At 50.0% G+C, this 121,577-nt stretch overlaps 2 protein-coding genes, 3 long non-coding RNA genes, 2 other non-coding genes and 1 pseudogene across 24 annotated transcripts; 3 read left to right on the top strand and 5 right to left on the bottom strand.

Moving 5' to 3' along the window:
• Positions 1–6,952: 6,952 nt before the first annotated feature.
• Positions 6,953–16,145, bottom strand: LOC111760573 (uncharacterized). The gene is made up of 2 exons (XR_002794224.2): positions 7,332–16,145; positions 6,953–7,288 (listed from the first exon to the last, which is right to left on the bottom strand). It is a non-coding gene; the product is annotated as an uncharacterized lncRNA (long non-coding RNA).
• A 5,969-nt stretch (positions 16,146–22,114) lies between these two features.
• Positions 22,115–22,247, bottom strand: LOC111760576 (U11 spliceosomal RNA). Its single transcript, XR_002794227.1, has one exon. It is a non-coding gene; the product is annotated as a U11 spliceosomal RNA (small nuclear RNA).
• Positions 22,248–42,652: 20,405 nt separating this feature from the next.
• Positions 42,653–42,781, bottom strand: LOC131280331 (small nucleolar RNA SNORA31). Its single transcript, XR_009187820.1, has one exon. It is a non-coding gene; the product is annotated as a small nucleolar RNA SNORA31 (small nucleolar RNA).
• A 10,044-nt stretch (positions 42,782–52,825) lies between these two features.
• On the top strand, positions 52,826–53,983 carry LOC111758650 (septin-7 pseudogene; annotated as a pseudogene).
• Positions 53,984–59,214: 5,231 nt separating this feature from the next.
• Positions 59,215–80,047, bottom strand: LOC131279976 (uncharacterized). 9 transcript variants are annotated; one of them, XR_011649871.1, is made up of 4 exons: positions 65,971–79,990; positions 65,144–65,216; positions 64,880–64,978; positions 59,215–61,591 (listed from the first exon to the last, which is right to left on the bottom strand). It is a non-coding gene; the product is annotated as an uncharacterized lncRNA (long non-coding RNA). The 9 variants fall into 9 exon arrangements; XR_011649870.1 differs by having other exon boundaries at positions 65,144–65,266; XR_011649867.1 differs by having other exon boundaries at positions 64,880–65,216.
• A 3,203-nt stretch (positions 80,048–83,250) lies between these two features.
• LOC105744708 (uncharacterized) lies at positions 83,251–95,297 on the top strand. Of its 7 annotated transcripts, XR_011649876.1 has the most exons (5): positions 83,258–83,654; positions 86,113–87,155; positions 90,576–91,892; positions 93,216–93,266; positions 93,816–95,297. It is a non-coding gene; the product is annotated as an uncharacterized lncRNA (long non-coding RNA). The 7 variants fall into 7 exon arrangements; XR_011649873.1 differs by having other exon boundaries at positions 83,251–83,654; positions 90,576–93,266; XR_011649874.1 differs by having other exon boundaries at positions 83,259–83,654; positions 93,216–95,297.
• Positions 89,856–111,984, bottom strand: FRMD8 (FERM domain containing 8). 2 transcript variants are annotated; one of them, XM_058305202.2, is made up of 11 exons: positions 111,785–111,984; positions 111,410–111,494; positions 109,767–109,934; positions 106,925–107,026; positions 106,490–106,548; positions 106,197–106,363; positions 102,575–102,799; positions 100,761–100,884; positions 99,881–100,024; positions 94,103–94,289; positions 89,856–91,842 (listed from the first exon to the last, which is right to left on the bottom strand). In XM_058305202.2, exons 2-11 carry the CDS (start codon positions 111,492–111,494, stop codon positions 91,724–91,726), a joined length of 1,380 nt encoding a protein of 459 aa, XP_058161185.1. In that variant the 5' UTR covers positions 111,785–111,984; the 3' UTR covers positions 89,856–91,723. The 2 variants fall into 2 exon arrangements, with proteins under 2 accessions (XP_058161185.1, XP_058161186.1); XM_058305203.2 differs by lacking the exon at positions 89,856–91,842 and adding an exon at positions 93,809–93,924 and having other exon boundaries at positions 111,785–111,953.
• A 97-nt stretch (positions 111,985–112,081) lies between these two features.
• Positions 112,082–121,215, top strand: SLC25A45 (solute carrier family 25 member 45). Of its 3 annotated transcripts, XM_004478595.5 has the most exons (7): positions 112,082–112,220; positions 115,418–115,476; positions 116,469–116,512; positions 116,702–116,773; positions 116,991–117,176; positions 119,512–119,770; positions 119,865–121,215. In XM_004478595.5, exons 2-7 carry the CDS (start codon positions 115,440–115,442, stop codon positions 120,131–120,133), a joined length of 867 nt encoding a protein of 288 aa, XP_004478652.1. In that variant the 5' UTR covers positions 112,082–112,220; positions 115,418–115,439; the 3' UTR covers positions 120,134–121,215. The 3 variants fall into 3 exon arrangements, with proteins under 3 accessions (XP_004478652.1, XP_058161190.1, XP_058161189.1); XM_058305207.2 differs by lacking the exon at positions 116,702–116,773; XM_058305206.2 differs by lacking the exons at positions 112,082–112,220; positions 119,512–119,770; positions 119,865–121,215 and adding an exon at positions 117,795–119,389 and having other exon boundaries at positions 115,192–115,476; positions 116,702–117,176.
• The last annotated feature ends 362 nt before the right edge of the window (positions 121,216–121,577 follow it).

Consider the following 121,577-nt stretch of genomic DNA (forward strand, 5'->3'; position numbering starts at 1 on the left):
CCCCTGGCCCTCGGCCTGCCGAATGCTTCACAGATGAGGAAGTGGGGAGGCTTGCAGAGTCTGGAGAGGGGGGACCTATCACTTGAATCCAGATTTGTCTTAGCCATTTACTGGGTTATCAGGATGATGACATCAGAAAATGTACCAGAGCTTTTTGTACAGCCGAAAAAAGAGGCTGCCTCTGCCTTGGGGAGCCCCCGCCAAATCTTGGTGGGTATTTCCATCTTTCCCGTTTCTCAGCAAGCTCTGTTTTTTCCCCCATTTCCCAAGTAAATTCTTCTCACTGACCTAACTAAACTGCCTTGTTCTTAAATTCATTTATGCTGCACAGCCAAGAGTCTAGAAGAATCCAACAGTTCTGGGTCTTCAATGGCGAGCCGTTGCCGGGAGAAAGCTGTGTGAGTGGTGCTCCCGACCCCTGCCGGAGACTGGGGCGTTTTAAGGCCCGTCTGTGTCCTCTTTTGGCTCTGCCATTTCGAAGGGGGTTGATGGCTAGGGGGTTCTTGGATAAGCTCCCAAAGAACATAAACTCCGTCTGCCCAGACTCCCGGCTCGCTCTCCGGAGGTGGCAGGGGCCAGTCCCCACACCGTGTAGATCCAAGGAAGCGCTGGGTGGCGGGTGAAACCGTCCTCGAGCCCTGTCTGGGCACATGGCCTGAGTCAAGATGGCGTCTACCAGGAGTTTACCAGGCCCTCTCTGAGTTCAGAATGGCTATCACCCTTGTACCATTTCCATAGATCGCTAGTTAACTGCTTTTAATGAAAAGTGCCTTTGAACTTCCAACTACTGCTGTAAAATTCTCTCTTTTGTTCTGATCCGTGCTTGCTCTAACTTTGTTAAGTCTGCTCATGCCTAGGAACTTGTAAATCACATTTGGGATTCACCTGTTACAAATTGGATAAAGGTGAAAGGTATCCTGAAAATAAGTCTTTAAATATCAATACTATCTTGCAATTGAATTTGATGTATAAAAGAAATCACGAATGAAATTAATTCAACTGCGGGAAAAGCAGAAAAACTTAGCAAAGTTGTTACTAATGAAATTATTTCAGTTGCTTAGTTAATGAATGGAAGTGCTCAAATTGTTTTTAAGTGGAAACTTACTAGAAACTGTAGCTAAGTTAAGATCATTATATAGATGCCTTTATAAGACAGAATAGTAACTGAAATTTTTTAAAAGTATTTATTGATTATTATTATTTTTTAATTACATTAAAAAAATATATATGAGGTCCCATTCAACCCCACCGCCCCCGCCCCCCACTCCCCCCACAGCAACACTCTCTCCTATCATCGTGATACATCCATTGCACCTGGTAAGTTCATCTCTGAGCATCACTGCACCCCATAGTCAATGGTTCACATCATAGCCCAGACTCTCTCACGTTCCATCCAGTGGGCCCTGGGGGGATCTACAGTGTCCCGTAATTGTCCGTGAAGCACTATCCAGGACAACTCCACGTCCTGAAAACGCCTCCACATCTCATCTCTTCCTCCCGTTCCCCACACGCAGTAGCCCCCATGGCTACCGTTCCCACACCCATTCCACATTTTCTCTGTGGACATTGGGTTGGTTGTGTCCATTGCACACCTATGTCAAGTGAGGGCTTAGATTCCACATGGGTACTGGATGCACTCTTCCCGCTTCTAGTTGTAGACACTCTAGGCTCCATGTTGTGGTGGTTGACCTTCTTCAACTCCATGTTAGCTGAGTGGAGTAAGTCCAATAAGTCAAAGTGTAGGAGCTGAAGTCTGTTGAGGCTCTGGGCCTGGGTGTCATATTATCAGTCCAGAGATTCAAATCCCCTACATATATCTTAAACCCAGCACCAACTACAATTCCAATAAAGTAGCATGCAAGTCTTGTGAAAAGAGATCCCCTCTGAGTCCATTTCCATCACGCAGAAACACCAGCTCCAAAGAAGGGCCATCTGTCATGGCAGTGAACCCCTTCTGCCATGACCATAGAACCCGTGGGTCTCTTTATCCCTCAAAAGAACCAATACCTGGGGTTGTATCTACCTTATCTGTCTCTTAGACTCTGTTCAGTTGTACATAGGGGTATTCCTTCTGACAACCTCCAGACTCTTTTTTAGAGACTCACAGCCTTATAATCTCATTTCTCCTTTCCATTTCCCCCTTACATTAGGTCAAACCGCTTCCCGAAGTCATGTTATTATATGTAGATAGGTATATTCTGCTGTTCCGCATTGAATCTTTAATTCAAGGTCATTTTCTAGTTGCTTCTTCAGCTGGTATGTGGTAGTGATCCCTCAGTGCCAGGGAGGCTCATCCCCGGGTGTCGTGTCCCACGCTGGGGGGAATGCATCACATCTACACGCTGAGTTTGGCTGTGAAGTAACTGAAATTATAACTAGGTGGATGTAGCCTAAACTTCAAGCTATTATAATAGTAATCTTAAACTAAATTTACTTTTGATTATGGTTATTTTGTAACTAGCTTCACGTAGCCCTTAGTCTGCAGTTATTGTGATGGTGATTATAAACTGAGTTTGCCTTTGTTTATGGTTATTTCAGGTCTAGCCTCACCCCTTACCTTTCTTTGTTTATGGTTATTTCATGACAACTTCTGCCCCCTACGACTCAGGGGAAACAAACGTAAGACAGCCCAACTCCCGTCCTGCCACTGGAGCCAGTAATCCTGCTTTTGCTTGTGACTCCACTCCAAGTGTGGACTGCCTTGCTGCCTGGGGGAATTCTCAGTTCGCGGGGTTGAACATCCACTCTTCCAGCCGGGCCACACCGGAGGGGGAGGCAGACCTCCCGCCTTGAATATTAGGATTCCTAAACGCAGCAGTTCATGAGAGAAACCAGTTTCCCTGAGGCTTCAAGGACCTGAGGATATACTGAAATCAGTCTTACTCACCCAAGGCCTGCCAGCGTCAAAATGGGAATTAAGCAAAGCTCTGAAGTAAAGGAAAATATTCTAAACTATTTTAAAGCATCGGGGACATTTTGGTTATAAGCTAATAATTAAAAGGAACGAAAATTCTTGTACAAAACTGCATGATCACAGTGCAAATTAGAAATAGCCTTCAAATAGAGATGAGATGGGGAGGCGTTTTCGGGACGTGGAGTTGTCCTGGATGGTGCTTCACGGTCCCCCCAGGGCCCACTGGATGGAACGTGGGAGAGTGTGGGCCATGATGTGGACCATTGACTATGGGGTGCAGCGATGCTCAGAGATGTACTTACCAGGTGCAATGGATGTGTCACCATGATGGGAGAGAGTGCTGCTGTGGGGGGAGTGGGGGGTGGGGGTGGTGGGGTTGAACGGGACCTCATATTTTTTTAATGTAATATTTTTAAAAATAATAATATTAAAAAAAAAAAGAAATAGCCTTCAAATAAATCTTTTAAATGTTATTTTAGTTAATTTTCTGAAAGAATGAAAGTTCCAAGTAACTTTGTGTTTGTGTCTATCTGTGTCTGCCTATTTTCTCAGTGCATAAATGCATTCATACATCAGGATGGTAATATCAAATTAACAAATAAAAATTGTTTTTTATTTAAAAAAAATTTTTTTAATGTCATGATTTGGAGGCATCCTTCCCCTTTCTTGCCAGCATATAAGACAATGGTGTGTTTTATAATGAGACATCTTAGATTTGATGAAATATTGTAACATTAAAATGGCATTTATGTGATTTATTTTCCATTTTGTTTGTGAACATGATTCAGTAGAAAACAGGTAAACGTAATTCCCAGTACAAAGTCAAAAGAGCACAGTGGGTATTTAGCTCATTGGTTGAATGCCTGCTTCACATGTACGAGGTCCCAGGTTCTTAAAATTTTTTAATGTTAAAAATGTTAAAAATCAAATTGTGTTTATATATCAATAAGTATTCCTGGAGTCCAAATTAGGCTGAGTAGGATGGAAGAGTCATACAGAAATCCGAATATGGAACTATTGGGAAAGGGGAAAAGAATTTCCTGAGCTTTCTGACCTACCCACCTGGAGGGGCTTCTCTTTGTAAGAGCCATGAGGTGTGACAGATTAAAACTCTTCTAGTCTGGGAATTAAACATCAGCTTGTCCTGTAATTCCCCAGTTTAAACCTTTAAACTGCCTTAAAAGTGTGGTTAATAATTCCGCTACCACGCACACCTCAGCAGAGTCCCAGAGACAGCTAAAGTAGATGCAAGCGTAGGTATTGGTTCTTCTGAGGGCTACAGAGACCCACAGGTTCTATGGTCATGGCAGATGGAGTTCAGTGCCGTGTCATTTGGCTTTACTTTGGAGTTTGTGTTCCTGAGTGTTATGGAGTTGGACTCAGATGTGATCTTTGTTCACAAGCCTCTCCTGTCACTTTTACTGGACCTGTGGTTGGTGCTGGGGTTTAGCGTATACTCAGGGGACCTGAATCTCTGAACTGTCCATGTGAGAGCCAGGCCCTGAGCCTTAACAGACTTGCAACTCCTACCTTCTGGTTTATTGGACTTACCCCAGCCAGCTAACATGGAGGTGAAGAAGGTCAACCACCACACCAGGGAGCCAAGAGTGCCTACAACTGCAAACAGGAGAATTGCATCCATCATCCATGTGGAAACTAAGCTCCCTCTCAATATAGATGTGGAGTGGACATAACCATTCCAGGGTCCACAGGATGGAGGAGTAGAGTATGGATTAGAGTGGACTTACAAACTATTGTGGTTAGTAATCAAAGAAAATGAGGCACTGATGTGGAGAAAGTGTCCATGGTGGCTGCTGAGGGTAGGGAGTGGGAAGAAGAGATGTGATGTGGGGGTATTTCCAGGACTTGGAGCTGTCCTAGGTGGTACTGCAGGGACAGTTACTGGACATTGTATGTCCTCCCATGGCCCACTGGGTGGACTGGGGGAGAGTAAACTGTAATGTGGACCATTGACCATGTGGTGCAGCAGTGCTCAGAGATGTAGTCACCAAGTGCAATGAATGTCCCATGATGATGGAGGAGGTTGTTGTTGTGGGAGTGGCGTGGGGTGGGGGGCATATAGTGACCTCATATTTTTTTCATGTAACATTAAAAAAAATAAAGACAAAAAAATAATTCTATTACCAAATTTTAGTAAGTCCTAAAAGTTTGGTCCTTGAAAGCTATGAAAAGATCTTTTCTAAATTAACAAATTAAGCAATTATAATATATTCTAGAACCTAGCGGTCAGTGTGCTTTTACAATTTGTTTAGAATTTTAGTATAGAAAAAGTGTTAGCCACCTATAAAGGAAGGAAAATGAACATTCTTTGTATTAACTGTAATGGTTTCCATTTAGCTTGGGGCATTACACCTCCCCACAGAATACCAAGTAAATATTGACCACATAAGGCAGAGCTTGCTCCCTGCCTAGAGGAGCCCGCACCCAATCTTAGTACTTCTTTCTCTCGCATTTCTCAGCAAGCTGTTCTTTCCCCCAGTTCCCAAATAAATTTTTTACTGGCGTTTAACTAAAAAAATAAGATGTCTGGAGGTTTGTTCAAGTGAGAAAGAACAGACTGGGGAATTTAGAACTTGACCATTTAGGAAATTTCACTATGCATCTTCTCCACTCCCTTCTGGGGCTGAGTGAAAGTGGTTTCCCACCTCCATTTCTCCCCATTCCTGCACTGACACTTCCCTGCTCTCTGGACCTTACATTTCCAATCCTGCCAGCTTTGAATCTACATAACCCCACCATCATGGAGCCCTGGGTAAATCCCAAGTCCTGCTCTAACTCTTAAGAGCCTCAACTCAGCAAATTCAGAACAGGGCCCATGTAATGTCCAGTTCAGAGCTCAGCTTCTTCCATCATCTGAGCTACCCTACTGCTCATGAAACTACTTCAGGGCAAGAAGCCCCTGTGCCCACTGTGGATTGGGATGAACCAGCTGCAGACCTCTGGCAAGGCCCTTTCCCTGCCTAAACTGCTGCTTTATCTGAGGACTTTCTAAAAAGCAATGTTGTGGCTGAAGTGTTGGGAGTGGGTTGGGGTTCAAATCCCAGCTCTGCGGTCTTGTCAAGTGACTCAACCAGAGCTTGCTTCCCAGCTTGTAAAATGCAGAGAATGCATCCCTGAGTTAAGCTCTCCTGAGGCCTCCATTGGGTTAGAGGGTCATAGGCTTCCCACGTTGGCTGCAGCCTCTTCTTCAGACCTGTTCCAGACTCAAAAATATAGGTGGGTTTACTGTAGTGAGGCCCTCCCACTCCAGTTCTGGGATTGGGGTATAAGCAGTAGCAGGAGCACTTTAGAGTGATTTTACCCGGGGTCGGGGGGGTGGGGTGGGGTGGGGAAGGGCCCAGTGAAGGGATCTCAACTCAATGCAAGGTGAGGCTCACCTGGAACCCCAGCCTGCCCTCTCCATAGGCAGTTACTGCTAGCACCCCACCCAATATGCCAGATGGCATAACCTGCCAGGCTTGCTGATGACTCCTTGTCCCGAACCAGCGGGGGCAGAATCGAGGGGCCTGTGGGGAAGAAGTGGGGGCAGGAGACAAGAATGGAGGCAAGACAGGATTCTGATCAAGCCTCGTTTATTGGGGGTAGGGCATTGGAATTTATACTGAGGGAAGGGAGCGTGTCCATAGGTGATAGGCTGGTCTTGTGGGTAGCAGGCGTCCAAGGAGAGGATTGGCTGAAAGTTCGCACCGGATCTGCAGTTTCACGCCTTGCGCATGCGTGCAGCTGCGGAAAGGGGAGAACAGAGGAGGACGTGGCAGGACAGGGCTGTAGTAGTAGTGAAATCCGCCATGTTGTAGGAGGCTGTAAATAGGTTTCACAGCAAGTGGCTCCCCCCAACTCCTGACTGGTAAAGTATAAAGTGTTTATACTGGTAAAGTATACAGTGTTCCCATGAGGGAAAGCACTGCACTGCAACCAGGGTGCTGTGTACTTATTAACCACAAAAACAAGAGTCCTGCACAAAACACCTGCATTCTCATGACAGGTTTGGTTTATATACAAAGAACCACACCAATGAACGGTTTTTTCATTTTTATTATCATCAGAATGTTGGCAATTTTAAACAAGGCTTCTCCAAACATTAGCAGTGTGGAATACCTAAGAATTAAAGACAATGCAGTTACATTAACATCTAAGATCTGCGTAGTTCTAAGCTATTTTACTGCTATCTTCCCTCGCCCAACTGCAGACTCCAGCACCTAAGAAAAGGTAAAGAGGAGGCCCACTGGGCAGAGGTCATAGTCAAGCAAAGACGCCACAGGGATTTGAACCCCGTCCTGGAAACCAGGAGTGCCAACCACCAGCATCTTTTGCTTTTTTTGTGTAAAGCTAAGAAAGGCCAAAAAGCAAAACCTGAGAAAACAAAAAACTTTTGTTTTCTCAGGAAAAGAAAAACCTTTACAACCCTACTGAAGAGCACTGGAGAATCTGCTTCAGCTAAGATGCTAGCTTGATCAAGTCTGTTATATTCACCTGAAAAAGTCTTAGCAGAGAGATTTGCAACCCCACCCCAACAGGCCTCAACAACTATTAGCATGCCTTTCCTCTTAGAAGTTTTGCATACCCATCCCAACATTAGGGTTCTTAAAAAACATGTTATTTCTGTTTACTGGTTTAAGTTGGTTTTAGTCACTGGATAATAGTGCTAGATGTAGAAAAGACCTTAGAGCTATTACACTGTGGTTGTAATACCTGTTTTCTGTTAACCTTTTCTAGTAGTGCAACCCACCGAACACATCGGCACGTTACCTTGAAATCGATTAGGGACCATGCCCACAAGGATCCAAGCTACCAGCTGCTTCGAGGTGAGGGGTGAAGGGTCTGCGCTAGGCCAAAGGCTGGGGATGGCGATGTGGCAGAGAAGTCACTTGTGGGGAGACCTTGCTTTTAACAGGTTTCTGGAAAAGCTAGGGAAAACTGGTTGCCCGCTTTCCCCCTTTACCTCCCCTTCAAGCATGGCTTGAGGTTTGGGCTTTGAGAGCTGCTCTAAAAACAGCAGATTTAAGAAATCAAGACAGCCCCGGGGTACAAGAGGCACTCAAGCACTCCACCTGGAAACAGCCTCCATGAGGGTCTGCAGAGGGTGTTGACAAGGCCAAGTCCTCTTTTTTAAGAGGCTTCATAAGGCTGACCTTATAAGGTTTTTAGTGACCTTAGTATAATAGCGCTTTGATGTCTCTCTTGCCACTGGAAGGCTCCATGGTTGTCCTACTTAAGCCTTCGGTGCCTTTTGTGAGGGATACCTGAAAAATCTTAAAAAAAGGCTTAGCGCCCACCTCACCCCTCCACCCCCCACTGCCAACATACAACTTGCTCACATGCTAATTACTCCAGCATAAAGCTGAAAAAGTCTAATTTAACATTTACCCATAACTCATCTATTTGTAGGTAAAGACAGAAAAAGCTTGTTCACCTGTTGTCCTCATTTTGTCCACTGGTGAATTCAACTGGATGCTCCTTCTATAAGTCTGAAGAATACCATCTGAAAGAACTAGTGGTTCCCAATCCCCACATTGAAAATGGAATGTTTGGTGATTTTATTTAAAGTAAGTTAAACTATTTTTTTCCTTACTGGGTCTGGCTTTTCTGGCCCTTCGCATACCGTCTGCTGTTTTGACTGTTCCTGCATGTAAGAATTAAGACCAAGGGAGGGAAGAGAGAAACCCACAAAAAAAAACAGTGCACTACTACCACTGAACTGTTAAAACATTTTTTTTTTTTTCCACTTGCCAACTTTCTTGAAGACGTGCTTGTTTGGAATTTATTTCTTGTCACTGATTTTTAAGGTTGCATCTGGAAAAGACTAAAGGCTTCAGTGCCCTCCCCACCCCCTTACCAGAAGGGTAACAAAAAGCATTTTACCTAAAGCAGCACAGCACAACGTACTTGGTTTCAATCACAAACATGACTGTTTAAAAACTCCAGAAATTTCCTCAACACTCAGACTTTATCACTCAGCTGGATTTTCCTTCAACAATCACTATCCAAGCATTGGGGGAAATAACTTTTACTCAGACTCCAGGCGTTTCACAATGCATTCTAATAGCAGCAGGTGAGAACAGTACTGCGTATTACTTGCCAACAGAATAGACAGACCTGAGGTCAAGACAACTGCATCTGTGTAGTCTGTAGGAAAAAAAAGCTAAAAACAAGTAAGCCCCACCCCCTCCTCCCTTCCCTCCAAATTCAGGGGGAAAAAATTACTTGAGTATGCTGATAAACTCACTGCAAGGTCTCATACACTCACTAGAACAGAAGGAAGAGCCAAGCGCTTATATGCAAGTCAAAATCCTGAACAGCTTCATGAAGGATGAAATGAAGCCTCTGCAAAGGAAAATTCTTTAAAAACCCACATGCCCACCCCCCAAAGCCTATGGAAGGTCAGTAATGTGAACATTGATTGGCTAACACTAGATGAAATGATTCTAAGCATTTATGGTTAACATGCAAACTTTGGAAATGTAAAAACTACTTTATAATCATTAAGTTTTAGCCACTGTCAAGTTAACAGCCCTCTTGACTTTCTGGAAATAAAATGTGTAGTTACCTGTTACTGATCATAATCTCCCACCTGTCTAAGAGGTAATTTATTCCTTATTTAGAGGGCCTCTATTGCCATGTGCCTGGAATTATTAAATGCTCCTCACTTTACGAAGAATAAAGGTTTGTCTTTCCTGCCTTAAAAAAGTTTAAAATCCTTCTTCCGCTCAATTCCTGATCTTGTCCATTAATGTGCTCGCAGACAAAGTTTCTGAAAGATTAGAGAAGAATGCCCCCCAAGATTGCCCAACACTAACTACAAACATTTTATTTAAATAAGGAGACAGCTTTCTAAAAGCATACAACATTCTCTAATAAAGTTTTATTTTCAATGATTTAATGGTTTTCTGCACACTATACAATGCAAAACACTTCAATTTTAGCAAGATTAACACATGTCATTTTTAACAGCACATTATGCTATCTTCAGATTCAATGCTCAACATTTCCCTTTTCTTAAGCACTACACCTTGTTTAAATATTAAGGCACTAACTACTCTCTAGAGGCTTTTGAGGAAACTTACTTGCCTCTGAGTGAGGTATGCTAATGCCATCATGGAAGGCCACAGGCACAAGTCCTACCTAATTAAAAGGCTGGATGGGAAAATCCCTCACAATCCTGGAACCCCCTAGAGCAAAGGGGTCAGGACAAAGTGCCTGGTTTAAGACTTAAGACCTTCACAACTCAAATAAAAATAGGCACTTATCCCTAACATGCAATACTCCAGATGCAATTTAAACTTATCTGTTAACAGCTGCCTGCTGTTTTCTGCTCCCAGATGAATTGAAGCAACTCTTCTGATAGAGAAACCTGTCTGAGGCAAACGAAAGATTGGCACACAGCACAGCCTCCTCTCAATCCACTTGATCCCACTCATTTCTGAATTATCTCAGCTTCTTTTAATCCAGGATTAGCGTAGTAAATCATTTTCATTTTTCTTTTATATTCTGCTTTTGTAAAAGCAGTATTTGAGATGGACATTTGATCTTCATTTTTAAGTGTTTCATCAATTCAAGAGCTTGGGAAGTCAAGCCATGACTTTAAAATAGTAGATTCCATAACTTTAAATTGGTAGCTTTCTTTGCTTATTTATTTATTTTGCACATGCAGACAGATATATTCTGTGTTCATCAGTAGTAAGCATCTCAGGGTTATGCTCTTTCCCCAATGAAGACATGAAAGATAAACTTTTCTGCCTTTACTTATCATTCACCAAGGAGCTGTTCCCTCTGCATCTAGGCCATCATACTGCAAAGCTGGTTATGACTCAAGATGATATCTGAAAAAAGTCTACAGAAAAAAAAAGGTTTCCCCTCCCTCACCAACAAAAGCCCACCCTTTAAGACAGTGTTAGGTAATTAAGATGCAAATTTAATCACAATTTACAGTTGAAAGCATACCTTTAACTTATTTGTAGTCATACAAAGGATGTTTTCCTACACTAAAAACTTGCTTACACGCAACTGAAAATAGGGATCTTACTTGATAATATAAAAGCTACCATCAGAAGAAATCCCTTCACGATCATTAAGCCACTTCCTCTGCTCTGAAGTTCCTATAGTAGTATTAAGTTATATTAAATCACCTGAAAAAAATTCCAAAGAGAACCACACTGCCGCATCCAAACAAGTTTAGCATTTTAAAAAATTCCCAAGAATAGCGAATTGAATTAAGTCAGCCCGAATTGAATTAAGTCAGCCCGCTGGGCAAGACCAACCCCCAGTCCATCACTTCAATCCCCCAGCCCGACAATAAGGGGGAAAATAACCATACCAAAATTATGGTTTACTTCCTCGCCCAAACGAATGCACTGGTACACCCAATGCAATATTACTTGAACGTTCTCACTGCCCAATTCAAACTTAAGAAAAGCAAAATCTATAGACCATTGGAGTTACTTGCCAACTTGGAAGTTGAGATTTCTTTAGTTTTTCCATCCTAAGTATTTAAATTCTCTGGCATGAGTTATCTGAAATCATAAACTAAACAATTACCTAAACCCCACCCACCCAAACCCAACCATAACAGACAACTGTCAACTACTAAATGCCAAATTTCACCCCTCCCCTTTACCCAAAAAATATATATACATATATTTTAAAAGTCACATTTGAAAACTTAACTTCAACATTTGGCCTAGCCAAGCTCTTCTGAAGTTCTCCTGAGATGACTGTATATGAACCAAAGCTGCACTGTGCTGTACTTTTCAGCTTCAACTGGGAATACTCTTCCAAGGAAAAAAGCAGCTCCAATCCCTGGAGGTGTTCGTGCCAACAGCATAGCAGTGCAATCCTTCTCTAACCCAGTTTGTCAACAGTACTATTATCTGTGGAAAATCTTAGAAAAAACATTTTCTCCCCCACCCCCTTCTTGTTCCCTGTTAAGACCACCCCAACACACTTCAAGTAAAAACAGTTAAGTTCAAGGGGTTAAGTATTTTAAAAATCTGAGGGGGGTGTGGGATAACTACCAGCCATTTCTCCAATGGACACGGCTCCTCCAGACCTCAAAGTGAGAGCTACTGGCGCTCTAGAGATTCTAGAAACTGTGAGCCTGTGGCGTTCAGATTATCCTGATAACTGGACTTTCGTTTGTTATCTGGAATCACTTGCCTTTGGGACTCTAGCAGACCTAAGGGGAAAAGAACTCAAAACATATTTTCCCCCACCCCACAGAAATTAACTTTCCCCCCCACTGTTTACACACCCCGAACTCCGGTTTATAGTATTTTATCAGGGTGAGGATGGAGAAAAACAAGTCATCTATATACAAAACTAGAATGCTTCGTGATCATTACCCCAAGCTAAATAAAAACCGCTTACAAACTGCTGAAATGGTGTCAAGCTCGGTTCTACCCTTTGATTTCTAAATTTGATTAAAGAAAAAAAACTTGCCATCTACCACTCCTCCGGGGCTTGGCAGTCTGCCCTCAAAAGCTTCTGACAAGGTGAATGAGAAAATAAGCCTGAAAAAGAGAAACCTACGACACCCGGCAATCGGCCTACACCCCCCTAAGTCCCCTTTCAGCACAGGCACACAACGCCCCCATCGCCATCAGGAAGACATTCAGGTGATGCACGTTACCAAACTGAGCCTCAACACCACGCCGACCCGGGAGCAGGGCGCTCGGCCCGCACTGGCTCTGCGCTGCCTGGCGCGCCGGGCTAGGAGCCCTATCTAGGTCGCAGCGCCGCTCCGCTCCTTCCGCGTCACCGCCGGCGGCGAGGCGCCTCCTTCTTCCTAGCTTCCTCGCACCGCACTGGCTCCCGGGCTCCTGCTCCCCACGCGGCCGCGCACCGCCGCCGGCTCCTCGGGCCTAGCCGCCCCCACGGCTCCTCTCCTCGATCCCGGCTTCCTAGCTCCTCCGAGGCCACCGCCGCGCCGCGCCAGCTCCACTCAACGCTAGTCCTCGGGCTCTGACCCTCCGCTCAGCTCAAAGTCCACGCGAGCACGCCCGCCGGCCTCCATCCTCGGCTGGATCCCACGATCAGAGTCCTTAAAACTGCTCAAAATTCACTAGGCTACTGCACTGAGGGCTTCAGAACTCTTCTAACTCGTCCAAACACACACGGCCTTGGCTTAGTTATCTCCGTCCCTTCAGTAGCTTTCTGCCTTGGTTTTTAACTATTTCCCCTTCTAGCTTCCGGATCTTCTAAGTCGGCCTTGGTCTAGAGTAGCTTAAACACCCTCATCTTAAATCCTTCACAAGAAATTCAACGGATGGGCTTTTTTTTTTTTTTTTAAGTATAAAGGAAATCCTGGTCACTAATCGTTTCCACTTCTTACTGCTAAACTTGTCTTCCTCCAATTTCCCGGCTTTAAACTTTTCTCTATTTTGCCTTCCATCTTGAACCCTACAGCTGCCCTAGCGTTTCTTCCGATTACCTCTCCTGGACAACATTTTCATCCTATTTCTGTCTTCTAGTTTTCTACTGTTCGTATACTTGGCACTTGTAGCTTGTTTCCTGATTTAAAAATTCTTCTACTCCCTTCTTAAAACCTTCTAGTTTTTCTACGTTTTTCTTCATCTTCTCGTGCTTGTCTTCCGAGATCTCCACTTCAAATTTCTACTTTCTCCAAATTCCTTTTCCTACTACTCCTAATTAGTCTTTCCTATTTTTCCATCTTTGCAAGCATCGCCTTAAGAACGATTTCAAGCGACGCAATCTTTACTACGCCACCATCTTGAAGTCTGTTCTCTCAGTCACCTTCAACTTAGGCTTTTTAAAAAGCCTGCCTTCCAATTTTTATCACCTACAGCTTGACTTTCAAGCATAAAATCACCTTTTTAAAGCTTAATCTAAAGACTAGCCCTTCAGCTTAAGCCCTTCGATTCTGGACTTGCAATCCTGCCTTCGGCATTTTTTTCTTTAAATGGACATTTACTCCATTTAGAAGCTGCATCTCAACCTCCATCAGGACCTACAAATCCTTTTTCTTTTTTTTCTCAAACTTAAGCCTCCATACCTTTTCCTTAAGCAAATTAGCTGCCTATGAAACAAACGCTAAGCAACATTTTCAAATTTTTCGTTATTTAGTCCCTCAGCTATACACCTCTATCCTGTCTTTAAAGAATTCCCTTAATTTTCTATCTTCATCCTTCACATGGAAACTTATCTGGAGGATCCGCTAAACCTCCCACGGACCAGACTGCTTCTAAGCTCGCTGTCTGAATGCCTGCTGCAGGGTCCCGCAGAGGTGTATTTATAGGCCAAGGACGACTCACACCCGCCGGAACCCGCAACACTCCGCCGCCTTTGTGAGAGAAGCAAAAATAGTCCCCGGAAGGGGTAAAAATAAGCTTCCCGTTTTCACGATTTTCACTTTTCCCTTAACAATTGCTTGCAAGCTACATATGCAGAAACACGGAAGACTTACCACCAAACTCAAGTTGGGTAAGAAAAAAAAGTGAAAGTCACGTTCAAACGGGTTATCACCTCACAGCAACTCGGGACTAAGACTTGGGAACTTAAGAGTCCTTTAAGTCCCTTTTGTGCTTTCTTGGAGTACAATAGGTGCCTACGACCACAGCTTTGTGAGGGAAGGCGAAAAGGGGTTTGCCGACGGCCTTGGTCGCCACTACGTAGCTCAGCCAGCTTCGCCACAGCCAGCCGCCGCCATCTTGGGAGCGGCCAGTTGAAAATGGCGGCGCTTCCCCCAAACGACCCGCATTCCTGCAGGCTGAGGTCCACGGCGCCCTTTGGTTGCCCTTCTGTTGATTTAGCGGCGGCCACCGTATTCAGGGCCAAAGGCGGGGGCTCCCAGACATTGGGGGCGTCTCTGTGGGGCTTACCTAACCGTGAGAGCGCCTTGGTTTTTACTGTTTTCTGCTTTTGTAGCCAATAAATGCTGGTTCGAATCCTGTGTTCCCCCGCGGACATTTTTATCAGAGGAACAGACTTAATTCCTCGGAAACGGGAGCCTTTATTAAACTTCCAAGTCCGCCCTAGAAACCAAGTTTTTATTACATATTTCCTATACTTTGCTGTATGTTTCCCCCGCCCCCCGGAAGCGAGCCCCGGGCGACACAGCGGCCTCGGGCAGCCCGCACGGGCGTGTGTTCTCCAACGTGCGTGACAGCTGTCGAGGGGTTTGCTTTTGGTTTCAGAGTCTGCGGCATCTGTTTCCACTCCCACCTGAGGCCTTTGTTCACTGGCGCAGGAAGGGGTCGGGGAGCGCCTTTCCGAGCCCCACACCCTTTTATGCCCAGTTCGGGTAGTTGTGCAATTCCCTCCCTGAGAGGAGAGCTACGCCAAGCCCCGGAGGCCTGGGAACGTGCAGCCAGCTGCGTCTCCCGTGCGCCCAGGGCACCCCGGATCCCGGAGGCGGCAGAGCGACCCTGCCTGCGGGCTAAAGGCGGGTGGGCGTCTTCTGGTGACAGCGCCAGAGGCGTCTCAACCCGCGTTTCCACGCGAGCACAGAGCGAGGTCGGCGGAGCCGCCACACCGGCTCTGTTCCCCCAGCCGCCGGGAGGGCGTGTTCTGAAGCCCAGTTCTGAGGGACCTGAGGCCTCGGGGACAAAGGCTTGGGGACCAGAGGGGGAGGGGTGCCGCGCAAAAGCAGCGTCCCTTGTCCGCGCCTCCCCGGCTCCGCGCAGGGATACGCGCGCTGTGAGCTGCCGGCTCGCGGGCTGGCGCCGCCGGTTCTAACCGGCTCTAGCCGGTCTGGGCCGCCTCTGGGAGCGAGGGCGGTTGGCGCAGTGCGTCACTGCGCATGCGCGCCCTGCCCCCAGCGCCTGGGCCCTCTCGAGAGAAGTTCCTGGGGGAGGGGGCGACAGGGCTCTGGGGGGAGGGGGCGGGGTCTCGGCCGCCCCTCGGCTTCTTTGCTAACCCTTTCAGCCCACGTCGATCTTCCTTTCCTTCCTCTTTCCTGGTCGTTACCATTTTCTCCTTATTGTCCTAAAGCCAACCATTTATTAAAAACTAGTGTATGATGCCCTTGTAATTATCAAATGCTTTATTGTAACATTTATTTTAAGTCCCTATCAGGTTTTATTAGTCTAGATTCTCAAGGCAGAAGGGGTCTGGCCCTAACAGCTACTTCCTTTCTCTGAAAGGGAACAACGTTAATGGAGACCTCCAGGGCCCCCCGGAGTTAACTGCCTGAAGCCAGGAGCCAAGGATAGGATGGCGGCACCCCCTCAACCCCTTACCTCACCCTCAGGGTTTTATTCTGGTCCCTTTAGGGTGGCTCTCTCTTTAGGCGGTAAATTCTAAGAGGGGAAGCTAGAGTTTAGCTACGCCTTATAGGTTAGGGTAGCAGCTAAATCGTGACAGGAATTTTACAAAGCTGACTCTCTGGCCTGAGTCAGGAGCACTGGGTAGTTTTTGCTACTTTAGTGCCCCACCTCCTCTGGGCCTCACCAGGAGCCCTGAAATCTTCCACGTCTCTTCCCACCCCTTTGATTACTGTATTTTAAAGAATTTGCATCATCGCTTCTTTCAACTAGTCCCCTCATTTTACAGGAATAAAGCAGGACCAGTTTAAGCAGCTATTCTAAATTGGCCTTGAAAAAGCCGCGTTCTTTGTTTTCGATTTTTTTTTTCAAGCTTTAAGAGTGGAATATTACTGAGAAGCAGAAGTTTCATTTTCTTTCCTGAAGACACAATTTTGATGTTTACTCTGGGATCAGAAAAATTTTGATTGTATGTTAGCACAGGAAGGAGGAAGAAACTGAAGTTAGGTCACCTCATTTTACAAATGGAGTTTTGGAAGCCTGGGGTGTGGGCAGCTGCGGGCCTCCGGGAGGGTCGAAGGAGGGGCAGCGCCGGCTGCCAATACTGGGCGGAAAGGAGACGGGGACACTGGGGAATTTGTGATTTGCCTAAAATAAGACTCACCTAATTAGGGCCAGAGCCTATTCTTGAATCCCAAGGTTGTTGACTTCCTGCTGCCTCCTCCCTCTCCCACTGCCCAGCTGCTGCTGCCATCTCCCAGGGCCTCTGAGTACTGTCCTCATCCTCCCTGTCTGTAGTTGTCTTACGGGCTGGGGGAAGATCTAGGACCCCACCCCACCCCCCAAGCTATCCGTACTCTCCCTCCCTAAAGTGCTTTAACTAGTTGTCTGTTGCTGGATTACTCATTTCTATTCCCTTTACAGATTACAGCGTTTTTCTTATATAATTAGAAAGTCTGTAATATTTGGGTGATTCTCCCTGGGTTTGGGGTAAGAAAAAGAAGATTTAAGTGAAGTTCAGTAGTCTGGGATCTTTTTTTCCTTGTCAAAACAGATTGCTTGGCAAAGGCCAGAGAGAATATTCTAATTTCTCTCCTAGTTGGTAAGTAAATATTTTAGAGGAGATTATAGACATTAATCTATATTTTATTGTTTAAAATATAGCCCAAACATTTATTCCATCTTTCATAGTTATTGCTTCACAAAACAGTCTCTGGCTGTCTCAAATATTCTGAATTCCTTACTCCTCCTCTTTGTAGATGCTCTCCTTTTCGGGAAATCCTCTTTAAAAGACTAAAATTGCCACATTCTTTGGTTAGATTAATAATGCATTTGATTACAATGGATGTATCATGATGATGGGAGAGAGTGTTGCTGTGGGGGGAGTGGGGGGCGGGGGCGGTGGGGTTGAATGGGACCTCATATATATTTTTTAATGTAATTAAAAAATAATAATAATAAATAAATATTTTAAAAAAATAATGCATTTGATTATGTACCCTTTTCTCCTCTCAACTCTTTGAGGTAAAGAGCTTTTTAATATAAAACTCAGTGTTTTCAAAATAAATGTCCTCTTTTCTGTGGCCTGCACCCGTGTTCCTTTTAATCTCATAATGTCCCACCAGTACTTCCATATCCTGTTTATTCCCCTCCACCTCAGACTCAAACCTAGTCTTCATTTGGGCCTAAGGACACAAATTTGAGAGGGCAATCCACTTTAGCTGGGTATATCATGTTCCCTACTCCTGCCCTCAAAAAAGCCCAGGCTTAAAATAGGAGGCCCTCAGTTCTGGTCACTGGCACTGGCTCCTTGGACAGCCATGTGACATTGGGCACCCACCCAAATAACTGCTCAGTGGCAAATTCCTTACACATAAAATGAAGGGATTAGATGAAGGAAGTGATGATGCTAGTTCTATAAAATGCAGTAAACAAAGGGGTGGGAAGAGAAGTGGAAGATTTTAGGACTTCTGGCCATGGCCTCAAGAAGAAAAGGTGCAGAAAAGGCAAAATGTAGAAACTGACTTCCAGACATGCTGTCAGGAGACCCTCCCTAACCCTCCTGACTCACACCCAAAAATTCAACAACAAAAAAGCCAGAATCCACTCCACCCCTTTCCTTTTTAAGTAAGCCAGGCTAGTGGGAAGAGAAGCTTTAGACACACATTTAACTTATAGCCCTGGGGTCCAGAGCCCTATCAGGAAGAGTCCTTAGCTGTGTCTGTATTCCCCTAGGTCACTTTTGTTAGATTTTATCTAATTCTGTGAAACTAGAAGATTGCTCTGGAACTGCAGGTCAGAAATGAAAGAAGGGGAGTCCCAAGAAAACAATTTTCTTGTTTTAGAAGGACTCTAGGAATGGCTCCCTCATCTTTGCAAAGCAGCGAGCTCCTGTGGCAGGAAAGCCCAGAGGTGATGCAGCTTAGAGCTCCATTATACAGAGAGAGAGCGCTTTATTTTCTAGAGGATTTGGGCAGCTGCAAATTTCCCTGGGGGGCGGGGGGAGTCTAAAACCAACCTTTGAAACCCACCAGACACACCCATTACCACACAGACAGTTGAGGGCAAGTCCAGGGAGAACAAGTTACAAAACTAGAGTGACTGCGTCATCGATCTGCCCTTCCCCAAAGCCCTGTCAGAAACAGGCAGCCCATCGCAGCACTGAAATCACAGGGCAGAAGAGTGCGGGAAAGGAGTCTTTCTTATCTTCCTGATAGAAGTAACCAACTTCTAAACTTACGTTTTAGAGGAAAGATTCCCTTCCTCCCGCGCATACAGCTGCCTCTTTGGGGGAGGGGAGCAAAGGACACCTTGTCTTGAAAGAGCTATTCCCCGACCCCAGCCCGCAAAACAGGGCTCTCCTGAGGAACTGCTTTGGCTCTATCACTCCCCAGGCCAAGAACTCTATCAGCCCCTCAGTGGCTTCATCCCACTGATTCTAGACCTTCCTTCCTTAGGCTGTCTACCCCCCACACCAGCCCCATTCCCCCAACATGCGAAGTAACTGCCCTTGGCCTTTCTAGTTAATTTCTTCAGAAATGTCCACTTTCTGGCCCCTCTTCTCTGGGGCCTAGTTAGGCTTTGGTGGACACTTTCCATTGACCTTCTGTCCCTCAGCAGAAGAACAGTCTACCATGCTTTCCTCAGCCCCTCCATTGTACTGGTGGGACTGCAGGGCAATATATATCCAGTGGACTTCTGTATTTTAAATAGCACTTACGGAGTTCTGTGCTAAGCACTTTCCATGCATTCTCTCCATTCTCTCCTCACGACAACCCTATGAAGGAGGTGCTACTGTTATCCCCATTAAACAGATGAGAAACAGACTTTATGGTATCTGATTGTCTTGGTATCACTGTGCCTGGCACACAACAGAAGTTCCATACATGTCGTTTGAATAATGAGTAGATGAATGAATTGGAATAGTATCTCTTTTGAAATTAGAACATACACATTAATCAGAATCATTAAAAGAATCTTGTGGTGGGGAAGCAGATGTGGCTCAATCAACTGGGCTCCCATCTACCATACGGGAGGCCCTGGGTTTGCGTCCCAGGGCCTCCTTGTGAAGGCACGCTGGCCCGCGCCTGCAGAGAGCCGATGGCCTGTGCCCGCGGAAAGCTGGTGCAGCAAGATGACACAACAAAGGGAGACAAGAAGACACAGAAGAATGCGCAGCAAATGGACACAGAGCAGACAGCAAGCAAGTGGCAAGGGGGGGATATATGAAAATAAATCTTAAAAAAAAAGAACCTTGTGGTGGATGCTCGGTAAGTGCAGCATGGCTGACGCCAGCCTGGGAGGGGGTGTGTGAAAGGACACTGATGCCCCAAATGTCCAGTCCATACATACTGCGTGTGTGGGAATGTGACAGGTGTGAGGTCTTTAGCAGGTGGTTGTTTAAGTATTGGAGGGTGTTAGGAAGATGAAATGGTTGCAGACAATTTGATGTGCTTCAATAGGAACAAAACAGATTTAGAGTTGCCAAAAATGCAATTGTGCATCAGGATGGAGAAAAATTGTGTTACATTGCATTGAAGGGCAAACTGGGAACTGCTTCCCTCTGAAGAACTTCTAGACAGGCTGCGATCCCACAGAGGCAGCAGAGAAAACCCAAAGGCCGCCTTAAATGTCCATGGAGCTCCAACTGGGCATCAGCCTCCAGAATGGAGGGCAGCCAGCTGAAGGCTCAGGCCTGGTTGTCATTCCGCCCAGTCTGAATCACAGAAGGAGGTGCTGCGTCTAGCCCTCAGTTACCCTGGGCCTCTGTGGTTACTCACCCTCTGCAGCCTGCTGAGTGGACTTTCAGAAATGGTCTGAAGCAATAAGAAGGCATTCCAGAGTGCGTTGCATCCACATTCCTGGATCTCTGATCTGTCCAGTCACCCACTGGAGGTCTCTGGCAGATGTTTGTGTTGACACTGCAAACTCCATATGATGCTTATTAAACATATCACACCTTACACACACACAGCACACATCCATCCTTCCTCAAGGGAACTAACTGTGGACCGCATCCCACAGAAACAAGACTCCGGAAATGAAGGGCAGAGATCACCAAGGTCCAGAACTTTACCTGAAGGGTGTTTCTCAACACATGCTGGGTAAAAACATGGCCCATAACATTATGGGTCCTTCTCCAGGGCTAATATCAGAACCATTAAGTGTTTGAGGCAGAATTAGACATTAGGAGTGAGCTCCCATCACTGCAGATAATCAAGCCAAGGCTGGGTGACAACTTCCCAGGGTATGGGTGTATTCCTGCATTGCAAAAAGTTTGGACTAGAAATTTGACAATATTCTTCTAATCCTGAAATTCTATAATTCTGAGCCCCTGCTATTTTACAGTTAGAGAATCTAAGGCCCCAAAACTGTAACTTTTCTGGGCAGTGTTTGAGAAACTAGAGGCGGACTGCCTCTGGGACTCTCCCCTAACACCTCCCTAAGTTGGCAGTAGGAAAAATCAATCCCTGGTGACCGCATGGCTCTAGGGGCCTCTGGGCTTTCTCCTGGAAGCTTGTCCAAGGTGTCCTACTGTATTAAATCTAGCCACAGGGGAAACAGAGGCAAGAATGGGAAGTGCTATGATAGGATCAAAGTCCAGGAGAAGAAAGGAGAAATTGTATTCTGGCTGGAAGATTCCAGAAATGTTTGCAGATGTGATTACCTTACACGATAAGATTGAACAAGCTTTGGTGAGGACAGGGCATGGGGACTGTTCCAGACAGAACAGATGTGCAGATGCCCTGCACTCAAAATGCAAGCTTAATTGAGGACAGTCACGTAGGCTTGTTTGACTGGGGTGCTGGGGGAGAGGCAGCGGCAGCAGGAAGGGCAGACTGGAGCGAGGTATGGGAGGGCTTGCATGACCCAGGGAGGTAGTTAGGGCTCTCCGTGGGCAGACCGTCTTCAGAGCTGGAAGGGGCCCTGGCTTCGAGAAGAGCTGTTGGCAGCTCTTTGCAAGGTGGAAGACTTGGGAAGGCAGCAGAGGGGTAAGCATGGAAGCCCATTGCCGCAGTCCAAGCCAGAGGTCATGGAGGCCTGTTTTGGGGTAAATGGGACAAGAGAAGGGAAGCATGGAAGAGCTGCCTGGGGCTCTCTGTGCTCCCCACATTGGTCTCCTCCTTTGTGTCTCTTTGGCACTCAGGGCCCTTTCCAGCCTTGTGTTCTTTACTCTTGATGAGCTATCTGTTTGGAATATTCCTCCCCAATGCTTCGCTTCAGATGACAGACTCATTCTAGTTAGGAGTCTTCCTTGGAAAGGCCCTCTCTGGCCAGCTCGTCCGTCCCGCTGTTGCTCTCTGTCACCATACAGCCTGCATTTTCCTCTAGGACAGGGCTCAGTAGCTCCACCGCAGGGTCAAAGGGGACTCCAGGGCTTGCAGCCAGGGCCTCTCCCAGAAGTGGGGAAAGGGTGGGGACGCCATGGGGTGTCACATGGCTCTATCTCCATTTTTTTTTCAAGGGCACCGGGACCAACGATCACCAGCTACCCAAGCAGCAAAAATTATGCTTCTAAAATCTCTTGATGTTGATTCCGCACGAAGAGCAAGTGAGGCGCCCTGCGTGTGCCACTCCAGACAGAAGCCCTCTTTTCTCTTTTTTTTTTCTTTTTTTTCTCTATCTCCATTTAATCACTGGGCTTTGTTGCCCTAACCCCGCCCCCAGCATTCCAGCATTCCAGCATTCCCAGCTGCTGCTGCTCTTCTGAGGGGACCTAACCTAAGACGGGGGTGGAGCTTGGAATCCATAATCCGAAAGGGGTGGGAAAAGAGAGCTTCTAGTGTTTTCCCAACTCCTCTCTTCCCATAGAAGTCTCTTCTTCCACTTGGAAACTTCTAGCAATAGATATACAAAATGTGCCCCCAAGAAGACAGAGCACCCAGAGAAATCTGGGGGAGCAGAAGTGGGGCATCCCAATCCTTCGGTGCGCCTTGGCTTCCAGCCCCACTTCCCTGTACTCTGGGGGAGGCACACCCACGTGGAGTTGACCTGACTTAACCCAGAAAGGTTAGAGGAAGTGGTCATTTCTCCCCATCCCCCAGGAGCGGCAACCCTGAGGCCTCTGGGGGTTGCCAGTAAGGCAGACAGCTCGGGGATTCCACGGCTGCACAAATGTCCAGCATGCCCGAAATCTGACCTGGCCCTACAAGACGGACCTTCTGTGGCCGTGGCCTGTGTCTGAGGCTGCCCTCGGCCTCTTCAGCCTGTAACCCACACAAGCAAAAAAAAAAAAGAAAACTTTAGACTCAGCAGGGCCTGGGAAGCAAGTGGAGCTGAGAACTGAGTGCTGGGGAAAGAATGTGGGTAGAAATTTCCATGACTAAACTGCTTAAGCAAAGACTCCAGCTGAGACTAGAGGCATCCAGAGAGCAGGGATGGTAGCTTAGGTGACAAAGAGCCACCCTGCCTCCTGCTCCCTGACTGCCCACCTCCCCGAACCTAGGTCATAAACCTTACGCTGGTCCTGCTCCTCTGCTGGATTCTGTCACCTCCCTGCTCACATGCCTCCCGGGGCCCTTGGGATAAAGCCCACTGGGCCACTGGGTACCCTCTGTCCCCACACTCTGGTTGCATTCACCATCCCTCTACTCCTCCCCCAGGATGTGCCCATTCTCCAGCCAGTGGGAGCCCCTCATTAAGGAAGCCTCCCTGGTGGCCCAGTGGCTTCTCCCGCCCTCATGTGACCAAGCCCTTCACTCAGTGATACCTCAGTTATCTGGAGCTAAAGCAGGTGGTTTTTCCTATTGTTTGTCACTGGCCTTTAATATCCTTGAAAACAGTCTGTCTTCTTCGGGCCCTGCCTCATGTCACACCCACATAGTCCTGTGTGGCCCTGTGTGGCCAGGGCTGTCAGGGTGAGTCTGAGAGGCTCACCCCGGGTTCCCAGCTGGGGGTTCCCCGGTGGAGCCTCCCGCAGCAGGAACCAGGCAGGAGTTTGCGGTTTGGCCAGCCCTAGGGGCTGGATGAGGAGGACTCAGCCCTGGCCTCCCTCCACCCTGTCTGGCTGCACCCACCAGGCCTCAGCTCCTGCCTCAGAGACTGGGGCTCTCGGAGCCTTGCGGGCACTTTCTCCCCCCCCCCCCCCCCCCCCCCCCCCGTTCTTGCCTCTGAAAATCTCCAGCTGAGCAATCTCCAGCTGCACGTGCTCAGCATCAACGTCAGGCTCCTCGGTGAAGCCTTCCTGCAGCAACCCCGAAGGCCATGGGCCCCTCCAGCCCCTGCATCTCCACACCCCCCACTTTGGAGCCCCACCCTGGGCCTATGCTGGGAGCATTATAGAGGGGTGCCTGGGGAGAGAAGCCTCCAGAGTGGTCTGGGCCTGGACCCTCTACTTCCTAGCTGCACTGTGACTCTGCAGTTTGCTTAAACTCTCTGATCTTGTTACTCCTCACTGAAATGGGAAGGATAGTTGAAGTAACCCCTTTGGGGAGCTTAGTACAGAACCTGGCTCAAATTACATGCCCTGTAAATGGTGACTGCCACTACGTGTCTCCAGCTACCTTCCCTCGGTTCCTAAGCCCAGTGCAGCCTGCAGCAGGCCACAGGAACGGGTTAACCATCTGGCTGCAGAGCTCCGGATCTGACTGGAGCCAGGCACGTCTCAGGAAGGGCTTAAACGCTGGAGGTGATCTCACCCCCGCTTCGCGCAGGAAGGCGGCCTTGAAGGTTAAAAAAAAAAAAAAAAAAGACCGGCCAGCGGCTGGGTGGAATTTTCCAGCGTTCATAAACAGGACCTGCCCGGACGACTGAGGGAGGTCACCATGGAAACGGTCATGTGCTCCTGCCTTCTGGTTATTCCAGCCTGACTCCAGGACGCTGACACAATCTCCAGGCCTCTTCATTGGCTGCCACTTTTCTCTTGCCACCAAAACCTGACAGGAGATTGGCCAAGTGCAGTTGCTGGGCTGGAGTTAGACTTTCCTCTTCCCCACCCACAGGAATGTGCTGGAAGCTGTTTTGAGCCTGAGGAAGTTGAAAATAGGCTGCCAAAGACATTGCCATAGCAACTGCTTTCCTTTCTGACCTCAGAACTCAGCAGTTGACTTCATTGTCCCTGAAGTACTTTTCCAAACGGGTGTCGGCCATTTTACACTCGCCTTCTTTTGAAAATGAACACCCTCATTTTCCTCAGTAGTCAGAAATCTATGAGCCTTTACCCATGGAGTTGGTTTCTTTCTGTGAAATGGGATAGTCCTCTCAGACTAACTACTTTCCAGGGCTTAAGGGAGGCTCCACCTTGGACCAAGTCTGCAAATTGATCTGCTATGGAGTCTGATCCTAATTCTGTCAGCACCTGCCCTCTGGGACCATAGTCTCCCAGGGGCTCATTTTTTCCTTCTGTTAAAGTATCCCTTTCTAGACAATTCCAGCTCGGACATTCCTTGATCCTGAGGTAAAGGCCTGCCTGCTTTCCCCAGTGCATCTGTGGCGCTCATTGTCCCTCCAGGAGGTGAGAGCACGGCCACTGGTCTACCCTGAGCAGTTTCTTGTGGCAGACATTGCACACACATCAGCACAGTCTTCAAACCTGAGGCGGTGACTATCATTAAGGCCATCTACCCATTTTACAGATGAAAAAATTACATTAACTGCCCTAGCAAGTGATAAGGTCAAGATTTAAAGCCTGGTGGTCTGACTGCAAGTGAACAATTTTAAGCATGAAGCTATCTTTCCAGGCACCAAAGGAAATAAGATGAAGACAACATGAGCTGGGTTCAGAGTAGGTAAAACCTGGGTAAAACCAACCTGCCCTAGGAATCAAAAGCCCTGGCTTCTACTCTAGGCTCTGCCATGAAGTCACATTTTGTCACCTCCAGCAAGTCAGTTTTCCTCTCTTAGCCTCAGTTTTCCCATCTGTAAAAATAAGAGGTTTTCAGCTGAGTCTTTGAAGTCAAATACTTTTGTCTCTGAGAGCCAGAAACCAGCCCACAGGAGACAGGAACAGACTCCCTGAGTCACACAGCAAACAAGGACAGCCTCAAGGGGCCTGCCCACTAGCTTTGATCTCAACCTTCAAGAAAAAGCAGAAACAAAAGACGAGGTTTGAGAAAGGATTGTTTGCAGCTCAGGCCCAAGGCAGTGATTTTTCCAAAAAGCTAAATACATTTCACTTTAAGATTGTCCTTTATCCAGAGATGAAGTCTTTCCTATGTTTCTGATGTGAAAAAGTCCTTTTTCTTAAGAAATGGTGGTGATTCTGGATGGTTCTTTTTATTTTTTTTAATGTTCTTGGGAAAAGTTGGTTAAGTTTATGTAAATACGTACAATTGATAAAAACATTTATTTTGGGAATTTCAGATATATAAAAGAGTAAAAATGATCCAATGAATTCCCAAATCACCCATTACCCAGCTTCAACAATTACCAAGTCCTGGCCAGATAAGCTATTTTGAAGCAAATCCCAGACATCATAATTTCATCTGTAAAAAAATATATATTTTAGTAAAACCACAGTAGCATTTCCACACCTAAAAAAATTTAACAATACTCCTTGAATATTTTCAAATATATCGTTTGTCTCAAATTTTTTAACAGTTGGTTTGTTCAAATCAGGATCTAGAAAGAGTCCACACATTTCCTTTGATATGTTCCTTAAGACGTCCCCCCTGCAGTTTATCAATTTATTTGCCAAAGAATCTGGGTTATTTTGTCTTCTTGAATTTTCTACAATCTGGATTTTGCTGACTACATCCCAGTGGCATGGTATAACATATTCTTCTGATCCTTCTGCATTTCCTGTAAACAGGTATTATTATTTTTTAATTAGAATACTTCATAGATGGTGTCAAAAACTTCCAGTTTAAAAATAAAATTACTAGGCATGTAAACCAAAAAGCTGGGAACCACATTGCTCTGAAGGAAATTCAGTCCACCCATGCCTCTTTGGTTCTAGGTTCTGCCCCTGGTCTAGTCAGAGCCCCAGAATGCTCCTTTCTTGGCAGTGCAGACTGTTCAGCTGAGTCATCCTGCTCTCCGCTGCTGTGAGATGCTCGTTGAATGACCCCTGTGTGACACATTTCTTCCATATAAAGGCCCGCAAAAACTTGCTCTACCTGAGGAACAGGGATGTTTTGTCCTTATGGACAAGGTGAATCATGCACATTATTTTGTTTCCTTTTTCTTTGGCTCCCAGGAAGTTCAAATCCATAACCAAAGCACAACTTTGACAGTGTTACAGGACTCTGTGGCCTTTTTCTTGGTCTTATCATTTACGCTTAGCTGATTTTTCCCTAGCTTGATTGATTTTTTTTCCTTTTCTATCTGATCAGTTTCACTGTACTTTTATAAACTAGCTCCAATCCTTTGTGTAAGAGGTGGATATAGACATTTAAAAATTAGTAGCAGAAGACTTACTTTTCCTGATTTCTAACTGTATACCCCAGGCATCAATTCTTTATATGATCCTGGGGCAGAATTTCATTTATTCAACAAAAACCCTCCAGGCAAGGCACCATGCTAGTGAAAATAAGGCAGGGAAGAAGTCAAGGTTTCTGCTTTCCTGTAGTTTATATTCTACTGGTAGAGTCAGATGACAATCCCAGTGAACAAGCAGCAGGTAAGTGTTCTGAAGAAAATAAGGTGATCGAATAAAGAGAAACCAGAGGAGGGGACCAATTTTAGATAGAGTGGACAAGAAAGGAGCCATTTGAGTGGAGAGTTGAAGGATGAGAATGAGGCAGCTTTGAGAAGAGCTGGGGAAATTCCAGATGGAGGGAAGAACAGGGCTGGCAGGGGAGGTCAGGGATGCAGAGATGTCCCTCTGGGAGGTGGGCAGCTCCCCTGAAGGAGAGGGAAGCTCCTTCCTTGAACCATTTGGGGAAGGCCACCTGCCCTTGGCTTATGAGTTTGAAATATACAACTGTTGTCCTTGCCTCCAGATTCCTACAACCACCTGCAGTGAAACAAATGCCCATGTCCTTCCTCAGGGGTGGGGCCCCAGGCCGCCTTCTACTTCTACTGAGCCATGACCCAGCCCTTCAGGGATGGGCAATTCCTGACCGAGAGGTCCAGAGAGCCCTTGGGAAACTGCAGGAGCCTTGGCTCTCTGCACAACTTCTGTGCCCATGACTCCTGTTCTCTGGGCTGAGACAAGGGGCAGGAGCCAGGTTTCACCTGGACCAGACCAGCCCCATGGGAGCTGCCACCTCCATTCCCCTCCAGAAAGCAGAGTTGAGAGCTGGGCCAGATTTCAACTCAGGATTCAGTTTTCACTAGGTCTTTGTGCATTAGCCATCATCAGGCACCCAGATGCCAGGCCGAGCCAAGTTCAAGCCAGAAGAGGCTTTGCCCTCTCAAGTTCATTGGAGTTGTGGCTGCTGCTGATAGAGGAAGCCATGGGGGCCATTAGGGCCTAACTAAGCTGGCGGAGCTAGGAAGGGCTTCCAACGGAAGCAGCTCACAAACTCAGAGGAACTCTAGAATACCACCCGTGAGGCTGGGCTTGGTCTTACCATGGCTAAATCCTCATCTAAGGCAACAGTCCAGTCTCCATTTAAAGGAAGGTGGGTGCTTAGTAAGGATTTGTTGCAAGAGCAGACAAAAGGGGGTATTGATCTAAGAACTTTCTTAATAATAGAAGTGAGATCCTTATTAGTGGAAGGAACCAAGTTGCTGCTGGTTGACCCAATGTCTGGGACCCAGTCCTGGTGAGGGTGAAGGGGTCTAGGAGAGCCTAGCCCGTTTCCAATCCTGGGTGGTGTGAGGCAACCCAGAATAACCCGGTGTGGGGGTTCAGGTCCAAATGAGGCAACCCGCATTCGCTGCGGCAATCTGCTTAACTCCTTTGAGCCCCAGACCCTTTGCGCCTCGCGGCCACCCGCCAGCTCCACGCACAAACGCGCGAGATGCTGCGGATGCCCCCCAGGACTCGGACCCGGGAGGCTCGCGCCCCAGCGCCTCGGGCCGGAGAACCCGGGCGTCGGGAAGGCGGCCGGGAGAGGGCGCCGCGCAGGCCAACGTCTGCGGGCGCGCAGGGCAGGCCCGAGCTCTGCGAGGCAGGCGAGGCGCGGCTGCTGAGGCCCTGATGGGGACTCGCACGTCCCAGCCTTCGCCGGCGCCGCTGCGGTGTGGGCCAGAGGAGGGGCGCCGCGGAGGCGGGGGCGCACCCCACAGCCCTCGCGGGGCGCCATCCCGTCCAGGGCGGTCAGCTTCTCAGCAGCCCCGGGACACCCGATTCCCATACAGGCAGCCCCAGGAAAGGCTCAGCTCCCAGCCCTCGCTGTCCCAGCCCTCGCTGTCCCAGCCCTCGCTGTCCCAGCCCTCGCTGTCCCAGCCCTCGCAGCCCGCGAGGAAACCTCAGAGGAAACCTTAGCAGCTCCGGCGTCTCCCCCGCCCTCCCTCGGCCCCGGAGGGCCGGAAACGCGGGCTCCCGAAGCTCGCTCCTGGCCTTCCTCGTCGCCTCGGCCTTGGCTCCCAGCGACTCCCGCTCTGCTCCCCAGGCCTGGCCTCTCCCAGTTCTCCTCCCTGCGGCTGCCCCATCGTCTGCCGCCAGGAAGCTTTTGATAAACCAGACGTTGGTCCTGGCCCATCCCTGGCCTCCCCGCGTAAACCCAGGCTTCTCTTGCGTCACGCCGGGGCCCTCGGGCCTTCTTGGCTGCCCCTGCTCAACTCGGCTGCTCTTCATCCCCCGCGCCCCTGAGCTGGAGGAGGGCCACCGTGTCTGCTCAGCACTGCCGCCCCCCTCACCTCCCTGGCGTTGCCCGCGGGAGCGCCCCGCAGCGGGCGCCCTGGCCTCGGACAGCTGAGTCCTTCCTGCTGCCTGCGGCCCAGGGCATCTCAGGGCTCGGGACGCTGTCACCGCGGGTGGGCAGACCAGTAGCTCTGGGAAAGCTGGGGTGCGCTGAGAATCGCTGGGAGTGGTGGAGACTCTGAGAAAGGGTGAAATACACCTGTTTAGAATAAATTACCCACAATATTTGGAAATAAGGCAAAAAGATGACTGACCCAACAGGTGTACCAAATGATGATTTAATGCTACCTCACCCAAAATTGTGACAAGATGTAAATAACGTATGTTAGGTAGAAGAGATGACTCCAGGCTATGGTTTTATTACTGGGAAGGACATTAGCTGGTTGTTTACATAACTCAGCAGTCTTATTTCTGTGCCTCAAGATGCTTCATTCTTTTTTTTTCTTCAGGTACCATGGGCGGGAGATTGAACTTGGGACCTCCTGTGTGGGAAGCCAGGACCTCCTATGTGGGAAGCTGGCCCTCAACCACAGTCTCACACAGGCTTCCCTAAGCTGGTTTTTAAAAAATATGTATTTTATTTATTTCTTCCAAGCCCCCCCCCCCACTCCCCGCGTTGTTGCATTCCCTGTGTGCTGTATCTTTAGGTACCTGGGAACTGAACCCAGGACCTCTGATGTGGGAGGGAGGTGTCTAATTGCTTGAGCCACCTCCATTCCCTGCTTTGTTGTGTTTCTCATATGTTTCTTCTTCTTGTGTCTCTTGCATCAGCTTGTTGTGTCAGCTTGCTGCTCCTGCCCATCACATCAGCTTGTTATCTTGCTTGTTTTTTCTTTAGGAGGCACTGGGAACCTCTGCTCCCTGCTTTGTTGTGTCTCTCATCATGTTTTTCTTGTGTCTCTTGCTGCATCATCTTATTGTATCAGCTTGCTGTGCCTGCCCATCATGCCAGCTCGCTGTCTTTAGGAGGCACCAGGAACCAAACCAGACCTTCCGTGTGGTAGGCAGGAGCTCAGTTGCCTGAGCTACATCCACTTCCTGAGTTAGGTCTGTTCATTTGTTTTTGTTTTTTTTTTTCAGGAGGCACCAGGAAGGGAACTGGGACCTCCCATGTGGGATGCAGGTGCTCAACAGCTTGAGTCACATTCACTCCCTCCAGTTTTCTTTTTTTAATTTTGATTTTTTTGTTTCTTTTCCCAGTTCTTTTTTTTTTTTTAAGATTTATTTTATTTCTCTCCCCTTTCCCCTGCCCCCATTGCTGCTCTCTGTCCATTCGCTGTGTGTTCTTCTGTGTCCACTTGCGTTATCAGATGGCACTGGGAAACTGCATCTCTTTTTTTTGTTGCATCATCTTGCTGCGGCGTCTCTCCGTGTGTGTGGTGTTACTCCTGGACAGGCTGCGTTTTTCACATGGGGCGGCTCTCCTTGTGGGGTGCACCCCTATGTGGTGCCCTGTGTGGCACAGCACTCCTTGCAAGCAGCAGCACTGCACGTGGGCCAGGAGGCCCTGGGTATCGAACCCTGGACTCCTATATGGTAGGCAGACACTCTATCAGTTGAGCCACATTTGCTTCCCTCCCAGTTCTCTTTGAAGTAGCTTTCCCACTGTACTGTGGTACACTGGTTAAGGCCTTAAGTAATCTTTGACACATGCTCACTTTATAGTAAGGAGAGTCATGTTTTTAACTTTGAAAATTATATAGCTGTGACACTTTTGGAGACTGTCCCACCAAGATGTCCAAGTGGACTTACTGGTAATTAAAGTTTGTTGCCAGAGAAGCGTGCCTCATGGACTTACCCAAAGCAATGCCTCTCCTTTCTCAGGCAGCACCGTAATCCTAGGACCTGGCCACTGTTATCATTCTGGAGTGTCTTTATATAGAATACACACACACGTATACACACATTAAATCAGATGTGTATGTATATGTATCTAAATATGCCATACACATATTATACATACAGATATTCTAATATATATATATTTGTATATAGACATGTAATCATTTGATGGGTTAGGGGATTATTTTTCCTAAAAGGCATTATACCAGAGATATTGTTCTACAACTTTTTTTTTTAGGTATTGGGGACTGGGAATTGAAACCAGGACCTCATATGTGGGAAGCAGGTGCTCAACTGCTTGAGCCACATCTGCTCCTACAACTTGTTTTTCATTCAAAAATAAAGTTGGAGCTCTTTTAATTTTAGTACATGAAACCTACCTTATTTTTTTAAACCTCTAACATGGCAACATAAACTATAAGAAACAAAAAATAAACTTAAGAAATGTGCAAGATTTTATATAGAAAGTTATTAAATAATTTCTTTAAATAATCTTGTAATATTCACAACCTTGTACTGTTGATACATTTTTAAACAACACTGCAATATATGCAGCTAAAAATGAAAGTCACCGTCATCCCCCTCCAAGGCAACAGCATTGTATCTTTCCAGGCTTTTTCTCTACCTTTATAATCATATTTCTGCAAGTTGCTTTTTGGAGTTGAATTAAGGTGTGTTTTTACAGGGAGTTAAATACATCTATAAATAGCTGTGGTGCTGCGTGGGTGTGAAAAATGCTGCAGCTGAGGCACTGTGCGCTGGGAACATGCGTCAGGGAGCGTCATGAGCACGGGGGAGGCTTCCAGGAGGGGGTGGGACTTTTATTAGGTCCGGAAGAATGAGCTGGTGAAGTTGAAGAGGACATTCCAGACAGGGCAGGGGACTCAGTGTGGATGTGGATGTGGGATATGCATTTGAGTGACAGAGCCCTGACAAGGTTGAGACTGCAGGCCCACGGAGACCAGCGTGGGGCTAAGCCGGGCAGAGGCACCAGGGGAGACCCTCGAGGAGAGCCAGGCTAGAAGCCAGTGGCCAGAGCCAGACCCGTGGCTTGAGGTCCTGCACCGTAAACAGGCCAGGTCTAGGGTGTGAATCTTCCACTTCCCTCAGGGTGGGAGCCACAGAGTTGCTGCTCGTTGCCAGACAGAGCAGAAGTCTATCCTCTGAAAAGGTCTTCCCAGAATGCCATAGCTGGGAGCATGCTTAGTGCAGGAACAGTAAATCCACGCATCATGACCACTGTTCCACGCCTGGGGGCTCTTACCACTGCCCAGAAGTCAAGCCCTAGAACTCTGCAGAGAGCCACCACAGATCACGGTCACTCTCCCATCTCATAAAATGACAAATGGCTACCTTAATGGGGGAGTGGGAATGATTTGTCCCAAGTTGTTAAATTTCATTTCCGTTGCTGTGAGACCCTGTGAGGAACTGGTGGGTGTGGCACAGCTGAGCTTCCCTCCAAGGCCAGGCAGCTGGGCTGAGTCCCTAACAGGGAGAAACAACGCCCAGAAAGCAGCCACGCCTGGCTTGAGGTCACTCTGAGGAGGTAAAAGAAGCAAGTCTAGACTTCAGATTTCCTGACCCTCTGCATTAGGCCAGGTTTATGTCTTGCTTTGTGTTTTCCCTCCTCAAGATACATGCCCAAATGCCTTTATTATCTTACCCAGAGTCACAGAGTTAAGAAAGGCCAGCATTAGCGCCAGAGCCCTTTCAGCTATATGTGAAACCACCACCCCACCACAAAGGAACCTGAGCGATGCGTAACCAGAAAGCTTCAGAGGTGGTCTCTGCCCTCAGGCATAAGAGGGCACTCCATGCCCTCTGTCTTGAGGTGCTACCCTACTCTGCCTTGGCTTGCGTCTCACACAGGCCTCCTCATCACTTGGATAAAGTGGTGCACTGTAAATAATAGGAAATGTGAGAAGCAGAAAGAAAAAAGGATGAAAAATGAACTGAGCCTGAGGCACCTGTGGGACCTCATCAAGCATACTGACATAAGCAGCATTGGAGTCCAGAGGTCGAGGGAGAGAAAGGGGCAGAAAAAGCATTTGAAGAAATAATGACCGAAAACTTCCCAAAGCTGAGGAAAGACAGGAACATACATATCCAGGAAGCTTAACAAATTCCAAGTAGGACAGACTCTAAGATGTACGCAAGACATATTAGAGTAAAATCATCAAAATACAAAGACAGAGAAGATTTTGAAAGCAGCAAGAGAGAAGTGACTTGTCATATATATGGTATCCCTAATAAGATTAAAGAAATTTTGCATCAGAAACCACCAGGACAGAAGACAGTGAGATGGCATATTTAAAGTCCTTGGAGAGAAAAAACTGTTAGTCGATACTATATCCGCGAAGCGGATTTGGTCCAACAGATAGGGCGTCTGCCTACCACATGGGAGGTCCAAGGTTCAAACTCAGAGCCTCCTGACCCGTGTGGTGAGCTGGCCCACGTGCAGTACTGATGTGTGCAAGGAGTGCCCTGCCACGCAGGGGTGTCACCCGCATAGGGGAGCCCCACGCGCAAGGAGTGCACCCTGTAAGGAGAGGTGCCCAGCACAAAAGAAAGTGCAGCCTGCCCAGGAATAGCGCCACACACATGAAGAGATGACGCAGCAAGATGATGAAACAAAAGGAGACACAGATTCCGGGTGCCGCTGACAAGAATACAAGTGGACACAGAAGAACACAGCAAATGGACACAGAGAGCAGACAGCTGGGGGGGGGGAGGGGCAGGGAAGGGGAGAGAAATAAATAATCTTAAAAAAAAAAGAATACTATATCCAACAAAGTTATCTTTCAGAAATGAAGGAGAGGGAAGCAGATGTGGCCTAAACAACTGGGCTCCTGTCTACCATATAGGAGGTCCAGGGTTCAATACCCAGGGCCTCCTGATGAAGGCAAGCTGGCCCATGTGGTGAGCTGGTCCACACGGAGGGCTGGTCTGTGCAGGAGTGCTGGCCATGCGGAGAGTTGATGCAGCAAGATGACACAACAAAAAGAGACACAGAAGAGAGACAATAGGGGACACAATAGGCCAGGGAGCTGAGGTGGCACAAGAAAATGATCTCCTCTCTCCCACTCCAGAAGGTCCCAGGATCGGTTCCTGGAGCTGCGTAATGAGAATACAAGCAGACACAGAAGAACACAGTGAATGGACACAGAGAGCAGACAATAGAGGGAGAGGGGAAAAATAAATAAATAAATCTTTTTTAAAAAATGAAGGAGAAATTAAGACATTTACAGATAAGCAAAAGCTGAAAGAGTTCATTACAAGAATAACCTGCTCTATAAGAAATGCTAAAGGGAGTCAGTCCTTCAGGCTGAAATAAAAGGGCAGTGGACAGTAACTTGAAGCCATAAGAAGAAATAAAGAACACTGATAAAGGTAACTACATAGGTAAATATAAAATACTGTAAATGGCAGTTTGACACTTCTGTGGACCCCAGAAAATTGTGATCTTAAAGTTAATTCATTCCTATGCATGTAATGTGCATGTAATTGTAGGTGGGAACTTTTGATTAAATTACTTCAGTAAAGGGCCTTTGATTAGATCGCGTGACCCAGGGTAGGACTTACTCCCCTTACCGGAGTCCTTTATAAAGAGCCCAGGAGAAAGAGCTGCTTGACGCTGAAAGCAAAGAGCCCTGGAGGAGAGGGAGAGACTAGTGGATGCCGCCTTGTGCTTGATCGCCCACAGCCGCCACTTAGGGAGAAAGAGCTCCTGAGATGCCTTGATTTGGACACTTTCATGACCTCAGAACTGAAAGCTTTTAACCTAATAAATCCCCATTGTAAAAGTAAACCCATTTCTGGTATATTGCTTTGGCAGCATTTAGTAAACTAAAACACTGTATTACTATATTTTTGTTTTGTAACTTTATCCCCCTCCCCCATATGACTTAATAGGCAAATGCGTAAAATAATATTTTAAATCTGTTAACGGACAGTGTAGACATATGTAATCTGAGATATTAACAATAAAAGGAGGTGGGATGGAGACATAGGAGTTTGTATACTACTGAAATTAGGTTGACAATAGTCAAACCAGGTGATTAGTTTCATTTTTTTTTTCTTTTAAAGATTTTTTATTTATTTCTCTCCCCTTCCCCCTCCACCCCCCAGCTGTCTGCTCTCTGTGTCCATTCGCTGTGTGTTCTTCTGTGCTTGTATTCTTGTCAGCAGCACCGGGAATCTGTGTCTCTTTTCATTGCATCATCTTGCTGCATCAGCTCTCCACGTGTGCAGCATCACTCCTGGGCAGGCTGTGCTTTTTTCGCGCTGGACGGCTCTCCTTAGGGGGTGCACTCCTTGTGAATGGGGCTCCCCTATGCGAGGGGACACCCCTGCGTGGCACGGCACTCCTTGCGTGCATCAGCACTGTGCACGGGCCAGCTCACCACACGGGCCAGGGTTGAACCCTGGACCTCCTATGTGGTAGGCGGATGCTCTATCAGTTGAGCCAAATCCGCTTCCCCAGGTTATTAGTTTCAAACGTTAATTGTAATTACAAAAGTAACTAGATAGAAAATAATTTAAAAATATAAAGAAAAGAAAGGAATTGAAATGATACACTACAAAAAAAAAAGTAAATTAAATAAAGGGCAGTAATGGAGTAACTGAGGAACAAAAGCACACAAGAGGGAAGCAGATGTGGCTCAAGCGATTGGGCTCCCATCTACCATATAGAAGGTCCAAGTTTTGATTTCTGGGGCCTCCTGGTAAAGGCAAGCTGGCCCACGTGGCAAGCTGGTCCAAGTAGAGGGCTGGATCGCATGGAGTGCTGGTCCAAGTGGAGTGCTGACCTGTGCGGCATGCTGGCCCACATGGGAATTGCTGGCCCACATGGAGAGCTGGTGCAGCAAGATGATGCAACAAAAACAGACACAGAGGAGAGACAATAAGAGATGCAGCAGACTAGGGAGCTGAGATGGAGCAAGAGATTGAGCACCTCTCTCCCACTCTGAAGGTCCCAGGATCGGTTCCTGGTGCTGCCTAAAGAGAATATAAGCAGACACAGAACAACACACAGGGAATAGACACAGAGAGTAGACAGCAAATGCAAAAACAATGAGGGAGGGTGTGTGTGAAATAAATCTTAAAAAAACATACAGAACATACATAAAACAAGTGACTGAATGGCAGAAGTAAATCCCTGCCTTCTCAATTATTATCTTAAATGTCAATGGTTGCAAGTGGATGTGGCTCAAGTGGCTGAATGCCTGCTTCCTGCATGGGAGGTCCCAGGTTCAGTTCCTGGTGCCTCTCAAAAACCAAGCGAAAAAGTAACAAGCAAACAAATGAAAAAAACAATTCAGGGGAGCTGATGTGACTCAGTAGTTGAGCACCAGCTTCCCAAATATGAGGTCCCGGGTTCAATCCCTGGCCCCAGTACCTTAAAAAAAAAAAGAAAAAGAAGAAGCCAATGGTTAAACTCTCCTATTAAAAGGCAGAGATTGCAGTGATGTCACCAAATGGCAATATAAGACATCCCCTGGAAACATCATCCCTCAGTATCAACTAATAAAAGGACAAATTGCACTTGCTTAGAACTCTGGAAGATGACAGAGACTGGAGAAGGACTTCACAAATGCTGAAATGAAGAAAAAGGGGAAAAATCTACAAAAGCACGTAGGAGATTTTCTTCCTGGAGTGCCAGTCTGGACTTCTCCCCCTCACTCGTCCCACCCAGCTTGGGAGTCCTGCAGAAGCAGCACGGCCTGGGTCCCTCCTGCCGCCGATGCAGACTACAGAGCCGCTCACAGCAGCAAGTTAGAGCCCCACGCATATCCAGGCCAGGCACCCGCGTGTGAAGAGACGCAGAGCGGAACACAAGATGCTGAGGAGTGTGACATAAAAAGCAGCCCCCGGGGGGAGGGGAGACCACAGCAGAACTGTTGGCAAGAGGTGTGCTTACTCAGTCCAATCACTGTTCACTGCACCACCTAAACACAAAAAAGACCTTTCTGGATTGAGCCATCTGATATCTTAATGGGGAAGAAACCAGGGGCAGAAAAAACTCCCGGGGGGGGGGGAGGGGGGGAAAGAGGGAGGGAACTGAGCTGTTGTAAGACACAATGGGTCCCAGAACTGAAAAGTAAGGAAAAGGGGGCACTGAGTGAAGGAGAGACCAGCCCAACAAGAATTATTACTAAAGGGAATTCTGCAGGATGAAAAGAAAAGATGGGAGAGTGGCTTGGAGTAGTGTGAAGAAAGGAAGATCATCAGTACAGGTAAATGCAAAACCAGTAGAATTGTATCCTCAATATACAATTCTACTCTTAAATTCCTGTGAGTCAGAATGTCAGAATACAACTGACAAGAAAAAGGCGTATTTCCTGCATAATGGACATGCAAGATATACAAAGGTAATATGAGGGTAAGAGCAACATAAAGAGGAGAAACAGTGATATGGGAGCAGAGAACATGTATGCTGTTGAAGCTAAGTTGGTATCTACTCAAATTAGTAGGTTATAGACATAGGTTGTGTAATACAAACTCCAGCATAACCACAAAGAAAAGTATTTAAAAGTATACAGAAACAAAAATGAGAAGAGAATCAGTCAGATACATCATAAAAGATCAACTATACAGAAAAGGAGGTTGCAATAAAGAAAAAGAGAGACCAAAAAAAAGACATGACATATAAAAACCAAAGGACAAAATGGCTGAAGTTAAGTACTGCCTTGACAGTAATAACACTGAATGTTAATGGATTTAACTCTCCAGTCAAAAGACTTGAGTGGGCAGAATGGAAAAAAAAAAAAAAAGAGTGAGACAACTACACTATAAGTTGTTTGCATGAGACTTAACTTTAGACCCAAAGACACAAATATATTGAAAGATGAAAAAAGATATTCCATGCAACAGTAACCAAAAAAAAAGATGGGGTGATGGCAGGCAAAATAGACTTTAAGTCAAAAGCTGTCACAAGAGCAAAGAAGGACATTATATATTAATAAAAGGGTCAATCCACCAAGAAGAAATAACAATCACAAATATTTATGCACCTAAACATAGGGCACCAAAATACATGAGGCAAACACTGGCAAAACTGAAGGGAGAAAAAGACACTGCTACAAGAATAGTTGGAGATGTCAATATACCACTCTCATGGATAGAACATCAAGAGAGATTAATAAGGAAACAGAATTTGAATAATATGATAAATGAACTAGACTTGACAGACATAAACCGAACACTACACCCCAAAACAGCAGGATGTACATTCTTCTCAAGTGCACATGGATCATTTTCCAGGATAGACCACATATTGGGTCACAAAACAAGTCTCAATAAATTTAAAAAGATTGAAATTATACAAAGAATCCTCTTTAATCATAATGGAATGAGGCTGGAAATCAGTAACAGGCAGAAAACTGGAAAATCCACAAAAATGTAGAAGTTAAATAACACATCCAAACTATCAATGGGTCAAAGAAAAAGTTGAAAGGGAAATCAGTAAATATCTTGAGATGGATGAAAACAAGAACACAACATATCAAAACTTATGGGATGCAGCAAAGGCAGTGCTGAGAAGGAAATGTACAGCCCTAAATGTATACAAAAAAGAGAAGAAAGCTAAAATCAAAGACCTAACTGTAAACCTGGAGGAACTGGAAAAAGAAAGCAAACTAAACCCGAAACAAGTAAAGGAAAGAAATAGCAAAGATTAGAGTAGAAATAAATGAAATAGGTAATTAAAAATAAGAGAGGGAAACAGACTTGGCCCAGTGGTTAGGGTGTCTGTCTACCACGTGGGAGGTCCACGGTTCAAACCCCGGGCTTCCTTGACCCGTGTGCAGCTGGCCCATGCGCAGTGCTGATGTGTGCAGGGAGTGCCATGCCACGCAGGGGTGTCCCCTGCATAGGGGAGCCCCACATGCAAGGAGTGCGCCCCGTAAGGAGAGCCGCCCAGCGGGAAAGAAAGTGCAGCCTACCTAAGGATGGTGCCACCCACACGGAGAGCTGGCACAGCAAGATGAATGAAAAGAAACACAGATTCCCGTGCAGCTGACAACAATAGAAGCGGACAAAGAAGATGCAGCAAATAGACACAGAAAACAGACAACCGGGGGGGGGGGGGGGGGGGGGAGGGAGGGGCGTTAAATAAATAAATAAATACATCTTTTAAAAAATAAAATAAAAATAAAAATAAGAGAGAGAGAGCATTAACAAAACCAAAAGATGGTTTTTTGAAAAGACCAATAACATTGACAAACCCTTAGCTAGAGTGACAAAGAAAGAAGAGAGAAGATGCAAATAAATAAAATCAGAAACGAGAGGGAGGACATTACCACTGACCCCATAGAAATAGAAATGATCATAAGAGGATAATATGAACAACCGTACACCAACAAATCAGTCAACCCAGATGAAATGGACAAATTCCTAGAAACACATGAACAACCAAAAGTGATTCCAGAGGAAATAAAAGATTTCAATAGACTGATGACAAGTGAAAAGACTGAATCAGTAATCAAAAACCTCCCAATAAAGAAAAGACTAGGACCAGGTGGCTTCAGAGGTGAATTCTACCAAACATTCAGAGAAGAGTTAATACCAATTTTGCTCAAACTCTTCCCAAAAAATTGAACAGGAGGGAACACTATTTAACTCAATCTAAGAGGAACATCACTCTAATAACAAAGCCAGATTAAGGTATTATAAGAAAATCACAGAATTTCACTTATGACAATAGATGCAAAAATCCTCAACAAAATGCTTGCAAATCGAATCCAACAGCACATTAAAAGAATTGTATACCGTGATCAAGTGGGTTTTATCCTAGGTATGCCAGGGTGGTACAACATAAGAAAATCAATTAATGTAAAACACCACATTAACAAAACAAAGGGCGAAATCACTGTGATCATCTCCAACAATGCAGAAAAGGCATTTGACACAATTCTGCATCCTTTCTTGATAAAAACACTTAGAAAAACAAAAATAGAAAGAAACTTCCTCAACATGATAAAAGGCATATATCAAAAACCCACATGTAACATCCTACTCAATGGTGAAAGACTGAAAGCTTTTCCTTACGATCTGGAATAAGACAAGAATGCAGTGTCACAACTGTTAATCAACATTGTGCTTTAAGTTCTAGCCAGAGCAGTTAGGCAAGAAAAAGAAAAGGAATCCAAATTGGAAAGGAAGAAGTAAAACTTTCACTATTTGTAGATGACATGATCCTATATAGAGAGAGTCCCAGAAAACCTACAACAAAGCTACTAGAGCTTATAAACCAACTCAGCAAAGTGGTGGGGTACAAGAACAACACACAAAAATAAGTAGTGTTTGTATACACTGGTAATGAGCAATCTGAGGAGGAAATCAAGAAAAAAATTCTATTTACAATAGCAACTAAAAGAATCAAATATCTAGGAATAAATTTGATCAAGAATGTAAAGGACTTGTACACAGAAAACTACAAAGCTTTGCTAAAAGAAATCAAAGAGATCTAGATAAATGGAAGGACATTCTGTGCTCATAGATCGGAAGACTAAATATTGCTTATTTCTACACAAAATAATTTACAAATTCAAGGTAATTCCAATCAAAATTCCAACAGCCTACTTTGTGGAAATGGAAAAGCCAATAATAATAATCAAATTAATTTGGAAGGGTAAAGGGCACTGAACAGCCAAAAGCATCGTGAAAAGGAATGAAGTTGGAGGACTCATACTTCCTGACTTTGACACAGCTCTGTGGTCAAAACAGCATGGTACTGGCTCAAGGACAGACATATAGACCAATGGAATTGAATTGAGAGTTCAGAAATAGACCTTCACATCTATGGCCAATTGCTTTTAACAAGGCTGCCGAGTCCGTTCAACTGGAAAAGAATAATCTCTTCAGCAAATGACACCAGGAGACCTGTATATCCACATACAAAATATGTCTCACACTAATACAGCCTGTGCATAAATTCAAAATTGTTTCCAAGTGTACCTAGTCTCTAGAAATCCAAACAAGTAATATAGGCCCTACAGTCTTTGGATGTTCAGAAAGGATGTAAGATGGAATGTGTATTCAAGGTTGCATCCCAGATGGAATGTGGGGGGGATTTTAATTCAAGTTCACCTGAAATGTGGAGGATAGGCTAAGTTCAAGCTCACCTGAAATGTGGGGGGCACTTTAATTGAAAACCTATCTAGTACTCAGACAAACAACTAACAAGGAAAGTCGTTTTCTTATAAAAGGGCACCATTTAACTCCCAACCCTTATATCTTTTCTGCATAAAAGGGAACCCAAAATTCTATTTGGGGCTCATGTTTTATTAGGACAGGAGTCCGCCAAGTCCGGCTGGTCGAAATTAACCAACTTCCTTCTCAGAGTTCTTGTGTCTTGGCCTTTCGATACTGCATACACCTGACTTCTCTACAACAATACGATAAACAAAAATTAACTCAAAATGGATAAAAGACCTAAATATAAGAACCAGGACTATAAAGCTAGAAGAAAATATAGGGAAGCATCTTCTGGATCTGCCTATACAAACAATGAACCTGAAGTTAAACCATGGACTATTAATAGTATAATTTTTAAAATGTGCTTTCATCAACTATAACAAATGTACCACACCAATGTAAGGTGTTAATTCGAATGGTATTGGGAATTCTGTATTTTATGCTTCATTGTTTTGTAAATCCATAACTTCTCTACTAAAAAAAATCAGGAAAGTGGATGTGGCTTAAGCAATTGGGTTCCCGCCTACCACATGGGAGGTCCCAGGTTCAGTTCCTAGTGCCTCCTGAAGAAGGCAAGCTGGTATGACCAACTGGTGCAGTGAGCTGATGCAACAGGATGCAACAAAGAGACAAAGAGGAAGAGGAAAGGCAATGACGGACACAATAAACCAGGTGGCTCAAGTGATTGAGCGCCTCTCTCCCACATGGAAGATCTCAGGTTTAGTTCCTGTGTGCCTCCTAAAGAGAAGATGAGCAGACACAGAGAGCAGACAGCGACCCCAAACAATTGGGGGGTGGGGTGGGAAATAAATAAATAAAATAAATATTAAAAAAAAATCAATTGGTCATAGATGTGGGTTTTTTTTTTGCACTCTCAGTTCTATTCCATTGGTCTATATGTCTGTCCTTGTGCCACTACAACAGTATTTTGATTAATGTAGCTTTGTAATAAGTGTTGAAATTGGGAAGTGTGAGTCCTCCAACTTTTTTTTCTGGATGATTTTGGCTATTCAGGGTCCCTTTTCCACCCATATGAATTTTTTTTTTAATTTAAAAATGTTTTATTATTTTTTAATCAAAATCAATTTTATTGATACATATTAATAAAGCATAAAATTCAACCAAAGTGTAAAATCAATGGTATTTGGAATAATCACATAGTTGTGCACTCATCACTTTTTTATTTTTTGGAGTGAAAAAGGTTATTTGCTGTTTTTAAGTTTAGTTCTGAGTTGCAAAGATTATTTCCCCTTCCCCGTTTTTAGAATTTCCTATATTCCCCCATTCAATCCCAGCTGCCACATCCAGAGAGACAGTGTGAGGACCTTCTTTTTCTTGCATCTATAATGGAAACATTAGCAGCAGATATTAACTACTCCAGATCTGTCAGAGATGCATGCATTCATCACTTCAATCATTATTAGAGCATTTTCATTATTTCAATAATAATAATAAACAAAAAACAAACAAATAAGAAAATTCTTCATCTCTCAATCTTTGTTTCCCTTGCTGTACATTGCTGCTATTTCTGGCTATTCTTGCACAATTATTTATTTATTTATTAAGCCATTTTATTGAAATATATTCACATACCATACAAGCTATCTAAAGTTTATAATCAATGGCTTTTAGTATAATCACAATGCTGTGCATTCATCATCATAAAAAATTTTAGAATCGTTTTATTACTCCAAAAAGAAAAACTCCACACCCCTTAGCAGTCCTTCCCTAGCCCTACATCACCACTAATTAAATTTCATCTTTAAAAATTTATTTATATTGGGAAGTGACTGTGGCTCAACCAGTTAGGCTCCCATCTACCATATGGGAAGCCCGGGGTTCATGTCCTGGGGCCTCCATGTGAAGGCAGGCTCACCCGCCAGTGCCACGGAGTGCTGCCCAGCCCACCAGCGCTGTGGGGAGCTGTCTCAGCAAGGTGATGCAACAAAAAGGGAGACAAGCGAAACAAAACAAAACAGAAGAGCTCAGCAAATGGACATAGAGAACAGACAACAGGCAAGCTGCAAGGTGTGTGGGGGGAATAAATAAATACAGACACAGAAGAATGCACAGCGAATGGACACAGAGAGTAGACAGCACACGCAAAATATATCACACAATATATTTAGTTCATAGTAGCACAATCATACAGTATTCATCCTTTTGTGCCTGGCCTGCTTCACTCAACATAATGTCCTCCAGGTTCTTCCGTGTTACCATATGCTTCACGACTTCATTTCTTCTTACAGCTGAATAATATTCCGTCCTGTATATGTTGTTTATCCATTCATCAGTTCATAGACACCTGGCTTGTTTCCAACTTTTGGCAGTTGTGAATAACGCTATGAACACCGGTGTGCAGATGTCTGTTCATGTCACTGCTCTCAGTTCTTCTGGGTATACACCCAGCAGTGGTATTGCAGGGTCACATGGCAAGTCTATATTCAACTTCCTTAGGAGCTGCCAAACAGTCCTCCACAGGGGCTGTACCATTCTGCATTCCCACCAACAGTGAATAAGTGTCCCTATCTCGCCACATCCTCTCCAAGACTTGTAGCTCTCTGTCTTTTTAATAGTGGCCATTCTGATAGGTATGAAACGGTATCTCATTGTAGCTTGCATTTCCCTAATCATTAGTGATACTGAACATTTTTTCATGTGTTTTTTTGCCACTTGTATTTCTTCTTTTTTAAAAAAATATTTTATTTTTATTTATTTCTCTCCCCTTCCCCCCCCGCCCCCGTTGTCTGCTCTCTATGTCCATTTGCTGTGTGTTCTGTGTCCGCTTGCATTCTTGTCAGCAGCAGGAATCTGTCTCTTTTTGTTGCGTCATCTTGCTGCGTCAGCTCTCTGTGTGTGCGGCGCCACTCCTGGGCAGGCTGCACTTTTTTTGCACAGAGCAGTTCTCCTTGCAGGGCACACGCCTTGTGCATGGGGCATCCCTACACGGGGGACACCCCTGTGTGGCACAGCACTCCTTGTGCACATCAGCACTGCACGTGGGCCAACTCAACACATTGGCCAGGAGGCCCTGGGTTTGAACCCTGGACCTCCCATGTGGTAGGCGGATTCTCTGTCCGTTGAGCCAAGTCTCCTTCCCTAATTGTGCCTTTTAAACCCTGCTTTCTCTAATTTCTCTTTTGTGCCAGGCAGCCAACTATCCATATGCAGCAGTCCTCCCGCCCACAGCAACCTGTTATTTCTTAATGACTCTGGCCTTGGAAATCAGACCCCTCTTGATGGAAATGTACGTAAAACAGGAGGCTGTAAGGCCTGAGGTAGGGCTACCAGGATTCTCCTGTAAAGAGAACCTAACCTGAGTTAGGTTCATGCATCTGTATCGTGCACTATTGATCTTAACTGGTCTGAAGCCTTTGTGGTTCCCTTTTTGAGTCTAGGAAAAATTCCGATGAGTGGAAGTTCAGCTTGGTTATGCAGCACCCCGCCCCACCTCCAAGCCTGCCTAATCTTAGCGTAGTCTCAATAGAGCTGTGGCGCTGTGAGTGCCTGCTGAATAAATGGTCTAGTGGTTTTGCAAAACGTCAGCCTTGATGTTGCCCCAATCATATCATCAAAAGGGCTCTCCCTTCGGTCCCCAAAGACTCCAGGCTCTAAACCCAGTACATGCTTTTCTGTGGCTCTGGGCTGTGGGGAAGGAAGACACCAAGGATAGCTTCAACGTTTCTGGCCTGAACAGCTGGAATGATGGAGCTGCCGTGGATAGCAGGAGTAGCTGACTTTGGCAGCTCAATTTGGGGGTTAGAAGAAAGAGGTCCAGCTGGAGGTAAAAATTAGGGAATTAGTAGCATAATGATGGTAATTTAAAGCAGGAGGAATTTGTACCAAGGGAAGGAGTGCAGAAGAAGAGCAGTGCTCCAAGATTTAGAAGTCGGGAGGTGAAAAGAAGCCACAAAGTCCCAGGTTTGATCCCAGGTACTTCCTAAAGACAAAAACAAAAGAAAAAGAAAAAGAAAATCTCATTGAGGAGCAGATATAGCTCAGTGGTTGAGTGCCTGCTTCCCATGTATGGGGTCCTGGGTTCATTTGCTGGTACCTCCATAAAAAAAAAAAAGGAAACCACAAAGGAGGCTAAGAAAGAGCAGTCAGAGTGGTAGAAGAAAAGCAAAGGATATGTTTTCAGAGGAAGGAGACATCAACTGTGTCCAATTCTGCTGTTAACTACCTTGAGACTGCCATGCTGAAGAGGTCATCGACAGCCCACCTGAATACCCAGTGTATAGCCAGTATCAACGGGCAGCCTGTGAGCGAGCCATCATGGACATCAAGTACAAGTGAGCCTTCAGGTTGACTACAGCCCAGCAGACTCTAAGGGACAGCTACCCAGCCAAGACCTTCCCAAATCCCCGATCCACAAAATCCTGATTAGCAAAATAAAATGGTTGTTCTGAGCCACTGAGTTTTGGGGTAAACTGTGAGATATTTATATTGCAAGACCTACTCATAGTTCCTAGCCCAAGTGCAAAGATCATGATGCACTTGTTCACTACCAACTCTCCAGGCTCACACATGCCTGGTATAGCCCAGCCATTCAGTAAACACTTGTTAAGTGAGTAAAGAAACACCAGAATTTGTCATTTGCTTATAAATCCCTGGGCAACAGCAACCATAGCTCAGTGTCTCAGAATCCAATGGTACTGCCACGGTTAACTGTACTAGGAGATGCTTTTATAGAGATGAATCCTGTTGAGCTTAATTCTCCCATGGGTAGTATCTGGTATAGTGGGCAGCCTCCAAGATGGCCCCAATGATTTCCACCTCCTGGTAATCACACCTCAGGTAAATCCCTCCCACACTCTCTCAGGGTTGATCTGTGTGACCAATAGAATATAACAGAAGCGATAATGTATCACTTCCAACATTAGGTTATAAAACAGATGCATCCATCGTCAGTGTATTCTTTCTCTTGGGTCACTGTTTTGGGGAAAGTTGGCTACCATGCCATGAGAAGTCCTATGGAAAGGCCCACGTAGCAAGGAACCAAGGCCTTCTGCCTACAGCCATGAGCCATGGGCCATCCTGGACACAGATCCTCTAGCCCCAGGAAGCCTTCAGATGACTGTAGCCCCCGGGGAACAACTTGACTCTAACCTCTTGAATCTTGAGTTGGAGCCACTCAGCTAAGACACTCCCAGATTTCTGACCCTCAGAAACCATGTGAGTTATGTGTTTTTAGCTACCACAACTTGAGGTAACTTTTATGCAGCAATAAATAACTAATCTGCGTGGTAATAGGTCCATTTTATGGATGAAGAAGGTGAAGCCCAGAGGGCAAGGTGACCATCTCAAGATCATAGAATGAAAAAGTGAGACGGGAAACGGACTTTGGCCCAGTGGTTAGGGCGTCCGTCTACCATATGGGAGGTCCGCGGTTCAAACCCCGGACCTCCTTGACCCGTGTGGAGCTGGCCATGCGCAGTGCTGATGCGCGCAAGGAGTGCCGTGCCACGCAGGGGTGTCCCCCGCGTGGGGGAGCCCCACGCGCAAGGAGTGCGCCCGTGAGGAAAGCCGCCCAGCGTGAAAAGAAAGAGCAGCCTGCCCAGGAATGGCGCCGCCCACACTTCCCGTGCCGCTGACGACAACAGAAGCAGACAAAGAAACAAGACGCAGCAAATAGACACCAAGAACAGACAACCAGGGGAGGGGGGGAAATTAAATAAATAAATCTTTAAAAAAAAAAAAAGAAAAAGAAAAAGTGAGAGAACTGGCCTGTTCTCAGAATACCTTGCACACAATATGTTCTCAACAAATACTTGTGGAATTTGGCCAATCTTTTTTTCTTTTTTTTCCTGTTATCAGGTTTGCTTAAAAGTGAGGTTTAACAGTCATGAGTTAAAACTGACTATTATAAACATAACAATATGTAAGCATAATTGTTATGGGTCCATTAGGTGCCTCAATGGCCCAGGGAAAGGTAAAGACCTGTGTATGGGGACATCTGTCCCAAGAATCCAAATATTCTTTTTTGGGGGGGAATCCAAAAGTAGGTAAGAAATAGCGCCTGTAATAAAGTCCAATCAGGAGAAAAACCACATGGTAATTTGAATAGAGTTGATTTAATATAAAGCATTATAAACTACAAGAGGGGATTGGAATAGAGGAATTGTCTAGTAAGAAGTAAAGAGAACTCTAAAGACTGTAGAATAGCAGATATAAGGAGCAGCCACTATACTTAGGGCTGAGGTAGAGAACCCAAGGAGTGACTGCCCACCCCAGGACTGAAATCCAGACCTTGTTGACTAGGGCATGGTGCAGACTTACGGAATAGCACAAAAATTGCTGCAGTGCCATACTGGCAGAACTTGTGGAAAATCTATTCTCTAGGGTACTGGAGAAAGCTGTCTCACCAGAGGGACTCCATTCCAAAACTGTCTGAAGGGTGAACCTGGAGGAAGATGCTGGCTGCTGTGTGCTGCTGAAGCCTGCTGCTGGAGAAGGAAAACCCCTTGATTTTGCAGTGTCTTTTCAGTGCCCTCTACTGACAAAGTGTAACATCATGCCTGCTGACAAAGGAAAGATACTTAAAGGGCCCAGATCCAGTTTTGGAGAGCAGGCAACAGAGTATGAATTTAGCACTGTGAGGCAATAAATTGATGAATGGCACAACCTGGCCCAAGGACCCAGAGAAATTCTAGAGCTCAGGTACATCTTGCTCAAGATAGCTGGTGACAATTTCTCCCTGGTTTGAGAGAAAAAGAGAGACATGAAAACTAATTGTGAATTTTTTGTGGTGATGAATGCACAACTGTGATTATACTAAAAGCCATTGATTGTACACTTTGGGTGGACTCTACAGTATGTGAATATATTTCAATAAAACTGCTTTAAAAAAAACCCACTAACAGTGGCAGCTGAGTCCATTAGGCAGGAGTCTCAAACTCAAGGGAGGTACTCCAATAGGTTATAAAAACAAGTAGAGCAGGGCAGTATATGAAAACTCAAATGTCAGCAAAAAAGCACAAAACTTAATTATTTTATTGAACCATGTTACAAACACATAAGATATAAAATTTATAACACTATATTTCAAAGTTAAAATATAAAAATACTCACTGAAAAAATAGAAATCTTTAATTATTAAAATTTCCTTTCATAATCGGTTTCTCCTTTGACTTTGAACCAGAAACCTGACACCTTTTCTTCTGCACCAAGATATCAGTGTCGGGTCTTGTATTTTGAGTTGTGATATGAAGAACCGAATTCAATCTTGAATCCTTTAACTGGGAGCAAAGTATAGTTTTACTCAATTTCATAATAGAAAAGTGCTGTTCACAGATACAGGTACTTCCAAACATTGACAGAATCTTTGCACAGTGGTTTTTAAATTTAGGGTAACTCTTGCTGAGGTACTTGTAGAATTCGGGTATCCCAATGTCATCATATTTAGCTTTCAGGACTGTATTACATTGCAATTCAATAACTTCCATTTGTAATTCTTCGTTAACACTATCAATGTTAATTGAGAAAGGCGAGATAAACAACATGAGTTCATTTTCATAATGCTTGAAATCAAAGAACCTTTTTTGGAATTCAGTCTTCAACTCTACAATTTTGGGGATGTAGATGAAGCCATCACTTTCATTTCTGGAAACTGATTTCAGTGTAGGAAAGTGGGCCAATTGAGTTTCCCAAAGACTCAGTTTCACTAGGAAAGAGCAAACTAAATCATACATTTGTGTAACTACATGTGAACGCCTTTGCAGAGAAATATTCAAAGTATTTATATGGTTTGTAACATCAACCAAAAAGGCCAGTTCTCTGATCCAGTCATCACTGGTGAGCTGGGAAAGGCTTTTCCCTTGGATGACATGAACAAATCTATCTCTCCTATCAGTTCAAAAAACCTCTTCAGTACCACACCACGACTAAGCCACCTGATCTTTGTATAGTAAAGAAGATTACCATACTGTGCATCCAGTTCGCCAAGCAAAGCACTGAATGGTCTGTGGTTCGAGCCATGGGAATGTTTCCAGTTCACCGTATTAATCACTACATCCATGACATGTTCTAGTTTTAGCTTTTTAGTACAAAACAACTCTTGGTGAATAATGCAGTGAACGGACTTAAGTTTTGCATCCTTGCAAAACATTTTGACCTTGGAGTTAAGCTTTCCAATAAGTCCAACGTTATCACAGACCATCGCAGGGGCACCATCTATAGTCACACTTACTAATTTTGACCAGTCAATGTTAAACTTTTCAAGACTTTTCTCAACATACAAAAATAGGTCATTTTCAGATGCTGGTTCTGTCATGGGTACCATGTCCAAAAGTTCTTCAGTGATGTCAAAGTTCTCATCAACATCACGGATAAATATAATTAACTGGTTCGTGTTATTTACATATGTGCTCTCATCAGTTGGAATAGACAATGTCACAAATGATTTCACTTTTTCTCACAACTTGTAAGTTTTCAGCCATATCTTTTATGCACTGAGCAACAATGTTTTCAGTTTGACTTATGTGTGCAAATGCTTGTTTCTGTTCAGGACACATGATTTCCACTGTACTCAATAGACACTCTTTTATAAATTCACCATCTGTAAAAGGTTTTGATGCTCAGGCCATTTTTTCACCCATTACATAACTGCATTTCACAGTAGCATTACTTACTTTATTAACATTTGATGATAAACGCTGTAAAAATTTCAATCCTTTTTTTAGTTCATTAAGTTTTTCATCATGCATCTTTTCTGCACACCAGTCAAAATTCTTACTATGGTTTGTTTCATAATGGCGTCTTATGTCACCAAAGTTTGGCATCATAAGTTTGAACAAATCTATCTCTCCGATCAGTTCAAAAAACCCTCTCACATAGGACTATTCTTTTCTTCCACAAAGAAATATGCTCACTAGTCCCACTTTTCTTGAAACAGGCAACGCTCTCGAGCCATCTTTTGTTTTCCCACTTTTGATAGAGACATAGGTAGAATAAGAACAGCGCAAGCCTGATGATAAATGGTTGCTGACAATGGTTTTGAGGAGCAACAGGGAGAGGTGAGGACTGTAGCAACCTACTGTAGAGGCTTCCAAGGAGGCAGACTTTGCTTGGTTGAAGCAGATTGTTGGTATGTGGGAAAGTTACCAGATCTTGCTTTTTTTTTTTTTTTCCCCAAGAAAAGCCAAAACACTGAGTTTTAACATAAAATCAGCTGATGTTTCGATATTGTGAAAGAAAGAGAAAACTGTAAGACATTGTGAAGGACAAAACTGACAGTGTTAAGGCTAAGGACCACGGACAGCGTCTGGGCACGGGTTTGTAGCTCTGTAGCCCCACCCACCTAGCATGTGGCCAACCACTTCCAGAGTAGTCGAGGCTTCCACCCCATACTGACCCAGGGTGGCTTCATTCTAGCGAGAAGAGCACAGGCTTGGGAGTCAGGCACATACCTCGGTTCAATTTAGTCCTGCCATTCTCTACCGGTGTGACCTGGAGCTAATCACTTATGTCTCCCAACCTCAGTTTCAGCAAAAGAGAGAATGTTATCTGACCTCAGAGGGCTGTTGGGAAGATAAAATGGAGATGCACAGAAAGCACTTAGAAGCCTATCTCTGCTCCAGAGGGACCAACAGGGGCTAAGACCCTGAGTTTTTCATTTATGCATTCGTTTCATCATTCAGTCATTCATTCCATACATACCCACCGAGCACCTACTCAGGACCAGGCCCTGTACTGGTCCTTGGGGTTACCAGGGTGAACAAAAACTTAGGGAAAACTGGTCCTGATTGCACACTTAGGGGAAGGGGAGGCCCTGTCCTAGAGGCCATGTTGGGTGAGGCCTGGAGAGAATCGGCTTATCACTGTCTTTACCCGCTTCAGATGCTCCACCCGACCTGCCCTACTTCGTGTGATGCTCCCGGATGTACAGAATCTCTTCACCACAGCAACCTCCAGATGAGAAGGTCAGAGGATGCATCTGGGAAGTGGGTGGCTGGGTCAGACTGGGTCTCTCCCCTTTCAGGGCTGAGGGGCTGTTGCTCAGAAGGACAGACTGCCCTCCGGGTTCTCTGGAGGAATGGGGGCCCTTGCCCAGACCTGAATGGCTTCTTTCCCTCAAGCATGGAAGAAGGACATGGAAGGCTTTGCCAGTGCCTACACTGCTGGGGAAGATGCCCATCGCCCAAGTCAAGGAGGAGATGGGGGCCAAGCTGGCCAAGGGCAGCTGACATCCTGGCTCCCGGAGAAGGGCTTCTGAAGTTAGGCCAAGCAGCTTGCACTACAGCGTCCCACACATACAAGTTCGAGGGGACTCGAGAGGTGCTGGAAGAAGCAGGGCCTCTGAGCTGGGAGATAGTGCTAGAACCATGAAGCAGGGGACGTGGTAGCTGCAGGTCCTTAGGTCCAGGCGTGCCCTAAAAGAGGGGTGGGTCTGCGGGACCAGAGAGGTGTCAGCAGTGGAGGAGGGAGGACAGGCATGGGCTCAACAGCTAAGTTGCCTTCAGGAAGGGGACTCTGTGGACGCTTACCAGGAGCAGCTGAGCAAGGGGTGGGATTGGCTGCTGGGGCCTTTGTCCAGTTCCTTCCTACTGGACTCAGCTACTCAAACTGGCTGGGGGTGTGCATCCTGACCCAACTCCGGCAGGAAGCAGACTTAGACTCTGGAAGGGTATGTGGTACTGGGAGGGGAGTGGGCATCACAGCCCCTCCACCGAGGCCACCTGGTCCCTGTGATCCATTTCTGTAGCTAGGATCGAGCCCCTGCTCTGGACCAGGCTGGGCAGCCTGTGCACAGAGCTGACCCAGAGATGGGCCTGGAGGACAGTCCTGCCGGTGGAAGGTCCCCCTTACTCTCCAGCCACAGGGGCCTGCCCCTGGCAGATGACCAGCAGTGAGGTGCCCACCCTAGTCTCTTTGACTTCATGTCTCCTTTCTGCAGCCCCACCTGGGATCATGTCGCTGATGCAGGGTGGGCTGGGATATCCCCTTCCATGCCTACTCTAGCCTCAGCTGAGTCCAGGTTGAAGGGCTGCCTTCCAGCCGGGTGAAGCTCTTTCTTTTTCGTCTTCTCCCAAGCCAGAGGAGGCCAAGTCATCCAAGTGCTAAGGGGGAGACTGCAGGCAAGGAAGTGCCAGCCCTTCTGCTCCGATCCCTTTGCCTTCACAGACTTTTCCTGTAGTGGAGTGCAGACTTTGAGGTCCCACAGACCTGGGTTCAACCCCCACTTCAGGTAGTTCTGTGACATCTCCAGGCTCTAAATGATGGCAAAAATTTCAGATTAAAAACAAAACAGCTACACTGCACCTGAGCTGTCACGGAGGGGGAGGGGATGTCCGTCAGTGTGAGATCTGCTCCTGCCAAGGGGAAAAGTGTCAACAGCAGTGCCATGGTAGCTCAGCAGAAGAATCTTGAAGGCTGTGTGGGATTTGCAAATCTCCCAAATCAAGTATACAGAAAATCAGTGACGAGAGTGTTTGAATTCACACTATGGGAGTAGGTGACTCTGGATTGGGAAAGTCAATGTTAATCGACTCGTTATTCCTCACGGATTTGGATTCTCCAGAGTATCCAGGTCCTTCCCATAGAATAAAAAAGACTGTACAGGTGAAACAATCCAAAGTTTTAATCAAAGAAAACAGGTTCAGTTGCTACTCACCACAGTTGATAGCCCACGATCTGGAGATGCAGTGGGTAGTAGTAATTGTTGGCAGCCTGTCGTTGACAGTATTGAGCAAATTTGAGGACTACCTAAATGCAGAATCTTGAGTGAACAGATGACAGATGCCTGACAATAGGCGCAATGTTGTTTATACTTCATTGCTCCTTCAGGACATGGACTTGAACTGTTGGATACTGAGTTTATGAAGCATTTACATAAAAAAGTGAATATCATCCCACTTATTGCCAGAGCAGACACACTCACACCAGAGGAGTGCCAACAGTCTAAAAAAAACAGATAATAGAGAATAAAAGAAATCCAAGAACATAAAATGAATTTCCAGAAACAGATGATGAAGCAGAAAATAAGCTTGTTAAAAAGATAAAGGACCGTTGACCTCTTGGTGTGGCAGGTAGTAAGACTACCATTGAAGTTAATGGCAAAAGGGTCAGAGGAAGGAAGTATCCTTGGGTGTTGCTGAAGTTGAAATGGTGGATGTTGTGATTTTACAATTCTAAGAAATATGTTGGTAAGAACGCACATGCAGGACTGGAAAGATGTCACTAACAATGTACACTAGGAGAACTACAGGAGCAGAAAGCTGGCAGCTGTGACTTACCATGGAGGCGAAAACCACAAGAATAAAGGGCAGCTTACTAAGAGCCCTCTGGCACAGATGGAAGAAGAAAGAAGGGAGCATGTAGCCAAGATGAAGATGGTGATGGAGATGCAGCAGGTGTTGGAGATGAAGGTCAAAGAAAAAGTTCAGAAACTTGAGGGACTCTGAAGCTGAGCTCCAACGGCACCACGAGCAAATGAAAAAGAATTTGGAAGCACAGCACAAAGAATCAGAGGAAAAACATCATCAGGCTAAGGATGAGAAAGCAAACTGGGAAGCTCAGCAACGTCTATTAGAACAACAGAACTCTCTGAGAACCCTGGAAAAGAACACGAAGAAAGGGAAGATCTTTTCAACCCTCTGTTGACTACCGGTTATGTATTAGTTGCCAATACGCCAGCTTGGATATCAGTGTCTGTTGAATTCATTTGACAAATTTGTACCAATTTTATCCATAATGATGGGTATAACAGCATGACAAAAATTATTTTTTTGTTGCTCTTGATGGAAATTAAGATGCCTTGAATTGTCTGAGGTTGTTGTGTACTTAGAAAGTAACAGCTCTAAGTACCTTTCCTACTTAAAAATTAAAAAAAAAAATTTATTAAACAGATATCTTCAGTTTAATGCAAGAGAACATTTTACTGTTGTACAATCACGTTCTGGTGTTTTGATTGTTTGTAGGTCTCTGGAAGGTTTTCACTGAGGATAAATTGCCATAATATGATGCAAACTATGCTTCTCTGCGATAATTATAATACAGAAGTTCCATTCAATACAGCATAAACAATAATGCAATTTAGGCTAAAAAATAGTTGACCCTATTTTTGACACTTCCACTGTTTAAAAATACACATGGAAAAAAAACCCTATATGCTTACACTGCACCTAGAGCTTTTTTTTTAAACAATCGTTTTGTTTGTTTGTTTTGGATTCTTTAAATATATACTATTCTCATTTAGTGCCCTCTTTAGCCAGAATCTTATTACTGCTTCATTTTTGTAATAACATTTAATTTAGATATTTTCTATATATTGGCCCTGCTAAAATAGAGTACAGCATCTTACATATGGTAGGAACCAACAAGGAAACTTTCCCTTAACTCCCTTTTTACACTTTATGGTAAGTAACAGGGTAAATGCACTTATAGATAATTTCTAGGTAAAATTGTGACGCTAATGACCAACCTGTTTCTACCTATGTGCAGTCTATTTTACTAGAAACAGGAATCATGGCCTCTTGAAGAGGAAAAAGATGCCACAATTCTGCATTTAGCTATATTCATATATTGTAGTTCTGTATTTTTTGTCTGTGTTGTAAAAATTCATATAATAAAGAAAAGTTGTGATGTAAAAAAAAAAAAAAAAAAAAGCTGCTTGGGCCGAGCAAGGTAACTCCTGCATCCTCCAGCATATCTGTCATAGGAACTGAAGACCAGAAAGGCGAGGGCGGGTGGGGAGCCTGGGATTTGTAGGGTTACAGGAGGGAGAGCACAGCCTGGGAGTGGAAGAAGGGGACCAAACACCAAGCCGCGCCTTAGCCCTGCTCTAGTCCCCACAGCCCAGCCTCCTCCTCTTTGACCTTTTGGTCCATCCTCCACGTGGCCTGCGTCGTTTCCCTTGGATCTCCCCAAACTGAGCCCCACCGCCTGCGCAGGGATGGACCTGCCCCTCCCGCCTTCAGCTCCGGATTGGATCGATGTGTTCACAGCCAGAGCTGGGTGTGTGGTTTGTTCCTGCTTCATTCTCATCACGAGCTCAGAATCAGGAAGAATCTTCCTAGGGGCCACAGGGGCCTCTGGGCCGGGGTCTCCCCCAGGGCAAGCCCACGGCTGGCAGAGACCGGCCGAGCTTCCGGAGGAAGCTGGGACCAGGGCACAGCGAGCAGGGCCACCAGCATCAAACTTTATTGCAGTCAGAATCCCCAGACGGATGGGAAGGGACCGAGGCAGGACACCCCACTACTGGTGCCACACCCACCATCCAGGACAGGGGTCCAAGGTCGGGAACAACCTGCGCAGCCCAAGCCCTCCGGCTGGCTGTGCTCTGCCTCTCCCCTTTTCCCTTAGTCAGGGCACCCCATGGGGCTGGGGCAGAAGCCGGGGCAAAGGGGGTGGCGAGGGGGGGGGAGCCTTCATCCAAGGGATCCAAGGGAAGGAGGAGCGGCTGGCGGTGGGGACCATGGGTCCAGAGTCCCGGCAGCAGGTGGAACTTGCCCTGCAGGAAGGAGATGTCGCCGAACATGTCACCGCTGCCGCCGCTGCCGATGTGAATGGTATGGCGGAAGTCACCCAGCGGCGGGCTGATCATGTTGGAGGACAGCAGGTCCCGCAGCTTCTCCTTCTTGCCCTGCAGCTGCCACGCTTCAGGTAGGTGGGCACCTTGATGGAATGGTGACCTCAGCTCCCAGCCACATCCCCTCACCCCCTCACCAGCAAAACGTGCCACGGGACACGGTCAGGCTCTAGAACTTGCCAAACGGCTAAGGGGCTGCAGGGAATGGTTGGGGAGTGGGCCGGGCCCTGCGAGGGGCTCTCTCAGCCATGACTGCCTGCGTCCCGGCTCCCATCTCAGGGTTCCCCCACTCCATGCCCCGCACACTGACTGTCCCCAGGCCTAGCCCAGCTCTCCCCGGAGAACCAGTGACGGCTGATGCCCCCTTTCTGTCTCCAGCTGTTCCTGAGAGATGGGGTTGTTGAGGAGACCACTGCAGCCATGGCCAGCGCCACTCCGGGGCATCTTGGTCAGTCCTGCTCTGAGGTGCAGCCAGCAGCGTGGCCAGTGAAATGGACTGTGGTCCTCTGACCTCTGGGGTGGGCGGTGTAGGGAGGGGTGGACGAATCTGAGACTGAGGGCAGAGCTCGCTGGAGAGCACGGGACGCTCCAGCGCCAGCGGAACGCCAACCTTCCTTTGCCAACAGACCTCTGAAATCCTCATCAGTAAGTGGGTCATCAGCAACGTCATCTGGTTGAAAGCTGAGGCTGGTAAGGAAAAGAACTTTAAACTTCTGATTTGTACAGATATCTTCATGCTATTGCAGCTTTATAGATGCTAATACATGTGACTGTTGTCCGATTTGCTTTCTTCTGTAGTGACATTAAATTTGGCTATAAGGAAGTGGATTTGGCTCAGCAGATAAGTGTCTGTCTACCACATGGGAGGTCTAGGGTTCAAACCCAGGGCTTCCAGACCCATGCCCACGCACAGTGCTGATGTGGGCAAGGAGTGCCATGCCATGCAGGGGTGTCCCCTGCGTAGGGAAGCCCCATGGGCAAGGAATGCGCCCCGTAAGGAGAGCCACCCTGTGTGAAGAAAATGCAGCCTGCCCAGGTGTGGCGCCACACACACACACGGAGAGTTGAAGCAGCAAGTAAAAAAAGAGAAGAATTTGCTTCTGGGGAGAGGCAGGCAAACTTTTTTCCATGTGTATTAGGAAAGATGTGAAATGGGTTCTGCAACCATTGCTTAAATTGGAAATATGGATATGAGCACTGTGCCGTAGTTTATTAATCCAACTACCACCTACATTAAATTCTCCTTGATTATTTTTGTTACCCTGTTTTGTTAACCTGTAGAAAACAAGTGCTTTTTATCTTGAAATTTCAGCAAACTGAAAGAATATGCATAGAATAATGCATTCTCTGTAGCTATGTCACTGTGAATAACAATTTCTTGCCTATTTAGCCATTTTGATTCCCCTGTGTCTTTTTTTTACATCTCTGTTGCTGCACAAAGCCGATCAAAGGAAATTTCAGTTTTACAATCTACATGCCTAAAAGCGGGCACTATTGTTTATTTTATTGATTTGTTATTCTGTTTGCTGTACAATGCCATATTGGTATCTGAAGTAACATGAATCAGTTTTGCTTGATATATTTATACTATAAAGAAATTATTGTTTCATGTACTCCGAAATGGCTGTTAAAATTCTCCCAGTTGGTTTGAGCTTTGCAGATATCCTACGTTTGAGCCTTGCTAAATTTGTTTTTATTATTTTTTTATGTTTTAGAAGGCACCAGGGATTGAAGCCAGGATCTCGTCCATGTGAAGCAGGCACTCAACTACCAAGTTATACCTGCTTCCCACAGAATATTTTTTTAATGTGGATATCTAATTCTAAATTCTGTTCCATTGGGAGCAACTGGCAAATCCTTACAATAATGATTTTCTCTAGTAACACATTTACTCTTAAATTTTATTGCTGTAGTAAAGAAAAACCTAACCATAGACTATGAAAATAATGTATTCATTTTCCATTGGTTATGATGGTATTGAGTTTTTAAAATGTGCATTTATCACAGTTTTAAAACAGATTTTTAAATATTCCAGCAATTTGCTGGAAGAAGGAATTTTACCTAAAATTATTTTAATACATGGTGTAGCAGTAATGTCAAATTTAAGCTTTATTTTTAACAGTTATAAACAATGGTCATATGCCTTCTCCATAATGACTGGAAATAGAAGAAATTTATTATGAGCTTCTACAGGTATTAATTTTTTAAATAGAGTGAGCATGTTGAATTTATACAGCAAGTTTCACTTTGTGTTTTGCTTTGGTTGGACTTTGGTGTGTGTTCATCATCCATCAGTTATTTACAAGGATATTTCTTCTGTACCATGGTTCTGAGCCATTTTTGTTCCACCCACCTCTTTGCCACTAAGTCCACAATATGCTGTGCATTATTTAATAAATATATCATGCCCACACCAACATGTCCCCATACGAATAATGTGTTTTTTTGAATTTCAGTTCAAACTCACAGACCCCTTGTTCAGAGACCCCTGTTCTAGAATATTGTTTCATGTTTGAATGGGAAAAATTGTAAACATTTTATTTCATTCAAAAGAAGCACAATTCCATTGCTTTGTCTTGCTTCTAGTCATTAAATCATTATTTTTGTATTTTAAAAAAAAGAATCACAGGATGCTCCCCTGCTGGGTTCCAAGTTGGGGTCCTGGGTCCTGGGAGATCGCAGGCAAAGACCCCTCAGTGCCCGCCCCAGGTCCCCTGCCCCTGTGTTTGGCCTCCTGGTTGGTCCTTCTCTCCTGCTCCTCCAGGCCACTCCAGGCCCTGCCCTGCTTGGCGAGGCCCCCTCCCCTTTGACGGTGCCCACCTAGCCCTCCCTGGAGGGCCATCCTGGCCCTAGAAGTGGAGGTGACGGTGGCAAGGTGTTGATCCCTGGAGACCACATGGAAGAGGCCATGTGGGGAGCACAGCCGAGGAAGGGTGGCCGCCCCAGGTGCTGTCCACCCCTCCCCGCAGGCTGGGGCCACCTGCTAGTCATCAGCTGCACGTGGTGGGCGAGGGGAAGGGGGGAGCCACAGCTTCGAGACCCTTGAGACCCACCTGTGTTCCCAGTTCACTCTCACCTCATCAGCGCCCTGAAGAGAATGAGGGAGGAGAGAGGAGCGGGGAGTCTCCTGACTGGGACCTGGGTGCCCTGGCTGGATGCCCCCCTCTCGGGGAGTGGGCACGTGATGGCCCTGATGGGGATGGGGTGGGGAGGAGGAGCCCGGAGCAGGAGCTGGAAGGAAGCAGGGACGCCGCGGGGACTCGAACCCCGGCCCAGCTCCGCTGGACGTGCCACCACCAGCGCCTTTTGCTTTTTCCTGCTCATCTTCTCACAGACTCAAAGGTGAAAAGCAAAACCTGAACGCGGCCATGAGCCGCGCTCAGTAAAAGAAACACCTGCGGCGGCTCCGCGCCTCCCCCCAGGCTCAGTCCTCCCTACACTGGCACCCCTCCAAAGGCACAGTCAGGGGGACCCAGGTCCCCCCAACTTCGTGGCCACCTTTCCCCTTGTGCCGGGTACGGATCCCAACTGCAGGAGTGCAGGCAGTCAGACGGGCAAACGGAACCACCAGGGATGGACCTGCTTCTTCCAGGACAGTGTCCAGGTGACAAGTTTTTGTCTGTGTATAGAAATTTCCAGAAAGATTCTGAGAAACTCCAGAGGCCACTTCTGGGTACTGAGGCTGGGGTGGGTGAGGGGACAGGGACTGTACTTTCATTTTATACCTCCTCCATAACAAGAATTTTTAATTCTACGCAGATTATCCTGTTTTTTCATCAGAACAGGAAATCGGAGGAATAGGGAAACTTTGAGCGCTCTGGCCTAGCTCAGTGCCCAGGTCCTCTGGGTCTGCGGTGCCCCGGCCACGTGGGGCCACGTTCAGGCGCGCCTGCCTGCCTCGCCTTCCATCCTCTGACCTCCTGGCCCGCCGGCTGCGAAGTCCTTTCTGGGAATGGCCATGGCTTGAAAACGGAGTTGGAGGCACCATGGCCCCCACCGGCCCCTCTCCTCTCCTGAGTCCGAGTGCTGGGTAGGATGGGTCCAAGTCACCAGGACGCGGGGCAGGATGTGCAGGCAGCCTACCCCAGACCCCTGGCCGGCACCTGGCCCACCACCCACAGCCCCCACGGCTCCCAGTGCAGCGCGGCTTCCCCGGGTCCACGGCGGGTCAGTGGGAGCACCTGTGTGCTCTGCAGCCCGGGGCCGGCAGTCCGTCCAGTCCTGGCTTGTCACGGAAGGGCGGTGGGGGCTGGGCCAGTCCAAGTCTCAGGTGTCCAGAGCCCTCCCTGTCACCCTGAGGCAGGCAGGAGCCTCTCCCAGCTCTGTGCCCGCGAGAAGTGGCTCGCTGAGGGCTGAAACCTTAGAGTCACGCACGGCATTGGGCTCAGCTGAGAACTGGGTCCTCTCTACGCACCCCAAATCGGAGCAGAGCCAGTCCCGCTTCTCTCTCTCACACACGCACACACCCCGCCAGCCTCCTCAAGGAGAGTTACGTAACTTGGGATGCACTGCCCTTGCCTCCACCCCTCACCCTGCCTCTGTCCCACCCATCCCTTCTCCACACTTGCCAGTCTCCCCCCACAGCAACCTCCCTTCAGCTCCAGGCCCCGAGAGACACTGCGAGGTACAGCACTTACTCATCGCAGCAGCAGAGGGGAATGTGTGTGGCCATTTAAGTCCCAACCTGACGATGATGCAACAAAGTTCTGGCCTTAAGAGACCTGGGGAATGGGGTAGGCAAAGCTTACTCTGTAAGACGAGCAAAGAATTAATTCAACACGTAGGCCACAAGGCCCTCAAGGTCTGTGGGCAATGCACAACGGCAGAGGATGGTCCCACAGAAAAACATGCTAGAAACATGCCACTGGCAATAAAGGGGAAAAATAAAACGGCTTCGAGAAACCATTACACACTCACAGCCACTGAGCAAAAATAAGAAAAAAGGATCGGCAGGGCTGGCAGGGCTGTGGGAACCCTGTGGTGTGTGTGGCTGGCTCCAGGGCCACCCCTGTCTAGAGGGCACAGGGAACCCACAAGCAGAACCAAGCAACTGCTCTACTCTTGGGCCAGCGGGGAGTCAAAAACAGAAGCAGTCTTGATGTCCTTGACAACAGGGTTTATGATCACAAATGTTGGAAGGGGCCACGTGGCCCAGTGGTGACCGGCTCACACCCTGCACTGCCCCGCAGGGCCTCGCCCAGAACAGGTGGGTTATTTCAGCGTCGGTGACTGTCCACAACATAACCTGAAGGGGGAGAAAGCAAAATAGCTACCAATTACAACTGTAAAATAAACACATGTGGGCAGAGAAGAGGTGTACACAGAGTTTAAATTCAACAGGTAAAATCACCCTGATAATTTAAATGCAAACAGGTGGCGGACTGTGGGGTGCAGGTGTGGGTTGCCCTGGCAACGTCAAAGTGAATCTGAAGTGGAGAGTGATCCACAGAGGGGGCTCCAATGACACTGTGTTAAAACACAGGACGCAAAATCACGTAGCTGACTCGGGGGAGGTAGAAGGAACCAGAAGTCGTGGGGAGAATGAACTCATACTTCTCATTGCACGAGGAGACAGCAGATTTGGATTTGACCAAAAACCATCAGGAGGGACCGATCAGATCATGGAAGGTGTGAAGACTGCCTCCGCCACTCCCGTGGCACGTTTATAAAAGGGAAGGTACCTTAAGCAATGAAGAAAGCAGAAATTAACAAAAAAATAAACTCAGAAAGCAGAAATTATACAGGCTACCTCTTTGGTAGCCATTCATTAAAGCCAAAGTTGATTACAATAGTTAAATAAAAATTTTCAAAAGCTTGGCTATTTTACAGTATCCTTTTAAAGAATAGGTCAAATTATATGTCCAAACCCAAACCACAGAGCAGAGAAAATCAAGACAACCAACGCTTTGTATAAGCACCGATGAGACCCCCTTCAGCGGCCTAGAGGCCACGTCCTGAAGCCCCGGGGGTCTGGCCCTGCCCCTCAGCCTCACCTTCCACTTCTCCTGGCTCCAGCCAGTTCCCCGTCACAGCTCAGAGGCTTTGCTCGTGCTCTTCCCTCGCCCGAGTGCTCTTCCTTGCAGCTCCTCTGCCCCGCAGGTGGAGCTCAGAGGCCCTCCCCAGGGTCAGGGCTGCAGTATACACCTTTGCAGCTGCTCCGCAACCATCAACTATGAAGGCAGGGCCAGTCACCCCAGGTCCACGGGACCAGCTCAGCGCCTGGCTGCGGAGGGTGGTGACCAGAAGCTCAGTGGGAGGAGGTGACAGCAGAACACGGAGTTTCCCGGTGTCGAAAGCCCCGCTGTGGTGGCTGGGCCCTGCCTAACCAGAGGAACCCTCAAGCCCTTGTGTCCTCCTGAGGGGGGACCCATCAGCTGCGGTCACAGGGCGGCCGAGGGCAGGTGCCTCGCGCCTCAGCCTCCTCTGCAGCGCTTCACCCTGCCCTCCCTTCCCACTGTGAAAAGTATGTGAGTCTAACATAGAAGAATCAAGCATGCAGTGCAAGACACCAGAAAAAGAGTAACAAAACCCATAGAAAGAGGAAAGAATGAATCAAATAAAAGTAGAAATTAATAAATTATAGAACAAAAGCAGACCTGCTTACTTTACCTAATAAAGCTACCTCTTTGAAAAGGCCAACAAGGGAGATTTCTTGAAAGTCTAATCAAGACAGAAATCTTATGAATAAAAAGAGCAAAAAAAAAACCTACATATAAATGAAAAGGCAAATTTTCTTGGAAAATATAACTGAAAATGTGACGTAGGATGAAAAAAAGGTAGTGAGTAAAACAGTAACCATGGAAGCAGTTGAGAAAGTTTTCAAGGAACCAGTGGACTTCTGGAAAGCAGTGCAGCCTGGCGGGTGCTAGGGAACATTCCCCCCACCGCCAGCAGTCAGACACAGCACCGGCCGAGGGACTGCCCATTGGGCGGTCACACTCGCTCCCTCTCCTGCGCCCCCTCATCTGTTCCACACCAACCTGAGTGAGCACTACCTGCTAACACCCTTTTTGTCCCTGTTTTATCTCTGAGGAATTCTCTGCAGGAATTTGAGAGATTTGGCTGAAGGCCCATGCTAGCAAGGGGCCGAGCAGGGCACTGAAACAAGCTGTCCAGCTCAAAGCCGTGCTCACCCACTGCTCCACCTCTCTCTGCCTCTCCTGATGCCCTGATGCCAAACCCTGCCTGGCAACACCCTGAAGCCAAAGTGGAGTTTTGAGTTTATCTCTATGCTGACAAAATAAAGCTCCAGGCCCCAGTGTGTGGTGTGTTTCAGAAGTCAAAGAAAGGTTTAACATTCAGAACTCCACTAATATAACTTATCTTCAGAAGATAAAAGAGCAAAACCTGATGTACATCTCAAAAAAAATGCGGAAAGACATTTGAATAAATCCAGTATCTGTTACTAATTTTAAAACCAAACATTCTCAGACACCCAGTAAAAGGCAGACGCCCCAGCCCATGGTACAGCCCTTCTGGAGGGCACTGTCAGGTGACACCACCCAAGACGGGACAAGAGACACACCACAGTAGCACTTTGCTTCCACTTCCTGTTTAAGCATCGTACCCTTTTCTCTGCCTCGAAACATTTCTTGTCTCAATAGGGATATACCCCCAAACCTTAGCCATTCACACAATGACTTGAGATGTTTGCCCTATTTATGTACAGACAGACCTGTTATTTATCTTTTACCTTAAATCAATACACTTTTAAAAAAAAAGTACGTCGAAGCACACTGTCAAAGAGAGCTAAAAGACAACCCACAGAATGGGAGAAGATATCTGCTAACCATGTACCTAACAGGATCTAGAACATATTAAGAACTCTTACAACTTAACAATAAAAAGATAAATAACTCAATTTTAAAGTGGATAAAGGATATGATAGACACTTTCCCAACACATACAAATTGCCAATTAGCACATGGGCAGATGCTCAACATCGTTAGTCATCAGGGAAATGCAAATCAAAACCACAACGATATACCGTGTCACACCCATGAGGGTGGCTTAATGAAAGCCAGATAATAAGCGTTGGCAAGAATGTAAAGAAATCAGAACCCTTAAACACTACTGGAAGCAATGTAAAATGGTATAGCTGCTTTGGAAAAATAGTTTGCAATTCCTCAAAAAATTAAACATTGAATTACCTTATCACCCAGCAATTCCACTCCTAGGTAAACACCAAAGAAAACGAAAATATTTGTTCACATTTCTTCATGCAAAAACTTGTACACAAATGTTCATGGCAGCATTATACATTTTTTAAGCATTAGTCATAATAGACCAAAAGTGGAAACAACTCAAATGTCCGTCATCTGATGAATGGATAAACAAAATGTGGTATATCCATGCAATGGAATAGTCAGTCATAAAAAGGGATGTCACATTCTGCAATACAGACAAACTTTGAAGATATTTCTCTATATGAAAGACGCAGAAGAGGCTAATCCACAGTGACAGAACAGTTAAATTATTGCCAGGGTATGGGAGGGGTAATTGGGACTGGCTCTTAATGGGTATGGGGCTTCTTTTTAGGGGGATAGAGATGGCCTGGAATTCAATAGTGGTGACAGTTGCAAAACATAGTGAATATACTCAAAACCACTAAACTGTATACTTTAAAAGCATGCATTTTATGACATGTGAATGATATCTCAAGTTTTTAAAAAAAGGAAAAAAGCAAATACTTGAAAAGGACACTTTACATTATTACCATGACTAGAAAACTGGAATTTTTCAAATGCACACAGAGATAAAACACGTAAGTATTAAAACCTTAGACAGATCTGGTGGAAAAAGATCATAACGCTCACTGTTCTTTGCCAATGTTCTGGTAATTACAACCAGTGCAATAAGACAGGAAGAGACGATTAAGACACATAAAAAATGGAATGTCACACATGGATAATATAATCTATAAAGATATAATTGTTCTTTACTTGGAAAACCCAAGAACATGCACTCACTCTGTCAGGAAAGAGCCAAGGGTGTTGCTTGCATTATTACATTAATCCTCATCCCTCTTCTGAGCGGAAAATATTAACTCCTTCTTCCAGACAAGGAAACTAAGGCAGAGAGACGGGTCGCACAGTAAATAAGAGGCGGGTCCAGGAGGACAGCGAGGACGTCTGACTTAGGAGCCTACGCTTTTCAGCCATGATGCAGTTCTGCCTCCCCAACTGAAGTTGAGTACGTTATTTACAAAACAAGGTATATAAAACAACACTTACCATACAAGACCATAATCAGAAATCTTGACAGATGATAAAATTCCTAGGAACAAATTTCAGACGTGTGCATAATCTGTAGAAAGACTTCATATATTAAGGAATATGAACATCATCCTACCCTGGCTGCACAGAGAATAAATAGGAAGTCTCAATATTGTGATATAACATATAATTTATAAATGTAACACAATTCCCAAAAAAAATGCAAAGATTTTCAAAAAGAACAGAGGACTTATATTACCATATACTAACGCCTCATATTATAAAGCTAAAATAGTGGTTTGACACTAGGAAAGACAGATAAATTGAACAGACTAGAAAGCCCCAAACAGACTCAATTATATTATAATTATTTAGCCCATAATTAGTAAGTGGCATTTCAAATTAGTAAAGAAAGTAGTAATTATTCAGCTGGAAAAATTGGAATGGTGTTGGAAAAACTGGTAGTCATTTGGAAAATAAATTCTTACTTCATACTATACACCAAAATAACCTCTGGATGGATTAAATGCCAAAACTGAAACCATAAAGGAACCAGAATAAAGCATTACACTGAAGTATGAAACCAGAAAAATAGAAATTGATTGGATTGATTACAAAATTAAAACCTTAAGCAAGATCCAGCACATAAAATTAAAAGGAAAACTACAAACTTTAAAAACTTTCTGTAATAAAGGGAAAAGGTCTTCAACATTAAGTGTTCTTCTGAAGCAATGAAATTATAAGTGAAGCATAAAACATGCCTGGAGCAGGTAACATTCGCTAATTCACTAAAAGTGTTCAGTCAGCATCACAAAATGAAAAAGCAAATTAAAACACTGAAATACCATGTTTTGCCTTCAGATCCGCACAGAGAAAAACAAAGATGGCGCCGGGTCAGGCCAAGGGGCCCGCTGCTGTTCACCTGCTGGGGAGAGCGGAGGTGAGCCCCATCGTTAAGGCGGGCACTTGGCCATGTGTAGAAAAGCCTTCTAACTGTTCACACGCTCTGAGCCAGGAATCACTGCTAAGGAAATCTTGACTTGTACTCAACAGTATCTAAGGAACAGAAAAAAGCACCTGTTTGGATTGTGTCCCCACGAAGATAGTCCAAGCCCTAACCCTGGGCCCCCAGGAATGAACGAGAGCTGATTGGGGAAGCGGCCTTGAAGCTGTGACTGGTTAAAATGAGGTTTTGCAGGCTCTGGCCACTGCGATCCGGGTCCTTCTACAGGGGAGGAGAGGAGACAGAGACACCGGGGAGGCGGCAGATGTCTCTGCTAGAAAAGGGACACCAAGCACTGCTGGTAAACACCAGAAGGTGGAAGAGGTGAGAGGATTTTCTTCTGCTGGGTTCAGAGGGAGCGTGGCCCTGCTGACACCTTGATTTCAGAGGTCTGGCCTCCAGCACAGTGAAATGACACATTTCCGTTCTTCTAAGCCACCTAGCCTATGGCAGCAGTCCCAGGACATTAATAGTTGCACCAAATTTCTACAGTAAGTAAAGAAATATATAGTCAGAAAAGACAACAGTATTTGATTTAAAAAAATTAAAAAGTCCAGACATCCATTTCTGAAGAAGAGGCAGGTCACCTCCGACTTGTACGTGGAGTATTAGAATAATTGAAACAAAAGGCATGACGATCTTACTTCCAGGTACCTTTCAATCTGCTTCAGTTTCACCCCACAATGAACACAGTAAAGGAGAAGTGACTGACACTGGGCAAGGGATAGCGGAACCCCAATCCTAACGGCTGGGCTGTCATGGGCCGTCAGCAAGGGGACAGGCGGGTCCCACCTCAGTAGCCCGGGAAGGTACCCAAGGGATGTGTCCACGATGGTGCACCTGAGACACTGAAGGAATGGCAAAGTCCGGCCTGCACAATCGCCTTCATAAGGCAGGAAAACATACAATACACTTGGGAGAAAATTCCAGCAGGCTACACACAGAAAAGGCGGTTTGGGGGTTGAGCACTGTGGTCAGGTGCCAGTCACCAGAATGGAATCCTGTTTACAGAACATTTGGGGACACAGAACTTCCCGGCAAGAGGAGCCAGTGACACAGGGGCAGAGATTCAGAAAGCACACTCTCCTCCTTGACTGTGACCCTGGGCCAAACTCCTCCAAGCTGGGTATTCCTAAACGTATAGGCTCTTTCAGCAAGACGGTACATTTAGGGGTATGGCATCTGCAGAGTCCACTGAACTGGACATTGTCAGTGCAACAGCAACAGGCAGCCCTGAGACAAAGCAAAATCCCTCCCAGCACTCTGTGACTTGGACGGCAGTGGCGGGTTAGGACACCCAGGCACCGGACAGACGGACCAAGACCAGCATTGCTGAGCACAGCCTTCCACCTGACCGGAAACCCAATTAGAGAGATGAGCAGATGGAAAGATGCCCCTTACTCTTGCACAGAAAGACAACAACATGAAGCTATCATAGGGAAAATAAACATGCAAGAATTGCCGAGAAGATTCTGGAAAAGCAGTATAATGAGATGGGGCTATCTTTACCATGTATTAAAAGAGCTTCAATACCCCAAGCCATTTGAAACTGGCACATGACCAGCAGTTCAGTGCTGGACGACATATTGCTCACCATATGGCAGAGAAACACTAGGCCACCCATCCCAACACCACTCACTACACCAAAACAACGTCGAGGTGGATCCAAGAGTCAAATAAAGTAAAACCTTAAAAAAAAACTGGAACAAAATAAAAGGTTTAACAAAAAAATCACCTTGAAGTGGATTAGCTATTTGGAACTAACCAGAAAATCTATCAGCCATAAAAGAAAATACTGGTGAATACTGCATATATTTAAAATTCTAAACAGCAAAATTTTACCATAAAATTTAAAGGTCAATGACAAAGTGGGGAAATATTTGCAGCAAATGTCAAAAGGTTCTTAATATGAGAGCCCTTAAAAAATCAGTAAGTAAAAAACTAAACATAGAACTATCATACGACCCAGCAATTTCCACTCCTAGGAATACATCCCAAAAAACTGAAATAGGAACTAACATAGATACTTGTACACCAAAACTCAGAGTAATATTCCAATAGCCAAAAGGTGGAAACAACCCAAATGTCCACCAGATGAATGGATAAACAGAATGTGGTACATACATACATGGATTATTCAGTCATAAAAAATAAAGGAATGATGCGCTGATAACCTGCTACAACAGGGATGAACCTTGAAGACCTTATGCTAAATGAATGGAGCCAGACACAAAATGACAAATATTATATGAGTCCACGTACATGAAACAGTATCTAGAATAGGGTAAATTCATTAAAACAGAGAGATTAGATGCTACCAGGGGCCAGGGGAAGAGGGAATGGGGGTTATGGCTTAATAGTTACAGGGTTCCTGCTTGGGTCAGGATCCTAAAGGATTTTTCCCCACAGGTATACTTACATAAAAATATCAATACAATATTAATACATATTAATACAGGTAGACTGACATTTAGCCATGTATTCAGCAAAAACATCTGCAGACAACCCAATTGTTCCCCAAAGAATGGGTAATTCCATCACAGCACATTCAAACCTGGCCTACGGCGCAGAGGTTGAAAAATTGGAGGCAGAGTCACATGTGCAGAGCCATGGATGTCCCTTTAATAGAAAAGCCCAACGTGAAGAGCTGGGTATGCAGTGTATCTGTACCTCTATAGCTTTTGCTTATACAGAATTCTCCAGAAGGAAATGCTAGCAACTGGCCACCCAGTTGCCTCTGTGCAAAGTCAGGGGTAGGGTGGGAGAGTGCACGGGTAAGAGGAAAACTTCATTCATCATCTATGGCTCTGACCCTGTGACCAGGGCAGGTGGTATTTTAAACATAAATACCCAAACTGGAAGAAAGCAAGGAGAGCATTTACCTCTGAGGCCAGGGCAACGGGAGGGCCTTACTCTGGCACACAGAGAGGGTGTCTTGTGCTGGGCCCATCACCAGGAGGGTAAGTGACACCAGTCACCCTGAAAGTTGGAAGGCCTGAGGAACCGAAGCATTCACTCCTGGAGACTGTAAGCTGCCAGACAGACACTGGGCAAAGAACAAAGGGCCACACAGTGCACTTTTGCTCATCTCCCCATTCTCATGAGGCGAGTAAGAGACCTAGCGGGCCTCACACGGGTGCACCTGGCATTTGGTGCCCTCGTAAAGGAGACACAACGCATGTACTGAAAGCAGAGAGCAGCCAACGCTGTGCTGAGCGGAGGAGCAGGGGGAACAGACAGCTGTCTGGGGACAGCACCCCTGTTCCCCTCGGGACCAGAAAAGCCTGCAGATGCCAGGCGAGAAGACTCAGACACACAAAGAACTAAGACAGAATTAAATACCACTTTTTGCAAATGTAACCACATTCCTAGAATAGTCTTCTTGTGTTTCGCCTTGACCTGTTCAGGGGAAAGAACAGGACGTAGACTTCTCAGACCTGTTAGACTCATTGTTGTGGGCTAAATCAGACACCATCTTACACTAACCTCTGGCACAGAGAAGCAGTTTTAGCCACAATGAAGTTGTAACAAAGTCCCGCGGCACATTATAAGACCAGGATTATTCAACCTTGGCAGCAGAACCTCTTGGTCCGGCTCTCAGGACCGTGGTGTGCCCAGAGCCCCAGCCCCAGCCCCAGCCAGCACAGGGCATTGGAGCCCCGCGCAGGTGCCAGCGGTGGGAAGTCGGCCCCACCCCTCAAGACTCTCTTCCTCTGCCAGGCCTTTACTCCCGGGCAGTTGAGAGGAGCTCCCTGCAGCACTACTGGCTGGTCAGAAAACCCCAGAAATAACCTAAAATCCATCTGTGGAAAACAGATCAACAACAGCGTTACTCCACATGAGTCATGAAAATGAAAGCAAGACATACTGATTTACATTTCCACTTTAGAGCAGTGACAAAGAGGCCGTCAACAACAACAGAATATTAGTACTTTCTGGGAGGAAAACGTCTGAAGGAATGAGGAGCCAAGCTGTCATTACCAGTTATCTTGGAGGCAGGGAATTTTTACCTTCCACGTGTTTTTCTATATTGTTTGACTTTTAAAATACAGACTGGTCATTTATAAAGGAATCAAAATAAAATCTGTCGCAAACATACACTCTACAGTCTGATCCATTATGACAGTACTTGGGACATAAGAGCCATGAACTCACCCAAATCTGCAAAATTGTGGTCCCTTCAGGAGAACTGCTGCAAAGCAGGGGTAAGCAGAAAACAAAGCCACAGTGTGATGAGGGCACAGAGCTGCACGAGTGATTTAAAAAAGTATATACCTCACGACAATGATAAATGATGTGTCTTGGACCCTCAGGGCCCCTATAAGTGCCGAGTTCACAAATTTTAAACCCAGATGCCAAGACTCTATTGATGGTTTTCAGTTTATTCTTTTGATTTTCAATGTAATCTCATCACCCAGAGATAATGAGGCGCAGAGCTTTCCAGATTTATACCAAAATAGGATAAGAGTATCTGAAACCTTGTTGGTATTTTTTGGTAATAGCTTTATTAAGATAATTTACATATTCTATAATTCACCCATTAAAGTGTAGAATTCAATATAAAAAAAAAAGAATCTATTGAACTAGTAAGAGTCTCAGTGAGCCACAGTGAATACCGAACAGATCAAAAAGAAGGTAACTGGCAAAATTTTAAAGCGCGATAAAACAGAGGATTGAGGAGGAGATGGGTAAAAAGGTACTCTCATACTCAGGTACGTACACGTGTGTACCCACACTGGAGGCCACAGGGCAGAAGACAGTAAACTGTCTGATGCAAATGTCCTATAACCCAGCAATTCCACTTCCTGGCCACTACCTGGGAAACACTCAGATTTTACATGTGCACAAGGAGGTTTATAAGACGATGATCATACAGTATTCTTTGTAATAGAGAAAGACCGGAAATAGCAAAAATTTCCATCAACAGCAGATTGGTTAAATAATTCATGGAATTTCCATTGTAAGGAATACGTTGCAGGAATTAGAAAACAAGAGGACATATGTAACATTTTATATAATCTAAGTATCTCTTAAAAATAATATTTAAAAAAAAGAAAAGAAAAATGAGGGCAGTTCTAAACACACTCACATGATCTCCATATTGTTAAGTAAAAAAAAAGTCAATAATGATATATACAGTAGCATTTTACCACTTACACAGAAAAAAAAAGCAAGGCAATACATTTCTTTTACGTGGGGATATAAATGAATAGAGAAGTATGGCAGGAAACAGCAAACAGGTAACAGTGGTCACCTCTGGAGAGGGGAGGGGGATTAGTTGTGACAATCTTGTCCATCACGTTTTGATTTTGTATAAGGAGACGGTGCTCACCTATCATTTATATAATTAAACTGAACAACAATAAGAAAAACAACCAGTTGCTATCAAAGGGAGAAAGAGTGGATTAACTGTGTTACAGTCACACGATGGACCAGCAAGCAAGACAAATTAGCTACAGGTAATACACTGACTCTTATCATATTAAGTGAGAAAAGTTCCAGAAAATTACATATAACATGATACCTTTACTACAGAGTAACTCAGGGAACTAAAATAAAAATATATACTTTAAAAAACACAGATGAGTTTTTTTAAAAAAGCTTTATGAAGAAAAGCTAGTGAAAGACAGCCCCAGGATGCAGGGTGATGGTTCCCCTGGTGAGTAAAGGCAGAGTGGGGAGAGGACCACAGAGGTGGAAGGACGGTCCTGTCAAGGTCCCACTTTTTATACTGGGTGGGAGATTCAGAAATGCTTATCACCTTTTTTACCAACAAATAAAAGAGGAGCATGTTATATCATGAACCAGAGATTAAGATTAACCCAATTCTGTGTCCTCAAGACCCAGTAAGGAGAAAGGATGATATTCTTGCATAAGGAGTATTACAGGGAGCTCCCCCATTTACTGGATTTAAAAAATACTGAAGAGTGACAGTCATTATAACTCATTGTATTTGACTAGAAACGACATTGAAAATTAGAGGCTAAAAATTCCAGACATATAAGAAATTAATATTGACAGACTGGAGCAAAACAGCAAAGAAAATATTCTCTTAATAAAGATTTCTCATGCTAAGTTGTCTAAGAGGCAAAATACAGATGGTATATTAAATGGTATAATATTCGGACTTGCTTGTGATTTTAGAAATACAAATTAAGACAACTTTTAAAAATAGCAGTAAATAAGTAAAACTGCGAACACCTTGTGCTATTGAGTATGTGGGGAAATGGCTATACTCACACCGGAAGGGGAGAACATTTTCTGGCATCATTGGAGATTCTATGACAAGGGTTGTAAAACCATTCGCACTCAATGAACAGGCAGTGCCACATGTACACCAGTCACAGAGACATGCTCACAGCAGCAGCACATTTAAAATAGCCAAAATGTGAACAATGTAAATATGAGACTCACTAAATATTTTATGAAATAAATGCAATTGTGTTTATTCACAACCTTTTTTGGGGTCTTGGACCACTCTGACAAGCTGATGGAAGCTATGCCTTCTTCAGAAGAATGGACACACAATTTCTGAGCATTCACAGATCTCTGAAGGCCCTTCCCATGGAATTCTTTTGACAGCATTATTCTTAGAAAAAGCCATTTACATGGTATTTGTGGACTCTGCTGGTACATTAGAATGTTAATGGAAAGAAAATTAAATATGAAAACAGACCAGACTGGAGTATACTCACTGACTGCCAGTGCAAAACAAGCCCTGGTCAAGGTGGGCAGGTGGACCTGGAGGAAATGACTGGGCCTGATGTTGGGCAGTAGAGTAGGAGAGGAAGGAGGGCAGCAAGGGTGAAACAACTGTAAACACCTGACAAAGAGAAGCTATGTGCCAAGTATATATATCATTGCATTAAGCCTCAGTTTACAGATGAGGAAAACATGCTGGAGGAGGTTAAGGAACTTGCTTCAAGTCACAGAGCTGCCAAGTGCCCAAGCCAGGATCAGAACCCAGACCCATATGTCCCTGCTTCTAACCCACTGTGGGCTGGCATGGGTCCAAACAACTGCAATGAGGTCAGCTAAGATAGGGGTATGGGGAGTCAAGCGACAAATCAGGATGCCCTAAGGGACACTCCACCACCTGCCCCTGAACATCTCCAATGAACCGTCCATGGACAACAGCTCACCAGGATGACAAGGCACTGCTGCCTCCATCATCTTTCTGGCCACAGAGAAGTGTCACCAGGCCCCCTCCACATAGACACCAAAATAAATTCCTGTTGGGTTACGTGTTTAAATGTGATGATTGAAGCCATACAAGTGCCATAAAAATATATAGGCTAATGTTTATATATTATTATATAATAGAATAGAAAGATCTAAGCATAATACCAAGGGCAGAATCCATAAAGCACAAATTTACCTTGGTCAAGTTTTCCAACTTTTGTACACCCGAAACACAAGTAGACAAGACTAAAAGGAAACCAACGATATAATATTATAATACAATATAATAAATATATTAATATGTATATGTAAACAGCTCTTACAAAACAACCAATAGAAAAGAGAACAATTAAGAAGTGGAAGATCACAAAAAGAAAACAATGCAAATGGAGAGATGTTCAGTTCACCAGCGAAGTCATGCTCACACCCACAGTAAAGGAACCTGGATCCATCAGAGGACCAGAGGTTTTTAATATGGTAACGCCCATTCAGGGGATAAGGGGGAAAAAGCTGACGATTTAGTTACATGAATTTAATGTCTTAAGAAGTTTGACATAGATATTTCACTTCTAGAAATGTATTCATATATCCCCGCCAAAAAAATAATGCATGTGACAAAGTTGAACTATGAGGAAAGTCACCACATTATTTTTTAAGAGAAAAAACACAACACTGGTAAATAACCTACATGTCCATCTAAACGAGAACATTTAGATTGATAGTCATACAGTAAAACATTAGATCACCACTAAAAATGGCAGATTACCGGCAAAGACATTTAATATGTATCAAGGGAAAAGCATTGCAAAACAATTTCTGTACAACCCCATTTTGTATAAAGCTTTATATATTTCAAGCATAGGAGAAAAAACTCCAGAAGCAAATATGCTAAAAATAATCAGTTAAATAACTGAGGATTTTTTCACCTTATTTATAAGTTTTACAATGAACCCTTTTTACACACGAGGACTCAACTGTTGCTTAAAAGCAAAGAAAGAAGTGTAAGAGGCGCGGCCCAGGGCTGAAGGGGCTGGGGGCCCAGGGGGCAGGCGCCCGGGGTGGTGTGGCTCCTCCCAGCCTGCAGGCCCTACCTTGGTGGAGAGAAAGGGCACAGGCCCGTGCCTCACAGCCTTGGACATTTTTGCTTATTTTGCTATTTTCCCCTTGCCATTGCCAGACTACAGCATATTTGTTGTGCTAAACATTTCCATTTAAAACATACCAGGATGTTTTGGCATTTTTTCCCTTTTGTAATACACCAGAACAACTCCCTACCAGGGGTGTGCTGGGCAGCAGGGCCAGCGCTCCCTTCAGACCTAGGAGCACGTGGAGACTTTGGACCCAGTATAAAAGGTTTTTAGTGGCCAAGGTCAAGAAAGACCAAAGGCAGCCGATGGATGAAGGGAGTGACTTACTGCCCAATCCCCAGCATCCTTTTTGCAGCTGACTCTAACCTGGCCACATAGAGGCCTCAACCAGCACTTGCGCTCATGCTATTTCCTTTTAAAATGACCTGCCAAATTCAACTTTTGCTATGCAAATGCCTATTATTAAATTGTGAAAGAACACCATTTCTGACCTAATTGCCACCAGCGCCGAGTGCACTGTGATTTTCACCTTATCATCAACCCCTCTGGGCGTATCTCAGGGGAAAGGCTTTCAGATCTGTGTACAAGGATGAAAACTGATGGGCAACAATCCCCCAGAGTTGTCATCAACATCCGCAACTGTCCCACCAGACCCAGAGAGCCTTGGGTAAAGAGCAGTGAGGCAACAAACCGTGAGTCCCAGCCACCTTGCCACGCCCAAGGAGAGCAGCGAGCTCCACCTCAGGCTCTTGCCCAGAACCAGCCTGCCTGCTCACCTCTGCTCTGACAAGCCCCATTTCATAACCACTCCCAACGCCAAACCACTATTCCCAGGGAAGATTTTTCAGCGTCCCACAGCCTCTGGGTTGAGGGAATACAGGGCCCTTTACCCATATGCGCTTTTGGGGTTCTTCTCAAAGTTGGTAGAGGAGTTTGGTAATCATTCTGTAGAAAGCAAGGAGAGGCCATCTGAGTGCTGAAAGGAGGGCAAGGTAGGTGGAGGGGTACTGGGGACAAAGCAAAAAGAGCTTAGCGGGGAAAGCAGTGGCAAGCAGATTGCTGGACCCTGGGCATGCAGGAGCACCCAGCCTGGCCTTGCCTGGCAGCGCCACGCGCCTCATCAGAGGGCCTCCTCTGCTAGCCCCCTCGTCTCTAAGTAGCATGTGGTAACCGATGTGGGGCTTCACTAGCCAGAGGCCAGCCGACACTCAAAGCTCGGACACAGCCAGGGCCAAGGGTTGTTCTCTCCGGGGAAACTGCTTCCGCAAGCTCCCCACTGTGTTTTGGTGGGGCTTAGCAACCACCACAGGAAAGCACCCCTATGTAACACGAGCTTCTCCGCACCTTTTCCAGCACAGAAGCTGGTAGGGGTTTCTAGTCTGAGACCAAAGTTGGTCTCCTGTGAGAACAAACCTTAAGGTCCAAGAGAGTTAAGGCAGATCATCGGAATAAAGAACTAGCTCCCACGGTGAAAGCGCTCCTGCCACTTCCCCACCCAGGACGCAATTCACAGAGCCTGCACTCAGGTTCCCAGAGTTCAGACCTCTTGACCTGTTGACCGCTTGGCGTGGCCTTTCCTTATCCAGCACAAGCCTTAACAAAGCCCAACGCCTTTACTCACCAAAAGAAAGAAGCCAAAGCCAAACACTTTAATAGAATTATGTTTAGACCCAAATCCCAGATACATCCTCCCCTCTCAAAAGCTGCAAATATGGAAAAACATGACACATGTTCGCTCTGTTCTTATTTAGGCCATTTCCCCAAGGAAACAAATAGAAGTGAGTGCCCCTTTTAATACCATTTGGAAATCTTAACCAGGGAGAGCTTTACAATATTCAGGTCCAAGTAGTCCTCCACCGTGGCACTCCCCGGCAGCGTGTTTAAGCACACTTTGCACAACTGTTATCAACTCCCACCAGCTACCAGATGTCCCTCCCCACGCACAGGCCTGCAGGCGATCCACACCCATGTCCACGAACCAGTTCAGTTGTTGGACATTACCACATTACCACGCTTACTGGTTGGAATTACTTCTAGAGAAGTGAACCGAGGCCTAAATCTAAAATATGAAGACATATCCAGCTACTTCATTATGAAGGTAACTTCATTTACAGAAAATTACAAAGGTCAAGAAATGTAACATAGCAAAACAATTCTAATGAGTTCAGAAGTCAAAACCTTTATTTGTGCTGTGAAGGGTAAAAATGATTAGTACTTCATATACATGATGCAATAGTTCCAGTTCTTACGAAACAGAGCATATAAGAATTTTAACCACCTTTTACAGTTTCAATTTCACAACAGGCTTACCCACATATATCCACCCCGCCCTCCATCCATGACTAAGACCCTTTAAATGTCAATGATGGAAATTGCACCATACCAAGTCACCAGTTAAGAACTAACAACCTAACATATTTTTAGGCATTAAAATAAAAACCATGGAAACCCAGAAGACAGAAAAATCTCAAGGGCAAAAGTGCTGGGGATTTTAGACTTTTAAAGTAAAATTTAAGGGGGAGACATGACCAAAAGCCACTGGCATTACTCTATCAATGCAGCAGGGTCCAGCTCCAAGCCAAGCTTCATCCCAACAAAGGGCTCCCCCCACCCCACCAAGTCCTCTCAGCGACAGTTTCCCCTGTAGCTCTGGGCCATTTCAAAAGCACCAAAAGCATTCTTCCATCGAGAGAGATAATGGAGTATTCACTCTACCCTTGGAACGGGTACATGGATTCTGCTTGCTACCAATTACTACAGATAATTTCACAATTTCCTTGTTATAATAGCTATGGTTTTGAAAAGATAATAGTAAGCAGAACTTCTGCTGTTATTGATACTGATCCACGCAGGAAAGGCATTTATCACAAGGTGTAACATACATACAAAATTCCCCTTAGAAATCCTTGCATTTCACTTTCTTCAGAATTTTCAATCACAGAATATGAAGCAAAAATACAGTTTCAAACCCAGAAGACATTTTAGGTGCACACCAAAAACCTAAACTTAAATACTACAGCCCGCAACTTGGGCATTTTAAAGTCTTTTCTAAGACTTACTGCTCCTTAATTTCACAGCTTCAGATAAAGCGCTTCAGAAGCTTGTAAAGCAGTTATGAATAGTAATCTGATTTAGGTTTCTGTCGCCCATATCTTTCCAGTGACCCATATTCAATTTTCAATCAAAACTTTTCTGAGCCTTCCCCAGGTAGCAACAAAACCAAACAATTTTGCCTTTTTTTTTTTAACTGCCACTTATCAGTGAAGTTCTAAAGCACTTTAGGAACTAGTTTCCAAGCAAACTTTTGTTGCTTTCAAAGCAATAATCTAACTAGTATTAGCAATCTATAAGAATTAACTATTATTTTCAATGCCCATGAGCTTGTATTAAACTCCCCTAGAGCTCTGCCTCATTTTTTTCCTCCAGGGAATTCCCTTTCCCACCACCCCCAACCTCGGTGCTACAAACCTAACCAAACCTCTCCCCTTTCCCTCCCCCACCCTTCCCAGAAGCAGAGCCTTCCCCTTCCCTCAACCCCCACCTCAAGGTCCTCTCACAGGAATGCCCAAGAATTCTTTCAAATCCAACCGAGTGAAATTCAAGTTTAAAAAATGCAGAGCAAGATGAATCACAGATCACCATCTGCACACACCATTCCCTTCTGGAGATAATCTGGACTGCAGATCTGAATGTGCGAACTAGACCTGCCTTCTGGCACACACAAGCTGTACCCTCACACACTTCAGCACGATGATCGCTTAACGTACCAGTGTTTGATCTAAACACCCCCTTGGCTTAACCATTTAGAATTTGAACAGCTTTCCCCAACACACAGATTAAGTCATAATAACATTAAAAAAATTTCTTGGCCCAATGAACAGGCAGGCCGGTGGGCAGGCAGGAGACGAGAGGGTCACTGGGGCTCCATCTGCAAGCTCCATTTACAAGGCACTCTGCGATGCGGCATCAAAGTTAAAAGTCTACAGCTTACAATCTTCTCGAACCTTCGTAGCAAGGAACTATTAAGTCTATGAAGGGTGGCTCAAAGATGCAGCATCTGAGAACCTCCACCCACCCACCCCAAAAGGAGGGGTGCCTGGAGGCTGGTATGCCCGGATGAGACATTCAACTCAAATCAATACATCCGCTGAGGGTCAGGGACAGGATGCATCTGCTCTTGCTTTTTTTTTTTAAATTGTCCCCTCATGAGCTCATCTGAAAAGCTTAAAATGGCTGCCTCCTGAACACAGGGCTTCCTGAGCAAGGCCTGGAAACAATGACACTGGAGAGCTTCCTCCTCCTAAGCCTCTGGAAATTCAATCTGCAGGCATCAACTTAGGCGGGCTCTCTCCTTCAGGGTCTCCCCTGCTGCACTGCTACGACTCACACGGGACACTGGCCAGGGGGCTCCATGTCTCCTGGTGCCATCTGGTCGCCATGACGAAGGCTACACACAGCAACAAACCACCGTCCGTGAGGCGTTTGGATTATTTTCACAGCTTCCAGCGCCCACCACGGCGGCCGTCAGTCCCGACCCGCTCCGCAGACCAGCCACGTGGGCCTGGAGAGAGGCCTCGCCAACCCGCCCGCCGCCCTCCCGCGGGGCCTTTCCTGCATCGTTACCAGCAATACCGACTCCCCCAGGGGCTGCAGCTGCTCCCCCGGGCTTACCGGACGACCAGAAGCAAGTTTCTAAGTGAATGGATACCCTCGAGACAATTAGGGGGAGGAGGAGGAGGAGAAGGGGTAGGGTGAGCTCACAGAAGAGAACAGCTGCAGACCTAGAAGAAAAAGTCCCAAGGACAGCACTGCCACCTGGAAAATAAAGCTTTGGTCAATTTTGTCCGTGGACCCACACCCCCTGCCTCGGCGGGCCCCCGTCTGTCCCACGCGTTAGGCACACCGGTCACCGCCTAGGGCGGCCCCTCACCTGCTCGATCACTTTCCACCACCCCTCACCGCCGACCGGGGACCTCACCTCACTCAGACCTGGGTGCCACCAGGCCGGGCCTGCGCGAGGCCGAACCCAGTTACATACCACCCTATGCCCGAGCTGTCGCCCGCGAGGCTAAGTTCAGTTTCCTCAAGACCAGGCCTCAGCCCCAGGCGGGGCCACAACCCTCGGTCTGGAAAGAAAACGGGCCGCTGAGGTCGCCTACTTCCAGGTCTGCCCTCCCGGCCCCCTGCGGCCCTGCGCCCCGCGGCCTGCCTTCCTGCTCCCCACCGGGGCAACTGCCCCGTCCCTGTCCCCTTCCAAGCAGGAGGGGGACTCCTTGTCTCCGTCCCACTAGACCCGGGCACCCCGAAAGGTCAGGTGCGCCCTTGCCTCCATCCCACTAGACCCGGGCACCCCGAAAGGTCAGGTGCGCCCTCTCCAGCCGAGGCGGGCCCAGCCTGGCCGGGAGCCCCGCTGTCCCCCTTCAAGGCTACACTTATCCTCACTCCTCCCGGCACCCCCAACTGCCCCCAACCCTGCCCTCTCCCCTCCCATTTTTCAGTTCACACCCTAAACTGGCCACCTCCTCCCCCAAACTGCCCAGCGCGCAGCCCTCCCTGGCGCTAACTCCTGCCGGACGGGCCACAACTTTGGCTTTTATAGGCCAAGCCGCATCACTCGGGGCATCGCTCAACGGGACGATTCCTCCACTGCCACCGGAAAAAAAGTCCCTCCCCCACCCCACCCCCGCCCGGGGTGACGACCCGGGGCGCGCCAAGGTCTCCCACGTTTATCTCCGCTCCCCCATTGGTATTGCCTCTTGGGCCCGAGGACAAATCTCAAGGTCACAGTTGGGGGGCGCATTGCAGGTGGTGGCGGTGGAGGTGGGAAGGAGAACGCCGTTTCCTCAGAGAGGGGGCGGGCGGGGGCCGGCGGGCTGGGGGCCCCAGAGTCGGCGAAGGGAGCTGTCGGGGTCGCCTCAGGTCACCGCGCCCCGCGGGGACCCGAAAGAAGGGCCGGCGGAGCTGTGGAAAATTCCAGGCGGCGGCGGCGGAGGGATCTCTGCGGAGGGCGCGTCACTGGGAGGCAGCCGTGGGTGGGGGTGGGGCGGCGGGCGCGTGACTCCGGGGCGGTGGCCCGAACTCGTGAGCGGCGGGTGACGCCAGCGCCAGGGCGCGGGGTGGGGGCGGGGCGGCCCGGCGGCGCCTGGCGGGCGCGGGGAGGGCGGCGCGGGGCGCGACCCGGAGGGAAGCAGGGGGGGTCCCGCACCACGGCACCCGGGCAGCCTTTCTAGAGTGGGCGCCGCCCTGTGCTTTGCGTTTCCCCGGTTAAGTAGCCCTGATGTGATTTTATTGTTATTTAAAAAACGATTGGAAGCAAGTTGGCTAAACCGTGAACTCCGTGGACCCGCGTGGTGACGGGAGGGCGTGAGGGTTTTGTTACTGTTACTGGGGGCCTGGAAGTTTGAAGTGTTTCGTTAGGAAAAAATACCTCTCCCGGGATATACTTAATGAAGTAGGTTCGTCCTATATTAAATGGAAGAAAAGCAGTTGCAAAATAACGAAAAGCAAATGTGTGTGTGGAAAACAGTCATGGAACGTCATGGCAAGGAGACCGAAAAGATAAGCCACAGTGATCACGGCGATTAGTTGTGATCTTACGATTTTTCAATCCATTTTACCTTTGGGGGGGGGTGCGTTTCTAAATATTGGATTTGCGGGGGGTCAGTTCACTGGCCTGGGATGGGCCTGACCGAGCGGGTTCAATGCCTGCTGGGCTACTGCCCGCTGGCTGCCCCCAGCCCGCGTCTTCCACAGCGGAGGCCCACTGGGCCAGGCAGGGCTGCAGCGCGTGGGGGGAAAGGGGGGATTTGGAAAAGTGAGGTGGGCAGTGGCGTGGGCTCAGCTCTGGCTCCCAGAGGCAGAGGGTTGAAGGACCTACATCAGGTAACTAGACTTGGGAATGGCATCTGGGATGAACTCCCTGCCGGGAAGTGTCCCACCCACACCCCAAACAAAAACGCCCTGAGACAACAGGCTCCCTTGGCAACTGGGGGTCAACCGGCGAGGGTATTTTTCCTCTGCCTCTGTAAGATGGCATCTGCAGCCAGGGCTGCGCCCAGCCGCCACGTCCCTCCCTGCGGTTTTGGGAAAACTGGTGACTCCTTCTCATCTGACTCTCACTCAGCACAGAAGACTGCGTACATGGCAAGCCCAGGCTTGTTCAGAGGAGGCTGATTAGCTGTTCTCCATTCTGCCAGGGAAAAGTCAGGGGGCTCAGCCTTCTCTGGGAGTCTCCCCCAGGCAACATCTCCAAGGGAGGGTTGCGTTGAGGAAACAGTAACCTGAAAGAACAGTGTGGAAAGAGGGAATTGCCTGACAGAATGTTCGAGAAAGTTGGGGGTGATGTGTATGAAATCAAGGGAGTGACTCCCTACTGCCTCACATACTAGGCTGTGGAGTCAGCCCTTTCAGATATTTTTAAGAGGAGGCTGAGAGGTCAGCAGTCACTACCTCGGGGCTGCTTCTGAGGCCCACCTTGTCTTGTCTTATTCTTTGTCTAAAACCCTCCCTCAGTCACAGCTTTCGTTCCCAAATCCCAGAAACACAATCTTATGTGTTACTCTTGGAGAGTGGGAATAAGTGGAATTAGCAGCACAAACCACAGGGTTCTAGGGCCCAAAAGGAAAACAAGGCCCGCCTATTGTGCCCCTTTCTCTGGAGCTGCCCCAGCCCAAAACCTACTCGCTTTTCAAGGCAAAATGGCAGTTTCAGAGGGCCCTTGTTCAGAACCTCTGCTGGTAGAAACCACACACAAGCTTCTTTGTCCTGTTTTAGGGAACTGATGCTGTGCTCACCAATGTCAGGCTAAAAATACTCATATCCTGAGAGAGGACAGGGCAGGGCAGCCAATGAGTCAGCAAATTGCTCTGGATCAAAACAAGCTGTTCCAGAAAACAGCAGTAAACAAGGCCTTGGATTCCTGGGCGGGGCTGAGGGGTGAGGGGCCGCCCTGCCCAGGCTGGTGACTGCAGCCTGCTCCTTTATGAGCGGCCTGTTTGGGGGCTGGGGGTTAGAGGGGAAGGAAGGACCGGAAGAGGCCATTTGGGCAACATCCGGAGGATTGTAGGATCAGGGCTGGTCTTGGAGCCCTTTCTCACGGCAAGGCCAGTCAAGGTCACTGAGGTCACTGCCTCCCTAGCTTGCTGTGAAGCCAGCTCACCTCTCTTGGTTCCAAACACAGACACACACAGCAGCCCAGGAAAGAAACCCGGAAACCAGGAGCCGCTGGGAAAAGAGGAGAGGGGTGAGAAAGGGTAGTGCTGCAGGCCTGCAGCTAGGGCACAGTGACAGGAGTGCTGCAGCTGCTGTCACTGGAAAATGTGCTAGAACTCCAGCCCCCTCCACCCTCCCTCCAAGTCCAGTTGTCTCCTGGGTCACCTTGGGCTCCCTGCTCGCAGGTGTTCCCTCTGAGCCCGGTGGCCCCTTGGCTCAGTCACTGCCACCTCACAGCCCCCTCTGCAGGAAGAACCCCTGCACCCAGCACCCCAGTCCCAGTGGCCTCCTCCTGCGGCGCTCCCCTTGGAGGACCCCGGCAAGTCCTGAACCCCTCCCAGCCTTGCTTTCCTCCTCCTCAGGCCGCTGCACGCCCTCACGTTCCGCAGTTGGGCCTGGAACGCTCCTCACCCCGCCCACCCTGCCCTCTGCTGCCTCAGCTGCTCCAGGCCTCCACCCGGAGGTGGCGTGCTCCGCGAGGGCCTCCTGGCCTAAAGCCCACAGCCCCTTCCCAGCGTCCCCACCTTTGTGTGTGTGGCTTGTGTGTATGTGCGCTCGCGCGTTGTCTGCCTCCCCCACTGGAATCTTTAAAACATGTTTATTACGGTAAGATACACCCCCTAGAGTTTGCCATTTCAGCCACTTTCAAATCTGCACTTCAGTGGTCTTACTTCCCTTCCGCCCCACCGGAACCCCAGTTCCCTGGGGGCCAGGCGTGGGATCCCCTGTGCCGGCAGAGCCCCTGGCACATAGCCCGTGCCCTGTAGAAATGTGTTGACTGAATGGTTCCTGTTTCAGAAAGGTCACTCTGAAAAGGTGCGGCTCTGGGTAAATGTTCGTGGACCGACTGAAGGAGGGGACCGGTTCACCGCAGCCCCCGCCACGGCGACAGCAGGGTGGGGGGAGCCGCGGGCACCAGGCCCGGCCGCAGGGAGGAGGGACCCGGACCCAGCGGCTCACACAGATTTGAGGTGCCGGCAGCCTGGGGTGGGCAGAGGGAACGAGGAAAAGCCCTCCAGGCCAAGCGTTCACGGAGGACATTCAGGTGAGAGGGCTTTAGAGGGTGGAGTTGCCCCCAGACCACAGACTACAAACCCTCCCTCTGCCGCCTCCCCACCCAGCCCCCAGAAAAGCAAAGGGGTGGACGGACCTGCCCATTTGTGTTTTGTGCTTTCATTTCCTTGGCGCCCACTTGAGCCCAGAAGCAGGGAGAAGTGGGTCGGGTGTTCTAAGTGGGGAGAAGGTCCCTCACGTTGGACCCTTGTCGCCCTCGGGGGGTGTAGGGTCTGTGGGGGCCCAGTCCCTGACACCCTTTCCCCCCTACTGCGGAGGGGAAACAACTTTGCTGGGGCCAGTCCCTTGTACCCAGTTCTCCCACCCCCACTCCTGAGCACGTGGCCCTGCCCCTTATCCCAGTCCCTGGCACCCTGGCCTTGCTGACCACCCCCTCTTGCCCAGCCTTGCCCGAGCTAACACCCTTCCTGCCCTTCTGCCAACTCCTCCCCTGGCTCAGGGTCACCTCCTTGACTCTTGAGCCCTCTGCTCCGGTCACAGTCACAGCACTCGCCAGACCCGGTGTCCCCCCCACACCCTGCTGAGGGCTGTGCCCTTTCTCCCCTGCCCCCAGCAGAGGGAAGGTCTGGGCACTGGGGACCTGCTCCCACAGGCCCTGCCGGCATGCTACCGCTGCTCCCTTCCCGTCACCCCCAGACCTCCAGGGTCCGCTTGATGTCGACCTGGCACCTTGGTCTGAGCCCACCTTTCTGGTCTCCTCCCCAGGTCCCACCTACCAGGAAGCTTGACACAGGCTCTTTTGGGCAGGGAGCCCACATCCGGCCATCTCCAACCCCTGTTTTACACAAGCTCCCCAAAAACCCTCTCCAGGGCCCTCCGGTGCACCCCCCCAGCTCCCCATCTCCATGTGGGTCCCTGCAGATGGGAAGTGCCTCAGGCCAGGGACTTGGCACCCCACAGGGACCCTCAAGAGCATTAGGGCTGTACATGCTTGTTGGCTTGACTTCCCTCAGGGCGGTGGCAGGACAGACTGTCTTTGGACCTCTGTGAAAGTTCCTTTTCTACCCACCCCCCCTGGCCTGGCCAAGTGGCACCTGTGAGCAGAAATTGGGGTGCCAGGCCTTCTACAGGGCAGAGTGGGTTTTCTGGGGGATTTGATTAGCCCTTGGAGGCTGTTGACCTTGAAGTTGCTTTGGAGGTCTGTGCTTTCGCTGGCCCAGACTGTCTGTGACCACCCCCACCCCCCACCGCCAAATGCCAAGGTCACATGGGCAGAGGGCACAGAAGTCCTTGGGGAGAGCTGAGAACATTATTATTCTCCCTGTTGCCAATTATACTTGAGTCATAGTTTAAAATGGCTGGTGTGTGTGTGTGTGTGTGTGTGTGTGTGTGTGTGTGTGTGTGTAGGGGATGGTGCTGGGAGAGGGACCCGGAAAGCCAGGGAAGTGGGAGGGGCCTCTTGGGCAGGGTGGGGAGGGTCAGCTCCTTTGAGTGGAGCCGGGAGGGAGGGAGAGGACGCAACCCCCACCTCCTGAATCTCCCCAAACTGCCCTAGTGCAAAACATGTAGACTCGGTTGTCATTTCACGTAAAAAAAACGTACCAAAGTAAAATTTTTTAAAAAAGGAAATTTTTAAAAAAGCCACACAAAATGTATATATACACCAGGGCAGAGCCTGTTTTTGGGACATGGATCCTAAGGCTTTGGAAAATGTGGGTCCGGTCACCAAGCTCGGGAACCCCATATCTAGGGCTTTGAAGGGTCTGGACACCCCCATGGTGGACCCAGCGACAGGAGAAAGGTCGGGCCGACCTTGGCCTTTCCAGTACGGGGCGGGCAGGAAAGAGGGCATCTGCCTGGTGGGGGTGGGGTGGGGCATGCAGCATCAGGCCCGTACCCCCCCAGTTCCTGCCCTGGGCACCACCGCCATCCCAGGGCCTGGGTTCTGGCAAGGGCGGTGCCCGATCGCGCCCCCTCCACCGCAGTCGGAGAGGAAAGGGCGGGCTCAGCTGCCCCCTGCCGGCCGCAGCCGGACCAGCAGCCCGCAGGCCTTGACCTCGCTGCCCATTGCCCCCCCGCAGCAGCCCATCAACCCGGTGGGGCCAAGATCGGGCCCAGCCCGGGGTGCCAGACCTGCTGCTTAAAACTGAAGTCCTGAGTCCCAGGTCCGGCCCCACCACCCCTGTTCTGGGTGACGTTGGGTAAGCTGCGGCCTTTTCCGAAATGTGGGGCTGATTCAGACAGGGAGAAAGCGCCCCGGGCAGGCGGATCTATGGCATCTTCCGGAGCCTGGAAGGGCGCGCAGGGCCAGTGAGGGTGTCCCGCGGTCTGTGCTTCCCTTGGCTCAAGGTGCCGGTGGTCGTCAGGCTCGAGGTCACAGCTAGGTTTTGCTCAGCTGTCCCTGCTCTACCTCTCTCCTTGCTCCATTTTCTTCCCTCCTACTGAGCCTGTCCAGAACACAGGTGTGTGTCAACTGGTTTCTTTTCCAGGTCATCCGTGGCCATCTCCAGTGTCCCTTGAGAAGATGACTGGACTCTGAGCCGACATCCCCTTGGGCAACACAGTCACTAAGTCTGCAGCCCCTTGAACTTCTTGCAGATGGAAGTCAGAGACCCCTGGTGCCCTCTGCCCAATTTTATCTGATGGGTCCCTGGAGCCTTTGTCTTTTCAGGTCAAGGTGAAAGTGTCCTCGTTTGACCTGCTGCAGCTTTCTAAGTCGTTCCTCCCATGGGCCTGGACTGTGGTTGTCCGGGGGGCACCTGTTCCCCGCTACCCCTGCATCTTGGAATGTCCCAGGGGCTGAGGAGTGGAGAATGACCCAGAAACGCCCCAGCCGCAAGGAACAGTGGAAACGTCTGCGCTGGTGGTTCCAGCCACTTCCACCTTTGTCACCCAGTGTCACCCACCACCTCATGAACCATGAGTGATAACCCCCACATTACAGATGGAGAAAGCGGGGCCCAGGGAGCGGACCTGTGACCCCACGGTGGCGGGGACTCGTGACTCCCCCACCACCTCCCCTGCCTCTGCAAGCCCAGGCACCTGCCCCTCTTTTGCAGCCTTGGGGTGGGAAGAAACACAGGCTCACAGGCCTCCTCTCTGCCCCACTACCCTGGAAAAGTAGTAGTAGCAACCCCACTTTGGAGATGAGGACCTGGAGGCCCAGGGAGGGGCTGTCACTTGCACAGCGGGGGGGGGGTGGGAGGAGAGTAAACTTGACCCTCCCAGAGATCACCCAGGGGAGACAGCAGGGCGTGGCCAGGGAGGAACCTGCTTGAGCAAAGGCCCTGAGGCAGGCGCAACAGGCAGAGCCGGTACATCTGGTGGGCAGGGGCCCTTACTGTGGGGCCTGAAGCTTACGGAATTTGAGAGGCCTCTTTAAGAAGCAGAATTTTAAAAATTCTTTTGCCAATGTTCAAACCCCGTGACCACCGGAACACAGGGCCAGGCCCTCCCAGGGCCTTGGAAGGGGCTTGGGGAGCAGGAGTGGGTGCTGGCCCTGGAGCTTGACCTTCATTATCTTTCCAAGCTGGTGAGTGCTGTGTGGGGAGGGGCTGCCAGGGGACAGTGGCGGGGGGAAGAGGCCAGGGCTGGTTTTGGAGGCGCCCGGAGCCCCTGTGTGCGGGGTGGGGCGCTGGCGGTCCTGCTCTGATGTCACCAGCTGCGGGGCCTGGAGTTCGGCTGCTGCCGCCTCACAGGGATGCACACACAAGGGCCTGGCCTGGGGGGCCTCGGGGGAGGCAGGGGCAAAACACCCCATCGTGCTGGCAGCAGCATGGGGGGCGGCAGGGGCAGAGGACGTCCCAGACCAGGAAGCCACCTCAAGGGGCCCTGCCAGCTGCCCTGGGGATCTGGGTCCCAGCCGGGCTCCCTCCCCCAGCCTCTTCGGCCACCTCCAGGGTGTCTGGAATTGGGATCGTGGGCTCCAGCACCCTCAGAGGCCCGCGAGGCCTTCCCAAGGGCCAGCCTTACCCCCTCCCTTGGCCGGGCTCCCCCGCAGGCCACCACTGCCTGGGCTGTTTCCGGGGGTCCGCAGTCCCCCTGCCCAGCTGCACCTGAGCGCCCAGGGGGACTGGGACAGGGGGCCCAGTGAGGTTCTGTGTGGGTGCAGAGCACAGAAGCCCTTCTGTGGAGGAGCCGGTGCTGACGTGCGGCTGGGGAGATGCTCCCCATCCTGCCCATGGGACGCTGGAGAACCTGAGGGGGACGCTGGGCAGCAGTCCTGGGGTGAGGCCAGGCCGGGGTGACCTGTGGAAAGAGCAGGGGCCTCCAGCAGAAGCTCAGGGGTGGGGGGTGCCCGAATCAGCCTTTGCGTGGACAGCAGCTGCTCCGGCCCCCTGGTTCCCGGCCCCAGCCCCAGGGGCTCAGCCCCGCAGGTTGGAGAGTGGGGGGCAGCCTGGGAGAATAACAGCCCCCCAAAGATGTCCACTCCCTAACCCCAGAGCCCGGGGCTGTGTGAGGTTCCATGGCAAAGGGGAACTACGGTCATCAACCAGCGAGATTAGCCCGGGTTATCCGGTGGATGCGGTGGAACCACAGGGATCCTCAAAACTGGAAGGGGGGCAGAAGAGGCAGAGATGAGGCGGGGCGCGGCCTGGGGACGCCACGTGAGGGCGCCCTTGCCTGTGCTGGCTTGGAAGGTGGAGGAAGGGGCCAGCAGCCAAGGCCGGCAGGCGGCCTCTAGCAGAGGGGAAGGGCGGGCGGGCGGGGCCTTCCCCAGAACCCCAGCAAGGAATGCAGCCTGGTGGCAGCCCGGCAAGACCTGTGCCAGACGTCCCCCGCAGGAACGTAGGATGTCACATCCGTGGTGTTTTACACTGCCAGGTCTGTGGGGATTTGTTACAGCAGCTATGGGAAACCAGGACGGAGGCGCGGCGGGACTGGGGCGGGAGGAAGGGGCTGTGGGCTGGAGCGCAGTATTTTAGATTCAACACAACGGCAGACATCTATTGAGCGCCTATTGTATGCTAGAGCTAAACCCCCCCACATCCCTAGGAGGTAGGTACTAGGATTGTTCCAGCCTACAGGCCAGGAGACTGAGGCACAAGGTCAGGTCAGGAGGTGCCCCCAACCACAGCACGGTGCTGCCCCTCCCCAGGCAGTGGGACAACACGGGGACAAGTCACAGCTCGTTGCCACAGATGCCCAAGGAGGCAGGCCCTTGTTCTAGGATGACCCTGCCACGGGCACGTGTGGCCTCTCTGGAAGCTTCCACAATGTGGATCTTGGGCCCCCAAATGGAGCTCACCCTGCAGGACCGCCAGGGCCAAGGCCCTGCGGCTAAGTTCTCACTGCTGCCCGCAGCTTCCTGCGGGGCCCACGGTGCACCTGGGAAGTTGGCTCTGATGCCGTCCTGGCCCCAAACGGTGTTGACAGGATCTACGGGAAACCAGCAGCCCCCTAGCTGGGCCCAGGGCACGAGGAGCCCGCAGGGAGTAGGGAATGGTGTGCACTGCCCCAGGTGCTGCTGAGGGACAACTCTGCCCCGAGCCCCAAGGTGTGAGGACCCACCAAGCTGCACCCGACACTGCTGCTCCTCACTAAGAGACCGGGCAGGCCGAGGGTGTGGCCACGCCAGCTCCCGCCTCCCTGCAGAGCTCCCCCACTGGTCCCCACCAGGCCCCCAACCCCTCCTGGGTCCTCTCCCCTTGGAGTTCTCGACAAAATGCCCACATTAGAAGACTTCACCCTGGGTTTCCCACTGGTCCCCGGCTGGGAGAGCCTTGGGGCTGTCCTCCCTGGTGCACATTTTTTTTAATTTTTAAAAATTTCTCTTCCCTTCCCTGTCCTCCCGTTTCCCCGGTTGTCTGCTCTGTGTCCATTTGCTGTGTGTGTTTTGTGTCCGCTTGTGTCAGCAGCACCCAGAATCTGTGTCTCTTTTTGTTGTGTCATCTTGCTGCATCAGCTCTCCATGTGGGCAGCGCCATTCCTAAGCAGGCTGCACTTTTTTTGCTCTGGGAGCCTCTCCTTACAGGGCGCACTCCTTGCGCATGGGGCTCCCCTACACGGGGGACACCCCTGCGTGGCACGGCACTCCTTGTATGTATCAGCACTGCGCGTAGGCCAGCTCCACACGGGTCAGGAGGCCTGGGATTTGAACCCTGGACCTCCCATGTGGTAGGCTGATGCCCTATCCATTGAGCCAAGTCCACTTCCCTCCAGTGCACATTTACTAGACACCGAGGCTGTGGTCACAGCCCCACAGCACCTCATGTCATAAACCACCTCCAAGTTTGCTAGAAACAGATTTTATCATTAATGAATCACATGATACAAAAAAATGTAAATATTCAATGGGCACTTAGTAAAATATTGCTTTTCCCCGAAGGGCAGGCAGAAAATTAAGGCACAATGGATGTCTAGAAAACATGAGAAAGAGGTTGAAGAGAAGAAACATGGCATTTGCGCACACACACACCAGACGCCCTGACTTTCTCGTATGAGATTGACCCAAAACCAAGAGAGTCCGTGGGAGTGAGAGAACCAGGGCCACAGTGGCAGGCTGAGCTGGGCAGGAGCAGGGACGAGGCTGGGCAGCTCAGCGAGGCCAGGACGCTAAGAAGGCAGACAAGATGTGGCACGTGACACCCCATAGCCGGAACATTCCAGAAGGCTGGGGACACCGCCAGCCTTCTTCTTTCCCACATATGGGTTATGATGACGAATTATCCGCTGCTGGAAGGTAAGCCCACCTGGAAACACCTGGACGTCCAACATCCCTGAGGGGAGGAGGATGTGAACGAAGCCCTTGGGGTTCAGGGCGTGCTGGTTCCTTTCCTCCTCCAGGGTTTTCCACTGGGGAGGGAAGACAAAGCAAAGCCCCGAGCTGACTGGGCCCTGCCTCCTTCCTGAGGGAAGGCTCAGGAAGCACCTGTGAGAGCCGCTGTGCCCGCCACAGAGGAGCCCACGGTGGGAAAGCCCGCTCTTTCTCATCTCGCTCATCTGTTGCCAGGAGAGCCGAGCTGAGGAAAAGCAAGGCCAAGCACTCATCTCAAAATCTCCTTCCTGACGTTCCTGTGTTGCTGGGACATCCCTTGCTCAGGCTTCCCCAGGCCAGGAGGAGAGGCAGCGCCATCTCTGAGGAAAAGCCGGACACTTCGAGGTTAACGAGGCTGGCTTCCTTGAGTTGCTCCAGAGCTCCCAGGCTTCAGTGAATCAAAGCAGAAGAAGCAAAACTAAACAAAACAAACCGGGTCTTTTTCCAGAACACCGCTGGGGAGAAGTAGTGAGCTTGGGTTTGCTGAGGTTGCTGCTTGCCCAGGGGGTTTTCTGGGAGCTTTTCACTGAGCATGGAGTGTGGGTCTGGCGGGCTGGTCTGTCCACGGGAAAACCCCACTCAGTGCAGTGATGTCACCAAAGGCTAACAAAAAGGTGCCTTGTTTCTGGCTAGGGTGTCGTGCCTGTGAGGTGTCCTTGCGTCTGAGGGGACTGCGCCAGCCCAGAATGGGACGCATGGACCCCTGGTGTGCCTGAGGTCGCAGTGGCGAGGCCCAATCCAGTCAGGGAGGGAGGACAACACGGGGCAGCCTTCTCTACTTCTGTGGTGGTTCAACTGAGGAGGCCACTCCCTGCCATCTGGGGAGTGGCAGCCCAGCCTGGCAGTGTGGGGGTGGAATGCCAGCAGAGGGAATGTGGGAATGTGGTCACCAGAGCCCCAGGGGAAAGACAAAAGGCGCAAACCAGACCTACAGGCCCTGAGTCCCATTCCTTGGACCCTGCCATTAGAGCTGCCACCAGGTTAGACAAGAGCAGGCACTTCAGAGCAAGGGACACTGTCTGCCTTGAGAGGGGCTCAAAGGCGTGTCTTGGGAAGAGGGCAGCTGAGGCCTGATCAGATGGTCCTGAGATCGCAGCTGGGCCCAGAGTCCAGGGGAAGGGAAGGGAGGCTGCAAGAGGGTCTTTGAGGGGTGGCCCGCCGACCAGCTCTGCACAGCCCGGGCTTCATCCCAGGCCCAGAAATCCCTTTTCCAAGGTCTGAAACACCTGCAGACCCAGAGCAACTGAGCCAGCCCCTCCTTCATCTTGCCCCTCAGGGAGGACAGCACGGGGCCAGGTCTGGGGGGCCTCCCCGCATACCCCTCCTGCCTGACGCTGCCACCCTCAGCCCTGCTCCAGGTTGTCTGTGGGCTGCACAACGCTGTAGCTCCCCTGGCCCATGGAGAGCTGCCGGCTGAAGAAGGACGTGGTACGCTTCGGTTTCACCCGCTTGATATCCTTGCCTGCGAGGAAAACGAGAGGAACGAGCTGAGGAAAAGTGGCTTTCCTGGAGGTGAGGTGGCGTGGGGCCGCAGGAAGCCTGGTTCTGGTATCGGCAGGATGGATCGTGGTCAGTCTGAGCTCAGCCCCTCCTCAGTCCCTGTTCAGAGCCACCACCTTTCCGAGCCTCTGTCCCCCAACCCTTCACGCTCCACCACTAGCCCCTCCAGTCAGAGGCTGAGGGCTGCATGTGATGCTGGGCAGGCTGGGTGTCTGAGGAGCTTTTGCTAAAACCTATTCAAGAACAGACCAAGGACAAAATATCTGCAACATGTGTGTGAGAAAAGGAGACTTGCTCCAGTAAAAAGAATTTTTGCAAGTGAAAAATATCAAGCCAGAACATCAAGATGAATGTCAACAGTGAAGCCGTGTTGATCGTATTTACCTTAGATGTGAGGTGATATCTCTGTGGTCTCTCCGTGGCTGACCTCTGTGGTCTCCTCCCCAAAGCTCATAAGCCCATTCTTACCAGAGGAAAACACCAGACAAATCCCAATAAAGGGATCGGGTGGGTTAGGGGAAAATATACCAAATGGAAGACAAGGGCTATACATAGTAGTAATATTTTGGCACTGCTCTGTCATAGTAACGCATATTTCACAACAATGCAAGGTGGTGGTGGTGGGGTGATATAGGGAACCCTTGTACGATGATATGTATTTGTTTTGTAAGTACACAACTTTTACTATACAATTATTGTTTATATATGTTCATATGTGAATGAGATACTTCAATAAAATTTCATTAAAAAAAAAAATCCCAATAAAGGGGCGTCCTACCATACCCCTGATCAGTACTCCCCAAAACTGTCAAGGGCATCAAATACAAGGAAAGTCTGAGAAACTGCCACAGTCAAGAGGAGCCTGAGGAGGCAGACAACTAAATATACCGTGGGGTTCCACATGGAACCCTGGAATGGATAAAGGACGTGAGGCAAAAACTATGGAAATCTCTCTGAAGTATGGACCTTAGTTAATGATAATATATCTATATTGGTTCACTCATTTTAACAAATATACCATATTAATACAAGATGCTAATAGAAAAGAACTGAGCAAAAATAGACAACAACAAAAACAGGCAAAAGAGATGAAGAGCAATTCATGAAGGAAATACAAATACTCAAGCACATAAAAATGTTCCACCTTCACTCGTATTCAAATGCCAGTACAAGTCTCTCTCTCCTAGAATGTAATATCTGCGTGGGGAGGTGAGGAGGGCGGGCACCACCTTTTCTGGGGGAAGCAGTACAAGTGGGCACAATCCCTCTGGAGGGTGAGGTATACCCAAAGCCATAAAATGTGCATGCCCTTTGACCCAGCAACTCCGTTTCTAGGAATTCATCCCGAGGAAACAGCTCAGATTTGAAGTGGGGATTCAGCTACAGGTGTGTTGTTTTTGTTCCTACAGGCTGAAAGTGGAAATAACCCATGATGTCCAACAGCAGGGGACTGGGGAGGAACGACTGTGCCAAGACTGTGTGACAGAATATGACAGCAGTGGTTAAACACTATGTTGCTGAAAAACAGTTTTTTGTGTGTGTTTTTTCTGATGGGAAAAATGACATGCTCACTATAAAAAATTTAAACGCTACAAAGTACAAAGAAAAGAGTAAAAGTTACACCAACTGATGGCCACAGTTGGGGTGGCTGTGGACAGTTTTCTGTGTTATTCCTGCTGTGGTCATCTTGCTGTGTAAATGTAGATCACTGTTACCACGTTATTTAAAAAATTTTATATTTGGAGTAATTTTAGATTTATGGAAAAATTCCAGAGATAGTCTAATACCCCTCACCAGGCACTCCCTATCTTTAACATTTTATATTAATTGGTATGTTCGTCAAAACGAAGCAATTACATCGCTACAATGTTATTAACTAGACTGCTGACTTTGGACTTCACTGGAATTTCCACTAATGTGCTTTGTCTGTTCCAGGATCCAAACCAAGACACCGCACCAAGGGGATCCTGTTTTCACCAGCGCACTGAGCGCCACGGGATTCACAGACGTCAGCGGTCTAGTGTTGCGCCATTCTGATGATGCTCTGGCAGTGAAATGGGACAGGAAGGGGCTGCTAAAGCTCCAGGGACTCCCGTCCCCTTTCAGGGCGCCCAGAATCGGCCAACACTCAGGCCCCCTCGCCCTGTGCCTGGGACAGCGCCACCCCGCCCCACCCCGCCCCCTGCGCGGGCGTGGCCACGCGTGCATGAGGGGCCGCTCACCGTCGTCCACGTAGTCGATGGTGGAGAGGTGCTGGAGCCGGCTGCACACCACGCTGCCCTGCCTCCGCAGCCGGGGGCGCGGGGCGGCCAGCGCCGAGGAGCTGGGGGCCGGCTCCTGGGGAGCAGGGGGCTCTGCGGTCTGGCTCAGCTCGATGCAGTACTCGATGAGGCCACTCATCAGCTCTGCCTGCGGAGGGGACAGAGGTCAGCGTGAGGCCTGGAGCAGAAGCTGCGGCCCGGCCACTCCAGACCCGCTGCTGTGCAAGATGAACCAGGCACACCGTCCCTCTCCTGGGTGGGTGTGGGGTGCAGATGTGGACACAAGAGAAGGGGGACCTGGGTGTGCTGTGGACCAGAGGGCAGGGAAGCATCCCGTTCAAGGTGATGGATGAGCTGGGGTCCCCAGGTTTGGGAGATGTGGGAAAGAAAGAACATTCTGGCCAGAAGGCGTAGCTGGGAAATGCTGACTGCAGTGCGCTGGGAGAGGTCAGGTGTGGGGAGAGGGAAGCGAGCCCAGCTGGGCGGCGCAGGAGAGGACGAGGAAGGAAGGAGGCAGGGCTGTGGGGGGTGGGATGCCAGGTGGGTGAGTCCACTGGGTGTTGGCTGAGGGAAGAGCCTGCAGGCCCAGGAAGGAGGGACAGGTGGGGGGTGGCTCCCTCCAAGCACGACCTTCAAAAGTGACGTCGTCTTAACAGATGAATGGTAAACACAATGTGGTACATACACACAACGGAATACTACTCAGTCGTAAAGAGGGACAAAATGCTGATTCATGCTACACGGGTGATCCTCGGAGACGCCAAATTCAGTGAAATAAATCAGATGCAAAAGGACAGGTACTGTGTGACTTCACTTACAGGAAATAACAAGAATATGCAAATACATAGAGAGAAAGGATACAGGTTGCCAGGGGTGGGGAGCAGGGGAGGGAAGTGGGGGTTAAAGCGTAATGGGTGCAAAGCCTCTTGTTTGGAGTGATGGAATTTTGGTAATGGATAGTTGTGATGGAGGCGCAACATTGTGAATATAATTCTTGAAAGTGGCTAAAGTGGGAAATTTTATGTTGTATTTTTGTCAGCCCAGTAATTTAAAAAATAATTCTGCTTTACTATGTTTATATACAAAAAAGAATTTGAAGTGCTGTTGATTTGTTTGAGCCAATTAGGCTACCAAAAATGGTTAAATTTTTAAAGTACACTGTTGAAATAGCATTATGTTCAAAGTTTGTCCCTTTTACTACATGGAATCTGTTCGTTAAAAAATCTGCCCATTGTACATACCCTAAAGAGCTGCAAACAGGGACTCACCCAGATCCTTGTACACCAGTGTTCACAGGAGCATTATTCACAAATAGCCAAAAGATGGAAACAAGCCCAGTGGCCATCAACAGATAAATGGAGAAACAAAATACGGTATATACTACTCAGCCATAAAAAGAAATAAAGTTCTATTACATATGAAAACATGGGTGAACCTTGAAAACATCATGTTAAGAGAAATAAATCAGACACAAAAGGACAAATATTGTGGTTCCACTTATATGAAATGTCGAGAATATGCAAATTCATAGAAACAGAAAGTAGATGACAGGTTACGAGGGGCTGTGAGGGGTGCGTGGCAGGTACTACTTAATGGGTGTGGAGTTGCTATCTAAAGGATGAAAAAGTGTTGGTACTGGACAGTGGTGATGCTAGTACAACACTGAGAATGTGGTTAATGCCACTGAACTGCACACTTAAAAATGGTTAAAATGGGAAATTTTGCATTTATACATATGTTACAATAAAAACCCCAAAAGGTAAAAAAAAAAAAAGCCCGGTGAATAAAGGCAAGTTGCTTAAAAGAAAGCGAAGCCTTCTCAACCTAAGGCACGTTGACATAAAAGGTGAAGTGCCAAGATGTCAGTGGGCCTGGTCTGGGTGCCGTACAGCTGGGATGCCAGTTGTTGGGGGTGGAGAGGTGCTGCCGCTTAGGCACTGGGGTACAGCAGGGAACAAGGCGGGCAAAATGCCCACATTATCGTCCCCAGAAGGGAACCCTGGGGCTGGCCCCGTGGAGGAGGGCCCGCTCCAGCTCACACCTGCCCAGCCACAGTGCAGCCCGAGGCCTCGCCACAGCAAGACAGCCCACCCTGCAGAGGGGGAGGAAGGCAGGAAACCCTGCACAGGCACTGAGAGAAGAGCCGGCATCCACAGCTGTGTTCTCCACACCTCTCTGCCCTTGTGGGACAATCCACACACTACCTCTTTTTCTCACTGAGGGAGTCTGGCCAGGCTAACACTGGGCAGTGGGCAGTGGGCAGGTGGGGAAGAGCAGGTCCCGAGCTGCACAACTGACAGGGAAGCCCTCCAAGCTCCCTGGAACAAAACATCAAATGCAGCATTGTGCTTCTGAGGTTCAGAAAGTCTGTCATTAAAAGGTAGGCCTGGGAAGTGGATGTGACTCAAGCAGCTGGGCTCCCACCTACTACATGGGAGGTCTCGGGTTCAGTTCCCGTTGCCTCCTAAAGAAGACGAGCAAGACAGTGAGTTGACACAAAAAGATGATGCAGTGAGGAGATGACACAACCAAGAGACACAGTGAGGAAACACAATAAGAGACCCAACAAACAGGGAGTGGAGGTGGCTCAAGTGATTAGGTGTCTCCCTCCCACAGGGGAGGCCCCAGGTTTGGTTCCTGGTGCCTCCTAAAAAGAAGACAAGCAGACAGAGCAAACAATGAGGTGGGGAGAAATAAATAAATAATAAATCTAACAACAATAACAACAAAAATGTAGGCTAGTGTGACAAAATGAAACATCCATTCAAGATAAAACTCAGCAAACCCAGAAAGAATGGGACTTCCTCAACCCAACAAAGTGCATCAATGAAAAACCCAAAGCTAATATACTTATTTAGTGAAAAACTAAATGTTTTCCCTCTAAGATTATGAACAAGTCAAGGCTGTCTGTTCTTACCCTAATTATTCCAAACTGTATTGAGAACTGAGCAAAAAGTACTACCAGGCAAGGAAAGTAAAAGGCAAACAGATTAGAAGGTTAGAAATATAATTGCCCTATTCACAGACAAGATGACAGTCTACATAGAAAATCCCAAAGAATCTGCAAAAAAGCTACTAGAACAAGTGAGTTTAACAAGGTCATGGACTTTAAGGTCAATATACAAAAATCAATTGTATTTCAATACACTGGCAATAGACATTTGAAAACTGAAATTAAAAACTGTGCCATTTACAGTAGTACCAAAAACCATGAAATATTTACGGAGAAATTAACAAAATATGTAAAGATTTATATGCTGAAATGCTGAAAACTATAAATCATTTTGAGAGATATCAGAGAAGATAAATAAATGGAGATATACCATGTTCATGGAAGGGAAATTTTGATATTGTCATGATGTCAATTCTCTTCAAATTAATCCACAGATTTAATGTAATCTTAAGATCCCAGAAGGCTCTTCCAGGTGGAGAAATCAACAAGCTGATTTGAAAATTTATGTAGATTTCAAGGAACTGGAGTAGTCAAAAACAATTTGAGAAAGCAGAACACAGTTCTTGACGTCATACTACCTGATTTCAAGGCTTACTGCAAAGTTTCACTTATCATGAGAGTACGGTATAAGTGAAGGACAGACACACACACAGATCAATGGCGCAGAATAGAGAATTCTTTAATAGGCCTACATATACATGGTCAACTGATTTCAACAGACTTGTAAAAGGACAGTCTTTTCAGCAAATAAGACTAGAACAGAACTTCCACAAGCAAAAGGTGTACCCTGACCTCTACATTCAATTTTACATAAAAATTAACTTGAAGTAGACCATCAACCTAAATCTATAAAACTTCTAGGAAAAAACACAGAAGAAAATCTTTGTGACCTCAGGTTAGGCAATGATTTCTTAGAAAGGAAAAAAGCACAAACCATGAAAGAAAATAATGATAACATTTCCTCAAAATGAAAAACATCTGCTCTTCAAAAGACACTAAAAAAATGAAAAAATAAGCCAGACTTGAAGAAACATTTGCAAAATGTCCTTTAGATATCTGATAAAGGTCTGGTATAAAGAATATATAATGAACTCCACAATTCAATAAGAAAACAACTAAAAAAAAAACTGGCAAAATATTTGAACAGACATTTCATCGAAGAAATATATGGATAGCAAATAAGCACATGCAAAGATGATCAACATCATTAGTCATTAAGGAAATGCAAATTAAAGCTAGTGAAATAGCACTACTATATGTTTATCAGAATAGCCAAAAAAAAAAAGGGAAAAAAAAAAAAAAAACAAGAAAAAAAAACCCTGACAATATCAAGTGCTGACAAGGACATGAAACAAATGGCACTCTACATTGCTAGTGGGAATGCAATATAGCTCAGCCATTCTGGAAAACAATTACAAGTTTTTAATAAAATTAACCAGATGTTGATCATAAGAGCCAGCAATCCCACTCCTAGCTATTTATCCAAGAAAAATAAAGGCATACATCCATGTAAAAACTTGTATACAGGGAAGTGACTGTGGCTCAATCGATTGGGCTCCCGTCTACCATATGGGAGGCCTGGGTTCGCATCTCAGGGCCTCCTTGTGAAGGCACTGGACCACACCCCGCAGAGAGCTGACAACCCACACCCGCAGAGAGCTGACAACCCACACCCGCAGAGAGCTGACAACCCACACCCGCAGAGAGCTGACAACCCACACCCGCAGAGAGCTGGCGCAGCAAGATGACACAACAAAAGGGAGACAAGCAGACAAAGAAGAACACGCAGTGAATGGACACAGAGAGCAGACAGCAAAAAATCCCAGTTTAATTAAAAAACAAAACAAAACAAAAAAAACTTGTACACAGTTTTTTTTTGGGGGGGGCAGCTTTCTTCATAAAAACTAAACACTGGAAACAACTCACATGTCCTTCAACAGGTGAACGGATAATGGAATACTATTTGGTTATAAAATCAATGAACTGATAAATCTCGAAAGTATGATGTTCAGGGAAGGAAGCCAGCCTCAAAAGTCTGTATATACTGTATGTATACTATAGGGGTGTATATCACCATTTGCTTGCTTATTTAGCAGTTGATGGACATTTGAGTTGACTCCAGTTTCTGGCTATCACACATAAAGCTGATATGTACATTTGAGTACAAGTCTTTGTGTGAACACATATCTGTTTCTCTTGGGTAAATACCCAGAAATTCTATAAGAAATGTATTTATATGACATTCTGGACAAAGCAAAACTCTAGGGACAGCTGAGTGGAAGTGTCAAACAGAGGTGAACATATGAATCTGAAATCCAAAGAGAAACCTACAAGACAATTTTAAAGAAGAAAAACTGGCAAAAGCCTTGAATGGATACTTCATTGAAGACGAACGCCCAAATGTTTCGAATGAACACATAAAAAGGTGCTCAGCCTCATCAGTTGGGAGGAAAATGCAAAGTCAAACCACGAGATTTTCAAGGTGACTGGAACATTCCACAGCGTGACTGTGGTGGCGACACGGGCCCATCAAGTTCTCAGCACTCGTGGAGGGGACCCTCAGGATGGCGCAGGCTGCCGTACAGCAGGTCCCAGCCCTGGGCATGCCTCAGTGAACACCTGCTCCACTGCAGCTGCCACCACCCCCTGGCACAGACTCTCCAGTCCTGGCCGCCCCCTCCCTCCCAGCTGCTAAGGCCCGGCTGGCCTGGAGGCTCCTACAATCGGACTCCTCAGGTGCCTGAGCCCCCCTCCCCAGTTCAGGGATGACCTCTGACCCCCACTACCTGCTTGGAGTAGACCTTGAGCAGCTTGTTGACAGGCATGCCCTCGCTCTCCCCATCGAACTCCAGCCACAGGACGGGCTCCTCCTCCTCGGGGGAGGTGTGGTCCCACGACAGCTCCTGGAAGCGCAGGCCCAGGAGGACGTGCTGGCGGCCGGAGACACAGAGTCAGGCTCACGCTCTCCTGGGCACAGCCTGCTCCCTGACCCCAGCCCACCCAGGCAGTACCACAGGGCACACCTAGCCAGGGCGTTCAGCTCTGCGTCTAGATTCATTCATGTATTTCTCGAAGGACAGGGGTCCCAGCTTCATCGGACCTCAAAAGGAGCTGTGGTCCAAGGGGCCTGAGAACGCTATCCCACAGCACTTCCTGGCAGCGGGTCAAGCCTCTGAATTTCATGCTCAGTTGGCCCCTCCCCCTCCCCTAGTGGCCTGGGAAAGTCACCTGGGGGAGGTGGCAGATACGGAGGGGAGAGCTTTTTTGTGAAATCAGCTGGGTGCCACCTCTGCAGGAGGCCCCACTGGAACCGCTCCCTGGGACAACCAGAGCCAGCAAAAACCCTTCTGGTTTTGAGGGGACTCTGCCTGGCACAGGGAAGTTGCTGCACCGGGCGGGCACCCGGCACTGCCTTGTACGCAGACCACGTGCACTGGGCGTCAGCCGGGCCCCACCGCTCAGAGTCGGCAGCCTCAGCTGTAGCCTCCCCCTGGCCATGGCCACCCAGTCCCGGCACCCCGGGCAGGAAGACGTCCCACAGCAGACCCAGGGAGTGCACCCAGGGTGACAACAGGAGCCCAGGGTCCCTCCCAGACAGTCTACCCACAGGCCGGGGGAAGCCGGAGGCCTGGGCTGAGGACGTCCATGCCCTTCCTCTCCCAGTACCTTCTCTCTGCTGTCGATGACATGCACGCCTTCCAGACTGATGGCCACAGCCACCGGCCTGCGCCCGCCCCGATGCAAAAAGCCCTGGGCCGGCTTGTCCACCTCGCCGTGGAAGAAGGCACACCTGGACGGGGAAACCGGCGTCAGCGCCCCCTCCAGACATGGCCCAGGAGGCCTGTTCCAGGCCGGGCCCATCTCAGGTGCCTGAGCAGCTTAAGCTGTTTGGGTTAAACAGAACTTCACCGGGGGTGGTGGGCAAAACCGAGCCCACCGGGGAGTGGGGCAGGGAGAGGGAGACTATGGGGGGGTGGCCTCTGAGCTGGTCCTGCAAGGAAGGAGGGTTTGAAGAGACAGGAGGAGGACCTGGAAGGACAGAGAAGGAAAAGCGCTGCGGGCAGAGGGAAAGACGTGGCTCAGGGGTGGGGCTAGCAAGGGCCGCGGGAAACCCCAAGGAGCCCCCGGGGCCTGGGGAGTTGGGGCTGGCGCCGAGGTCACGGGAGGCCCTCCTGAGTCTGCTCTCAACGTGGCAGCTGGAAGGCCAAGTCAGACCGCGGCCTCCACCCAAAGCTCAGCAGCAGGGAAGCAGACTTGGCCCAGTGGTTAGGGCGTCCGTCTACCACATGGGAGGTCCACGGTTCAAACCCCAGGCCTCCTTGACCCGTGTGGGGCTGGCCCACGCACAGTGCTGATGTACTCAAGGAGTGCCCTGCCACACAAGGGTGTCCCCTGCGTAGGGGAGCCCCATGCACAAGGAGTGTGCCCCGTAAGGAGAGCCACCCAGCACAAAAGAAAGTGCAGCCTGCCCAGGAATGGCGCTGCACACACGGAGAGCTGACACACAACATGACACAACAAAAAGAAATACAGATTCCCAGTGCCGTTGATAAGGATAGAAACGGTCACAGAAGAACACACAGTGAATGGACATAGAGAGTAGACAACTGGGGGAGGTGGGGAAAGGGGAGAAATAAAAATAAATCTTTAAAAAAAAAAAACTCAGCAGCTCCCACCTAGCTCAGAGTCCAGGCTGAGGTCCACGTGGCAGCCCACGGGTCCCAACTGCCTGCTCACCTGACCTCACCCATGGGGCCCTTCCCGGGCTCCCCTGCTCCAGGCACGGTCCCGTGGCCAAGCCTGAGTACTGGGCCCCGCTGCCTCAGTGCTCTCCCTCCAGTGTCCTCTCCTCCTTCTCCCCCACTGTCTTTGGGCCTTTGCTCACATGGCACCTTCCAGTGACACCTGCTCTGACCACCTTACTGAAAATTGCAACCGGTGTCCCGCCTCACTGGCCTCACTTTTTTTCCATACTGCCCATTATCTTTTCTGACTCTGGGAATGGGTCTGTCCCCTCTATTGCGTCTTGTCCCTCTCCCCACTAGACCATCAGCTTCTTGAGTGCAGGGATCAGGGACTCTTGCTCATCAAAGTACTGCTAGTGCCAAAGTCCCTGACACACAGTGGATGCCCAAGAGCTACTTGTGATGCATTAACTGCGTGAATCGGCAAGGTCTGAGGACAGGGCAATGGGTCCAGTGACCCAGGGACTATGGCAGGTGGAAGGAGGCGCTATTTAAACTGTCGGGGCTCGTGACAGGACGAGGGCGCCCGGCCGGGAGTCCACAGGTCCTGAGGTGCTGGCCTCATGTGAAGGTTGGCGCTCTGCCAAGGCGGAGCTGGGGCGCACTGGCCTGCTACGCTAGCAAAGGCCCGGGACAGATGGTTGGGTTGTCAGAGATGGGGTCAAAGGAGACCCCAGGGCTGCAGCCACCCCTGACGACGGCCGTAGCCAGGGAGCCCCCTATGGAGCTGCTCACCCGTAAAAGGGCAGCTCGTGGCACTTGAGGAGGTAGGAGCGGTAGTGAGCGCTCAGGGAGGCCTCACGCTCGTGGTCGCCACTGCCCGCATCCTTCACCTCGCGGTAGGCGTTCAGCAGGCCCTGCTCTCCTGGCCCGGCTTTGGTGCCACGGCCCCGGAGGGCAGCTAAGAGACCGTGGCCCCGCTTGCAGAGGTGGGCAGGGAGGAAGGAGTCCAGCTTCTCCCTGTGGAGGAAGAAAGGTGGGTGTCCAGCACAGCTGGCAGCCAGGGTGGCGTGGGCCTTGGGGAGTGGTGCCACGCTCTCAGGTAAAGGCAGGGCAGGCAGAAGGGCAGGTGAGGGGCGGGCCTGTGCCCTGGGCCGGGGACCGTCAGGGCAGAAGAGCGCATGGGTGCCCGCCCCGTGGCAGGGTTCTGGAAGCCCCTCGCTCTCTGCTGACACTGAGGCTGCTGAGATCCCCACCGCTGCGACGCCAGCCGAGTGCCTGCGTGGCCTGCTCACAGGCCCGCCACGGCCTGGGGTTTAGGGAGCAGGGTGCAGTGGCGGCTTGGGGGGGTTCATCCCCCAACAAGAGAAGAGGGGTGGCGGAGGGGAGCAAGGCTGCCCGGGGGAAGGGGAGACAAGCTACTTTCACACTCGAGTCCGGGTGAGGGGCCTGGGAGGGGACAGGACAACAGAAGCCTAGCCTGAGGGCAGGCTCTGGAGCCAGACTGGCCATCTGGCCACAACCAGCCATTCAATGCAGCAAGGACAGCGCCTTCACTTCTCTGCGACAGGGGGGATGGCCATGTCCCCATGGCCTGTCCAGGGTGACGGTCACCAGGTACCTCTATCACATCATGCTCGACGAGGGCAGGTCTGGGACCAGGTGCGGGAGGCCCAACAAGATGGCCCCGGACCTGGCCCTCTGCTTTCTGCCTGCCCACCTGCACCTGACCAGCCTGGCCCTGCTTCCCCTGCAGTGGCACTCACAGCCTGCTCAACCTGCTGCTCCAGACTCCCCGCCCTGGATCAGCACCACCTCTTCCCTCAGCCCTCAGGAAATGGACCCCCACCCTGATAAGGAGTTTGAAACTGCCTAAACTCTGGCCAGCCTTACACGAATATGTCTAACCTCAGTCAGTCAGTCTAAACTCAGCCAGCCTGACAGAAACAGGCCTAACCTCAGTCAGCCAGTCAGTCTTAACTCGGTCAGCCTAATGCAACATGTCTAGCCTCATCAGTCAGTCTAAACTCAGTCACCTCACACCAATATGTCTAACCTCAGTCAGTCTAAACTCAGCCAGGCTGACAGAAACAGGCCGAACTTCAGTCAGTCAGTCAGTCCAAACCTGGTCAGCCTAACGCCAACCGTCCTACTGTCCAGCCTTGGTCGGGCAGCTACCTTCAGTCGGCCTCACCTCAGTGACACCAGACTGTATGTGGCAGAAAGGTTTCAGAGCAACGTTTTGAGGTGCTGTATCAGGAAGGTCTGGATTTCTGGACTAGTGACATTTTTACAACCGAAAAATGGTGAAAGTGACCTGTAGCTATCAATGCTCTGCCAATAAAAGGTGAAAACAAAACAAAAAAACAAACCCTACAATTGATAGCCTAGGTTCATTAGAAAAAAAGACATTTTAATGTTAAGAGGAAAAAATATAGGGCAAAATCTCAGAATATTGAACTACTTTTCCCAATTCAGGATAGCCCAGAGATGGTGTGGGCTGTGGACTGGCCATTCCAGAAAACCTGCACTGGCGCTCTCCGTCTCTGGGCAGGGACATACCTGCTCTGAGCCTGTTTTCCTGTGTATAAAATAACGATGCTGATCGTGCCTGGCATGAGGTCAGCACCCAAATCTCGTGGCGGTTGTTGTTTTCACCAAAGAGGGGAGGGGACCTGCGGTGGCTTCCCAAGGACCAACCACCCTGGGCTCTGAGGAGGGCAAGGCCGCTGCAGGGGAGAGCCGAGGTGAGGACAGCACTGCGTGGAGAGGCCCAACCACGGGGCACGGGGGCGGGGGGACCTCAGAGGCTGTGCCCCTTCTCAGGGCTGTTGGGGTCTCCTTTTCCCCAGCATCCATTCTCCTTCCAGCGGCAGCTCTCCCTCATCATTTGGAAATGGAGCCTCCCCCACTCTCAGTCCAGGGGTCTAAGCAGGCTCATGCCGGACGCAGGGGGGACCCAAGGAGACCAGTCGGGGCCCTGGCCACAGTGCCGTGTGCGTGACCCATGACCAAACCGCCTGGTTATCGGGGAAGTCTGACAGTGCTGGGCGTGAGGGCGCAAGGACTCTCCTGCCCACACGTGGCTCCAGAGGCCCGTGCGAGGGGAGGGTCGCAAGGCTGGCGCAGGGCGGAGAGAAGCGGGCTCGGACCCGAGGGGAGCCCTGCGCGGCACTGCGCCTGAGGCACCTCCACCACCACAGGTCCCTTGCACGCAGGCAGCCCAAGCTGGTGTGTCGTCACCTGCGACAGGACTTGGGGCCAGGACAGGACTTGGGCCAGCTGGGGAGGGGGGGTCCTACCAAACCCCGGGGGCCGGGTGCAGCGTGTCCGTCTCGGCACCGGCCCTCTCTCTGAACACCCCCACACTGCAGGGCCGGGCGAGGGAGCCCTGGGCCCAGGGATAGGCTGGTCTCCACGGGAATGAACCCCTAAGCCTCAGGGTCGGCCTCCACGGAGGGCAGACGCCGGCCTGGCCTGCTTCCGGGTGTAGACTTAATCCTCATGATCCTGGCAGAGGGCTTCTCAGGAGAGGGGTGGGAGGCAGAGACCGCACGCCTGAGCGGGGCTGGGGCCCAGCTCCCAGGGCTCTGCCCTCCGCTGCTCCGGGGGCCTGGGGTGGGTGTTTGGCTGTCCCTGGCTGTGACAGTCAGGCTAATGTGTCAACTCGGCCAGGTAATTGTGCCCAGTTGTTTGGTCAGGCAAGCCCTGGGCTAACTGTAATACAAGGGCAGTTATGGACTTGAGTCACCATTGCCTTTACTGCAGTGGTAAATCATAGATTGCTGGTTATAATTACATATATCAGGGAGATTGCCATCAGCAATGAGTGACACTTTATCCAATTAGTGGAATGCCTTAAAAGGGGAAGTGATTCCAGCATAGAGTGAGAATTTCCCAGCTCGTCTTTGGACAGCCAGCGTCTCCCAGAACTCGTCAAGAACCTTCACTGGACTTTCACCGCTGCCCCTGGTTGCAGCCTGCCTGCAGAACCTGGGCTTGTGCATCCCCACGGCCGCGTGAGAGACTTACGGAATCGCATACTATTGACAGATATCTCTTGCTGATTCTGTTTCTCTAAAGAACCCTGACTAATACACCAGCTGTGACCCTGGAGGACAATCCCAGGTCCCTTCTGACCCCAGGCAGTAGCCTGGCCTCACCCCCCCGACACCTGGGCTGGCCCCCGACACCTGGGCTCCTCAGGCTGCACACAAACATCCCTTCACCTCAGTCTCCCCACTTTCCGGGATCCTCAGCCCAGAGTGGATGAGGAAGAGGGGCTCTGAGAGGTGGCAGCACACATCCACGGCCCCCAGCGAGTGTCAGGGCAGCGGGGACCATGGCCTCCTGACCCCAGGGCTGGGGCCCCCTGTGCCCGGGGACTCTGGGGGTGACCCCTGCGCCCTCCCCTCACCTCAGGGCGCAGGCGGCAGGCTGGCCGGGCTGGTAGGGCCCGAGCTGCACGCGGCACACCAGGGCTCCCAGGGCCTCGCAGTCCTCGGCGTCACACGGGTACCGCACGGCCAGCACGTTGCCCCGGGCCTCCTCGTAGAGCAGCCGCAGGACCTCCTCGTCGTGGATCTGCGGGCGGGGCGGTGGGGTGCAGGGGGCTTAGCTGGGCGGAGGCACAGCCAGATCCAGGGCTCCAGAGGGCACGGGGCCTGGGGCCCCCGACCAGGGTGGCCTGCCCAGGGCGCGCGGCCTCACCTGTAGCTCCCGCCGCTTCGGGAAGAACACGTTCCTTCGGAACTGCAGGGAAGGCTCGTCTAGGGAGGGGGGCGGTGTCACTGCAGGGGCCATCATGCTCAGCCTGCCCCCCCCCTTCCTCCAGCTACCCTCCCATTCCCAGCTTTCACCCCTGGGAAACCCCCACCCCTCCCCGCGCACCTGCCAGGGGCCCCTTCCCTCCACCCCGGGTCAGGAGTGGCCGATGCTGCCTGGGGGAGGTGCTGGCCCTGCCCCTCACCAGGGCAGCTCTACCTGCAGGCAGACACCTGGTGCCCTGGCTGCGAGGCCTGGGAGGGGTACGGGGTCGGGCTGGGCCGGGGGTCAGTGCTCCAGGGTCAGGAGCGGGGGGCCTAGTGGGCCTGTCTGATCACTCAGGCCAGCCCTGGGGGCAAGGGGAGCCACGGCAGCACTGACCCATGGCCACGTCGTCGTCCGAGGCGTCGGTGAAGCGCAGAAGCAGTTCCGGCCACTGGCGGCCCAGCTTGTAGGGCTGGTGCTTGGGCTTCAGCTGCACCTCTGCAGGGTGAGACAGGAAGTGGCCTGGGCAGCCTTGGACCAGGCCACCCACCACTAACGATGGCAATGATGACCAACATGCCAGTATTAGCTGAGCAGGTACTAAGCACCCAGAACCATTTCATTCAAAGAGAGAGCAGCTCGGAGAAGTTGAGCTCCTTGTCCAAAGTCACACAGCAGGTGAGGGGGTCTGGCTTGTTACAGCCCCCTAGCAGGGCTGGAGCTGAGAGGCCGTGGCTGATGAAAGATGCCGAGTACAGCACTGCCACCAGGAAGCAGAGCACAAAGCAGGTAAATGAGGTGCCAAGGCCAGAGGGGCGGCCTCCCCAGCCCCGGCAGAGCCGTGGCTGTCCTTCGCCAGATCTCACCCCCATCTCCCTGGGAGCTCAGCCAGCCCTGACCTTCCATGCTACAGGCTCCTCCTATCCCCAGCCCACCCGGCACGTGTGGCCAGCTCCGGCCCACCCGTCCCACCTTGCTGTCTTCTCTGTCCCTTTCCTACTTGGCTCCTGCCTCTTCTTTCTGCTTGAGCAATCCCAGCTTGTGTGTGCCCCAGGGCCCCTGCACTTGCTGTTCCTCCTTGCTCAGATCTTCTTCCCCCAGACGCTCCCCTGGCTAGCTGGGGTCCCAGTTCAAGGGTCACTTTCCCCGGCCCCTAACCCAGCCCCTCCTGCCACCCCAGTTTCACTACTGTTTGGTGCCTTTATAGCCATTATTGCTACCTGATGTCCTCTCCCTGTCTCGGAGTCCACTGTCTGGTACTGCAGACCTAAGTGTCACCTGGGCGGGCGCCTGCCCAACCTCTTCACCTCTGGCACCAGGAACAGCCTCCCGTGCCCAGGGGCACGCTACCCTCCTGGCCATGCAGTTCCCGGGAGCAGGACCACCTCAGCCTTGACCCCTGCGGCATCCCAGCACCTGGACTGCTGCCTGGCCCCAGGGGGCTCTGGACATACGTGTGGCAGGATCGAGGCACCTGACTCGCTGGGACTCACTGGGCACACACGGTGGGCAGCGGGGTGGACTGGTGCAGGACACCCTTCTTCTGCCCCAGCCCCAGGCCCGACAGCCCTAACCCCATGCCCCAGCAGCTCAGGACAGGACGACACTGGCCCCCCGACCCGCAGACTTCCTGCCTCGAGGCTGTCACCCAGAGACTAAGCCTCTCTGGAAACCTGTTCCCTGACAGAGTGACAGCGGTACTGGCAAGGCCAAGCCCTCCTCAAACAGCTGGCTTTAGGGTGGCTCCAGCGGACGGCACCCCCGCCCGGCCTCGCGCTGCACTCACAGCCCGGGAGCATCTGCCACTGCTGCGCCCAGTCTGGGGGTGGGAGGGCTGAGGGCTCGGAGGGGCCCGAGTCAGAGCTGAAGAGGCCTTTCAGCCCTCACCCTGAACCCAGCCTGGGAACAGAGTGGGTGCTGGGCTCGTGGTGGGGCCTCTGGTCACCCTCGTCCCTGTGGATGGGCGACCAGGCCCTGCCACACAGGCAGCCCTTTCAGCGCCTGCGGTGGGAGCAGGAATGTGATGGGGGGGGCGAGGGGCAGGAAGTGGGAGGAGGAAGCCGGCGGAGCCAGGGGCACTGGGCCTCCTGGGAGACGGGAGGGGCAGGCCCCAGGAGGCCCCCACCCCAGGCCTGAGCCCCGATCAACAGCCCTGGGAGGGCAGGAGGGGTAGCTGGTGTGGGCCGCCAAGGAGACGGGTCAGCAGGAAGTGGGGGCAGGGGCCACCAGGCAGCAGCTGAGCAGGAAGCTCTGCCTGGTGGGGGCAGGGCGCTCCTTCCCCCCAGAGCAGGAGACCCTCCCTCCGGGGCAGAGGCAGGAACCCCAGGGGCTGTGAGGAGAGGGGGTAACCATGAGCCCTTGGGCCTAAGCCTGACTGTCCTGGTCGCTGTCTCAATGGAACCGGTCACCCCCTTCTGGCCCCCGGGGCTTCTACCACTGTGACAGTGAAGCTGAGAAAACACGCCTGGCACAGGCCCAGCTACTTCCTGGAATGAAGCCTGGGGTGTCCTCTTCCTGGCACCCCTCCAGCAGGCTCTGGAGACCCATTCACCCAGGGACCTGCTGGCCTGAAGGCCACAGTGCCCACTTCTGCTTCTTCCCCACCCGGGGGTCTCAGCCTCAACTGCCTTCCTGGGCCTGTGAGTTCAGGACGTGGGTGGCCACGGGGCCAGAAACCAGGCAGGGTGGGAGGTCCCCCTTCTCCCTGAACTCCCATCCTCAGGAAAAGCCCCATCCCCGAGACGGCTGCTCCCTGGGTTGTGTCCCACGTCCCTCCAGCCCCCAGGAGCAGGGTGTGGGTTCAGGGAGGCTCGTTGTGGGGCCACAGGGGCTTCGGTTCTGACCTTGGCCCGGCCGCTCACTGGTCCCATACCTCCAAACCTCACTTTCCCCATTTCCGCAGGGCCAGGAGAATGGGGTGAAATTATGTGCTCACGATGCCAGCTGGGGTGTGGCAGAGGTCACGGGTTCAGCACACAGGGCCCCTTTGCCCCCTTCCCTCCCTCCAGCCTGCTCCTCCTGATGCCCCCCCCCTGCCCCAGCACCTGCAGAGGCTGAAGGACAGGCAGAAAGCAGCAGGGGAGGAGGAGGAGCAGGAGCCCCGAGACTGCTCCCGGACCCGGCCGAGCCTGGCCTTTCCCTGGGGTCCAGGAGCCAGGGGGGCCCGAGCCCCACCCCCAAGCTCAGAATGCCCCCGGGTCTCCCCCCAGGCTCTTGCAGCCAAGCAGCCAAGCCTTACCCAGCAGAGGGGAGACGAGCCAGAGCGCGAAGGCCTCCAGGGCGATGTCAGGGAGCTGCAGGACGTCGCGGACTGCACGGTGCAGCTCATGGGCGCTGAGCGAGGGCAGGCTCTCCACAGACAGGGGCACCACCGTGTCATCCGCCAGGTACACCAGCACGTCGGCCGCTGCGACGGAGGCCGGGCTGGCTGACTGGCGCCCACTGCCCAGGCCCAGCCAGCCCGACCCAGGCACCCTCCCTCCATCACCCGCTGGGGCTGGAAACCCCACTCTAGGCCCCTGGGGGTGACCAAAGCCACACTCCTGAGGGAGGGTTGGCTCCAGGCTGGTGCAACCCCCAGCACCCCGACAGACCCTGTGGAGAAGGCTGACTAGTAGGACTTACTCAGGAGCCACAGACTACCCCGAAACCCAGCAACTCGGGCCCAGGGACCAGTCCACCCCCAAGGGTTCAAACTAGGGCTCCCCAAAACTCCCTGTCAGCTCAAGGACTCTGCTTCCTTCTGTCCTAAAAGAGAACATTCCACAAGTACAGAAACTGAGGCAGAGACAGGCTGAATCCAACCTGAGGGTACGGTGACTGCTCCGACCCACTGGTATCCCCCAGGCAAGGTGCTGTCTCTCTCACTGGCCCAGGCTAAGATAGGAATGGAGCACCCCTAAGTTCCCCCACTGCCTCCAAAAGGTAAAGCAAGTTTTAGGCCTCAGCTTCCGTAGGCCCCTACAAGCCTCAGGACTCAATCCTGTAGCCTTTCAGGACAGCCTTAAACAGGCAGGGGAGGTACAACCAAAAAGGTGCTCCCTTGTGGCAGCCTGTGAGATTCCCACCTGGACCCTAGAGCCAAAGGAGTCCCTTGGAAGAGCAGCTGGATCCAGATTCCCATCCCTGGAACAGCAGGTACCATGAAAGAGCAGTGGGCTAGGAGGCTCACATACTCAGGTTCAGATCCTAGCCTGGCCAACTCAGAAAGTTGGTTTGAGTGTCAGTTACATCCCCTGTGATATAGAGCCAATACCCTGTGCTCAAAGAGTGGCTCTGAACCAAATGAGGTGAAGCCTGAGGAAGGGAAGGGCAAGTTCTCAATGATCACAGTTTATCAAGTTGTCAAGTTCATTGTAGTTTATCACTAATACAAGGGAAGGTGCTCCCCCAGTTAATTCTGCTCCAACAGCTACTTTCTTGGGAGCTCACAAAATAATGTCCAAGAGGCTGAGACTCAGATCTCCTTTTCAGGCGGGGAAAAACCAAGGCACGGAAGGTTCAAATATGTCACCACCCGATATCCTTTCTATAAAATGGACATAATGATTCCTCCCCTCAAAAGGCTGTTTGCCAGGAAGAAATGAATCAAAAAAAGCAAAAGTGCCACTTTTCACTCATATGATTTCATTTGAATTCCACTGCTACATGAGACAAGCTCGTTTTACAGGCTAGAAAACTGAGATGCCAGAGAGGATGCAAAAGAGCCAGGGCTCGCTGCCTGAGTGCTGTGGTTCTCCGCCTGAGTTCTGTGAGTTTTCCGTGTTTCAACGTACCCAACTGTTGATTAACACACAGTGAGGAAGAAAACAAGCCAGAGCCACTTTCCCAGGGCTGGGGCCCAGAAGGGTATGGACGGGGGAGCCGGGGGCAGGGAATCACCTCGGGCTCCCACGGAGGACACGCTGCTTCGATGGGACCGCTCGGCGGGGCCGGGCTGCCCGGCACTGCCTTCTGGCCCGTCCATCTGCAGAGGAAAAGAGAAGCAGAAGTTACCGGGGGTCCAGGCACGCTCGGATGGGAGGGGGGCTCAGCGCTCAATGACGTAGGGAAGGGGTCCTGGGCTGGGTCTGTGAGCGGCTAAACAACGCTGGCTGGAGGGACCGAGGATGCAGACTGGGGGACCCTCAGCCAACTCTGGATCGGGGGTGGCGGGAGGGGTCAGGGATGGTCAGAAGCAGGGGTGGAGGCTCCGCTCGCCGGGATGCCCCCGCAGGGCACCGCGCACCTCCGTCCGGGCCCTCGCCGGGCTCTCACCTCGCAGGGATACAGCGTCCGCCGCCTCAGCCCCGGCCCCGACTCTGGACACAACTCCTGCCCCGGCCAGCGCCACCCGCCCGCCACCAGCCTCAACTACGTTTCGCGCTCGGCTCGGACCCCCGGGGCGGCGACGCGGAAGCCCAGTCAGGAAGAAGAGCTGCGCCCGCGGCCCCGCCCCCAGACCGCGGGAGCCAATCGGAACCCGGGACCACCGCGCACGCGCCCTCCCCGGCGCCCGCGCGCTCACGCCCCCCGCGGGCCCGCGCATGCTCGGGGCGCCCCGGGCGAACGCCTCCTGTTTCTGGTCGCACCCGTGGGATGGTCGCTTTCTGAATCAGCCCCGCCACCCACCCGACCGCCCGAGGGCGAGTCGCCCACCCCCACGTCCGACCGTTGGCCTCTTAGGCTGTGGCGAGGGCTCAAGGAAATCGGGGTAAGGGCGCGAGCTGTACCACTCCCTCGCCTTGTGACTTTGGGCCGGTCCCCTCACCCGTAAATGGAGATGCCGCCTCGGCCGGGGCAGGGGTCCACACTACAGAGCGCTGGGTGAAGAGGGTCGCAGGCAGCTCCCCGGGCTGTGAGGGGTGGTGGGGTCAGGAGATGGCGTGTTGGTCCTGACTCATCCTGGACCAGTCCCTTACCCTCGGGGCCTCAGTTTCCTCATCTGTGAAACGAGCAGGTTGGACTAAACTAGAAGATCTCCAAGGGCCTCTCTCAAATTATACACATAGAGTTAGAAAGCCAGACCAGGGACACCCCCTCTAAGTGTCCTCAGAAGGCTGTCACGGGAACCATGGCATCCTAGACACCCAGCCTGGAAGGCCTTCAGCCATCCCCAGGCTGTGAAGGGGTGATAGAACTTTGAAGAGGCAGGAGTGTAACCACCTCTCCCCAGTCAGGTCACCAACTTGTCCTGGCTACCCCAGTGCCTGTGTGCCTGAGGTCTGGGTCTCAAGGAGAAGAACAGGTTCATGGGCACCTTCCTGAGCTGGAAGAACCAAGTGACAGCGATGGGCTTGGCCATTGGCTACGGGGGGACGTGGGTTCAACCTGCCCTGATTCCTAGGGATTAGAAAGCAGTTCCAACTCTGGACCCAGTTTTAGTTTTCTCAGTATTTAAAATAGCTCTCTGCCTACCCTTCCAGGACCCACACCTGCCCAGCAATGAGCCCGATAACAGTTATCTTCCTTGCTAGCTTGACTTAAGGACTCAGCGAAGCTGGGATGTGGACCAGAGCATGTACAGTAGGCTCTCAGCAATGGAACCCTCCGGACAGTACACAGTGGCCCCGTTACCTCCCTAAACCTGCTGAAGCCATGTGGGAACACGGTTCAGGGAAAGGAGGCCTGGGAGAGCTGCAGCCCTTGCCCTCAGAAAGTTTACATCATCATTGAATTGGGGAGTGGACAGAGAAGGAAGAGGGAAAGAAGTCCAGGAGAAGAGCCTACTTAAAAACTACCCGGGAGCAGATGTGGCTCAAGGAATGAGCTCCCATCTCCCACATGGGAAGTCCCAGGTTGGGTTCCCAGTGCCTCCTGAAAAAGCAAAAACAAACAACAAGCAAAACAAAACAAAAACCAGCTCAGGGAAGCTGATATGGCTCAATGGTTGAGCACTGGCTTCTCACATATGAGGTTCCAGTTTCAATCCTCGGCCCCCCCCATACCTAAAAACAAACAAACAAAAAACCAAACAACCTGAGATGAGAATTGCCCAGCAAATTGTAGTGTGTCAGAAGGTGCTAGGTTCAATGGAAGAAAGAAAAGGTAGAGTCAGGTCAGGGGCACCAGAAATTCTGGGGCGTTGGGGAGCAGATTGCAACGTTCAGTAAGATGATTAGAGGAGGCCCCACAGAGTAGGTGATGCTTGAGTCAAGGCCTGAAGGAGGCCACGGAGAGAGTGTCCACTGAAGGCTGGGGCGTGCTTGAGGAAGAACAAGGAGGCTAGGGTGGCTGGAGTCAAGCAAGCAAGGGGGCAAGCAGCCGGAAATGAGCCAGAGGAGGCTGGGGCAGCACTGCGAGGGGCTTGTAGAGCCGAGAAAGGACTTTCGGTTGACTCCACATGGGAGGCGGATCAGTGCAGGTTGTTGAGCAGAAGAGACACCATGACTTAGATTTTTTTTTCCGTGAGGTGTTGGGGATTGAACCTGGGACCTCGTGCATGGAAAGCAGGCACTCAGCTACTGAGATACAGCTGCTCCCACTGACTTAGTTTTTTTTTTTTTCCATAGCACAGACACATTTATATTTATCATGAACTAGCAAATGTAAACAAAACTTTTTTTTTCTTTTTAAATACTTTCAAGGACAGTTGACAAAATAGTTACAAAATAATACAGGACAGTTACAAAAATAATACAAACCCCTTCAGGGAATCCCATCATACCCCTCCCCTCCCAGATACCCAGAAAGAGCAATTTTAACATTTTGCCACAATCACCGTATCTACCTGTATCTCTCTAGGGTCCACATATCTGTTCATGAATCCATCTTCTGAACACTCAAGTGGGTCATGTCCATCACTCTCCTTGAACACATTACTATCACGTGCATTTCCTAAGAACAAGGGAACCACCTTAACTTAGACTTTAGCCGCATCCCTCTGGCTGTGGACCGCTCTGGCTGCTGCGTGGAGAACAGACTGGAAGGGGGCAGGCCGGCAGCAGAGAGGCCAGTTAGGGGCGGAAATCCAAGCAGAGGTGGTGGTGGCTTGTGTCAGGGCAGTAGCAGAGGGGGTGAGAAGGGGCTGCATTCTGGTTGGTTTTGAGGTAATATTAGCAGGAACCCCTGCTGGGTGGAGGGCGGAGAGAAAGGGAGGAGTCAAGGGCCACTGCAGGGCTAGCACCTGCTCTTGGGACCCTCAGGGGTTTCTGTAGGCAGAGGTGCCTGAGCCGTGGGTCTCTGCCCTTGAAAGAAGACCCCCCCCCCCACCTGCACGCTCCAGGGAGAGGGGTTCAGGCCCTGCCCCGTGGGTGGGCTTAGGTCACAGTTGTCCCGGATGAAAGGCAGCCCCAGCTGCTCAGCCCAAGGCGGCAGACACAGGGCCCTTTATACTCTCAAAACCCCATCTCTCCCTGGGGAGGAGGAGGCTGGGAGAAGCCTGCTGATGACTCACTCACAGAGTCACAAACAACCCGGGGAGAACAAACTGGTTTCAGGCCCCCCTGAGTCACTCCCGGGTGCTGGCTTCTCTCTGGGTGGCTCCCAGCCTGTCCCCCCTCCAGCAGCTCCTCAGTGCCACGGTGACTGCGGACCAGGGCTGCCCCCTGGCGGCCTCGCGGCCTGTCCTGGGCCGGGCAGCGGGTGTTTCTGGAGGGAAACTCATGCCTGGGATGGACAGGCAGGGCCTTGCCCGGGGCGCGCTCATTAAACCGCACCGACTGAGGCGGCCCTGGAGGGGGCCCACCTGGAGGCTGGGGCCTGGCGGCCATGCACTTGTGCGCCTCCTCCAGATGGTCAGAGGCACCGAAGTTGGCGCCCTCCCACCTCCTGGGGGCCTGGGGGCCGGGCACCTGGCCACTTCTCACCCCTGCACCCATGGTTAAACATTACTGGGAGTTATCATCAGGCTGGGGGAGGGAGAGGGCGAAGTAAACTTTCACCAGCTTCTCCTCCTCCGTGGGTTTCCAGTTCCCTCGCCGTGCCCTGGACAATGCCTGTGGAGGAGTTTGTGGCTGGCTGGATCTCCGGTGAGACGTTTTTCTTCCTTCTGTCATATCCCCTCCAATGGCGGGTCACTTCCCGGGGAAGGTGGGTGGCAGAGGAGGAGCTCGAAGCCAAAGTCCTGGCTCCCCCAGAGCACCCAGAGCCAGCTGTCCCAGGCTCCTCCAGGGAGCTGCCGGAGGGAGGAGGAGAGGAAGGTGCAGGTGGAGGGAGTCGCCAAGGCCAAGCTCCCTGAGGCAGGCAAGGGGAGGGGGCTGGGGCGCCCAGGCAGGCGCAGGTGCAGGCACAGGTGGGCGCCTCCCAGGCTGCACCACAGCACCCACACTGCCCAGCCCCTGTCCAGACCCCCTTCCCCCGCTGTGGGCTCAGGAATGAAGTTCACCATTGACGTCACCTGCTGTCCTGAGTTTCCCTTTGGGCCTCTGCCCTACCTGGCAACAGGCTGCACTCCCAGGCTGGAGGCCTGCTGTGCTTTCCACCCAGCCCAGCTTCTGGGTGACGTTTCTCTTGGGTGAAGGGGAGGGACTTTCTATACCTGCTCCCTGGAGATGTGCAAAAAAGCCTTCCAGGACCTGTGTTTGCTACAAAGCGCTGTGCCAGGAAGTAGGGAGCTGGCCCGGGGGGCCAGGCACCCCTACCTGGTGCCAGCCAGACTGCTCTGGGGCCCTCCAGTTCTGCTGGCTGAGCTCCTGGTCTCGCGCCCTTGGAGGCGCGGCCTGGCCTGGCCCCAGGCCTGGCACTCAATAGTAGCTATTAGTTGAAGGAAGGGCGAAGCAGGTTGGCAAGGGAGACCTGTTCCTGGGCCCACAGCCAGACCAGCCAGGGGGGCCCTTGGTGGCTACTCCCCTCCTACACATGGGCCCTCCAGCAGGGCCCTGAGCCGGGCCAGCCCCGAGCCATCCAGTAAAGGCACCGGCGCTGGGGCTGGAGTCTCCGGGGTCACCTTCCTCTCAGCACAAACGTGCCTCCTCAGCCTGGCACGAGGGCCCTCACGCACTACACCTTCTTGTCACCACAGGAGCTCTGGGTTTGGCTCTGGGACACCCCTTTGACACCATAAAGGTGAGTCTAGAGGTGGCAGCAGAGGAACGACAGATGCCGCCTGAACTGTCTGGGCCCCGAGACCAGCGCCTGGCTGCAGCCTGGGGGCCTCGTGCTGCAAGGCGCAGGGGCAGAGGCGGCCGGAGCTGGCCTGGGTTGCAGAGGCCGGGCCTGCCCACTGCGGGCCCACAGGCTCTCCTCCCTGTCCAGGTGCGCCTGCAGACCCAGACCACCTACCGGGGCATCGTGGACTGTGCCGTCAAGATCTACCGCCATGAGTCGGTGGGGGCCCCGCTTCTGTGGGGGAGGCACCTGGGCAGTCGGTCTGGGCTTCCTTCTCCTCCCTGCACAAGAGGACTCCTGTCTGGGCCCGGGGTGGGGGGGGCAGCTTCCTGTCCCCAGGGTGGAGCCTTTTTTAACCTCGCCCTGCCCTGGGGTGTGGGAAGGGTCTCCAGCCCGCTGCGCCCTGCCCTTCTGGTGCCACCGTGTCCCCCTGCAGCTCCTGGGCTTCTTCAAGGGCATGAGTTTCCCCATCGCCAGCATAGCCGTGGTCAACTCCGTCCTGTTCGGGGTCTACAGCAATGCCCTGCTGGCCCTCACGGCCACCTCCCACCAGGAGCGGCGGGCCCAGCCCCCCAGCTACACGCACATCTTCGTAGCGGGCTGCGCCGGGGGGTTCGTGCAGGTGAGAGCAGCGCCCACGCACCCTTGCCCGAGCTCGGGGCCGGCTGCCAGGTCAGTGCGCGCCTTTCCCCCCGGCCCCTGTGGCAGCGCAGCGGCCTTTCCTCAGGGGAAAACAGCAGGGACGAAAGGGACAGGCGGCTGGCTGCTGCGATAGGCCTGGCCTGGCTGGAGGGGAGGACAAAAGGCAGAGCCGGGAGGGGGCTGGGGCTGGGGCACGCTAGGTGGACATAGCGATGCCCAGCTCCCGGGCTGACAGGGCTGGCCCGCCTCCAGGGGCGTCTGTCTGCCCCACGAGTCAGGGGCGGGGAGACCTCTCCCCAAGTGACCTTGACCCCGGGAAGCTTCAGCCCCAGCAAGACGCCAAGGCCAACCCGCAGCCTGGTCCTGGCACCGTCCTGGCACCGCCTAGCCCCAGCCCCTAGGCCTCAGCGTTCAGCACTAAGTGACTCCAATCACTTGGTCTCTGGTCTCAGCTTTTGTTTTTTGTTTTTTTTTGAGGAACTGGGGCCAGGGGTTGAACCCAGGACATCATATGTGGGAAGCTGGCACTCAACCACTGAGCCACATCGGCTCTGAGTGGTTTTTTCATTTGTTTGCCTGTTATTTTTGTTTTTTTTAGGAGGCACCAGGGACCGAACCCAGGACCTCCCATGTGGGAAGCAGGCGCTCAACCACTTGAGCCACATCCGCTCCCCAGGTCTCAGCTTTTTAGGGGGGATGGGAGGGGAGCTTCAGGCACCAGAGCTGAAGAAGGGACTAAGCACAGAGGGGCAGAGGTGTCTGGCCCTGTCCCACACCCCTGCTCTGTTTGACACCTGCCCTGAAGCTTCTGACACACTGATGGGCCAGAAAGCAAGGACAGAGGACGGAGCCAGCTTGCTCACCCAGATGAGCCAGTGATCAGTGAGGCCACAGGTCCTGGGTGCTTTCCTAGTTCCCAAGCCCAAGGCCTCCACAAACACCAGGAAGAGAACTGCCACCGCAGGCGCAGGTGGCCTGGTGGAGGCCCAGCCAAGCCCGGCTCCTGCATGCCCTCCCTCCCCTCTGGCCTCTCTGAACTGGCGACTGTCAGGGTCATCAGTGGGCTCTGGGTCCAGGAGCCAGCTGGGCCCTGGGTTCACCCGCAAGCCCTTGGTGTCAGTGGAACAGGCTCTTGGGGCAGAAAGCGCCTTCAAGTGGGGAGGCAGAGGCGGAGGGTTGGCAAGTGACCCAGCTTAGCACCTTGCACGGATTGGCGACCGCTGAGGGGCAGCTTTGGTGTGACCATGGCTGACCCTGTCCCAGAGTGTGGCTGAGCCCCCACCCACCTCACCCGCCAGCCGTCCTGCCTCGGCCTGGTCTTTTCCTCAGCTTCCAGGAACCCAGCGCTCAGGAGAAGCCTTCTGCTCGGCACTGCCTCCAGGCTCTGCAGGAGGGTGACCTCAGGGCCCCCGTCTCTTGAGGGAGGGTCTCCAGCCCACTATGTTTCCCACAGGGGAGGAAATAAGCCAAGGAGTCTTGGCCTGCCACCCTTCGAAGACCAGCGCCAGGCTGGGTGGCTGAGCTGGCCGGCCCAGGCCTGGCTGCCCTCGGTGCCTCCAGCGCTGAGGACCTGAGCTCGAGTATCTTTAACACCTCAGACCAAAGCGAAAAAGCCAAGGACACATAGCCCCCAAAGGACGTGCTGGCCTCAGCCTCGACCTGAATTCTCACCTGAACTTTAGTACCTTTTTTAGACTTAGTTGCATACTGACCCAAATCCCAAGACCCCCAAACCTACCCCCCCCCACCCAGCACCCACCCTTACCCCCTGGCCAGACCCAATACTCTCCCAGACCGCTGCATTGAGGACCCTCGGGTCCCATCTGGCACCCACCTTCCGGCATAGCCTCCCTGCAGGGCGACTCTGGCAGGAGTGGGAGTGTGAGGCAGGAAGCCCTTGTCCCCCTCCTGCAGGCGGAAGGTGGGGGAGGGGAGGCCCGGGAAGCGGAGCCCCTCGCTAGAGCTCTAGCCCTGGGAGGGGTCCCTGGCGCCCTCTCGTGCCAAGGTCTGAATGCCCGGGCGCTGCAGGGTCACGCTGGTGCCTGACTTACGTGAGACTGGAACCTACCCCTGCTGCTGGCACAGGAACCCTGGGCTTGTCCCGAGGGCGCGCGCTGTCAGGGCCTGGCGCCCAGGGAGGTGGCCTGCCCCGCAGCAGGACGCCCTGGTCCGCCCCTTCGGCCTGCGAGGGGATGAGGGCTGGTGGGGGGCCTGCGGGAAGACAGCTGCCCGCCCCGCTCACTGGTCCTGGGGCCCAGGAGCGCCAGCCCCCTGCCCCCAGCCCCACCTGGGCCTCCGCGTTTCCTTCCCCACAGTCCTACTTCCTGGCCCCCTTTGACCTCATCAAAGTGCGGCTCCAAAACCAGACAGAACCGAGGGCGCGGCCGGGGAGCCCCCCACCCCGGTACCGCGGGCCCGTGCACTGCGCCACCTCCATCCTCCAGGCTGAGGGGCCCCGGGGGCTGTTCCGAGGTGCCTGGGCCCTGGTGCTGAGGGACACCCCCACGCTGGCGGTCTACTTCCTCACCTACGAGTGGCTCTGTCGCCAGTACACGCCCGACGGCCAGACGCCCAGTAAGTGGGGTGCGGGGAGCGGGCCTGCCGCGGGGCGGGGGCGGGGAGGCCCCACGCTCGCCTCTGACCGGCCCGGCCGGCTCCCTCGGCGCAGGCTCAGCCACGGTGCTGGTGGCCGGGGGCTTCGCGGGCATCGCCTCCTGGGTGACGGCCACTCCCTTGGACGTAATCAAGTCCCGGATGCAGATGGATGGGCTGCAGGAGCGCGCCTACCGCGGGGTGCTGGACTGCATGGCCAGCAGCGTGCGGCGGGAGGGCCCGGGGGTCTTCCTGCGCGGGCTGACCATCAACAGCGCGCGCGCCTTCCCCGTCAACGCCGTCACCTTCCTCAGCTACGAGTACCTGCTCCAGGCCTGGGGCTGAGCCTGCCGCCCCGCGGCCGCCTCGGGGACCGGGCGGGCACCCCCAGCAGGCAGCTCAGCCACAGGCGCTCAGGCTGGGGGAGCCCGGGCTGGGGCCTCAGGTCCCCGCAGCGCTGCCTCCCTTCCTTTGCCTCTCGAGTTGGATGGAGCAGGAAGGACGAGGCGCAGACTAACCAGCCAACGAGCTGGTGACATTCCAGGCCCCCTCCTCCCCTCTGAGCCCCCATCTCAAGGGCCGGTGCCGGCACCACCCCAAATCCCGGCTGCCGCGGAGGCCTGCAACTTCACCTCTCCGAGCCCCGCTCTGCCTCCCTGGATTACGGGAACAGGACCTTTCATTGGCGCCCATCACCTTCAGGCAAAGCGCAAACCTGGCCGCTGCCTGGGCACGTCCTGCCCCTGGGGCCTCTCCACGGCTCCCTCCTGTGCGTGCCGGCCTGGAACGTGCTCTTGGGTGCCCTCGGCCCCGAAGGCTTCATCCCTCCTGGCTGCGGGGGACAGTGCATCGACTGGGGAGTCTGTCCCTCCTGCAAAACCCGGGCTCCTGGAGTCCTCCTTTCCTTGCCTCCCCCTGCCCCGGGCACACACGGCTGCCCTGTGTCCCCTGGTCTCGGCGTTACCTTCGCTGATCGGCTCGTTGGCTCCCCATCAACGTGAGCTCCGTGAGGATGGGGCTTGGACTTCTCACTGTTTCCCAGTACGGAGCCCGGTGCTGGCAACACGACAGGTGTTCAGGAAACCTGAGCCGCTGCTTGTGCTCCGGGCCCCTCTCCCCCACTCCAACCCCACGCCTGCCAGCAGGGGCCCATGAGCACAGGGCCAGCTTCTCTGGTCCTGCCACGTGCCCCTTTCCCTGAGTGTACCTGTTCCCGGGTTGCCTACCCTGGCCCTGCTTGGGGTCATCTCGAGAGACCCAGTCTTGGGGCCTTGATGGTGGTGGAAGTTTTGTGTGTGTGTGTGTGTGTGTGTGTGTGTGTGTGTGTGGTCTGCCTTTCCTACACCGCTGAGATGGCACTTGTTTCTTTATCCATCTCAAATGCTGGTAGGAATTAAAAATGGCTTAGAGGGGCCTTCTTGAGTTTATACCTAACAATGTCCTGATTTGGTTTGAGATCATCTTGGGTTCCCCTCAGTCATTCCAGGAACTCCTGAAATTACTACCATTTACTGGGGGTTCCCAGTATTAACATTATCTAAGTACTAAATTTTATTTTTTACTTATCACAGTTTACAGAGGAGAAGGCCTCAGCTCCAAGACATTAGTAATTTGTCCCCGGTCTCCTAGCTTATAAAGATGAGACGGTGCACCCAAGTCTCCAACACCAGAGCCCAGGTACTTCACTCCCCAGCTCCACCCAGGGACTAACTGGGACCTCTTTGCCTGTGGCAGTCTCCCGTGAGCCACCTAGGTTCAAAGTCACCCAAACCAGACCCAAGCGACAAGC

Source organism: Dasypus novemcinctus, chromosome 10 (assembly GCF_030445035.2).
Source record: "Dasypus novemcinctus isolate mDasNov1 chromosome 10, mDasNov1.1.hap2, whole genome shotgun sequence".
Lineage (NCBI taxonomy): Eukaryota > Metazoa > Chordata > Mammalia > Cingulata > Dasypodidae > Dasypus > Dasypus novemcinctus.

Bases quoted from the DNA above. Each gene is read 5' to 3' on its own strand.
- FRMD8 (XM_058305202.2), bottom strand. From the start codon at position 111,494: ATGGACGGGCCAGAAGGCAGTGCCGGGCAGCCCGGCCCCGCCGAGCGG. The intron at 109,935-111,409 runs GTGATTCCCTGC...CCTCCGTCGCAG, and splicing joins GTCCTCCGTGGGAGCCCGAG to CGGCCGACGTGCTGGTGTAC. The intron at 106,549-106,924 runs GTCAGTGCTGCC...CCCCCTCCCTAG, and splicing joins GGACGACGACGTGGCCATGG to ACGAGCCTTCCCTGCAGTTC.
- SLC25A45 (XM_004478595.5), top strand. From the start codon at position 115,440: ATGCCTGTGGAGGAGTTTGTGGCTGGCTGGATCTCCG. The intron at 116,513-116,701 runs GTGAGTCTAGAG...CTCCCTGTCCAG, and splicing joins ACCCCTTTGACACCATAAAG to GTGCGCCTGCAGACCCAGAC. The intron at 117,177-119,511 runs GTGAGAGCAGCG...CCTTCCCCACAG, and splicing joins GCGCCGGGGGGTTCGTGCAG to TCCTACTTCCTGGCCCCCTT.